The following is a 144,179-nucleotide window of genomic DNA, read 5'->3' as shown; positions in this document are numbered from 1 at the left end:
AGCTATACAGTTACTAACTATACAGTCCCTAGCTATACTGTCCCTAGCTTATACAGTTACTAACTATACAGTCACTAGCTATACTGTCCCTAGCTATACAGTTACTAACTATACAGTCACTAGCTATACTGTCCCTAGCTATACAGTCCCTAGCTATACAGTCCCTAGCTATACAGTTGCTAACTATACAGTCCCTGGCTATATACAGTTACTAACTATACAGTCCCTAGCTATACAGTTTCTAACTATACAGTCCATAGCTATACAGTTACTAACTATACAGTCCCTAGCTATACAGTCCCTAGCTATACAGTTCCTAACTATACAGTCCCTGGCTATACACAGTTACTAACTATACAGTCCCTAGCTATACAGTTTCTAACTATACAGTCCCTAGCTATACAGTCCTTATCTATACTGTCCCTAGCTATACAGTTACTAACTATACAGTCCCTAACTATACAGTTACTAACTATACAGTTACTAACTATACAGTCCCTAGCTATACAGTTACTAACTATACAGTCCCTAGCTATACTGTCCCTAGCTATACAGTTACTAACTATACAGTCACTGGCTATACTGTCCCTAGCTATACAGTCCCTAGCTATACAGGCTCTAGCTATACAGTTGCTAACTATACAGTCACTAGCTATATACAGTTACTAACTATACAGTCACTAGCTATACAGTCCCTAGCTATACAGTTACTATCTATACAGTCCCTAACTATACAGTTACTAACTATACAGTCCCTAGCTATACAGTTACTAACTATACAGTCACTAGCTATATACAGTTACTAACTATACAGTCACTAGCTATACAGTCCCTAGCTATACAGTTACTATCTATACAGTCCCTAACTATACAGTTTCTAACTATACAGTCCCTAGCTATACAGTTACTAACTATACAGTCACTAGCTATATACAGTTACTAACTATACAGTCACTAGCTATACAGTTACTAACTATACAGTTACTAACTATACAGTCCCTAACTATACAGTTACTAACTATACAGTCCCTAACTATACAGTTACTAACTATACAGTCCATAGCTATACAATCACTAACTATACAGTTACTAGCTATACAGTTACTAACTATACAGTCCCTAACTATACAGTTACTAACTATACAGTTACTAACTATACAATTACTAACTATACAGTCCCTAGCTATACAGTTACTAACTATACAGTCCCTAGCTATACTGTCCCTAGCTATACAGTTACTAACTATACAGTCACTAGCTATACTGTCCCTAGCTATACAGTTACTAACTATACAGTCCCTAGCTATACAGTCCCTAACTATACAGTTACTAACTATACAGTCCCTAGCTATTCAGTTACTAACTATACAGTCCCTAGCTATACTGTCCCTAGCTTATACAGTTACTAACTATACAGTCACTAGCTATACTGTCCCTAGCTATACAGTTACTAACTATACAGTCACTAGCTATACTGTCCCTAGCTATACAGTCCCTAGCTATACAGTCCCTAGCTATACAGTTGCTAACTATACAGTCCCTGGCTATATACAGTTACTAACTATACAGTCCCTAGCTATACAGTTTCTAACTATACAGTCCCTAGCTATACAGTTACTAACTATACAGTCCCTAGCTATACAGTTACTAACTATACAGTCCCTAGCTATACTGTCCCTAGCTATACAGTTACTATCTATACAGTCCCTAGCTATACAGTTACTAACTATACAGTCCCTAGCTATATACAGCTACTAACTATACAGTCCCAGCTATACAATTTCTAAATAGCTATACGGTTACTAACTATACAGTCCCTAGCTATACAGTTACTAACTATACAGCCCTAGCTATACAGTAACTAACTATACAGTCCCTAGCTATACAGGTACTAACTATACAGTCCCTAGCTATACAGTTACTAACTATACAGTCCCTAGCTATACAGTTACTAACTATACAGTCCCTAGCTATACAGTTACTAACTATACAGTCCCTATTTATACAGTTACTAACTATACAGTCACTAGCTATAGAGTCCCTAACTATACAGTCCCTAGCTATACAGTTACTAACTATACAGTCTCTAACAATACAGTCCCTAGCTATACAGTTACTAACTATACAGTCCCTAACTATACAGTTACTAACTATACAGTCCCTAACTATACAGTTACTAACTATACAGTCCCTAACTATACAGTTACTAACTATACAGTCCCTAGCTATACAGTTACTAACTATACAGTCCCTAACAATACAGTCCCTAGCTATACAGTTACTAACTATACAGTCCCTAACTATACAGTTACTAACTATACAGTCCCTAACTATACAGTTACTAACTATACAGTCCCTAGCTATACAGTTACTAACTATACAGTCCCTAGCTATACTGTCCCTAGCTATACAGTTACTAACTATACAGTCACTAGCTATACTGTCCCTAGCTATACAGTTACTAACTATACAGTCACTAGCTATATACAGTTACTAACTATACAGTCACTAGCTATACAGTCCCTAGCTATACAGTTTCTAACTATACAGTCCCTAGCTATACAGTTACTAACTATACAGTCACTAGCTATATACAGTTACTAACTATACAGTTACTAACTATACAGTCCCTAACTATACAGTTACTAACTATACAGTCCCTAACTATACAGTTACTAACTATACAGTCCATAGCTATACAATCACTAACTATACAGTTACTAGCTATACAGTTACTAACTATACAGTCCCTAACTATACAGTTACTAACTATACAGTCCCTAACTATACAGTTACTAACTATACAATTACTAACTATACAGTCCCTAGCTATACAGTTTCTAACTATACAGTCCCTAGCTATACTGTCCGTAGCTATACAGTTACTAACTATACAGTCACTAGCTATACTGTCCCTAGCTATACAGTCCCTAGCTATACAGTTGCTAACTATACAGTCCCTGGCTATATACAGTTACTAACTCTACAGTCCCTAACTATACAGTCCCTAACTATACAGTTACTAACTATACAGGCCCTAGCTATACAGTTACTAACTATACAGTCCCTAGCTATACTGTCCCTAGCTTATACAGTTACTAACTATACAGTCACTAGCTATACTGTCCCTAGCTATACAGTTACTAACTATACAGTCACTAGCTATACTGTCCCTAGCTATACAGTCCCTAGCGATACAGTCCCTAGCTATACAGTTGCTAACTATACAGTCCCTGGCTATATACAGTTACTAACTATACAGTCCCTAGCTATACAGTTTCTAACTATACAGTCCCTAGCTATACAGTTACTAACTATACAGTCACTAGCTATATACAGTTACTAACTATACAGTCACTAGCTATACAGTCCCTAGCTATACAGTTACTATCTATACAGTCCCTAGCTATACAGTTACTAACTATACAGTCCCTAGCTATATACAGCTACTAACTATACAGTCCCTAGCTATACAGTTACTAACTATACAGTCCCTAGCTATACAGTTACTAACTATACAGTCACCAGCGATACAGTTTCTAAATAGCTATACAGTTACTAACTATACAGTCCCTAGCTATACAGTTACTAACTATACAGTCCCTAGCTATACAGTAACTAACTATACAGTCCCTAGCTATACAGTTACTAACTATACAGTCCCTAGCTATACAGTTACTATCTATACAGTCCCTAGCTATACAGTTACTAACTATACAGTCCCTAGCTATATACAGCTACTAACTATACAGTCCCTAGCTATACAGTTACTAACTATACAGTCCCTAGCTATACAGTTACTAACTATACAGTCACTAGCGATACAGTTTCTAAATAGCTATACAGTTACTAACTATACAGTCCCTAGCTATACAGTTACTAACTATACAGTCCCTAGCTATACAGTAACTAACTATACAGTCCCTAGCTATACAGTTACTAACTATACAGTCCCTAGCTATACAGTTACTAACTATACAGTTACTAGCTATACAGTTACTAACTATACAGTCCCTAGCTATACAGTTACTAACTATACAGTTACTAACTATACAGTCCCTAGCTATACAGTCCCTAACTATACAGTTACTAACTATACAGTCCCTAGCTATTCAGTTACTAACTATACAGTCCCTAGCTATACTGTCCCTAGCTTATACAGTTACTAACTATACAGTCACTAGCTATACTGTCCCTAGCTATACAGTTACTAACTATACAGTCACTAGCTATACTGTCCCTAGCTATACAGTCCCTAGCTATACAGTCCCTAGCTATACAGTTGCTAACTATACAGTCCCTGGCTATATACAGTTACTAACTATACAGTCCCTAGCTATACAGTTTCTAACTATACAGTTACTAACTATACAGTCCCTAGCTATACAGTCCCTAGCTATACAGTTACTAACTATACAGTCCCTAGCTATACTGTCCCTAGCTATACAGTTACTATCTATACAGTCCCTAGCTATACAGTTACTAACTATACAGTCCCTAGCTATATACAGCTACTAACTATACAGTCCCAGCTATACAATTTCTAAATAGCTATACGGTTACTAACTATACAGTCCCTAGCTATACAGTTACTAACTATACAGCCCTAGCTATACAGTAACTAACTATACAGTCCCTAGCTATACAGTAACTAACTATACAGTCCCTAGCTATACAGTTACTAACTATACAGTCCCTAGCTATACAGTTACTATCTATACAGTCCCTAGCTATACAGTTACTAACTATACAGTCCCTAGCTATATACAGCTACTAACTATACAGTCCCTAGCTATACAGTTACTAACTATACAGTCCCTAGCTATACAGTTACTAACTATACAGTCACTAGCGATACAGTTTCTAAATAGCTATACAGTTACTAACTATACAGTCCCTAGCTATACAGTTACTAACTATACAGTCCCTAGCTATACAGTAACTAACTATACAGTCCCTAGCTATACAGTTACTAACTATACAGTCCCTAGCTATACAGTTACTAACTATACAGTTACTAGCTATACAGTTACTAACTATACAGTCCTAGCTATACAGTTACTAACTATACAGTTACTAACTATACAGTCCCTAGCTATACAGTCCCTAACTATACAGTTACTAACTATACAGTCCCTAGCTATACAGTTACTAACTATACAGTCCCTAGCTATACAGTCCCTAGCTATACAGTCCCTAACTATACAGTTACTAACTATACAGTCCCTAGCTATACAGTTACTAACTATACAGTCACTAGCTATACAGTTTCTAATAGCTATACAGTTACTAACTATACAGTCCCTAGCTATACAGTTACTAACTATACAGTCCCTAGCTATACAGTAACTAACTATACAGTCCCTAGCTATACAGTTACTAACTATACAGTCCCTAGCTATACAGTTACTAACTATACAGTCCCTAGCTATACAGTTACTAACTATACAGTCCCTAGCTATACAGTTACTAACTATACAGTTACTAACTATACAGTCCCTAGCTATACAGTCCCTAACTATACAGTTACTAACTATACAGTCCCTAGCTATTCAGTTACTAACTATACAGTCCCTAGCTATACTGTCCCTAGCTTATACAGTTACTAACTATACAGTCACTAGCTATACTGTCCCTAGCTATACAGTTACTAACTATACAGTCACTAGCTATACTGTCCCTAGCTATACAGTCCCTAGCTATACAGTCCCTAGCTATACAGTCCCTAGCTATACAGTTGCTAACTATACAGTCCCTGGCTATATACAGTTACTAACTATACAGTCCCTAGCTATACAGTTTCTAACTATACAGTCCCTAGCTATACAGTTACTAACTATACAGTCCCTAGCTATACAGTTACTAACTATACAGTCCCTAGCTATACTGTCCCTAGCTATACAGTTACTATCTATACAGTCCCTAGCTATACAGTTACTAACTATACAGTCCCTAGCTATATACAGCTACTAACTATACAGTCCCAGCTATACAATTTCTAAATAGCTATACGGTTACTAACTATACAGTCCCTAGCTATACAGTTACTAACTATACAGCCCTAGCTATACAGTAACTAACTATACAGTCCCTAGCTATACAGGTACTAACTATACAGTCCCTAGCTATACAGTTACTAACTATACAATCACTAGCTATACAGTTACTAACTATACAGTCCCTAGCTATACAGTTACTAACTATACAGTCCCTAGCTATACAGTTACTAACTATACAGTCACTAGCTATAGAGTCCCTACCTTTACAGTGACTAGCTATACAGTCCCTAACTATACAGTCCCTAGCTATACAGTTACTAACTATACAGTCTCTAACAATACAGTCCCTAGCTATACAGTTACTAACTATACAGTCCCTAACTATACAGTTACTAACTATACAGTCCCTAACTATACAGTTACTAACTATACAGTCCCTAACTATACAGTTACTAACTATACAGTCCCTAGCTATACAGTTACTAACTATACAGTCCCTAACAATACAGTCCCTAGCTATACAGTTACTAACTATACAGTCCCTAACTATACAGTTACTAACTATACAGTCCCTAACTATACAGTTACTAACTATACAGTCCCTAGCTATACAGTTACTAACTATACAGTCCCTAGCTATACTGTCCCTAGCTATACAGTTACTAACTATACAGTCACTAGCTATACTGTCCCTAGCTATACAGTTACTAACTATACAGTCACTAGCTATATACAGTTACTAACTATACAGTCACTAGCTATACAGTCCCTAGCTATACAGTTTCTAACTATACAGTCCCTAGCTATACAGTTACTAACTATACAGTCACTAGCTATATACAGTTACTAACTATACAGTTACTAACTATACAGTCCCTAACTATACAGTTACTAACTATACAGTCCCTAACTATACAGTTACTAACTATACAGTCCATAGCTATACAATCACTAACTATACAGTTACTAGCTATACAATTACTAACTATACAGTCCCTAGCTATACAGTCACTAACTATACAGTCCCTAACTATACAGTTACTAGCTATACAGTTACTAACTATACAGTCACTAGCTATACTGTCCCTAGCTATACAGTCCCTAGCTATACAGTTGCTAACTATACAGTCCCTGGCTATATACAGTTACTAACTCTACAGTCCCTAACTATACAGTCCCTAACTATACAGTTACTAACTATACAGGCCCTAGCTATACAGTTACTAACTATACAGTCCCTAGCTATACTGTCCCTAGCTTATACAGTTACTAACTATACAGTCACTAGCTATACTGTCCCTAGCTATACAGTTACTAACTATACAGTCACTAGCTATACTGTCCCTAGCTATACAGTCCCTAGCTATACAGTCCCTAGCTATACAGTTGCTAACTATACAGTCCCTGGCTATATACAGTTACTAACTATACAGTCCCTAGCTATACAGTTTCTAACTATACAGTCCATAGCTATACAGTTACTAACTATACAGTCCCTAGCTATACAGTCCCTAGCTATACAGTTCCTAACTATACAGTCCCTGGCTATACACAGTTACTAACTATACAGTCCCTAGCTATACAGTTTCTAACTATACAGTCCCTAGCTATACAGTCCTTATCTATACTGTCCCTAGCTATACAGTTACTAACTATACAGTCCCTAACTATACAGTTACTAACTATACAGTTACTAACTATACAGTCCCTAGCTATACAGTTACTAACTATACAGTCCCTAGCTATACTGTCCCTAGCTATACAGTTACTAACTATACAGTCACTGGCTATACTGTCCCTAGCTATACAGTCCCTAGCTATACAGGCTCTAGCTATACAGTTGCTAACTATACAGTCACTAGCTATATACAGTTACTAACTATACAGTCACTAGCTATACAGTCCCTAGCTATACAGTTACTATCTATACAGTCCCTAACTATACAGTTACTAACTATACAGTCCCTAGCTATACAGTTACTAACTATACAGTCACTAGCTATATACAGTTACTAACTATACAGTCACTAGCTATACAGTCCCTAGCTATACAGTTACTATCTATACAGTCCCTAACTATACAGTTTCTAACTATACAGTCCCTAGCTATACAGTTACTAACTATACAGTCACTAGCTATATACAGTTACTAACTATACAGTCACTAGCTATACAGTTACTAACTATACAGTTACTAACTATACAGTCCCTAACTATACAGTTACTAACTATACAGTCCCTAACTATACAGTTACTAACTATACAGTCCATAGCTATACAATCACTAACTATACAGTTACTAGCTATACAGTTACTAACTATACAGTCCCTAACTATACAGTTACTAACTATACAGTTACTAACTATACAATTACTAACTATACAGTCCCTAGCTATACAGTTACTAACTATACAGTCCCTAGCTATACTGTCCCTAGCTATACAGTTACTAACTATACAGTCACTAGCTATACTGTCCCTAGCTATACAGTTACTAACTATACAGTCACTAGCTATACTGTCCCTAGCTATACAGTCCCTAGCTATACAGTTGCTAACTATACAGTCCCTAGCTATACAGTTGCTAACTATACAGTCCCTAACTATACAGTTACTAACTATACAGGCCCTAGCTATACAGTTACTAACTATACAGTCCCTAGCTATACTGTCCCTAGCTTATACAGTTACTAACTATACAGTCACTAGCTATACTGTCCCTAGCTATACAGTTACTAACTATACAGTCACTAGCTATACTGTCCCTAGCTATACAGTCCCTAGCTATACAGTCCCTAGCTATACAGTTGCTAACTATACAGTCCCTGGCTATATACAGTTACTAACTATACAGTCCCTAGCTATACAATTTCTAACTATACAGTCCCTAGCTATACAGTTACTAACTATACAGTCCCTAGCTATACAGTCCCTAGCTATACAGTTGCTAACTATACAGTCCCTGGTTATACACAGTTACTAACTATACAGTCCCTAGCTATACAGTCCCTAGCTATACAGTCCCTAGCTATACAGTTGCTAACTATACAGTCCCTGGCTATATACAGTTACTAACTATACAGTCCCTAGCTATACAGTTTCTAACTATACAGTCCCTAGCTATACAGTTACTAACTATACAGTCCCTAGCTATACAGTTACTAACTATACAGTCCCTAGCTATACTGTCCCTAGCTATACAGTTACTATCTATACAGTCCCTAGCTATACAGTTACTAACTATACAGTCCCTAGCTATATACAGCTACTAACTATACAGTCCCAGCTATACAATTTCTAAATAGCTATACGGTTACTAACTATACAGTCCCTAGCTATACAGTTACTAACTATACAGTCCCTAACTATACAGTTACTAACTATACAGTCCCTAACTATACAGTTACTAACTATACAGTCCCTAGCTATACAGTTACTAACTATACAGTCCCTAGCTATACTGTCCCTAGCTATACAGTTACTAACTATACAGTCACTAGCTATACTGTCCCTAGCTATACAGTTACTAACTATACAGTCACTAGCTATATACAGTTACTAACTATACAGTCACTAGCTATACAGTCCCTAGCTATACAGTTTCTAACTATACAGTCCCTAGCTATACAGTTACTAACTATACAATCACTAACTATACAGTTACTAGCTATACAGTTACTAACTATACAGTCCCTAACTATACAGTTACTAACTATACAGTCCCTAACTATACAGTTACTAACTATACAGTCCATAGCTATACAATCACTAACTATACAGTTACTAGCTATACAGTTACTAACTATACAGTCCCTAACTATACAGTTACTAACTATACAGTTACTAACTATACAATTACTAACTATACAGTCCCTAGCTATACAGTTTCTAACTATACAGTCCCTAGCTATACTGTCCGTAGCTATACAGTTACTAACTATACAGTCACTAGCTATACTGTCCCTAGCTATACAGTCCCTAGCTATACAGTTGCTAACTATACAGTCCCTGGCTATATACAGTTACTAACTCTACAGTCCCTAACTATACAGTCCCTAACTATACAGTTACTAACTATACAGGCCCTAGCTATACAGTTACTAACTATACAGTCCCTAGCTATACTGTCCCTAGCTTATACAGTTACTAACTATACAGTCACTAGCTATACTGTCCCTAGCTATACAGTTACTAACTATACAGTCACTAGCTATACTGTCCCTAGCTATACAGTCCCTAGCTATACAGTCCCTAGCTATACAGTTGCTAACTATACAGTCCCTGGCTATATACAGTTACTAACTATACAGTCCCTAGCTATACAGTTTCTAACTATACAGTCCATAGCTATACAGTTACTAACTATACAGTCCCTAGCTATACAGTCCCTAGCTATACAGTTCCTAACTATACAGTCCCTGGCTATACACAGTTACTAACTATACAGTCCCTAGCTATACAGTTTCTAACTATACAGTCCCTAGCTATACAGTCCTTATCTATACTGTCCCTAGCTATACAGTTACTAACTATACAGTCCCTAACTATACAGTTACTAACTATACAGTTACTAACTATACAGTCCCTAGCTATACAGTTACTAACTATACAGTCCCTAGCTATACTGTCCCTAGCTATACAGTTACTAACTATACAGTCACTGGCTATACTGTCCCTAGCTATACAGTCCCTAGCTATACAGGCTCTAGCTATACAGTTGCTAACTATACAGTCACTAGCTATATACAGTTACTAACTATACAGTCACTAGCTATACAGTCCCTAGCTATACAGTTACTATCTATACAGTCCCTAACTATACAGTTACTAACTATACAGTCCCTAGCTATACAGTTACTAACTATACAGTCACTAGCTATATACAGTTACTAACTATACAGTCACTAGCTATACAGTCCCTAGCTATACAGTTACTATCTATACAGTCCCTAACTATACAGTTTCTAACTATACAGTCCCTAGCTATACAGTTACTAACTATACAGTCACTAGCTATATACAGTTACTAACTATACAGTCACTAGCTATACAGTTACTAACTATACAGTTACTAACTATACAGTCCCTAACTATACAGTTACTAACTATACAGTCCCTAACTATACAGTTACTAACTATACAGTCCATAGCTATACAATCACTAACTATACAGTTACTAGCTATACAGTTACTAACTATACAGTCCCTAACTATACAGTTACTAACTATACAGTTACTAACTATACAATTACTAACTATACAGTCCCTAGCTATACAGTTACTAACTATACAGTCCCTAGCTATACTGTCCCTAGCTATACAGTTACTAACTATACAGTCACTAGCTATACTGTCCCTAGCTATACAGTTACTAACTATACAGTCACTAGCTATACTGTCCCTAGCTATACAGTCCCTAGCTATACAGTTGCTAACTATACAGTCCCTGGCTATATACAGTTACTAACTTTACAGTCCCTAACTATACAGTTACTAACTATACAGTCCCTAGCTATACAGTTACTAACTATACAGTCCCTAGCTATACTGTCCCTAGCTTATACAGTTACTAACTATACAGTCACTAGCTATACTGTCCCTAGCTATACAGTTACTAACTATACAGTCACTAGCTATACTGTCCCTAGCTATACAGTCCCTAGCTATACAGTCCCTAGCTATACAGTTCCTAACTATACAGTCCCTGGCTATACAGTTACTAACTATACAGTCCCTAGCTATACAGTTTCTAACTATACAGTCCCTAGCTATACAGTTACTAACTATACAGTCCCTAGCTATACAGTTACTAACTATACAGTCCCTAACTATACAGTTACTAACTATACAGTTACTAACTATACAGTCCCTAGCTATACAGTTACTAACTATACAGTCCCTAGCTATACTGTCCCTAGCTATACAGTTACTAACTATACAGTCACTGGCTATACTGTCCCTAGCTATACAGTCCCTAGCTATACAGGCTCTAGCTATACAGTTGCTAACTATACAGTCACTAGCTATATACAGTTACTAACTATACAGTCACTAGCTATACAGTCCCTAGCTATACAGTTACTAACTATACAGTCCCTAACTATACAGTTACTAACTATACAGTCCCTAGCTATACAGTTACTAACTATACAGTCACTAGCTAACTATACAGTTACTAGCTATACAGTTACTAACTATACAGTCCCTAGCTATACAGTTACTAGCTATACAGTCCCTAACTATACAGTTTCTAACTATACAGTCCCTAGCTATACAGTTACTAACTATACAGTCACTAGCTATATACAGTTACTAACTATACAGTCACTAGCTATACAGTTACTAACTATACAGTTACTAACTATACAGTCCCTAACTATACAGTTACTAACTATACAGTCCCTAACTATACAGTTACTAACTATACAGTCCATAGCTATACAGTCACTAACTATACAGTTACTAGCTATACAGTTACTAACTATACAGTCCCTAACTATACAGTTACTAACTATACAGTTACTAACTATACAGTTACTAACTATACAGTCCCTAGCTATACAGTTACTAACTATACAGTCCCTAGCTATACAGTCCCTAGCTATACAGTTACTAACTATACAGTCACTAGCTATACTGTCCCTAGCTATACAGTTACTAACTATACAGTCACTAGCTATACTGTCCCTAGCTATACAGTCCCTAGCTATACAGTTGCTAACTATACAGTCCCTGGCTATATACAGTTACTAACTTTACAGTCCCTAACTATACAGTTACTAACTATACAGTCCCTAGCTATACAGTTACTAACTATACAGTCCCTAGCTATACTGTCCCTAGCTTATACAGTTACTAACTATACAGTCACTAGCTATACTGTCCCTAGCTATACAGTTACTAACTATACAGTCACTAGCTATACTGTCCCTAGCTATACAGTCCCTAGCTATACAGTCCCTAGCTATACAGTTGCTAACTATACAGTCCCTGGCTATATACAGTTACTAACTATACAGTCCCTAGCTATACAGTTTCTAACTATACAGTCCCTAGCTATACAGTTACTAACTATACAGTCCCTACCTATACAGTCCCTAGCTATACAGTTGCTAACTATACAGTCCCTGGCTATACACAGTTACTAACTATACAGTCCCTAGCTATACAGTTTCTAACTATACAGTCCCTAGCTATACAGTCACTACTATATTGTCCTTAGCTATACTGTCCCTAGCTATACAGTTACTAACTATACAGTCCCTAACTATACAGTTACTAACTATACAGTCCCTAGCTATACAGTTACTAACTATACAGTCCCTAGCTATACTGTCCCTAGCTATACAGTTACTAACTATACAGTCACTAGCTATACTGTCCCTAGCTATACAGTCCCTAGCTATACAGGCTCTAGCTATACAGTTGCTAACTATACAGTCCCTAGCTATACAGTTACTAACTATACAGTCCCTAACAATACAGTCCCTAGCTATACAGTTACTAACTATACAGTCACTAGCTATACTGTCCCTAGCTATACAGTCCCTAACTATACAGTCTAGCTATACAGTTGCTAACTATACAGTCTACTATACAGTTACTAACTATACAGTTACTAACTATACAGTCACTAGCTATACAGTCCCTAGCTATACAGTTACTAACTATACAGTCCCTAGCTATACAGTTACTAACTATACAGTCCCTAGCTATACAGTACTAACTATACAGTCCTAGCTATACAGTTACTAACTATACAGTTACTAACTATACAGTCCCTAACTATACAGTTACTAACTATACAGTCCCTAACTATACAGTTACTAACTATACAGTCCTAGCTATACAATCACTAACTATACAGTTACTAGCTATACAGTTACTAACTATACAGTCCCTAACTATACAGTTACTAACTATACAGTTACTAACTATACAATTACTAACTATACAGTCCCTAGCTATACAGTTACTAACTATACAGTCCCTAGCTATACTGTCCCTAGCTATACAGTTACTAACTATACAGTCACTAGCTATAGTCCCTAGCTATACAGTTACTAACTATACAGTCACTAGCTATACTGTCCCTAGCTATACAGTCCCTAGCTATACAGTTGCTAACTATACAGTCCCTGGCTATATACAGTACTAACTATACAGTCCCTAACTATACAGTTACTAACTATACAGTCCCTAGCTATACAGTTACTAACTATACAGTCCCTAGCTATACTGTCCCTAGCTTATACAGTTACTAACTATACAGTCACTAGCTATACTGTCCCTAGCTATACAGTTACTAACTATACAGTCACTAGCTATACTGTCCCTAGCTATACAGTCCCTAGCTATACAGTCCCTAGCTATACAGTTGCTAACTATACAGTCCCTGGCTATATACAGTTACTAACTATACAGTCCCTAGCTATACAATTTCTAACTATACAGTCCCTAGCTATACAGTTACTAACTATACAGTCCCTACCTATACAGTCCCTAGCTATACAGTTGCTAACTATACAGTCCCTGGTTATACACAGTTACTAACTATACAGTCCCTAGCTATACAGTCCCTAGCTATACAGTCCCTAGCTATACAGTTACTAACTATACAGTCCCTGGCTATATACAGTTACTAACTATACAGTCCCTAGCTATACAGTTTCTAACTATACAGTCCCTAGCTATACAGTTACTAACTATACAGTCCCTAGCTATACAGTTACTAACTATACAGTCCCTAGCTATACTGTCCCTAGCTATACAGTTACTATCTATACAGTCCCTAGCTATACAGTTACTAACTATACAGTCCCTAGCTATATACAGCTACTAACTATACAGTCCCAGCTCTACAATTTCTAAATAGCTATACGGTTACTAACTATACAGTCCCTAGCTATACAGTTACTAACTATACAGCCCTAGCTATACAGTAACTAACTATACAGTCCCTAGCTATACAGGTACTAACTATACAGTCCCTAGCTATACAGTTACTAACTATACAGTCACTAGCTATACAGTTACTAACTATACAGTCCCTAGCTACAGTTACTAACTATACAGTCCCTAGCTATACAGTTACTAACTATACAGTCACTAGCTATAGAGTCCCTACCTTTACAGTCACTAGCTATACAGTCCCTAACTATACAGTCCCTAGCTATACAGTTACTAACTATACAGTCTCTAACAATACAGTCCCTAGCTATACAGTTACTAACTATACAGTCCCTAACTATACAGTTACTAACTATACAGTCCCTAACTATACAGTTACTAACTATACAGTCCCTAACTATACAGTTACTAACTATACAGTCCCTAGCTATACAGTTACTAACTATACAGTCCCTAACAATACAGTCCCTAGCTATACAGTTACTAACTATACAGTCCCTAACTATACAGTTACTAACTATACAGTCCCTAACTATACAGTTACTAACTATACAGTCCCTAGCTATACAGTTACTAACTATACAGTCCCTAGCTATACTGTCCCTAGCTATACAGTTACTAACTATACAGTCACTAGCTATACTGTCCCTAGCTATACAGTTACTAACTATACAGTCACTAGCTATATACAGTTACTAACTATACAGTCACTAGCTATACAGTCCCTAGCTATACAGTTTCTAACTATACAGTCCCTAGCTATACAGTTACTAACTATACAGTCACTAGCTATATACAGTTACTAACTATACAGTTACTAACTATACAGTCCCTAACTATACAGTTACTAACTATACAGTCCCTAACTATACAGTTACTAACTATACAGTCCATAGCTATACAATCACTAACTATACAGTTACTAGCTATACAGTTACTAACTATACAGTCCCTAACTATACAGTTACTAACTATACAGTTACTAACTATACAATTACTAACTATACAGTCCCTAGCTATACAGTCACTAGCTATACTGTCCCTAGCTATACAGTCCCTAGCTATACAGTTGCTAACTATACAGTCCCTAGCTATACAGTTCTAACTATACAGTCCCTAGCTATATACAGTTGCTAACTATACAGTCCCAGTACCTAACTATACAGTCCCTAACTATACAGTTACTAACTATACAGGCCCTAGCTATACAGTTACTAACTATACAGTCCCTAGCTATACTGTCCCTAGCTTATACAGTTACTAACTATACAGTCACTAGCTATACTGTCCCTAGCTATACAGTTACTAACTATACAGTCACTAGCTATACTGTCCCTAGCTATACAGTCCCTAGCTATACAGTCCCTAGCTATACAGTTGCTAACTATACAGTCCCTGGCTATATACAGTTACTAACTATACAGTCCCTAGCTATACAGTTTCTAACTATACAGTCCATAGCTATACAGTTACTAACTATACAGTCCCTAGCTATACAGTCCCTAGCTATACAGTTCCTAACTATACAGTCCCTGGCTATACACAGTTACTAACTATACAGTCCCTAGCTATACAGTTTCTAACTATACAGTCCCTAGCTATACAGTCCTTATCTATACTGTCCCTAGCTATACAGTTACTAACTATACAGTCCCTAACTATACAGTTACTAACTATACAGTCCCTAGCTATACAGTTACTAACTATACAGTCCCTAGCTATACTGTCCCTAGCTATACAGTTACTAACTATACAGTCACTGGCTATACTGTCCCTAGCTATACAGTCCCTAGCTATACAGGCTCTAGCTATACAGTTGCTAACTATACAGTCACTAGCTATATACAGTTACTAACTATACAGTCACTAGCTATACAGTCCCTAGCTATACAGTTACTATCTATACAGTCCCTAACTATACAGTTACTAACTATACAGTCCCTAGCTATACAGTTACTAACTATACAGTCACTAGCTATATACAGTTACTAACTATACAGTCACTAGCTATACAGTCCCTAGCTATACAGTTACTATCTATACAGTCCCTAACTATACAGTTTCTAACTATACAGTCCCTAGCTATACAGTTACTAACTATACAGTCACTAGCTATATACAGTTACTAACTATACAGTCACTAGCTATACAGTTACTAACTATACAGTTACTAACTATACAGTCCCTAACTATACAGTTACTAACTATACAGTCCCTAACTATACAGTTACTAACTATACAGTCCATAGCTATACAATCACTAACTATACAGTTACTAGCTATACAGTTACTAACTATACAGTCCCTAACTATACAGTTACTAACTATACAGTTACTAACTATACAATTACTAACTATACAGTCCCTAGCTATACAGTTACTAACTATACAGTCCCTAGCTATACTGTCCCTAGCTATACAGTTACTAACTATACAGTCACTAGCTATACTGTCCCTAGCTATACAGTTACTAACTATACAGTCACTAGCTATACAGTCCCTAGCTATACAGTCCCTAGCTATACAGTTGCTAACTATACAGTCCCTAGCTATACAGTTACTAACTTTACAGTCCCTAACTATACAGTTACTAACTATACAGTCCCTAGCTATACAGTTACTAACTATACAGTCCCTAGCTATACTGTCCCTAGCTATACAGTTACTAACTATACAGTCACTAGCTATACAGTTACTAACTATACAGTCACTAGCTATACAGTACTAGCTATACACTAGCTATACAGTCCTAGCTATACAGTAACTATACAGTCCCTAGCTATACAGTTTCTAACTATACAGTCCCTAGCTATACAGTCCTAACTATACAGTCCCTAGCTATACAGTTACTAACTATACAGTCCTAACTATACAGTTACTAACTATACAGTTACTAACTATACAGTCCCTAGCTATACAGTTACTAACTATACAGTCCCTAGCTATACTGTCCCTAGCTATACAGTTACTAACTATACAGTCACTAGCTATACTGTCCCTAGCTATACAGTCCCTAGCTATACAGGCTCTAGCTATACAGTTGCTAACTATACAGTCACTAGCTATATACAGTTACTAACTATACAGTCCCTAGCTATACAGTTACTAACTATACAGTCACTAGCTATATACAGTTACTAACTATACAGTAACTAGCTATACAGTTACTAACTATACAGTTACTAACTATACAGTCCCTAACTATACAGTTACTAACTATACAGTCCCTAACTATACAGTTACTAACTATACAGTCCATAGCTATACAGTTACTAACTATACAGTTACTAGCTATACAGTTACTAACTATACAGTCCCTAGCTATACAGTTACTAACTATACAGTCCCTAGCTATACTGTCCCTAGCTATACAGTTACTAACTATACAGTTACTAACTATACAGTTACTAACTATACAATTACTAACTATACAGTCCCTAGCTATACAGTTACTAACTATACAGTCCCTAGCTATACTGTCCCTAGCTATACAGTTACTAACTATACAGTCACTAGCTATACTGTCCCTAGCTATACAGTTACTAACTATACAGTCACTAGCTATACTGTCCCTAGCTATACAGTCCCTAGCTATACAGTTGCTAACTATACAGTCCCTCCAGTTACTAACTATACAGTCCCTAACTATACAGTTACTAACTATACAGTCCCTAGCTATACAGTTACTAACTATACAGTCCCTAGCTATACTGTCCCTAGCTTATACAGTTACTAACTATACAGTCACTAGCTATACTGTCCCTAGCTATACAGTTACTAACTATACAGTCACTAGCTATACTGTCCCTAGCTATACAGTCCCTAGCTATACAGTCCCTAGCTATACAGTTGCTAACTATACAGTCCCTGGCTATATACAGTTACTAACTATACAGTCCCTAGCTATACAGTTTCTAACTATACAGTCCCTAGCTATACAGTTACTAACTATACAGTCCCTACCTATACAGTCCCTAGCTATACAGTTGCTAACTATACAGTCCCTGGTTATACACAGTTACTAACTATACAGTCCCTAGCTATACAGTTTCTAACTATACAGTCCCTAGCTATACAGTCACTAGCTATATTGTCCTTAGCTATACAGTCCCTAGCTATACAGTTACTAACTATACAGTCCCTAACTATACAGTTACTAACTATACAGTCCCTAGCTATACAGTTACTAACTATACAGTCCCTAGCTATACTGTCCCTAGCTATACAGTTACTAACTATACAGTCACTAGCTATACTGTCCCTAGCTATACAGTCCCTAGCTATACAGGCTCTAGCTATACAGTTGCTAACTATACAGTCCCTGGCTATATACAGTTACTAACTATACAGTCCCTAGCTATACTGTCCCTAGCTATACAGTTACTAACTATACAGTCACTAGCTATACTGTCCCTAGCTATACAGTCCCTAGCTATACAGGCTCTAGCTATACAGTTGCTAACTATACAGTCACTAGCTATATACAGTTACTAACTATACAGTCACTAGCTATACAGTCCCTAGCTATACAGTTACTATCTATACAGTCCCTAACTATACAGTTACTAACTATACAGTCCCTAGCTATACAGGTACTAACTATACAGTCACTAGCTATATACAGTTACTAACTATACAGTCACTAGCTATACAGTCCCTAGCTATACAGTTACTATCTATACAGTCCCTAACTATACAGTTTCTAACTATACAGTCCCTAGCTATACAGTTACTAACTATACAGTCACTAGCTATATACAGTTACTAACTATACAGTCACTAGCTATACAGTTACTAACTATACAGTTACTAACTATACAGTCCCTAACTATACAGTTACTAACTATACAGTCCCTAACTATACAGTTACTAACTATACAGTCCATAGCTATACAATCACTAACTATACAGTTACTAGCTATACAGTTACTAACTATACAGTCCCTAACTATACAGTTACTAACTATACAGTTACTAACTATACAATTACTAACTATACAGTCCCTAGCTATACAGTTACTAACTATACAGTCCCTAGCTATACTGTCCTAGCTATACAGTTACTAACTATACAGTCACTAGCTATACTGTCCCTAGCTATACAGTCCCTAGCTATACAGTTGCTAACTATACAGTCCCTGGCTATATACAGTTACTAACTCTACAGTCCCTAACTATACAGTCCCTAACTATACAGTTACTAACTATACAGTCCCTAGCTATACAGTTACTAACTATACAGTCCCTAGCTATACTGTCCCTAGCTTATACAGTTACTAACTATACAGTCACTAGCTATACTGTCCCTAGCTATACAGTTACTAACTATACAGTCACTAGCTATACTGTCCCTAGCTATACAGTCCCTAGCTATACAGTCCCTAGCTATACAGTTGCTAACTATACAGTCCCTGGCTATATACAGTTACTAACTATACAGTCCCTAGCTATACAGTTTCTAACTATACAGTCCATAGCTATACAGTTACTAACTATACAGTCCCTAGCTATACAGTCCCTAGCTATACAGTTCCTAACTATACAGTCCCTGGCTATACACAGTTACTAACTATACAGTCCCTAGCTATACAGTTTCTAACTATACAGTCCCTAGCTATACAGTCCTTATCTATACTGTCCCTAGCTATACAGTTACTAACTATACAGTCCCTAACTATACAGTTACTAACTATACAGTTACTAACTATACAGTCCCTAGCTATACAGTTACTAACTATACAGTCCCTAGCTATATACAGTTACTAACTATACAGTCCCTAGCTATACAGTTTCTAACTATACAGGCCCTAGCTATACAGTTACTAACTATACAGTCCCTAGCTATACAGTTACTAACTATACAGTCCCTAGCTATACTGTCCCTAGCTATACAGTTACTATCTATACAGTCCCTAGCTATACAGTTACTAACTATACAGTCCCTAGCTATATACAGCTACTAACTATACAGTCCCAGCTATACAATTTCTAAATAGCTATACGGTTACTAACTATACAGTCCCTAGCTATACAGTTACTAACTATACAGCCCTAGCTATACAGTAACTAACTATACAGTCCCTAGCTATACAGGTACTAACTATACAGTCCCTAGCTATACAGTTACTAACTATACAGTCACTAGCTATACAGTTACTAACTATACAGTCCCTAGCTATACAGTTACTAACTATACAGTCCCTAGCTATACAGTTACTAACTATACAGTCACTAGCTATAGAGTCCCTACCTTTACAGTCACTAGCTATACAGTCCCTAACTATACAGTCCCTAGCTATACAGTTACTAACTATACAGTCTCTAACAATACAGTCCCTAGCTATACAGTTACTAACTATACAGTCCCTAACTATACAGTTACTAACTATACAGTCCCCTAACTATACAGTTACTAACTATACAGTCCCTAACTATACAGTTACTAACTATACAGTCCCTAGCTATACAGTTACTAACTATACAGTCCTAACAATAAAGTCCCTAGCTATACAGTTACTAACTATACAGTCCCTAACTATACAGTTACTAACTATACAGTCCCTAACTATACAGTTACTAACTATACAGTCCCTAGCTATACAGTTACTAACTATACAGTCCCTAGCTATACTGTCCCTAGCTATACAGTTACTAACTATACAGTCACTAGCTATACTGTCCCTAGCTATACAGTTACTAACTATACAGTCACTAGCTATATACAGTTACTAACTATACAGTCACTAGCTATACAGTCCCTAGCTATACAGTTTCTAACTATACAGTCCCTAGCTATACAGTTACTAACTATACAGTCACTAGCTATATACAGTTACTAACTATACAGTTACTAACTATACAGTCCCTAACTATACAGTTACTAACTATACAGTCCCTAACTATACAGTTACTAACTATACAGTCCATAGCTATACATCATAACTACAGTTAACTATACAGTCCCTAACTATACAGTTACTAACTATACAGTCCCTAACTATACAGTTACTAACTATACAGTTACTAACTATACAATTACTAACTATACAGTCCCTAGCTATACAGTTTCTAACTATACAGTCCCTAGCTATACTGTCCGTAGCTATACAGTTACTAACTATACAGTCACTAGCTATACTGTCCCTAGCTATACAGTCCCTAGCTATACAGTTGCTAACTATACAGTCCCTGGCTATATACAGTTACTAACTCTACAGTCCCTAACTATACAGTCCCTAACTATACAGTTACTAACTATACAGGCCCTAGCTATACAGTTACTAACTATACAGTCCCTAGCTATACTGTCCCTAGCTTATACAGTTACTAACTATACAGTCACTAGCTATACTGTCCCTAGCTATACAGTTACTAACTATACAGTCACTAGCTATACTGTCCCTAGCTATACAGTCCCTAGCTATACAGTCCCTAGCTATACAGTTGCTAACTATACAGTCCCTGGCTATATACAGTTACTAACTATACAGTCCCTAGCTATACAGTTTCTAACTATACAGTCCATAGCTATACAGTTACTAACTATACAGTCCCTAGCTATACAGTCCCTAGCTATACAGTTCCTAACTATACAGTCCCTGGCTATACACAGTTACTAACTATACAGTCCCTAGCTATACAGTTTCTAACTATACAGTCCCTAGCTATACAGTCCTTATCTATACTGTCCCTAGCTATACAGTTACTAACTATACAGTCCCTAACTATACAGTTACTAACTATACAGTTACTAACTATACAGTCCCTAGCTATACAGTTACTAACTATACAGTCCCTAGCTATACTGTCCCTAGCTATACAGTTACTAACTATACAGTCACTGGCTATACTGTCCCTAGCTATACAGTCCCTAGCTATACAGGCTCTAGCTATACAGTTGCTAACTATACAGTCACTAGCTATATACAGTTACTAACTATACAGTCACTAGCTATACAGTCCCTAGCTATACAGTTACTATCTATACAGTCCCTAACTATACAGTTACTAACTATACAGTCCCTAGCTATACAGTTACTAACTATACAGTCACTAGCTATATACAGTTACTAACTATACAGTCACTAGCTATACAGTCCCTAGCTATACAGTTACTATCTATACAGTCCCTAACTATACAGTTTCTAACTATACAGTCCCTAGCTATACAGTTACTAACTATACAGTCACTAGCTATATACAGTTACTAACTATACAGTCACTAGCTATACAGTTACTAACTATACAGTTACTAACTATACAGTCCCTAACTATACAGTTACTAACTATACAGTCCCTAACTATACAGTTACTAACTATACAGTCCATAGCTATACAATCACTAACTATACAGTTACTAGCTATACAGTTACTAACTATACAGTCCCTAACTATACAGTTACTAACTATACAGTTACTAACTATACAATTACTAACTATACAGTCCCTAGCTATACAGTTACTAACTATACAGTCCCTAGCTATACTGTCCCTAGCTATACAGTTACTAACTATACAGTCACTAGCTATACTGTCCCTAGCTATACAGTTACTAACTATACAGTCACTAGCTATACTGTCCCTAGCTATACAGTCCCTAGCTATACAGTTGCTAACTATACAGTCCCTGGCTATATACAGTTACTAACTTTACAGTCCCTAACTATACAGTTACTAACTATACAGTCCCTAGCTATACAGTTACTAACTATACAGTCCCTAGCTATACTGTCCCTAGCTTATACAGTTACTAACTATACAGTCACTAGCTATACTGTCCCTAGCTATACAGTTACTAACTATACAGTCACTAGCTATACTGTCCCTAGCTATACAGTCCCTAGCTATACAGTCCCTAGCTATACAGTTGCTAACTATACAGTCCCTGGCTATATACAGTTACTAACTATACAGTCCCTAGCTATACAATTTCTAACTATACAGTCCCTAGCTATACAGTTACTAACTATACAGTCCCTACCTATACAGTCCCTAGCTATACAGTTGCTAACTATACAGTCCCTGGTTATACACAGTTACTAACTATACAGTCCCTAGCTATACAGTTTCTAACTATACAGTCCCTAGCTATACAGTCACTAGCTATATTGTCCTTAGCTATACTGTCCCTAGCTATACAGTTACTAACTATACAGTCCCTAACTATACAGTTACTAACTATACAGTCCCTAGCTATACAGTTACTAACTATACAGTCCCTAGCTATACTGTCCCTAGCTATACAGTTACTAACTATACAGTCACTAGCTATACTGTCCCTAGCTATACAGTCCCTAGCTATACAGGCTCTAGCTATACAGTTGCTAACTATACAGTCCCTGGCTATATACAGTTACTAACTATACAGTCCCTAGCTATACTGTCCCTAGCTATACAGTTACTAACTATACAGTCACTAGCTATACTGTCCCTAGCTATACAGTCCCTAGCTATACAGGCTCTAGCTATACAGTTGCTAACTATACAGTCACTAGCTATATACAGTTACTAACTATACAGTCACTAGCTATACAGTCCCTAGCTATACAGTTACTATCTATACAGTCCCTAACTATACAGTTACTAACTATACAGTCCCTAGCTATACAGGTACTAACTATACAGTCACTAGCTATATACAGTTACTAACTATACAGTCACTAGCTATACAGTCCCTAGCTATACAGTTACTATCTATACAGTCCCTAACTATACAGTCTAACTATACAGTCCCTAGCTATACAGTTACTAACTATACAGTCACTAGCTATACAGTTACTAACTATACAGTCACTAGCTATACAGTTACTAACTATACAGTTACTAACCTACAGTCCCTAACTATACAGTTACTAACTATACAGTCCCTAACTATACAGTTACTAACTATACAGTCCATAGCTATACAATCACTAACTATACAGTTACTAGCTATACAGTTACTAACTATACAGTCCCTAACTATACAGTTACTAACTATACAGTTACTAACTATACAATTACTAACTATACAGTCCCTAGCTATACAGTTTCTAACTATACAGTCCCTAGCTATACTGTCCGTAGCTATACAGTTACTAACTATACAGTCACTAGCTATACTGTCCCTAGCTATACAGTCCCTAGCTATACAGTTGCTAACTATACAGTCCCTGGCTATATACAGTTACTAACTCTACAGTCCCTAACTATACAGTCCCTAACTATACAGTTACTAACTATACAGGCCCTAGCTATACAGTTACTAACTATACAGTCCCTAGCTATACTGTCCCTAGCTTATACAGTTACTAACTATACAGTCACTAGCTATACTGTCCCTAGCTATACAGTTACTAACTATACAGTCACTAGCTATACTGTCCCTAGCTATACAGTCCCTAGCTATACAGTCCCTAGCTATACAGTTGCTAACTATACAGTCCCTGGCTATATACAGTTACTAACTATACAGTCCCTAGCTATACAGTTTCTAACTATACAGTCCATAGCTATACAGTTACTAACTATACAGTCCCTAGCTATACAGTCCCTAGCTATACAGTTCCTAACTATACAGTCCCTGGCTATACACAGTTACTAACTATACAGTCCCTAGCTATACAGTTTCTAACTATACAGTCCCTAGCTATACAGTCCTTATCTATACTGTCCCTAGCTATACAGTTACTAACTATACAGTCCCTAACTATACAGTTACTAACTATACAGTTACTAACTATACAGTCCCTAGCTATACAGTTACTAACTATACAGTCCCTAGCTATACTGTCCCTAGCTATACAGTTACTAACTATACAGTCACTGGCTATACTGTCCCTAGCTATACAGTCCCTAGCTATACAGGCTCTAGCTATACAGTTGCTAACTATACAGTCACTAGCTATATACAGTTACTAACTATACAGTCACTAGCTATACAGTCCCTAGCTATACAGTTACTATCTATACAGTCCCTAACTATACAGTTACTAACTATACAGTCCCTAGCTATACAGTTACTAACTATACAGTCACTAGCTATATACAGTTACTAACTATACAGTCACTAGCTATACAGTCCCTAGCTATACAGTTACTATCTATACAGTCCCTAACTATACAGTTTCTAACTATACAGTCCCTAGCTATACAGTTACTAACTATACAGTCACTAGCTATATACAGTTACTAACTATACAGTCACTAGCTATACAGTTACTAACTATACAGTTACTAACTATACAGTCCCTAACTATACAGTTACTAACTATACAGTCCCTAACTATACAGTTACTAACTATACAGTCCATAGCTATACAATCACTAACTATACAGTTACTAGCTATACAGTTACTAACTATACAGTCCCTAACTATACAGTTACTAACTATACAGTTACTAACTATACAATTACTAACTATACAGTCCCTAGCTATACAGTTACTAACTATACAGTCCTAGCTATACTGTCCCTAGCTATACAGTTACTAACTATACAGTCACTAGCTATACTGTCCCTAGCTATACAGTTACTAACTATACAGTCACTAGCTATACTGTCCCTAGCTATACAGTCCCTAGCTATACAGTTGCTAACTATACAGTCCCTGGCTATATACAGTTACTAACTTACAGTCCCTAACTATACAGTTACTAACTATACAGTCCCTAGCTATACAGTTACTAACTATACAGTCCCTAGCTATACTGTCCCTAGCTTATACAGTTACTAACTATACAGTCACTAGCTATACTGTCCCTAGCTATACAGTTACTAACTATACAGTCACTAGCTATACTGTCCCTAGCTATACAGTCCCTAGCTATACAGTCCCTAGCTATACAGTTGCTAACTATACAGTCCCTGGCTATATACAGTTACTAACTATACAGTCCCTAGCTATACAATTTCTAACTATACAGTCCCTAGCTATACAGTTACTAACTATACAGTCCCTACCTATACAGTCCCTAGCTATACAGTTGCTAACTATACAGTCCCTGGTTATACACAGTTACTAACTATACAGTCCCTAGCTATACAGTTTCTAACTATACAGTCCCTAGCTATACAGTCACTAGCTATATTGTCCTTAGCTATACTGTCCCTAGCTATACAGTCCCTAACTATACAGTTACTAACTATACAGTCCCTAGCTATACAGTTACTAACTATACAGTCCCTAGCTATACTGTCCCTAGCTATACAGTTACTAACTATACAGTCACTAGCTATACTGTCCCTAGCTATACAGTCCCTAGCTATACAGGCTCTAGCTATACAGTTGCTAACTATACAGTCCCTGGCTATATACAGTTACTAACTATACAGTCCCTAGCTATACTGTCCCTAGCTATACAGTTACTAACTATACAGTCACTAGCTATACTGTCCCTAGCTATACAGTCCCTAGCTATACAGGCTCTAGCTATACAGTTGCTAACTATACAGTCACTAGCTATATACAGTTACTAACTATACAGTCACTAGCTATACAGTCCCTAGCTATACAGTTACTATCTATACAGTCCCTAACTATACAGTTACTAACTATACAGTCCCTAGCTATACAGGTACTAACTATACAGTCACTAGCTATATACAGTTACTAACTATACAGTCACTAGCTATACAGTCCCTAGCTATACAGTTACTATCTATACAGTCCCTAACTATACAGTTTCTAACTATACAGTCCCTAGCTATACAGTTACTAACTATACAGTCACTAGCTATATACAGTTACTAACTATACAGTCACTAGCTATACAGTTACTAACTATACAGTTACTAACTATACAGTCCCTAACTATACAGTTACTAACTATACAGTCCCTAACTATACAGTTACTAACTATACAGTCCATAGCTATACAATCACTAACTATACAGTTACTAGCTATACAGTTACTAACTATACAGTCCCTAACTATACAGTTACTAACTATACAGTTACTAACTATACAATTACTAACTATACAGTCCCTAGCTATACAGTTACTAACTATACAGTCCCTAGCTATACTGTCCCTAGCTATACAGTTACTAACTATACAGTCACTAGCTATACTGTCCCTAGCTATACAGTTACTAACTATACAGTCACTAGCTATACTGTCCCTAGCTATACAGTCCCTAGCTATACAGTTGCTAACTATACAGTCCCTGGCTATATACAGTTACTAACTTTACAGTCCCTAACTATACAGTTACTAACTATACAGTCCCTAGCTATACAGTTACTAACTATACAGTCCCTAGCTATACTGTCCCTAGCTTATACAGTTACTAACTATACAGTCACTAGCTATACTGTCCCTAGCTATACAGTTACTAACTATACAGTCACTAGCTATACTGTCCCTAGCTATACAGTCCCTAGCTATACAGTCCCTAGCTATACAGTTGCTAACTATACAGTCCCTGGCTATATACAGTTACTAACTATACAGTCCCTAGCTATACAATTTCTAACTATACAGTCCCTAGCTATACAGTTACTAACTATACAGTCCCTACCTATACAGTCCCTAGCTATACAGTTGCTAACTATACAGTCCCTGGTTATACACAGTTACTAACTATACAGTCCCTAGCTATACAGTTTCTAACTATACAGTCCCTAGCTATACAGTCACTAGCTATATTGTCCTTAGCTATACTGTCCCTAGCTATACAGTTACTAACTATACAGTCCCTAACTATACAGTTACTAACTATACAGTCCCTAGCTATACAGTTACTAACTATACAGTCCCTAGCTATACTGTCCCTAGCTATACAGTTACTAACTATACAGTCACTAGCTATACTGTCCCTAGCTATACAGTCCCTAGCTATACAGGCTCTAGCTATACAGTTGCTAACTATACAGTCCCTGGCTATATACAGTTACTAACTATACAGTCCCTAGCTATACAGTTTCTAACTATACAGTCCCTACCTATACAGTTACTAACTATACAGTCACTAGCTATACAGTCCCTAGCTATACAGTTACTATCTATACAGTCCCTAGCTATACAGTTTCTAACTATACAGTTCCTAGCTATACAGTTACTAACTATACAGTCACTAGCTATATACAGTTACTAACTATACAGTTACTAACTATACAGTCCCTAACTATACAGTTACTAACTATACAGTCCCTAACTATACAGTTACTAACTATACAGTCCATAGCTATACAATCACTAACTATACAGTTACTAGCTATACAGTTACTAACTATACAGTCCCTAACTATACAGTTACTAACTATACAGTCCCTAACTATACAGTCCCTAGCTATACAGTTACTAACTATACAGTCCCTAGCTATACTGTCCCTAGCTTATACAGTTACTAACTATACAGTCACTAGCTATACTGTCCCTAGCTATACAGTTACTAACTATACAGTCACTAGCTATACTGTCCCTAGCTATACAGTCCCTAGCTATACAGTCCCTAGCTATACAGTTGCTAACTATACAGTCCCTGGCTATATACAGTTACTAACTATACAGTCCCTAGCTATACAATTTCTAACTATACAGTCCCTAGCTATACAGTTACTAACTATACAGTCCCTACCTATACAGTCCCTAGCTATACAGTTGCTAACTATACAGTCCCTGGTTATACACAGTTACTAACTATACAGTCCCTAGCTATACAGTTTCTAACTATACAGTCCCTAGCTATACAGTCACTAGCTATATTGTCCTTAGCTATACTGTCCCTAGCTATACAGTTACTAACTATACAGTCCCTAACTATACAGTTACTAACTATACAGTCCCTAGCTATACAGTTACTAACTATACAGTCCCTAGCTATACTGTCCCTAGCTATACAGTTACTAACTATACAGTCACTAGCTATACTGTCCCTAGCTATACAGTCCCTAGCTATACAGGCTCTAGCTATACAGTTGCTAACTATACAGTCCCTGGCTATATACAGTTACTAACTATACAGTCCCTAGCTATACAGTTTCTAACTATACAGTCCCTACCTATACAGTTACTAACTATACAGTCACTAGCTATACAGTCCCTAGCTATACAGTTACTATCTATACAGTCCCTAGCTATACAGTTTCTAACTATACAGTTCCTAGCTATACAGTTACTAACTATACAGTCACTAGCTATATACAGTTACTAACTATACAGTTACTAACTATACAGTCCCTAACTATACAGTTACTAACTATACAGTCCCTAACTATACAGTTACTAACTATACAGTCCATAGCTATACAATCACTAACTATACAGTTACTAGCTATACAGTTACTAACTATACAGTCCCTAACTATACAGTTACTAACTATACAGTCCCTAACTATACAGTTACTAACAATACAGTTACTAACTATACAATTACTAACTATACAGTCCCTAGCTATACAGTTACTAACTATACAGTCCCTAGCTATACAGTTACTAACTATACAGTGACTAGCTATACTGTCCCTAGCTATACAGTTACTAACTATACAGTCACTAGCTATACTGTCCCTAGCTATACAGTCCCTAGCTATACAGTTGCTAACTATACAGTCCCTGGCTATATACAGTTACTAACTCTACAGTCCCTAACTATACCGTTACTAACTATACAGTCCCTAACTATACAGTTACTAACTATACAGTCCCTAGCTATACAGTTACTAACTATACAGTCCCTAGCTATACTGTCCCTAGCTTATACAGTTACTAACTATACAGTCACTAGCTATACTGTCCCTAACTATACAGTTACTAACAATACAGTTACTAACTATACAATTACTAACTATACAGTCCCTAGCTATACAGTTACTAACTATACAGTCCCTAGCTATACAGTTACTAACTATACAGTGACTAGCTATACTGTCCCTAGCTATACAGTTACTAACTATACAGTCACTAGCTATACTGTCCCTAGCTATACAGTCCCTAGCTATACAGTTGCTAACTATACAGTCCCTGGCTATATACAGTTACTAACTCTACAGTCCCTAACTATACCGTTACTAACTATACAGTCCCTAACTATACAGTTACTAACTATACAGTCCCTAGCTATACAGTTACTAACTATACAGTCCCTAGCTATACTGTCCCTAGCTTATACAGTTACTAACTATACAGTCACTAGCTATACTGTCCCTAGCTATACAGTTACTAACTATACAGTCACTAGCTATACAGTCCCTAGCTATACAGTCCCTAGCTATACAGTTGCTAACTATACAGTCCCTGGCTATACAGTTTCTAACTATACAGTCCCTAGCTATACAGTTACTAACTATACAGTCCCTAGCTATATACAGCTACTAACTATACAGTCCCTAGCTATACAGTTACTAACTATACAGTCCCTAGCTATACAGTTACTAACTATACAGTCACTAGCTATACAGTCCCTAGCTATACAGTTTCTAACTAGCTATACAGTTACTAACTATACAGTCCCTAGCTATACAGTTACCAACTATACAGTCCCTAGCTATACAGTTACTAACTATACAGTCCCTAGCTATACAGTTACTAACTATACAGTCCCTAGCTATACAGTTACTAACTATACAGTCCCTAGCTAAACAGTTACTAACTATACAGTCACTAGCTATATACAGTCGCGTGAAATCACTGGTTCAGGCTTGTCATTTTCTAATCTCCCAATGCATTCCCTTTTCTTGCATCGGGCATATTTAGGTGATGTAATCTTCTCTCTCCTACACACACACACACACACACACACACACACACACACACACACACACACACACACACACACACACACACAGTGGAGCTATAGGAGGATGGGCTCATTGAAATGGCTGGAATGGAATTGATTGAACGGAGTCAAACATGGTTTGATACCGCTTGATACCATTCCATTTATTCCATTCCAGCCATTACAATGAGCCCGTCCTCCTATAGCTCCTCCCACCAGCCTCCACTGACACACACACACACACACACTTACTTTTAACTCCAGCACAAGTTGGGCCCACATGAGGGAGGAGGAGTGCTGCATGAAGTCTGTACCCTCCCCTTTTACTCCCTCCTCCTGCTTATTCCCCTAATACAGAGATGAACCTACTCACAAGGCTGGTGGTTTAAAGCAGAGCTGCACAGCATACAGAACACACACAATAAAGCAATTCTCATGACATTACTTTAGAGGTGTGTGGATGAAATCCACACAAACAAACAAACAGACACATACACACACTTATATAAACATACACACATGGGGACTGGATTACACTACTGGACTGCTCCCTCAGCAGGACTCTTCAAAAGGTTTGTTTGATATGTCTACCTCCTCAAATTTTCCATAACCTCCGCAGTATGACAGTTGACAACTTGATTTTGAAGGGTCTAATTTTGCATCTCTCTTTTTGAACAGAACCACAGAGCCTAGGAATAATAGCTCTTGTCCTCTGTAGAAGTGAGAGAATCTGACTGTGTCAAGACTGAAAGACCTATGTGGAGTTAATTGACTTGGCTGCTTAGGAATCTATTTTCCAGCACAGTCCTCCTTGAAAACTATTTTAACTGTACTGGGAAACAGTTATAGAGCACCTTCTAAAACTCCCCCCTTCTAAGACCTCTCTGTGGTATCAGAGAAAGATCAATCCCTCCCTCATCACCTCTTCTCAGTAGCCCAGGCAGGAGAAACGGGGAGAGAAGGAGAAGAAGAGGAAAGTAGAGCCGCCGCCATCGTCCATTAAACATATGCACCGCTCCATTTCCTCTAAGCTGAGGGTGTCTGTTGCTAGTGGGGACATGGATGCCGCTCCTACTACCGTGTCGGCAGCCGGGGATGCCACGTGCGACGAGACGGTGTGTGAGGCACTGGGTCGCTTCGAGGTCACGCTGGCGGCGGCGGTGCGCGAGGTGCACGTGGACGTGAGTGCCTTCAAGCGGGGCGTGGAGCGGCGGGTGGACGAGGCATGTCAAGCCCAAGGGCCCCTGGCCGAGGCGGTGCAACGGCTGACGCAGGAGAACCTGCAGCTCCGGAGTCAGCTGGAGGCGCTGGCCCGCCTGGTGGAGGGTCTGACAGGGAAAGGGGTGGACAGGAGCGCCCTGGAGGACAGGGACAGTAGGGGACAGATCCCCATGACTTCGTCCCAGGGGATGGTGAACAGGAGCCACGGGAGTCCCTCCACCATGGTCCCCAATGGCCCGTCAGAGTCTGGTTCTTCTGGTCTTGGTTCTGGGTCTTCTGGTTCTGGCGCCTCTAGTTCCACATCAGCCCATCTCTCCAGCAGAGAGCCCATGGAGGACAACATGGTTAATGTGAGTATTTCCTTGTTACTGGAGAAGATATTGTCCCATTTAGTATCATTTGTGTGTGTGTGTGTGTGTGTGTGTGTGTGTGTGTGTGTGTGTGTGTGTGTGTGTGTGTGTGTGTGTGTGTGTGTGTGTGTGTGTGTGTGTGTGTGTGTGTGTGTGTGTGTGTGTGTGTGTGTGAGAAAGAGAGATTGAGACAGTGCTAAGTTGTAAATCTGTTGTCTCTCTCAGTGGGGAAAGTGATGTGTTGCCCCTGGCCATTCATTTTAAAGCTCCTGGCTTAGTGTAGTACTAATAAATTCAATGGTGTGAAGCTGTGTGTATCTACAGTAGGCAGTAATGGGACAAGGGAAAGCTGCCCATCCTCCACCCGAATGACCTTCTTTAAACATGTCACTTTTTGCATTTGGACACACTCCAAAAAATGAATTCAAGCATCTATGTGTACACCACAGGAGGCTGCTGTGGGGAGGACGGCTCATAATAATGGCTGGAACGGAGTGAGTGGAATGGCATCCAACACATGGAAACCACGTGTTGGATGTATTTGATACCATTCCACTTATTCCACTCCAGCCATTACCATGAGCCCATCCTTCCTGTTAGGGGTGGCAGGTAGCCTAGTGGTTAGAGCATTGGACTAGTAACCAAAAAGTTGCAAGATCAAATCCCAGAGCTGACAAGGTAAAAATCTGTCGTTCTTCCCCAGAACAAGGCAGTTAACCCACTGTTCCTATGCTGTCATTGAAAATAAGAATTTGTTGTTATTAACTGACTTTCCTAGTTAAATAAAGGTAAAAAAATATATATTTACATTTACATTTAAGTCATTTAGCAGACGCTCTTATCCAGAGCGACTTAATATTAGGGTGCCACCAACCTCCTGTGGTATACACACACACACACACCAGAAAATACAAGTAGTGGAATGTATTTGGAAATACACTTGGAAAGTAAAGGTATGTATTTGAGAATACCCAAATACACTCCCAAACATTTAACCCAAGTGGTTTCGGTGTTTGAAATAATGTATTTGAAATAAAAATAAGTATTTCAATATACTTTCAAATAGTAGGCTATTTATAGGAAACTATTTGAAAATACTTTCACATACACTGTACATCAAATACAACTAGTTGATTCGGGCCACATCATTTGAAAATTCTCAAATACACAGATTATAAGTATTTAAATTTAAAAAATAACACACATACACATGTTTGCAGACACCCAAATTCTACACATTCAATGTAGCATCTCTGCTGGTGGTTCCTCCAGTGGGACCATGAGCATGACATCCAGAGGACCTTCTACTGTCTGCCTGTCTGTGTGTCATTAGGTACCTCCCGTTGAAAGAAGATACTGTACTTGTACACACATGAATGCTCCCACAGTTTTATTATTTATTCAGACTGTGTAAGGGTATCTATTTTTCTTTCGTGGCTATTTTTAAGTGTACTTTTTGTACCCTGTAGTGCACCTTGAACTAACTGGATGCTCGTACACTACTTCTAATCTCTCATTGAATCCAAAGATTTAAATCTGTCTGTGTGTTTTTCGGTTAAGCCAAGAGGCCAGTCAGTGCTATCTGCTCCTCCATTCCCCTCTCTCCGCTCCTTCCGTCCTCGCAAAAGGGCACATGTATTTTTGGCAGGGAAGGTCTGATTGATGGCTCTGGTCCTGGACATTTGGGTTGGAGCTCTTTGGGACCGCTCTGTACCCCCCCTGGTCCAGACAGCTCCGTGTGGAGCTTTAAACCTCCCATCAACTTTTAAAACAGGCCTCACTTTTTATACCCAACGCCAAGCTAGTTTGAGTCCTCAGCTGTGTGTGTGTGTGTGTGTGTGTTTCACCTGAAAGTATAATTTCCAGTCTTGGTTCAGGACAGATTTTAATAGCACCACAAAGTCCTAGCTACCATAACTTCCCATAACTGCAACTCTGGATGTATAGAAACAGAGAGAGAGGAGAGAAAGGTTGGAATAGGAGACAGACATAGCAGCAACCCTCTCCACCCTTCCCAGCACCTTCATAGGTGCGTATTTTGGGTTAACATTTTTAAACTCAAAGCACAGATAGGACACATGGAAATGTATTTCCTTAGGCATTAATCATGCAAACACATTTTATTGTGACATTGCATCAGTGAGAATCAAACCTATAATATTATGTTGTCTCTCCATGGAATTAGTCCACTACACCACCAGGATGGAGCTGGCATGCCACGTTTTTTAAGCATACAAATCTGTTCATTTTAGTCTATTCAAACAGACCCCATTTCAAAGGAAACAAGCACTCATTAAGATCAGGTGTGGCCAATTAGCGGGCACACCTGAACACATTTAAGATGGGGGAGATAGAGAGTTTTGTTGAGGGTGAGAATGGAATGTACAGTTGAAGTTGGAGGGTTACATACACTTAGGTTGGAGTCATTAAAACTTGTTTTTCAACCACTTCACAAATATCTTGTTAACAAACTATAGTTTTGGCAAGTCGGTTAGGACATCTACTTTGTGCATGACACAAGTAATTTTTCCAACAATTGTTTACAGACAGATTATTTCACTTATAATTCACTGTATCACAATTCCAGTGGGTCAGAAGTTTACATAAACTAAGTTGACAGTGCCTTTAAACAGCTTGGAAAATTATGTCATGGCTTTAGAAGCTTCTGATAGGCTAATTGACATTATTTGAGTCAATTGGAGGTGTACCTGTGGATGTATGTCAAGGCCTACCTTCAAACTCAGAGCCTCTTTGCTTGACATCATGGGAAAATCAAAAGAAATCAGCCAAGCCAAGAAATAATTGTAGACCTCCACAAGTCTGGTTCATCCTTGGGAGCAATTTCCAAATGCCTGAATATACCATGTTCATCTGTACAAACAATAATACGCAAGTATAAACACCATGGGGCCATGCAGCAGTCATACCGATCAGGAAGGAGACTCCTAAAGATGAACGTACTTTGGTGCGAAAAGTGCAAATCAATACCAGAACAACAGCAAAGGACCCTGTGAAGATGCTGGAGGAAACAGGTACAAAAGTATCTATATCCACAGTAATACGAGTCATATCGACATATCCTGAAAGGCCGCTCAGCAAGGAAGAAGCCACTGCTCCAAAACCGCTATTAAAAAAAGCCAGACTACCGTTTGCAACTGCACATGGGGACAAAAATTGTATTTTTTGGAGGAATGTCCTCTGGTCTGATGAAACCAAAATAGAACTGTTTTGCCATAATGACCATTGTTATGTTTGGAGGAAAAGGGGGAGGCTTGCAAGCTGAAGAACACCATCCCAGCCGTGAAGCACGTGGGTGGCAGCATCATGATTTGGGGGTGCTTTGCTGAGGAGAGACTGGTGCACTTCACAAAATAGATGGCATCATGCGGAAGGAAAATTTGGTGGATATATTGAAGCAACATCAAGACATCAGTCAGGAAGTTAAAGCTTGGTCGCAAATGGGTCTTCCAAATGGACAATGACCCCCAAGCATACTTCCAAAGTTGTGGCAAAATGGCTTAAGGACAACAAAGCCAAGGTACTGGAGTGGCCATCACAAAGCCCTGACCTCAATCCTATTGAAGATTTGTGGGCAGAACTGAAAAAGTATGTGTGAGCAAGGAGGCCTACAAACCTGACTCAGTTACACCAGCTCTGTCAGGAGGAATGGGCCAAAATTTACCCAACTTATTGTGGGAAGCTTGTGGAAGGCTACCCAAAACATTTGACCCAAGTTAAACCATTTAAAGGCAATGCTACCAAATACTAATTGAGTAAATACTATTATTCTGACATTTCACATTCTTAAAATAAAGTGAATATCCTAACTGACCTAAAACAGGGAATTTTTACTGGGATTAAATGTCAGGAATTGTGAAAAACTGAGTTCAAATGTATTTGGCTTATGTGTATGTAAACTTCTGACTTCAACTGTATTTGAGAAAATTCCAAATATCAAACCAGTAGGAGATGTTTGCTAGAACACTACCAACATTTAAATTAAAAGTAACTATGTTTTTAAAAGTAACCACCGAACTTTTAGGAAACGTTCTGTTTGTTTTTTTGTCAAGTTCCTGAAAGGGATACTTCGAGAGTTTAGAAGAGAGCCCCTTTATCTTGTTCCCCAGAGTCAGATGAATTCGTGGATACAATTTGTGTGTCTTTGTGTCCAATATGTAGTAAGTTAGAGGTACTGTAGTTTAGAAAGCCAATGCTAACTGGCATTAGCGCAATGACTGGAAGTCTATGGGTATCTGCTAGTTCCAGTCATTGCGCTAACACTCGTTAGCAATTGCGCTAGTGCTAGTTTGCAACTTCCTTCAAACTGCACAAAGAGACATAAAAATGGTATCCATGAGCATCTGACTCTGGGGAAGTTAATAAAGGGCTTCACTGCCAAAATCCTGAAGTATCCCTTTAAATGTGCTGAGAAAGTTCCAAAACCAAGCAACTTTGTGGGAAAGTTGTGGGAAGGTTGTATGCAAAATAACCATAGGACAACCACGCTCTCACCATGCTCTAAGAAACATGGTTCTCAGAATGTTATGTGCTAGCTGAAAGGCTATGTTGGGTTGTTGCTGGTTACAGGTCAGGATTTTTTGTGTTTCATATCAACTGCTCTTGGAGAATGAGAAGGGTTTGGTTGTTGGATCGATGATAGGATTAATGGTTGGTAGGATTATGATAGGTGGTAGGTGATAGTCTGACACGGATTGTTGTTATTCTTATTTGACTTCCACCCCTAACGTATCTGAACACACATACACCTACACACTTGAATTTGTATTTGGATCTACAATGAAATAAAGGGTTAGGCTTACAAGTGGTACACACACACACATTTATCTTGGGGCGGCAAGTACCAGGTGGAGGCCCTTAAGGAACTATTCTGGGTCTCCATATCTCTTCACTTCAGAGCAGCACATGAGGGAGTGCTTCGTCCAACCAATCCCAGTCCTGAGCTGAGCCTCCTGACGGGACGGAAAGTAGAATTCCGAAAGTAGAATTCCGTCTCCCTGTCAATATCCCCCTGAGCTGGATTGCCAGCTGTTCCCCTCTCGAAACACACACCCTGCCAACATTCCACAGCGCTGATGTCACCTGGCTGTTCCCCCACAACCCTGACTACGTCAGAAATGCGTTCCTACGGATTAGTTGGTCAAAATTAGGCTTCGTGAAAAGTGCAATACTGTTAATATGTGTTAGTGCAGGTTTTCAGTGAATTTATGTAAATCACAAAGCTCATCTGCAGAAAAATTCTCAGCAACAAAAGAGGGATCAAATTAAGATCTTACATCTGTATGTGTGTATATCCCTTGTAACCATAGTCCTGTAATCCTGAGATTCAGCAAGTCTTGGAGGACAATGGAAATAAATAAAAAGCATCTTTATAGTTAAAAGTAGATCTAAATGACATCTTAAAATGTGTGTGTGTGTACCCTGTAACCCTAACCCTGTATTTCCTGCAAATGTGTGTCTGACTGTGTTTGTTTGACTCTGTGTGTTTGTATCTGTATGTGTGTTTGCGTGTTTCTGAGGAAAAAGGGAGAGATCGACTAAAAGTCAAATAGATTCAGAAAGCGAGTGAGCGGGAACATTTTTTAAATGGAGAAGCAGACCGGGTGAGACAGATAGAGAGCAACAATGATACAGTAGGTATGTGAGCCGTGCACACAGATCATCTATACTGCTAATCCCTAGTCTCTAGTGTCCCTAGCCTCTGCTATGACTTGACCGGGCTCTCATCGTGGCTCTATCGCTGGCAGTTGCAGCCATGGGGGATAGCGGGTGCGACTGCCAATCTAGAAGGCTCTGAAGTATTGAGTTCTGGCACTGAATGATAGCATTGGAACAGTTTGGCTGTCCCACTACTAACTCCCTGATCTCAAAAGGCCCTGTTTGGGGCTATATTAGGATGTAAGAGGAGTGGGGGACATTGGGGTGACTGATTACAAATCCAAAATAGCTCCAGGACTTAAGGCTTGTCTCTCCACACCTCTCAGTTAGACCCACTCGCTAGGCCCCAGTGCCACTAAAGACTACAGTCACAATTGGGACTTATGGAGACCCAGAGATGAATAGGAATAACACCATTCCCAGACCAAATGTCCAATGTTGTAATTGTCGGGGGGGCAAAATGGCTCTGTTTTTTCATTCTTGGGGGGGTTAAAGAAGACCTAAAGCTGTACTTTTGTTTGTATCCACAAGGTGGACCATGTTTTCAATTTGCTCATCTGGCCATTTAAGGCAATGCTAGATTCTAAGGCTATGTTCCTGGTGCCATTTTGGGCCTGTAGCAAATTCCAGTTTGTTGTCCCCCACTATGAAATCGGGAAGTCACACACCATATCTCGGACAACACTGGCCAGATTTGGACATAACTTGAGTGAGTGATATATCTTGCCATAGAGATCCAGCATTTACAAAATGACACTGATTACTATAGCCCAAGGCGAGAGCAAGAGGGATAACTGGGACCAAAGTCTGTCTTCTCCAGCAGGTGACATTTTATTTGGCAAATGACATGGAGTACAGGGAGTGGATTAGCTAAAGAGACTGCAGGGCTCAACAATCAGGGCTGCTTGCTGGCCCGGGCAACATCTGCCGAGTTCACTGGGCCAGTTAATAAAGCTTTCATTCACACTTGTTATCAACCAGCATTCCCTCTCTGTCTCGAGTGAGCCCCGCCTCAGTCCTGGATACATCCTGGATACTCCCACCAGACTAGTCTAAGCAGAGGCGGGAAGCCCATCAACGCACTTCACCTGCTTTTCACAGCAATGTCAATAAAAAAAGTAACCACGGGAAGCGTGTTGGCCATTCGTATGCATTAGCAAAAATCATAATAACATTTCTTAACAGGGCCATGAGCCGTGCCCACATCATTTATTACTCCTGATTTAACTTACATTTGTTTTACAGTTTATTTATTGTGTATTCTTTTAGATTGTGCCTATTGTGTAGTAGTGGGGCCGTAGTTAAGTGTGTTCTGTTTCTCTTTTATATAGGGTCACAAAGGTGTTGACAAAACGGAAGACAGAAATGTTGCTGCTGTGTTGGAGAATGGACATCACAAAGAGCAAGGTTTAAACACACATCAGTGTTGTGGTCAATTCAGTTGAAGATTCTAAGTTACTATTCAAGATTTTAGAAAACAATTTATATTAGGGAATTGAATTGAAACTGAATTGACACACACACACACACACACACACCTCTTTTCTCATGCATGTCTGCTACCTCCCATTCAGTCAGTGGTCAGGAGGCAGAGGAGCACAAGCCTCATCTCCCCGTCAGTGCCATGACCAGGACTTGTCCCGAGTCACCAACTGGCCCCAGACGAGCCTCAGTGGAGCTCAAGTCTCCTGGTCATTTATTAGCAGGTGTCACCTCACCCAAAGCCAGACCAGATTTTTTGTTTAAATCTGGTGAGTAAAATAACTGTAATATAATATAGCTAGCTATATGTTACATATTTGTTTACTTACCTTGTAAGCAGGCTATTGATATTTTTGTAATCCTCATATTGTATGTACACTCCTAACAAATCAGACGACTCATCATTCGGCGAGCCTCATCTTCCCTGCACTGCCATAACCAAAACCGACTCCCCGGCTGGCCCCAAACCGCCAGCCCAATCTCCTGCTTTGGCCAGGAAATCTCCTGCTTCAACACCAAAGTCTCCTACCTACCCAATTGCTGACGTCACCACTCCCAAAACAGCACTTGATGCTCTGTTTAGTCCTGGTGAGTTGAACATGGATTGGACTCTCTACCCTTACCCTTGGATTTTGTGCAAAAGTATAGTAATTTTGGGGTGAACTTTCCCCCTAAGATGTGTTTTGAAAAATCAACCTTTATTGTTAATAAAGGTAAATGAAGGAACATATCCATGGCTGACGTTTTTGACTTGTCTTGGTTGTTTCAGCACCAGCATTGAAGAGAGAGACCCCTGTATCAATGCATACATTTACCCTTCCAGACCTATCACAAGGATCAGGTACATCATATTTTTTGCTTTCAGTGGGCCTAGATTGTAACATGTAGTCATTTCTGCCAGATTGGGAATCTGTGTCTGTCATCTACTCTCATTGACACCTGGCCAGGTTCAAATAGTACTTGTTTTCTTTCAAATACAAATACTTGTTGATTAAGCCGGCCTGGAATGTCAAATGTACAATGTTTCCATTGGTTTCATTGCAGCAGTCAAGCTCAATCAAGTGCAGCTAGTATTTGAGTATTTGATAGAAAACGAATACTGTTTGAACTCAGGTCTGGTTGACACAATCCATCTGACCGGATGTCACCCTCTAGTTCAAATCACACCTTGCATACAAGCTAAACTTTACCAGCAAACATTTTCTCCTCTTCTGTCTATTCTTACCCAATCAGAGAGTTTTTCTGGACAACAAATGCAAGTGAGGTCACCAGTCAGCAGTCATGCAGTGCAGAAGGAGAACATCTCTGTATCTCTGGCCCCACCTCATATCCCTGTCAGTGCCTTGAGCAGAACTAGTCCAGAGTTATCAACTGCACCTGCCCCAAATCAGTCCCCTGCCCCCCCATCATGGGCTCCTGCTGCCCCAACTCAGTCCCATGCCACCCCAACTTGGGCTCCTGCGACCCCAATTTGGTCTCCTTCTGCCACAACTCAGCCCCCTGCCACCCCAACTCAATCTTCTGCAACACCAACTCAATCTTCTGCAACACCAACTCAGGCTCCTGCAGCCCCTCCATCTCTGTCCCCTGCACCCAAAACACCTAGTCAACCAGTATTTGAGGATACCACACCCAAAGCATCGGGAGAATTTCCTTTCAAACGTGGTGAACGTGGTAAGGGACACAAGGACTCTCTCCCTACTATCTCTTTCCTCTTTTCCATTTCCGACTTTGTTCTTTCACATTTCTTTGTCTGACCTCCAGTTCTATTTCAGTTTTTTCCCTTCTTTCTTTCTTTTACAGTAGCACCTGCAGTTAAGGCAGTGAGCCCGAGTCTAACGCGTAGCATGAGCTTCCCAGCAACCACAGGTAAAACTAGGAACTGGGCCCGAATTTGCTAAATCTTCTTAAGAATAATGTTCTTCTTAATTGTCATTTTTTCCTTAACTGTGAACTCATGAAAAGTTGCTATTCCTTAATAAGGTTCTTACGTTATTTCTTATGCTTCTCATTAAGCAAGAAGTTCAGGGGAAATTAGATTCTTGAAAATAAAGTTATTGGATTTCTTCTTGGAAATGTTCTTAATTCCAAGATAGCTAAACCCTAGTCTTTAAAAAACTATGGGCAGTGAGAGAATAAGCTAATGAAAGCAATTGAACATGTTTAATTCACTCACAAACTTCCTCTGAAATTTTCAGTATTGATTATTTTAAACCCAAGAACATCTCAGTAATAAATATGCTAGCATTTTTAGATTGCTAGCTAGACCGGTTGTCTAGCAACAATCATCTTAAGAAGATAGTTAAGAAGTTCATTAGAAGATATTTGAGAGGTTTGTGAGAAAAATAATGAATTCTTAAGTAATGTTAGTTTGCACTTACAAACTATCTTATGAACTTCCTATTTTTTGTTAAGAAGCTTGTTTTGTGTAAAGTGTTTTGTGAATATTTGTTCATTGTGTGTTTTGTTGTCTGCCTTTGCCTCTCTTAGTCTTTTGTTCATTGTCAGGTTAACATTGTTCTCTCTTTCTGTCTCGCTCTCCTCCTCTCTGTCTGTCTCTTTCTCTCTCTCTGTGTGATGTGCAGAAAAACTCCTACCCCCCAGAAAAGTGCCACCCCCTGGCACAGACAGGTCAGTCCTTGACGAATTATAAAACATATCAAATGAGACACTATTCAAATACATGTAAATCACAACCATGTAAACCTGGCATTTTAGTATTTATTCAGAAGCTCAATGATGTACATTTTTACATAATCTTTAGGAGCCTGGACAAGTTTGGCAGTCCAAATAAATTTGGTGGTCCAAACAAGTTTGGTGGTCCAAACCAGTTAGGTGGTCCGGACAGGCTTGGTGGGCTGGACAAGTTTGGGGGTGGTGGGGAGCGGAAACTGCAGAGGTCACAAACGCTGCCTCGCAACCTCGGGATGCAGAGCAAACGGTCTCTGTTTGAGGGTTTGGCCTCTGAGTGTGACAGGTACAAAAGGCACAGTCAGTCACCCTGACTTCACCCATTGTCTCTCTTGCCCGACTTAGCTAGCTACTACTCCCTATTGAGTAAATGCTGAACCATAGGTTTTGAGACCATAACCCTACTCCTATCAACCCAGTACTTTGTTTTGAGTGTCAATAAAAGCCAACAGGCCCTTGTATCACATTTGTACATGTCCCTCAACCCTTTATTACATGTATATTATTACTATCATTGTGTGAGAAGTCAGACACAAACACTGTTGTCCAAAGTGACTTAAAGCATAGTGTGTGCATACATTTGTAATGTGTGTGGAAAGAATCCCTTTGGAAATTGAACTCATTACCTTGGTGTTGCTAGAATCATGTTCTTACCAAGTGAACTATACAGCCACAAACAATTGACCACCTCTATGTTCCACTCTGCAGGTCCAAGGCTGCAGGCTCCAAGCCCAAACTGCAGCGCTCCCAGAGTTTTAACAGCGCCAGCAGCATCAAGGCAATGCTCCTGGAGTGGTGCCGATCCAAAACTTTTAGCTACCAGGTGAGTCAAGCCCTAGTCCTTTGTGACAGACTGTTCACAATGTGATAAATGTTAGCTAGCACACGTGAGATTTGTTTCTGGTTTCCAGCAATTGGTCCATCTCAGTTCTTCCCAGGGCTTTAGACAGCTTAAGAGGCTCCATATTAACATACCATTAACTTTTGTTCATAATTGGAGTGTGTTATGTTAATGTTATATTTACCAGCAAATGTTGCCCTTAAAGTTAGTCAATATATAGGAATACTTACGCTTTTAACTGGTCTTCTATGGAATTAACACTGCATTTGGCTCCTACCATTTTCTCCTCCATCAGAACATAGACATCCAGAACTTCTCATCCAGCTGGTGTGATGGAATGGCATTTGCTGCCCTGGTCCACTCCTTCTTCCCCTTGGAGTTTGACTACAACACACTGAATCCTGCCAATCGCAAACACAACTTTGAAGTGGCCTTCACCACAGCAGAGTAAGTGTGTATGTGTGTGTTGGGGGGTAATACCTCAAGGAGGAGATCCTGGGACAAGTCTGTGGCATACGGTGTTATAATATATATGTATTAGAAACCTTATCTTTAAATATTGTGGGTTAAAAAAAAGTATTTTCTCTTTCTCCTTCTGTCTCTTTTAGGGAGCAGGCTGACTGTGTGCGTCTCATAGAGGTAGAGGATATGATGGTGATGGGTAACAAACCAGACCCCATGTGTATCTTCACCTACGTCCAGTCCCTCTACAACCACCTCAAGAAGTTTGAGTGACACCCCTGTGCAGAGGCGATCACCCCTATCACCAGGCACACTGACACTTTGTCAGCGAGCCAAAGCACTACTCCCTATTTGTTCAACTCTCGATAACTGTATATAACGATTGTGCTTGTACAATTCTATTTGAATTTGTCTTGTCATGTAATAATGTGCTGTGCATATGGTTTGGGGCTCTTATTTTGCCTCGTTTAGAAAATAGAGGTAGTGAATTGGAGAAAAGATTGTAGTTTTACAAATATATTTTTTAACTCAGAGAGCCACCTGCTGGTTATGTTTTAGTGGTGTAATTAGAATTCAATGTAGATCATAAACTAAATGAAACAAGATTTCTAAAATAGTGTTTGTCATGCATGAAGCTAGCAAAACACCTGAAAGACAATTTAAAATTCAAGTTGTAAAGAAAGTGAAAATGAAAGAAGTGTAAATGCAAAGAAAGGTGGCAGGAACAACTTGTTAGTTGTACGCACTGGTCTTGAATCAGTTTGGCCTTCTGCTAATGCCATTGGACTCAAGGCATTTTTGAAGGACTGTCTTGCAGTGAGATCATGATATTTTCAGGTATGTTGATGTTTAAAAGACGTCTGGTTTTATGTAATAAAAAGTCCAGATTGTCAGTGTTACAAATAAATAGCTGTATCTACAAATTGTATTCAATGTCAATCAAATGTATTGGATTAGCTTTTATTTCAACTGTATTAAAATAATAGTGATGTACACTATTTGTTATCACTTTCTGAATTAGGTAGCTATGAATCTCATTGAAATCCTCTCAAATAGTCATTGATACACACACACACCAAAATGTGAACAGAGGCCAGAGATGCCAAATAGGTACTAGAGTGAGTTGGTGACTAGTACTATTGTGTGTCGTGTGTAGATGGTGGTGGGAATTACATTGATCATTCCTATGTGCATATATTTATTTAACCTTTATTTAACTAGGCAAGTAAAAATAAAAAAATGAAATATCACATTTACATACGTAAGTATTCAGATCCTTTGCTATACAGTAAGACTCGAAATTGAGCACATTTACATTGATCATCCTTGAGATGTTTCTACAACTTGATTGGAGTCCACCTGTGGTAGATTCAATTGATTGGACATGATATGGAAAGGCACACACCTGTCTATATAAGGTCTCACAGTTGACAGGATGGCGCCGGAGGGGATGGCTGCCGTCTTATCGACTCTTAACCAACTAGTTAACTAGTGATTATGATTGATTGTTTTTTATAAGATAAGTTTAATGCTAGCTAGCAACTTACCTTGGCTTACTGCATTCGCGTAACAGGCGGTCTCCTTGTGGAGTGCAACGAGAGAGAGGCAGGTCGTTATTGCGTTGGACTAGTTAACTGTAAGGTTGCAAGATTGGATCCCCCGAGCTGACAAGGTGAAAATCTGTTGTTCTGCCCCTGAACAAGGCAGTTAACCCACCGTTCCTAGGCCGTCATTGAAAATAAGAATGTGTTCTTAACTGACTTGCCTAGTTAAATAAAGTTATAATTACTATTATTATTATTTTTTAAATCAACAAATCGGCGCCCCAAAATACCGATTTCCGATTGTTATGAAAACTTGAAATCGGATAGGACAGACAGCTGATCGTCCTCGCAGTGGCAGACCATGTGTAACAACACCTGCACAGGATCGGTAAATCCGAACATCACACCTGCGGGACAGGTACAGGATGGCAACAACAACTGCCCGAGTTACACCAGGAACGCACAATCCCTCCATCAGTGCTCAGACTGTCTGCAATAAGCTGAGAGAGGCTGGACTTGTAGGCCTGTTGTAAGGCAGGTCCTCACCAGACATCGCCTATGTGCACAAACCCACCGTTGCTGGACCAGACAAGACTGGCAAAAGGTGCTCTTCACTGACGAGTCGCGGTTTTGTCTCACCAGGGGGATAGTTGGATTTGCGTTTATAGTCGAAGGAATGAGCGTTACACCGAGGCCTGTACTCTGGAGTGGGATCCAGAGTTACACCGATGGCCTGGGGCGGTGTGTCACAGCATCATCGGACTGAGCTTGTTGTCATTGCAGGCAATCTCAACGCTGTGCGTTACAGGGAAGACATCCTCCTCCCTCATGTGGTACCCTTCCTGCAGGCTCATCCTGACATGACCCTCCAGCATGACAATGCCACCAGCCATACTGCTCGTTCTGCGCGTGATTTCCTGCAAGACAGGAATGTCAGTGTTCTGCCATGGCCAGCGAAGAGCCCGGATCTCAATGCCATTGAGCATGTCTGGGACCTGTTGGATCGGAGGGTGAGGGCTAGGGCCATTTCCCCCAGAAATGTCCAGGAACATGCAGGTGCCTTGGTGGAAGACTGGGGTAACATCTCACAGCAAGAACTGGCAAATCTGGTGCAGTCCATGAGGAGGCGATGCAATGCAGTACTTAATGCAGCTGGTGGCCACACCAGATACAGACTTTTACTTTGATTTTGACCCCCTCTTTGTTCAGGGACACATTGTTCCATTTCTGTCAGTCACATGTCTGTGGAACTTGTTCAGTCTATGTTTCAGTTGTTGAATCTTGTTTTGTTCATACAAATATTTACACATGTTAGGTTTGCTGAAAATAAAAACAGTTGACAATGTGAGAGGACGTTTCTTTTTTTTCCTGAGTTGATGTGTCTTAATTATTTCATCAAACAGTGTGCTTAAAGAATCAGACTAACTTAGTGAATATAATTAATTTGATTAAAACACATAGGATATGTCAATATATGGAGAATTTTTTTGTTTGTTAGGGACAGCCCTATTGCGTAGTGTCACAGATTTGACAGAACTGTAGCCTATAAGTTCTAATTATTGAAGTTTAAGCTATGAAGCTTGTAAGAATCTTTGATAGCTTAGTGGTGCTCATTTTGTCGAGCTGATCTGCGCGTGTTGGTAGTCGCAAAGTATGTGGGGCGCATATCTTTGTGTTATTCTGTACAACGACAGTTGCTGATACATTTCATATACATTTTTGTACATTTGAACAGTAGTAGGACCAATCTACCTTGTTTTATTAAGACTCTAAAGCAATACTACGACAGTTGTGCCCCCTCATGGTTTTAAAATACCCTCTTTTTAGGCATGTCATCCTGGAGCTGAGCCAGGCTGTTACTCACACCATGTTTATAGCTTATTTCTCGCTTTATACGTGGGGGCTCAGGTTGGCAGGACTTAAGGGAAAGCGTGTTTATAACTTTGTGCTTAATCCTGCAATGGTCACCTCTCATTAAGCTAGCAACTTTGCATAGCTTGTTCACTGTGGAACACACAATATTCTAGGCAAGAGAGCTGCACCCTGTGAGTGATGAAAGTGAGGTGGCCTTGCCACACCTTGCCTACCAGCCTGGTCTCATAGCATAGACTTAACATAGTAAACATTAATCCGAGACACTCAAAATATGTATGATATGTTACGTTTGGTATGGTTATATAAGACAGCTGGTTACTTAAAGCAAAAAAACAAAAGTAGGGTGGTTGGTTTGGGTGGCTGGGTGGGCGTATAACACAAAAGTCTAGAAACCCAAAGGTTGCGAGTTCGAATCTCATCACGGACAGATTAAGCATTTTAGCAACTACTTACTACTTTGCAACTACTTAGCATGTTAGCTAACCCTTCCCCTATCCATTTAACTTAACTCCTAAACTTAGCCCTAAACCCTAGCCTAGCTAACGTTAACAACCTTGCTAGAATTTGTAAACAAATACGTTTTGCAAATTCAAAACATATAATACGAATTGTAATTCATACCAAATATGAAAATGGGTGATGGACATTCACAAATTAATACATACCATAAGAACCGTAACATATCATACTCAATGGAGTGTAGCGGATTTACGTACCGAATAATACGAAATGCTCTGAAACCAGGTTGAGCCTACTCAGGGTTAAAGCTGAAAGTCTCCCAAAGGCTAAAACCGGGAGGGTTCAGGTGGACAGACAATTCCTGGTTCGCGCCCGGGTATGGGCAAGGGGACGGTCTAAAGTTATACTGTTACATTGGTGCCGTGACCCGGATCAACAGCATCAATATAACAGCATAACTTTAAACCGTCCACCTCGCCCATAACCGGGCTCGAACCAGGGACCCTCTGCACACATCAACAACAGTCACCCACGAAGCATCGATACCCATCGCTCCACAAAAGCCGCGGCCCTTGCAGAGCAAGGGGAACTACTACTTCAAGGTCTCAGAGCAAGTGATGTCACCGATTGAAACGCTATTTAGCGCGCACCGCTAACTAAGCTAGCCGTTTCACATCCGTTACACATGGACAGCTAGGACAAAGCCTAGCTTGGTGAAGACGAATGTACTGAATGGACAGTAGTATCGAAAACTGGAACAAAAGTAGTATCAAAAACTGGAACAAAAAATAAATTGTCTAAAATTGGAGTGTATGATAATGTGCATGAATTATAATAAATCCCTTCTTGTTGGGATGCGTTTGTTGAGTAAGGATTTATATGTGAGAGACCCCTTTGAGGTGTCGAAAATGGTGAAGTATGCGCTGGGAAAGTGGACTGTCAGAGTGACCAGGAGTGGTCTTATTTTGATTAATTGTATATCTGAAGAACATTAGAAGATTGCAGTGAGCTTCAAAAGAATACAGAAAACATACGTTTTGAACTTCAGAGTAGAGCAACAGTCAAAGGAATCATCTCAGGGGTGAGGACGGATGTTCAGGTTGAATTCCTGAAGAGAATTCTTGGTGTGGTTGGTGCCCGGCGTCTGACCCACTGGGTGAATGGAGAAAAATAAGAAAGTCTGTCAGTCCAGTTGTTTTTTTGATAAAGAGCAAAGTGTGTGCAGACGGAAAGAGTATATTGAAGAACGGTGTGTTGAAGGACAACAGTGTTGTAATTGTGGTGAGGATCATGATCCAGAGTTCCTGGAGTGCCCTGTAAGGGTGAAGGAGATTGAGGTGGCAAAAGTGGTCAATCAAATCTCCTATGCTGAGGCTATTAAAATAATTGAGAAAACAAGTGATGCTAGTGAAGATAGGTAGTGGACGTACCACAAACTGTAGTAAATGTGGTGGCAGGTAGCCTAGTGGTTAGAGTACCTAGAGGTTGGAGAGCCTGGTTCCTCTCTAGGTTACTTCCTAGTGTCATGACGTTGCCCTGTTGGTGAGGTTTATGACCCCCCTTTCCTCTCTCTGCTCTACAGATGTGACTGTTGGAAAGCCCTTTGTTAACACAGAGAGTTTGGTAACATCAAAAGGGTGGGGAACAGAACCATATTTCGGTAATCCAACCAGCTGAAAATATGCGTTGGTACTTAATGAATATGATGTCCGATCAGTTGTCGTCTGAGACATTATTACTGATGATAGGATGACAAACTGTATCTTGGAAAGTCTACACATTCTAGTTCTCAGATTCACATAGAATTGTTGTGCAATTTAAATGTTTAAATATGAAACTATTTGTGAAAAGATGAAATGTAATTTTAGCTCCTAAATGAGAGAATGGTTTTCATAAAGTAAAAACTTTGCTCACCCAAGTGAACAGACATTGGTTGCAAACTATGAAATACGCCCTTCTCTCCCACCACTACATAAGCCCCTTTACGACAATGTAATATTGTGTTCCCAAGGACGTGAGGACTGCTGTCCATACGCTCTTGCTGCTGGTGATTCTCTGATCCACCTCTACGCAGACGACACCATTCTGTATCCTTCTGGCCCCTCTTTCGACACTGTGTTAACTAACCTCCAGACGAGCGTCAATGCCATATAATTCTCCTTCCGTGGCCTCCAACTGCTCTTAAATGCAAGTTAAAGTAAATGCATGCTATTCAATCGATCACTGCCCGCACCTGCCCGCCCATCCAGCATCACTACTCTGGACGGCTCTGACTTAGAATACGTGGACAACTACAAATACCTAGGTGTCTGGTTAGACTGTAAACTCTCCTTCCAGACTCACATTAAGCATCTCCAAACCAAAATTAAATCTAGAATCAGTTTCCTATATCGCAACAAAGCATCCTTCACTCATGCTGCCAAACATACGCTCGTAAAACTGACCATCCTACCGATCCTCGACTTTGGCGATGTCATCTATAAAATAGCCTCCAAAACTTTACTCAACAAATTGGATGCAGTCTATCACAGTGCCATCCGTTTTGTCACCAAAGCCCCATACACTACCCACCACTGTGACCTGTATGCTCTCGTTGGCTGGCCCTCGCTTCATACTCATAACCCACTGGCTACAGGTTACCTACAAGTCTCTGCTAGTAAAGCCCCGCCTTATCTCAGCTCACTGGTCACCATAGCAGCACCCACTCGTAGCACGCGCTCCAGAAGGTATATCTCACTGGTAACCCCCAAAGCTAATTCCTAGCTAATCTATCTACCTCATCCCCATACTGTATTTATTTATCTTGCTCCTTTGCACCCCAGTATCTCTACTTGCACATTAATCTTCTGCACATCTACCATTCCAGTGTTTAATTGCTATATTGTAATTACTTCGCCACCATGGCTTATTTATTGCCTTACCTCCCTTATCTTACCTCATTTGCACTCACTATATATAGACTTTTTTGTTTTATTTTTTTCTACTGTTTTATTGACTGTATGTTTTGTTAATTCCATGTGTAACTCTGTGTTGTTGTATGTGTCAAAGTGCTATGCTTTATCTTGGCCAGGTCACAGTTGCAAATGAGAACTTGTTCTCAACTAGCCTACCTGGTTAAATAAAGGTTAAATAAAAAAAATTAAAAATAAAACTTGGTTCTGGCCTTTAGGGAGTTTTTCCTAGCCACCGTGCTTCTACACCTGCATTGCTTGCTGTTTGGGGTTTTAGGCTGGGTTTCTGTACAGCACTTTGACATATCAGCTGATGTAAGAAGGGCTTTATAAATACATTTGATTTGAGCATTGGGCCAGTAACTGAACGGTTGCTAGATCGAATCCCAGAGCTGACAAGGTAAACATCTGTCATTCTGCCCCTGAGCAAGGCAGTTAACCCACTGTTCCCCAGTAGGCCGTCATTGTAAATAAGAATTTGTTCTTAACTGACATGCCTACTTAAATAAATGTAAATATATTTGTTTGCTGCCAGGCAAAAGATGGATTTTGTGGCGTTCATTGCCACAGTTATAAACTGTATGGCAGAAATCTAAGAAACTGGACATTATTGTGGCTGCGGCAGAAAGGTTTTTGCGACTTGCAAGGGGCACTGGAGCTGGAAGACACAGACTCAGGTGCCCCTTGAGCCTGTTTTATTTTAGAATGTATTTTTCAGAAAAGTTGTTTGATTTCGTTTTTTTTTTCTCGGTGTGTGTGGGGGGGGGTTAGTTTGTAGTTGTTTTGTTATATTTTTGGTAATCCTATTTCGATCCTGTACAGTAAGTGGCGGAATGCACATTAAATTGAGAGATCGCCAATATACCATCGAAGAAGAAGAATGCTACAAACCAAAAATACTGTGTAGGCGCGTGTGGTGTCCAGGGCAATGCAAATGCTAATCTAAACAAAGATGGCGGCCTGTGTCATTCGTCGGACCTTGTTGTCCACGGTTAATAAATATAATAGAAAACACGCCATCAGTGTACTAAATGTCGATTTAAACAGTAGACAAACTCCGAATATGACGCGTTTATCATGTAGCTTGTTCAACGTCCAACAGAAACGGTTGATGTCGTCAAGGTAAGTTAGATATTAGCTAGCTAACTCGCTACGGCTGGTAGCTCACGTTTGTTAGCTAACTAATTTAGCCTGACCGACTAGCAGCTAGCTGTAACAGTTACTGTCCTGCGTCTGTGCTAAAACAAAACCACCAAAAGCTGGTTATAGTACCCTTTCATTAATAGCATTGTTAGCTAGCTACTTGTTTTTAGTTAGCTAACGTTAGATCGGTAGGTTAACTAGTTAGCTATGTGAGGACGAAGAAAATAAATAAATTCAGGACTTGTCCGCATACTTGCCGAGCTCGTGCACGGTTTATGGTTCTTTGCATGCGTCAGGCGATAATAATCGGAATGCACTACCAGCGCTTTTTTTTATTTTTATAATTTTACCTTTTATTTAACTAGGCATGTCAGTTAAGAACAAATTCTTATTTAGAATGGCGGAACAGTGGGTTAACTGCCTTGTTCAGGGGCAGAACGACAGATTTTTACCTTGTCAGCTCATGGGTTTGATCTAGCAACATTTTGGTTACTGGTCCAACGCTCTAACCACTAGGCTACATATACTTCTCTGTGGATATATTGTCTCATGCCTCCTGCCAAAAGCAGAACAACCGGTAAAAATGTAAGTGTATTCAACATTCTGGTTTGTGGAGGTCGTGAAAGGAAACTTTCCTGATTCAAACACAAATGTCTGCCAATGTCAACATAAAAAACTAAAAACTCAAGAAAAGCGCATTGTGCCTCAAGTACCAGAATGCTAACAAAATTAGCACAAACTAATGCTGGTAACAAATGAAAACGAACAAACTAATTACAAAGGCAGGCAAATCCAGCTCATAAAGTTATACAAGCATAACTAGTAGCTACCAAATGTCATTTTCAACCAGTGTGGACATTTACAAGAAAATGTGAATGAGGGAAATTGTGTAAATGAGAAGTTGTGGTACATGCTTTTCTGAAGGAAGAGCAACATATGTACATGGAGCAGAGGGATACTTGTACTAAGCATGGAAAAATGGCAACTGTACAGAACTCATCCAGAGCTCTTTGACTTCTGTCAGAAAGCAGTTATAAGATATCTGATGGCTAACATGTAGTAAGTAGTGGATTGCATACAAGTGTAACTTCCATCACCTCATGTGCATCGCACAACAGATTCCCGATACATATAGAACGCTATGGACTCTTTTTGCTATTTACAAACAAGCACGTGTCTGGCTCAACTGTTCTGGGGAACTATGGTAAGCTTCATAATGTGACAAGTGAAATGAAGAACGCAATCTGCTTTATCTCCTAACGTATTGCACAAGTTGACTGCAGGTAATAAATTAAAAAGTAGCTAAAAATATTCAAATTTGTTAACTTCAAATAGTTTTGACAGTATTGAAAAACCATCCCGTGGATTTTTCCAAATACCCCCGTATATGGTATACTAGTATGCATCAAATTGTTTGCATAGACTGCTTGACAGAAATGGTAGCAGGAGGTGAATGGTAAACTTCTGTTGCACACACATCCACATTATGTTGTGTACCATTTTGCGCAATGACTCTGTCGGTGTGTTCAAGGTGTAAGGACCTTTGATATACCTTTTTTATAGGGTTGGGATTACGATTGGTCTAATAGTTCTGTAACTAGTATTACAGTACTATATCCCTAATCCAGCCGCCACAACACAGTCATAGACTTGTGGGCCGGATGTAACATTTGACTCTACTGTACTACCCCAGGTGTCATGTCATGTAGTCATTCTAATAGGAAAAAGCGGACCTGATGGAAACTGTCCATTGGTCCTGCGTTTCTCACCTTAGTTCTAGCCTTCCCATCAGCAATGCTGAGTGCAGGCTGAACCAATTTAGAAGACCTACTCACTGATTTCTCAGTGTAACCCGCCACACTCAATCCATAGGCAAAGCCAATGATTTGTGGGCAGACATTAGAAAATAGGTCATACTAATCTGACTCGGCAGATAGTTGATACCTCAATATTCCATCAAATTTAGTGACCGGTCTAATAGTAAAGTAACACTAGTTACAGTACTATTTCCCTCATCACGCAGCCCCAACACAGTGATACACTGGTGGGCAGTCAAGACATTCCCTACTGTACTGACAGTATCAAACAGAGGTCATGTCAAACGTCTCTCTCCTTGAAAAAAGAGCAGACCTAATGGGAACCCCGCCCAATAGCCCTGCATCCTTATCTCAAGATCTCCCTTCAGCAATGCTGAGAACAGAAAGAGCTAGACGACATGTCTAGCAGGTAGAATTTGATAAAGGGAGACGATGATGACCACGACGTTGCTGCACAAATATCCTCTACCCGTGTTCCTCTGAAAAGGACCGTAGACGCTGCTACTCCACGGGTGGAGTGGGCTCTTATGCCCTGAGGCAATGGCCACCTTGCCACCTCATAAGCCGTCTCAATGACTTCGCAAAGCCAATGAGACAGCGGTCTACCAAGTGTACTAGCACCGTGACACCCAAACAGCTGAGGCGTCGACCTAATCATCGCCGTGCTCTGCACTTAGCACACCAACGTGCGCACCGGGCACAGGCGAAGCCTCTCTCTCTGCTCTGTGTGAGGAAGGAGGAGGAGAAGGCCCACAGCTTAACGGTCTGTGACCTATATGAGCTCTTGATAACCATCAGAATTAATGCCGGATTAGGACGTAACACCGCTCTGTTCAGATCACCATTAATGGCAAGGCAGTCGGGTCTCGTCAAAAGAGCACACAAATCACTGATGCGCTTGGCCGTAGTCAAAGCAAGCAACAGTGCCGTCGTAACTTTAGCCCAAAGTAACTTGCCTGTTACTCAGGCCCAGAAGCTAGGATATGCATGTACTTGGTAGCATTGGATAGAAAATACTCTGAAGTTTCTGAACTGTTAAAATAATGTCTGTGAATATAACAGTACTGATATGGCAGGCGAAAACCCGAGGACAATCCATCCAGGAAGTGGATTTTTTTTGATGGGAGTGTTTTTTCCATTGTAATTGGTAAGGGCCCAGATTGCAGTTCCTATGGCTTCCACTAGATGTCAACAGTCTTTAGACATGGTTTCAGGCTTGTTTTCTGAAAAACGACAAAGAAAGATACCTTTTGGTTAGGGGACTGGGGAAGCATGCCGTACTGGATTGCGTCACTGTGCGCGCCCTTCGTTCTTTTTCCTTTCTTTTGAATACTCTGTCCGGTTGAAATATGATTGATTATTTAGATAATTGACACCTTGAGGATTAGTTATAAACATCGTTTGACATGTTTCGATGCACTTTACCGGTACTATTAGGGTGTATTCGTCTGCATGTTTTGATCGCCTTTGAGCCAGTGGATTACTGAACAAAACGCGCCAACAAAACTGAGTTTTTGGGATATAAAGAAGGACTTTATTGAACAAAAGGACAATTTATGTTCCTGGGACCCTTGTGATTGCAACCAGGTGATCTTCAAAGGTAAGTGATTTATTTTATTGCTATTTCTGACTTTCATGACACCTCTGCTTGGTTGGAAAATGTTTGTATGCTTTTGTAAACGGGGCACTGTCCTCAAATAATCGCATGTTATGCTTTCGCTGTAAAGCCATTTTGAAATCTGACCAATGTCGTGGAATTATCAGAATTTGTTGGTAACATTTGTAAGATGTTTAATATTCATCAAATGTGTGTAAGTTACTTCTCATAAGAATGTATTTTGTTGTACTATAGTGGTGGCCATTGGCAGTTATCTGTTCTATGTCAGGACTAAGTTGCATGGGCCACATGAGAGGGGAGAGGTCAAAGTGTCATCATGTGTAAACATATCTTATACTCCCTAACTTTCCCAGTGGGGAAAGGAGGGGTTGCAGTGTCTGGAATCATTCTATGCTCCCTCTTATGATGTTTATATCTTAACCTATAGCCTCACCTCCTATCTGTGAGTTTGTCCAGGAGTTTGTATTTAGAGTGGTTGTATCTAAATGACAATTTGATATATGCCTGTTGATTTGGAGGATTGGTTTATGGTTCTGGGGTTTTGGGGAAAGGAGACAAAGCTGAACGATAAATTATGTCTATGCTGTCTGACTATGGGTGTCTTTGCTATTAAAAGGAACTCAGTTGCATTGTAAGGGGGCTCTCAGAAAATTCACTGGGGAGACACTGAATTTATCTGAGAGTCACAGGATTGTGATAAGAGTTCATATAATTAAAGATGGACTTTTATAACTAACTCTGACGCGTGTGTGTGGTTTGCTCCCATGATTTGGTAAATAGAGGAAATTTCCACGACACAAAGCGGCTGGATTAACAAGAAGTTCATATTTTAACCGATGTATAACACTTGAATTTTCATGAATGTTTATTACTATTTCTGTCGTTTGAATTTGGCGCTCTGCAATTTCACTGGATGTTGTCGAGGTGGGTTGCTAGCGGCACGCCTGCGCCAAAGAGGTTTTAATTGAACTTCTTTAGGGGGATTTGATTGTGGCTCGAACGGCGTCTCGCAGAGCGCCTCGAGTACCAAAGTTAAATCCCACTGGGGCAGCATGGCTCTAGGCATTGGCCTAAGTCGCTGCGTTTTCAATAGAAACCGTTTCACTAGAGGGTGACAAGACGGTGTCTCTGCCAAACCCTCATGACAAGCTGAAATCGCTGCCGCGAACACATTAATGGTGGTGGGTGAGCGCTGCTTGTCAAACATGAACTGTAGAGCGAGTTTCTCTTTGACAAAGTCAATTGGAATCCATTCTTTACTCGACAAACATGTTGGCTCCTCAATAGCACGAAAGTGCTGTTTGAATGAATGCTTACGAGCCTGCTGCTGCCTACCACCGCTCAGCCAGACTGCTATATCAAATCATAGTCTTATAATATAATAAGCACAGAAATACGAGACTTTGGTGATTTAATATGGTCGAATCCGGAAACTATCATTTCGAAAACAAAACGTTTATTATTTTAGTAAATTACGGAACTGTTCGGTATTTTATCTAACGGGTGGCATCCCTAAGTCTAAATATTCTTGTTACATTGCACAACCTTCAATGTTATGTCATAATTGCGTAAAATTCTGGAAAATTAGTTTGCAATGGGCCAGGCAGCCCAAACTGTTGCATATACCCTGACTCTGCGTGAAATGAACGCAAGAGAAATTACAACATTTCACCTGGTTAATATTGGCTGCTAAACTGGATTAGTAGTTATAACTAGTGATTATGATTGGTTTTTATAAGATAAGTTTAATGCTAGCTAGCAATTTACCTTTGCTTCTACTGCATTCGCGTAACAGGCAGGCTATTCGTGGAGTGCAATGGTTAGAGCGTTGGACTAGTTAACTGTACGGTTGCAAGATTGGAACCCCTGAGCTGACAAGGTGAAAATCTGTAGTTCTGCACCTGAACAAGGCAGTTAACCCCACCGTTTCTAGGCTGTCATTGAAAATAAGAATGTGTTCTTAACCTGTTAAGACTCTAGGGGCAGTATTTCATTTTTGGATAAAAAGACGTGCCCGTTTTAAGCGCAATATTTTGTCACGAAAAGATGCTCGAATATGCTTGGAATTGATAGTTTTGGAAAGAAGACAGTCTTACGTTTCCAGAAATGCAAAGATTTTCACTGTGAGTCCCTTAGAACAAATGCTTCGGGCAAAACCAAGATGTATGACCGACCAGGAAATGCACAGGATTTCTGAGGCTACGTTTTCCATGATCGCCTTATATGGCTGTGAATGCGACAGGAATGAACGGACTCTTTCTCTTGTTTCCCCAAGGTCTTTGCAGCATTGTGACGTATTTGTAGGGATATCATTGGAAGATTGACCATAAGGGACTACATTTACCAGGTGTCCCGCTTGGTGTCTGCGTGGCAATCGGTGCGCAAAAGTCAGGTCCCGGTATTTTTCCATTCAAATCTCAGAACAAACCAGGCTACAAGGACGGTGCTTTCAATGGAGAGAAATATGACAAACCACCTTCAGGATTGATTCAAACAACGTTTTCCATGTTTCAGTCGATATTATGGAGTTAATTCGGAAAAAAGTTCGACATGTAGGTGACTGAATTTTCGGTTAGTTTCGGTAGCCAAATGCATAGTAACGGAACGATGTGTCCTACACAAGAATCTTTCAGGAAAAACTGGACATCTGCTATGTAACTGAGAGTCTCCTCATTGAAACATCTGAAGTTCTTCAAAGGTAAATTATTTTATTTGATTCCTTGGCTGGTTTTTGTGAATATGTTGCGTGCTAAATGCTAACGCTAATGCTAAGCTAGCTATCACCACTCTTACACAAATTAGTGATTTTCTCTGGTTCTAAAGCATATTTTGAAAATCTGAGACGACAGGATTGTTAAGAAAAGGATAAGCTTGAGAACAGGCATATTTATTTCATTTCATTTGCGATTTTTAGAAATCGCTAACGTTGCGTTATGCTAATGAGCTTGAGGCTGTAGTTACGCTACCGCATACGGGTTTGGTCGGACTATGAGGTTAACTGACTTGCCTAGTTCAATAAAGGTATAAAAAAAAGGGGAAATCGGCGCCCAAAAATACCCGATTTCCGATTGTTATGAAAACTTGAAATCGGCCCTATTTAATCGGTCGACCTCTAGTATAAACCAGGTCTACTGGGTAACCCACTGTGTGCTACATCTATTCAATTATGTCATTCTACGATTTGTGTTAATTTGCATCACTGTTAATTACATACTTTTATTTTGAAGGCTAACTGCAAAGTCCACTATTGTGGCTAATCCTTATTGTGGCTAGCTTCAGATAGATGGGTCCAACTTACCATTCTTCAAATAAGAACTGTCTTGTGAATTAGGTTTATTTTACTCGATGACAACTAGCTGTATAGTTAGCGAGCTAACTATAGCTACTGTAACAGATTATCATTTTGCTTTGTTTTTGGGGAAGAACATTTGTAACGGAACAGCTAGCTAGCTTTTTTTATGACCAGCACTGTAGATGCGCAAGACAGCAATACCAGCATCATAGCATACGTATCGTTGTGACATGAAATGCGAGTGATTGTGTAATAAATATGTAAAAAATGTATGAACGCATTAAATTGATGTGCAGTCCTGATTGGTCAACAAGCTTATTTGACACGTCAAAGGGAAAGGGGGATACCTAGTTAGTGTTATTTGACTTGTCTTTTTTGACACGCAAAGACGCGTTCCATAGCCATGAGTGTACAAAACATCAGGAACACCTGCTCTTTCCATGAGACTGACCAGGTGGAAGCTATGATCCCTTATTGATGTCACTTGTTAAATCCACTTCAATCAGCGCAGATGAAGTATTTTTCAGCCTTAAGACATGGACTGTGTATGTGTGCCATTCGAAGGGTGAATGGGCAAGACGTGCCTTTTTGAACGGGGTATGGTAGTAGGTGCCAGGAGCACAGGTTTGTGTTAAGAACTGCGTTGCTGCCGGGTTTTTCACGCTCAACAGTTTCCTGTGTGTCTCATGAATGGTCCACCACCTAAAGGACAACCAGCCAACAACACCACTGGAAGCATTGGGGTCAACATGGGTAAGCATCCCTGTGGAATGCTTTCGACACCTTGTAGAGACCATGCCCCGATGAATTGTGGCTGTTCTGAGGGCAAAGGGGGTGCAACTCAATATTAGGAAGGAGTTCCTAATGTTTTGTTCACTAGGTGTATGTGCAAGTCCGGTAGATAGAAAGTTTAGGCAACACTGATGAAATGAGACAGTGATTGACACACTATTACAGTTTTCCACTGTTGATGGGAGCCCAAAAGTTAGGCCACACCAGTAACCTTGTCAATGCAATAAGGTGTGAGCTTCTTTGGACCAATGCCAGTACCTTGAAAGCAAGCTGTTTTTTTTCTTGGATCATTGTGTCAGGGCAGCAATACACACACATACTATCTCTAGTCACCTTTAGTCTTCAGGTTTACGTAACTACTCAGAACAAAAATATAAACGCAACATGTAAAGTGTTGGTTTCATGGGCTGAAATTAAAGATCTCTGAAATGAGTCTGCATCCCTGTCAGTGAGCATTTCTCCTTTGCCAATACAAACATCCACTTGACAGGTGTGGCGTTTTTTACATTTTTATTTCACCTTTATTTAACCAGGTAGGCAAGTTGAGAACAAGTTCTCATTTACAATTGCGACCTGGCCAAGATAAAGCAAAGCAGTTCGACACATACAACAACACAGAGTTACACGGAGTAAAAACAAACATACAGTAGAAAAACAAGTCTATATACAATGTGAGCAAATGAGGTGAGATAAGGTAGGTAAAGGCAACAAAAAAAAGGCCATGGTGGCGAAGTAAATACAATATAGCAAGTAAAACACTGGAATGGTAGATTTGCAGTGGAATAATGTGCAAAGTAGAGAGATAATGGGGTGCAAAATAAATACAGTAGGGGGAGAGGTAGTTGTTTGGGCTAAATTATAGATGGGCTATGTACAGGTGCAGTAATCTGTGAGCTGCTCTCACAGCTGATGCTTAAAGCTAGTGAGGGAGATAAGTGTTTCCAGTTTCAGAGATTTTTGCAGTTCGTTCCAGTCATTGGCAGCAGAGAACTGGAAGCTGGGAGCTGTTCTTATTCTCCATTGACTTTACAGTGTCCCAGGACTTTTGAGTTTGTTGCAGGAAGCAAATTTCTGCTTGATAAACTAGCATTGGCTTTTCTAACTGCCTGTGTATATTGGTTTCTAGCTTCCCTGAAAAGCTGCATATCACGGGGGCTGTTCGATGGTAATGCGGAACGCCATAGAATGTTTTTGTTGGTTAAGGGCAGTCAGGTCTGGAGAGAACTAAGGGAAAAATCTGTTCCTGGTTCTAAATTTCTTGAATGGGGCATGCTTATTTAATTAACCAGTTAAGACTAGGGCTGAATTTTACTGCCCCCTTTGGAGGAAGTGCGTGCCCATAGTAAAACTGAAAATATTTTTTTCCCAAAATTGCTAATATATGCATATAATAATTATTATTGAATAGAAATCACTCTAAAGTTTCTAAAACCGTTTAAATTATGTCTGTATGTAAAGCAGAACTCTCAGGGCAGCCATTCTCCCAAACTCTCTCTTGGCAAAAGAAAAGTTGGGCCAACTTGACGTCATCGCCCCCACCCTTCCCAAGCAGCTACCGATCTGGGAACAGTTTGTATGCGTTCAGCGCGATGTCTGCTTTCAAATTGCGCGTTCATTGTGAGAATCTCGCGCGCCCTCGTCCTTTGGCGGGCTAAAATGTTCGGGTCACTCAAATACATGCACTCTATTGCGCGCGGCCGATTTGGGGCGCTTTCTTTCCCAAGAAACACCAATTGATGTCGGTTTGTCTGTTCGCGCTGATCTTTGTTTTACACGTTAAAAACATCATAAAGTCGATTCTGCACTTAGTTTGACCAGTTTAGTCGAAATATAATATGTAATTTTGAAGTTTTGATGCGCAAGAGTGCGGGACCAGAAGTCATTTTGGGTGCATTTCAGCTGAAGCTGTTAGCATATGCTAATACAAAGACACACAACTTGAAACCAAACGATGTATTGGGTAAGTATGACTCCTTCTACGTTTTCTGATCGAAGAACATCAAAGGTAAGGTAATATTTATGTGGTTATTTTGGGTTTCTGTGGACTCCAAACGTAGAGGAGACATACTGCTAATATCTGAGCGCCGTCTCATAGTATAGCCTAGTGAACGAATTCTGTAACGTTAAAAATAAATGTAACACAGCGGTTGTATTAAGAAGAAGTGTATCTTTGTAACTGTATGTAGAACATGTATATTTAGTCATGTTTATTGCTTGTTATCTGACGTTATCTGTCGGAGCTATCATCATTTCTCCGGACATTTGAGTAGCATTTTTTGAAATGTCGTCATTGTAAACAGAGATTTATGGATATAAATGGCATATTATTGAAAAAAACATAAATGTACTGTGTAACATGTCATATTACTGTCATCTGATGAAGATTTTCAAAAGGTTTGTGAATTATTTATTTTTTAATCCTACTTTTAAATTGTATATTTTCTGGGACAAAATGGCTGCCTCTTGTCTTTTGTTTCGGTGGTGATCTAATATAAATATGTGCTATGTTTTCGCTGTAAAACATTTTAGAAATCTGACTTGCTGGGTAGATGAACAAGGTGTTTATCTTTCATTTGAGCTATTGGACTTGTTAATGTGTGGAGGTTAAATATTTCTAAGAATATTTTTTTGCATTTTGCATTATGGTAATGAGCTTGAGCCGTAGTCACGATCCCGGATCCGGGATGGGTAGCATCAAGAGGTTTTAAGATGGCGAGGAAGGTATTTAAAAAAAATAACCAGGCATCCTCTACTGATGGGATGAGGTCAATATCCTTCCAGGATACCCCGGCCAGGTCGATTAGAAAGGCCTGCTCGCTGAAGTGTTTCAGGGAGCGTTTGACAGTGATGAGTGGAGGTCGTTTGACCGATGACCCATTACGGATGCAGGCAACGAGGAAGTGATCGCTGAGATCTTGGTTGAAAACAGTAGAGGTGAATTTAGAGGGCAAGTTGGTTAGGATGATACCGTGTTTACGGCTTTGGGGTGGTACCTGGTAGGTTCATTGATAATTTGTGTGAGATTGAGGGCATCAAGCTTAGATTGTAGGATGGCTGGGGTGTTAACTTCTTATGGTATTGCATGGGACGCTTGCATCCCACTTGGGAAAAAAAACAGGGAAAAATGCAGCGACGCAAATTCAAATAATGATATAAAATCAAACATTCATTAAATCACACATGTAAGATACTCAATTAAAGCTACACAACGTTGTGAATCCAGCCAACATGTCAGATTTTAAAAAGCTTTTCGGAGAAAGCATTAAGAAGCTATTATCTGATGATGGCACAATGTCAATAAAGAGGGTAGCATATTTCAAACCTGCAGGCGCTACACAAAACGCTGAAATAAAATATAAAACATGCATTACCTTTGACAAGCTTCTTTCGTTGGCATTCCAATATATCCCATAAACATCACAATTGGTCCTTTATCTTTTAAATGAATTCCGTTTATGTATTTTTAAACATTAATAATCGATCAAATTGTAGATGCACTATTGTAAAGTGGCTGTTCCACTGGATGTCATAAGGTGAAAGCACCAATTTGTAAGTCGCTCTGGATAAGAGCGTCTGCTAAATGACTTAAATGTAAAATGTAAATGTAGATGGGGCATTCTGTATTCAAAACAGCAAGTAAACAAACCATGCTCCTTTTTACGTCTTGCGCAACTCTCAATAGTGTAACGTTGTTCCAGGATGTGCTTCTTCTTCGTTGCACAAATGAATAACCTCAACCAAATTCCAAAGACTGGTGACATCCAGTGGAAGTGGTAGGAACTGAAAAATGGTTCCTATCAAATATCCCTTGGCAAAGACAACTGAGGGAGCAGTCAGAGGCAAAAAAAAAATAATCTGAACAGTTAGTCCTCTGGGTTTTGCCTGCTACATAAATTCTGTTATACTCACAGACATGATTCAAACAGTTTTAGAAACCTTCGGTTTTCTATCCACATCTACTAATAATATGCATATCTTATATTCCTGGCATGAGTAGCAGGAAGTTGAAATTGGGCACGCTATTTATCCAAAAGTGAAAATGCTGCCCTCTATACCTTAAGGTTAAGCATGTTCCAGTTTAGATCGCCTAGCAGCACGAGCTCTGAAGATAGATGGGGATGCAATCAGTTCACATATGGTGTCCAGAGCACAGCTGGGGCCAGAGGGGGGTCTTTAGCATGCGGCAACGGTTAGACTTCTTTTTAGAGCGGTGGATTTTTAAAAGTAGAAGTTCAAATTGTTTGGGTACATACCTGGATAATAGGACAGAACTCTGCAGGCTATCTCTGCAGTAAGATTGCAACAATTCCCAATTTGGCTGTTCTATCTTGTCTGAAAATGTAGTTAGGGATGAAGATTTCAGGGCCTGCATTACAGTTCAAGGGCCTGCATTAAACACATTGAATTGAAATCATTGTATTTTTTATTTAACTAGGCAAATCAGTTAAGAACAATCTTTTTTTAATATATATATAAAAAACAAAACAAAATTACCCCTTTTTTCTCTCCAACTTTGTGGTATCCAATTGTTTAGTAGCTACTATCTTGTCTCATCGCTACAACTCCCGTACGGGCTCGGGAGAGATGAAGGTTGAAAGTCATGCATCCTCCGATACACAACCCAACCAAGCCGCACTGCTTCTTAACACAGCGCGCATCCAACCCGGAAGCAAGCCGCACCAATGTGTCGGAGGAAACACCGTGCACCTGGCAACATTGGTTAGTGCGCACTGCACCCGGCCCGCCACAGGAGTCACTGGTGCGCGATGAGACAAGGATAACCCTACCGGCCTAACCCGGACGACGCTGGTCCAATTGTGCGCCGCCCTATGGGACTCCCAAACACGTCCGGTTGTGATACAGCCTGGAATCGAACCAGGGTCTGGGGTGACTCTTCTAGCACTGAGATTCAGTGCCTTGGACCGCTGCGTCACTCGGGTATTGGCATGGAGCATAGCCAGATAACATACAGTAGGTCAACTCATATTCTGTTCTTCATACGTTTCTTTAGACCTGACTAAAATAATGGATTTGTGATGAGTATATCAAATTGATTTATTATACTATATGCAGCGAGTATTCCTGGAGATGCTAAACGTGTTTATGTTAATTAACGGTCAATTACGGTGAGACTGGCAGTCTTTTTTGCATGACAATAACCGGCTGACAAAATGTAATGTCTGCCTCAGCCCTACTTGAGTCTACTTATTTTATTGTTCTCCACTGCTCCAACTAGGTATCTGATAGTGTGACAATGTCTGTTGGTTTTAGTGACATGATCCCCTATGCAATGAACAAATCACGCCTGCAATTAAGACACTGTTAACAACTTGATCACTAATTGGCTGAGGGAGTTACATGGATAACTTTGGAAGGACAAGTCATGACACAAGTCAGTGTCTGTCTTATAACTTGTTCTTCTCCTAATGTCTTGATTTGCTTTGTCCTACAGGCCAGAGGGGAAGGTGCTGGAGACAGTAGGAGTGTTTGAGGCTCCCAAACAGCAGGGGAAATATGAAACAGGACAGGTGAGAGGGTCTCCAACCACAACTCCATATTTCACTCCACATGAGAGACTTAACAATTTTACATGGGGGTTCCCCAGGGATCTGCTTTAGGACCATAGCAATAAAATTACAAATTATATAGCTAATTCAATTTTAATGATAAGCAAAATACTGTGCCAACCTGGCAGGGTTTTCTATTTAATCAACTGTCAAGCTATTCCACACACAGCCTTAAGTTTGTCTGCCTCTCTCCCCAGTTATTCTTGCACAGTGTGTTTGGCTACAGAGGGATCGTGCTCTTCCCCTGGCACGCCCGCCTCTATGACCGTGACATCATTCCTGCGACGGAGAGGTGATGACACCACCTCACACGGTCACCCATGTCTCTGCAACACCTGTCTGCTTAGCGTGCTTTCCACTGTCTGGAATACCACCCTATTCCCTATATAGAGCACTACTTTTGTAGTCCACTAGAGCTATATAATGAGTAGGGTGCTATATCCGATGTAGCCATAAGATCCAAACATGTCACAGGCAGTTTGTAATGGAAATGGATTGGAGTTATGTTTTTGTTTGGAAGTGGTCTAGCTCTCGTTGACTGGTTATTCTTCATTGACACCTTTCCTCTGCTTGCTTTCTGCCCCCAGCAAGCCTACGGAACCCCCTGGGGCACACCGGTCCAAAGAGGTGAAAGGGAAAACTCACACATACTATCAGGTTCTGATAGACACCAGGGACTGTCCCCACATTGTGAGTATCTGACCAAAAGGCTGTCAACTACCTCCACTGGTACTCTGACTTGGTTCTGCATTGTCTGTTTGGGCTGGGAATTGCCAGGGACCTCATGATGTGATATTATCGTTCTATATGTATTGTGACTCAATATTGTGATTTGGTGTTCCAAACATATTGCTCACTACATGTCCGCTGCAGAGAGACGAGGGAGCATGAGAAAACAAGTTTTTATCAGTCAGGGAAATTAAAGTGCTGTAAACATGTTGGCTCACTATTTAAAGAGCTAGAGAACAAACTATAGAATTTTAAAAAATACTTTCATTTTGGCCCAGGTACACCTGACTAGTGCAAACAATACTACCTAGATTTTTTTTCTCTTCTTACAGATACTTGGAATCTCAAATCAATTTCATAGAAAAATAATATTGAGATGTGTAACGAGATTCCCCCCATCACTATTGTCTATATCACACACAGCAAAATTATGGTAACTTTCCCAAAACTCCTAGGTTTTCCACAAACCCTGGTTCTTCTGATTTTGCAACCCTAATTGTCTCCTTATAAACGGTCTGTGTCGGTCAGTCTCAGAGATCACAGACTGAGGCGGTGACATTTCTGGCCAATCACGATGACAGCAGGGCGCTTTATGCCATTCCAGGTGAGTCAGATGTATTTTAAGTGTTGCTGATACATAGTTACTGTTGCACAAAGGAATTAATGCACTGAGCTAACTCTCGTTCTCACTCTCTCAGGGCTGGACTATGTGAGTCATGAAGACATCCTGCCCTACAACTCCACAGACCAGGTCCCCATTCAGCATGAGCTGTTTGAGCGTTTCCTCCAGTTCAATGCCTCCAAAGGTACTACAAACCAAAAGGCTTTTTGAGTGTATTCAGTCAGTTAGCCAGTAAACGTAATGCATATGTATGAATGAGAACTTGTTGGCAGGTAAATCCCAAAATTTCAAATGTGACTGTTGCGCTGTGACACGTTCTCCAGTTCCCCCATTCATACCACGGGACACGCTGCAGGCGTGGCAGGAGAAGAACCACCCGTGGCTGGAGCTGTCGGACGTGCACCGCGAGACCACTGAGAACATCCGCGTTACCGTTATTCCCTTCTACATGGGCATGAGGGTACGCCCCACACCACACCACTTCTCTAAGGGAATAAAGAATCAGGGTCACGTTTTGTAGAAGAAATTTAATGAATAGAGCTGACGTGATTCCCTTTCTAGATGTCAGAGGCATGTTGTTCTACATAACATACAGTGAGCTCCAAAAGTATTGGGACAGTTAATTTTTTGTTTTGGCTTTTCTCCAACACTTTGAATTTGAAATGATGTGATGACTATGAGATTAAAGTGAAGACTTTTTAGGGTATTTTAATCCATATCAGGTCAACTGTTTAGAAATTACAACTATTTTTGTACATAGTGCCCCCATTTTAGGGGAACAAATGAATCGGAACAAATTCACTTGTGTGTATTAAAGTAGTAACAAGTTTAGTATTTGGTCCCATATTCCTTGATTACATCAAGCTTGTGACTCTACAAACTTGTTGGCTGCATTGGTTTATTTTGGGTGTTTCAGATTATTTGGTTCCCAATAGAAATGAATGGTAAATAACATTGTCATTTTGGAGCCACTTTTATTGTAAATAAGAATACAATATTTATATGCTACCATGATTACGAATACTACTGAATGAATGATGAGTGAGAAAGACCATGTACAAAAAGGGCTGTAATTTCTTAACTGTTCACCTGATATGGATGAAAATACCCCCAAATTAAAGCTGACAGTCTGCACTTTAACCTCAACGTCATTGTATAATTTGGCGTACAGAGTCAAAACAACGTGTAACTGTCCCAATACTTTTAGAGCTCACTGTATTTCTATCTGGTTCCACAACTCCGCCCTGCTGAATGTGCCCCAGTCATGATTAGAACCTGTTTGTACTTTTGCTTATGTATGTCATTTTCTCTGTCAGGAAGCCCAGAATTCCCACGTATATTGGGTAAGTCAAAGAAGCTGCCACTGATGACTGTAGCCTAGCGACTGTTGTTACTGTGTGCTAGCAAACTGTCAGATATGAGGAAACAATTATATTCACTTCAGTCCATTTCATGGTGTTCTTTAGGCTAAAAACAGTGATATTTGTGTGTTGCTGTCATTATTTTTTAGAATCTCAATCTAGCTACAATTTTAGCCATACAAGCTAGCTTCCCATTCCCATAGAAACCGCCGATTGTGCCGACGTACCTGCATACTACTGTAGTCAGTGTGCATCCAAAATGCCATGCTATTCATTTTGGAGTGCACTACCTTGACCAGAGCCTCATGGGCCCTGGTAAAAAGTAGTGCACTACATAGGAAATAGGGTGGCATTTCAGACGCACCCAGAGTGGTTTCCGTTGGCTCACTGCTCGGTGTGTGTGTGTGTCAGTGGCGGTACTGTATCCGTCTGGAGAACATGGGGGAGGAGGTGGTGCAACTGAGGGAGAGACACTGGAGGATCTTCAGCCTCTCAGGCACCCTGGAGACGGTCCGTGGCAGAGGAGTGGTGGGACGGGTGAGTCTCTGCTGCTTTCAATTCATCTTTCCTGATTCCTCACATCCTCTCCTTTTCAAAATCTATTGGAGAAGGTCAAAAAAAGTGTGGTAAAGACTTGTCTACCAAATGATACCCCCTCACTGTGTGTAGGAGCCAGTGTTGTCCGAAGAGCAGCCTGCCTTCCAGTACAGCAGTCACGTCTCACTGCAGGCACCCAGCGGGCACATGTGGTGAGTCTTGCAAAGAAACGCACACATGCACTGTGAACCACCTGCCCATTGTCAAAAAGTAGACACTTTGTACCAGCAGAACACGTATGACAGAATGTCACACAAGTGGTGACCATGTTTTGTTCCTCCTGGTCCAAGTAACCTACTATGATGGCAGGGTTTATTTCCACCCTAATATGAATACTAGCCTAATCAACATAATAGACAATATGTGCCATATAGCAAACATCACGCAGAATTGTAAAATGGTTCATTAGGTGCCAAACAGAAGAAAAATGTACTGAAAGTACCTCAACTTTCACCCTATCTGGACTATGCAATGCCAGATTCCCCCAAAGTTACCCGAATTCTGCAAACCTAGTAGAGACTAGTATGGTTGAGCTTTAGCAGCACGTAGTTCGGACTCTTGTCTTTATGGAAACTGACATTGGCTACTGCATTGTGTGTGTGTGAGAGCTATCTCTCCTTTCAATCATCCTAATATGGAATTTCAAGTATGGGTCTTAGCTCCAATGAACAAACACAGTTTGTTTGTGGTTAATATGCTCTGCAAACTTCCTCAAGTTTTCTGACTTGTGATATCGGGCAATTTATTTACCTAATTTGGCCAGGTTTGCCCACTCTGTGCCAGGTTTGTTGTATTAGTCGATGAGGGACACACTGTGTGTGTGTGTGTGCGTGTGTATATATGTAAGTAAATTGGTATGTTTGTGTAGCATACTGTAGAAGCATGGATATTGTCAGTGGAAACAGTAGTAGTAAAATGACCCTAGTCATAGTAGAAGCTGAAGTAGGCTAATTGTAGGAGCAGTTGAAGTAGAATACTTGGGAAGCTAGTAGTAAAAAATGAGTCATAGCAGTACTACTGTAGGACTCTGGACTGGGCAGCGGCTGGGCAGGGCAGAAGGGGCTCGGACTCTGACGGTGCCTGTCGTTGTCTTTTGACCCCTGCAGGGGTTCCTATCGGCTCGAGAGGCCCAACGGCACCTTCTTCGACGTGCGCATCCCTCCCTTTTCCCTCGAAAGCAAGAAAGACGATACACCCAACGGCTTCCTGCCCGGCCCTTTCACCTCACTGGCCTGAGTCGAGCCATGTCATCCTCCAAAGTGCCCCACTGCTCCACCCACACTCACATCACCCTCTTCAAAGCCTGCCCCTGTCCTGCTCACCACCCATTCTCTTCTCCACATAGGCTGTACCACCTAATCAACAACTGTAGCCCCTCCTGCCCACACAAATGCACTAGGCTCTTGGATCGATGTCAAGACTAAGTCATTGGGAAGTGTGAATGTGACTATGCCAAACCTTGCAGAGAGCCCTGTGGAGCTAAGCATTGTGCACATACCCGGGGACTACCTTGTCTGCACTACATCTACAGTGGCACTTCAATAGTGACCTTTGCTTTGGTAGCACATGGCAGTGTGGTCAAGACAGGTGCAGTCTGTGGTTCTCTAATGAAAAGTAGTCTACCCAACATTTAGTCAGCCGCCTAGACGAGTCAATACTCTTAAATTGCTTCCTTTTCTCCTCCAGTCTCCTGCCCTTCAGTACAACTCCTATGGCTTAAAGAGCTAGGTTTCTGCCATCCTGTTTTTCACTAGTCATATGCAGGGCAGGCTCAGCAGTGGATGAGGAAAGGAAACCATCAGACTATTCTGACTTTTGCATCTATTCCAGAATGATAAGACTTTTAGACACTTGAAACCATTAGGCCTAATACTGTTAGACTATTTTTAACTAGGCCAGTGCCGGTTTGACTGTGAAAAGGACAAACCGAGTAGAAGCTCAGGCTGAGAGGAACACAAACATGGTATTCAGTATCCTACTGAGCGACCCGTTCTGTTTTTGGATCATCTCTTTACATTTCCAATGGTATGTTAGTTTAAAAGAAAATGTTATTTGAGTCTGTGCTCTGACACGTTTCCCCAGACATTTTAAGCCCATTTCTCGCCAAGCCATAGTGAATCAAAAAGTATAACTCATTGTGAATGAAACACTATCTATTATGTTTTGTCGGTCAACAACATACTGTGTGTGTACACAAATGAAGAAGAGCAGTTGACTGTTTGCAATGAGGAACATGAGTATAGTGTTTTATTTGAACATCATAGCACCTATAATAGTCTGTTGCTTAACATCTTCCTAAACGCCGCTCATAGTAGAGACCTACTCCCAAAAATAACCGAGGTGACTACATAATCTGTGTTTTCTACTCCCTATCAGTGCTGTACTTATCAGGAACTCAACCCTCTAACACAGAGGCAGCAAAGCTGTGACGTAGTACACGACTACTAGTTATAATCATGCTGCTTTGTTTATCACATGAGCTGTTAAAGGGGAAGTTCAGTATTTTACAACTTAATGTTAAATGGTTCCTCACCCTGAAAGTATGCTGCATGACCCTATCGCTTCCATTTTTGTGTTGGCTGTTTAAAGAATTTAACCAAGGATTATAGTTTCTCCTGGGCCAGAGACTACTTTCAAGATCTAACATTAAGTTGTAAAATATTGTACATCCCCTTTTAATGATGGAATCCGCATTAGGGGGTAACAGCCCACTGTCTGCCCCAGCACCTTTTTTTGTTTTGTTGATGAAACGGAGGTGAGGTGCGTCAAACTGTTTGTTCATTTGTAGTAACTTTTTTGTTGTAATATCTAAAACGAACGTGGCAGATTCACTATTAAGGATTCCCGCTTTAATTTGTGCTGCTATGATATGATCACAGCTGATTCACTGCTGATCAAATAGCCAGTCACTAATCATAGATGCTCAATTACTAGATTGTTCAATCAATGGCAGACATTTGAAGTTGTTGTCAATGTGTTACTGTATATCTAGTAATTTCATGGTGATTTAAGTATTCATGCTCGTCTTTTTGGCACTTTCCTGTTTCTCCAGTAAAGGCAAGGCACTGCCACACCGTGACCACAACTGAGGTCACACGTGTATATTTCTTAATGTTAATTTATACTTTAGTGTGTGTGTGTGTATATATAAACAATTTTATGTGACGGAATCAGTTTTGTATAGCATTAATGTGGCTGAAGTGACACTGATTAGTCAATGCATTTGAATGGAAATGTCAAATTTGTGTGAATGTGACTGGCTAAATGAATCAGTGACTGGATTTGTGGACTTCAGTTTGGGAATTCTAAATAAACGCTTCTGTGAATCATTGAAATTGTTCTGTCTATCACTATCTAAGGGTACTCCCATTTTAATCTGCATGCATTAGGGGCGGACTGGGACCACAAATCGGCATTTCTGATAATAAAATAATGACTGCGGACCATTTGGAGGCAGTATCTGAAAAGGGACAGCAGCCAAATGCTCATTCTGTGCAAAAGTCACAGCCCGGCTGCCACTTTTGCTCATTTTACAAAATGTTTTCCCCCAAAATTAGACCTGCTCACTTTTGTCTAGTCTTTTTCATTTGTTCTGCATTACATCCACTAGCAGGTCCTGATGTGAGGATGGCACTGTGGCCAAAACAGTTGATAACACTCAACTTTATAATTATAATTTTTATGTTGAATGATCAACAGCATTTTTGACTCAGGATTCACACATGGAAACATGCTTTGTTGGCACTGGCAGAATAGATCCCTTTTAGCTTTTCAGTGAGATGTTTACTGTCTATGTCTGAAAGACTAGCCAGCATGCTGTGGCTGTGCTAGATACTGTATTTCTGTGGCTAGCGGCAACAGTGGTACAGGCTACTACAGTCTATTACAGGGATGGGCAATTCCAGTCCTCGAGGGCCTGATTGGTGTCAGTTTTGTCCCAGCTAACACACCTGACTCCAATAATCACCTAATCATGATCTTCAGTTTAGAATGAAATGTGCAATCAGCTGTGTTTGCTAGCGATGGAGGAAAGTGACATCAATCAGGCCCTCGAGGACTGGAGTTACCCACCCTTGGTCTAGTACCTCAGCAAAAATGTTCATAGCACAGGGACTGAAGCCATTTCCCCTGAGTGAGTGGGCGAAAGAGAATGCTCCGCCATATCCTTGTTGAATTTAATTGTTTTTTGAAAATATATATTTTTTTCTGCGCCTGCTGATTGGTATTTTCCGCCTTCTGCAGGGGGACTTTTACTTGCCAACGGGCTCATGGCGGCGCCATGTTCGAGGTGGCCATCCCCTCCTTCTCACTGGAGAGCCACGGCCGTAGGGACAGCCCCTACTCCTTCCTCTTCTGAGGGAGGGGGGGAAAGAGGGAGAGACTGTCTGCTGGGAGAGACTGACTGCTACATAGGCTGCCAATACTGGCTCCTCTTCTTTATGGTGGAAATGGGTCCAGGCTCTGTCCCCCCCCACACATTTGTATTTTATCTCTTCTCCTCAGGGACTTTATTTACGCTTTCACCTTTAAGGAAATCCTTTATGCATGCAGCCAGAGGTCCGATATTAGACAAGTTACACACCTCACACTGAGGTTGTGTAAAGCTGTTAAAGACATGCGGTGGCACATTGGCGACTAAGTATTTTAATTGTTTTGTACCTCACACTTTGGGCTGGATGTCTCAATGTGTAGGTCATCCCTGTATAATCAATGCACAAAATTACTGTCTTACCTCAATTAGCCATGAAATCCTGAGTTTGAAAGCTGATCTTCCAGAAAAACATTTTCCCCCACGTGGGCCAGCCCCCTAACAATTTGAGTTCTAGCCAATGAGGTTCAGCCCCTTGCTATTTGAGTGACTGCTAGCAAGATGCGCATACAGCCGAGTGTGAGGGAGCAAAGACGACGTGCACATGGTGCCTTCAGAAAGTATTCACACCCCTTGACTTTATTTAACTAGGCAAGTCAGTTTAAAACTTAAAATGACGGCCAAACCCGGATGATGCTGGGCCAATTGTGCACCGCCCTATGGGACACCCAATCACGGCCGGCTGTGATACAGCCTGGATTTGAACCAGGGACTAGTGACGTCTCTTGCCCTGAGATGCAGTGCCTTAAACCGCTGTGCCACTCAGTACAGAGATGGGGTAGTCATTTACACTGAAATTTGTTCAAAGATTTTACTGAGTGACAGTTAATTTAAAGGAAATCAGTCAATTGAAATGAATGTATTAGGCCCTAATCTATGGATTTCACATGACTGGGAATACAGATTGGTTGTGCAAACCCACAGTTCCATCAGCTGTCTGGGTGGCAGGTCTCAGATGATCCTGCTGGTGAAGAAGCCGGATGTGGAGGTCCTGGGCAGGCGTGGTTATTCATGGTCTGCGGTTGTGAGGCCAGTTGGACGTAATGCCAAATTCTCTAAAATGACGGAGGCGGCTTATGGTAGAGAAATTCTGGAAACTGGTCTGGTGGATATTCCTGCTGTCAGCATGCAAATTGCAGATGTGGCATTGTGTTGGGTGACAACTGCACATTTTAGTGTGTTATTGGCCCCAGCACAAGGTGCACCTGTGTAATGATCATGCTGCTTAATCAGCTTCTTGATGTGCAACACCAGTCAGGTGGATGGATTATCTTGGCAACGGAGAAAGGCTCACTAACCGGTATGTAAACGACATTTGAGAGAGAGATGCTTTTTCTGCATATGGAAATTATCTGGGATCTTTTATTTCAGCTCATGAAACATGGGACCAACAATTTTACATGTTGCATTTATATTTTGGTTTAGTATAAAAATTGTGTTAAGCACAGAGTGAGTCTTGTAACTTATCATGTGACTTGTTAAGCACATTTTTACTCCTGAACTTATGCAGGCATAACATAACAAGGGTTGAATACTTATTGACTCAAGACATTTCAGCTTTTCATAAAAAAATATGTAATTCCACTTTGACATTGTGTGTAGGTCAGTCACACAATCTCAATTTAATCAAAAATTCAGTCTGTAAAACAATGTGGAGAAAGTCAAGGGCTGTGACTACTTTCTGAAGACTCTGTCGTTGCTTACCTTATTATACGTTACTACTCAGACACTTTTTTAAATGATGTTTAGAATTTATGGTTTTCATTTAAAAGATTCATACCACACTTTTTTTGTTTTAACACTCAAATCACTTCTACATAGCTCTGTTTACATTTATCTAGCATATATGAAAGTTTTCTTTTTTTTCTTTTAGCTTTTCAACTATTTTATTTCACGAACTACAATTTTGGACAAGATGAGCACACTTTCAATTTATTTTCTGTTCCTTCAGTGGGCCTCCTTTACCTCTGTAACCTGCCTCTCTCACTGTGACTACTTGTGCAGTATACTCTCCAACGTGTATTTTAACAGTAAAAATATATTTCTTGCTCAGTGATATTAAAGCTGGAGTTCTTAATAGCTAAACTGTCACATCTGCCTGATATTACAACAAAGTTACTGCAAACAGCCATAGACAGTGCAATAGAACACTACTGTATGTAGTGCTGATTTTTTAAAAGTTATTATTACGATGCACGACTCTCCCCAGCTCTGCTTCGTCAACAAAACAATGGCCGTGGGGCGGACAGTGGTGCTGTTTCACCATACTGCGAATTCTATCTTTAAGATGGTTAAGAACCAATGGAAAGAAATCATGGGTTTGAGAACTATAGCTGTTTTAAAATTGTATGTGATGTTTGCAGCATGGGAGTGCATGTGGCTGCATCCTGTTACATGGGAAATTGCCTCTTCACTTTGAATGTCATCAGGGATAATTAATTGACCGTGCTGACAGTCTGTATTAGGTCATAGTTATCTCAGAAACTATTCGGAATCATCCGTGAGCGCTGGCCACAAGAAATTAAGAAATAGTCTGAATATTTTAAAGGGTCAGAATGAGAAAACATTACATGATGTTATCAAGTACCCAGAGCACTTATAAACTTAACTAGTGTTTTAAATAGACATTTGTTCTTATGACTTGGGTGATGTGGGCAGTTTGACTACCCTCCTAGGTTACAGCTTGTAGGGTATGCGACTGGTTCAAAGCTAACTGTTGTACACTGCAGTGTAACACAAATATTAGATGCCTTTTAAAAACTGGTGTTATGTATTTGTTTTCATATTGTGAACAGACGACATGGCATGTGAAACTTGGCCCTATTTCTCCTTCACACTATATACAGGATAGCTCTGAATGGGATTTATAGTAATTCTGTAACTAATAAACATGTCAAAGTGACTTCATATCTGGTTGTCCTTTTTGTCCGTAAGTCTCGACATAAAACTGTGATGGCCAGTTACTGAAGAATTTGTCCAATTGCCCGTCATAGTAATTGTGTATAAATGTTGGTTGTGTTTGATCAAATGCAGACTTAATTTTAACTCTGAAGTGGGTTTTTTCAGGATCTCGTCACGGTATCTCTGAGCATTCATTTTTACTATTTTCTACATTGTGGAATAATAGATGTCAAAATTATGAAATACAGTGGGGCAAAAAAAGTATTTAGTCAGACACCAATTGTGCAAGTTCTCCCACTTAAAAGATGGGAGAGGCCTGTAATTTTCATCATAGGTACACTTCAACTATGACAGACAAAATTAGAAAAAGATATCCAGAAAATCACATTGTAGGGTTTTTAATGAATTTATTTGCAAATTATGGTGGAAAATAAGTATTTGGTCAATAACAAAAGTTTATCTCAATACTTTGTTACATACCCTTTGTTGGCAATGACAGAGGTCAAACGTTTCTGTAAGTCTTCACGAGGTTTTCACACACCGTTGCTGGTATTTTGGCCCATTCCTCCATGCAGATCTCCTCTAGAGCAGTGATGTTTTGGGGCTGTTGCTGGGCAACACTGACTTTCAACTCCCCCCAAAGATTTTCTATGGGGTTGAGATCTGGAGACTGGCTAGGCCACTCCAGGACCTTGAAATGCTTCTTACGAAGCCACTCCTTCGTTGCCCGGGCGGTGTGTTTGGGATCATTGTCATGCTGAAAGACCCAGCCACGTTTCATATTCAATGCCCTTGCTGATGGAAGGAGGTTTTCACTCAAAATCTCACAATACATGGTCCCATTCCTTCTTTCCTTTACACAGATCAGTCATCCTGGTCCCTTTGCAGAAAAACAGCCCCAAAGCATGATGTTTCCACCCCCATGCTTCACAGTAGGTATGTTGTTCTTTGGATGCAACTCAGCATTCTTTGTCCTATAAACACGACGAGTTGAGTTTTTACCAAAAAGTTCTATTTTGGTTTCATCTGACCATATGACATTCTCCCAATCTTCTTCTGGATCATCCAAATGCTCTCTAGTAAACTTCAGACGGGCCTGGACATGTACTGGCTTAAGCAGGGGGACATGTCTGGCACTGCAGGATTTGAGTCCCTGGCGGCGTAGTGTGTTACTGATGGTAGGCTTTGTTACCTTGGTCCCAGCTCTCTGTAGGTCATTCACTAGGTCCCCCCGTGTGGTTCTGAGATTTTTGCTCACCGTTCTTGTGATCATTTTGACCCCACGGGGTGAGATCTTGCGTGGAGCCCCAGATCGAGGGAGATTATCAGTGGTCTTGTATGTCTTCCATTTCCTAATATTTGCTCCCACAGTTGATTTCTTCAAACCAAGCTGCTTACCTATTGCAGATTGTCTTCCCAGCCTGGTGCAGGTCTACAATTTAGTTTCTGGTGTCCTTTGAGAGCTCTTTGGTCTTGGCCATAGTGGAGTTTGGAGTGTGACTGTTTGAGGTTGTGGACAAGTGTCTTTTATACTGATAACAAGTTCAAACAGGTGCCATTAATACAGGTAACGAGTGGAGGACAGAGGAGCCTCTTAAAGAAGAAGTTACAGGTCTGTGAGAGCCAGAAATCTTGCTTGTTTGAAGGTGACCAAATACTTATTTTCCACCATAATTTGCAAATTAATTAATAAAAAATCCTACAATGTGATTTTCTGGATTTTTTTTCTCATTTTGTCTGTCATAGTTGAAGTGTATTTATTATGATAAATTACAGGCCTCATCTTTTTAAGTGGGAGAACTTGCACAATTGGTGGCTGACTAAATACTTTTTTGCCCTACTGTATGTCTTTATCCACAGAGACAATCTACAGTGTGTGCAGGGTGTATGGGGAGAAAGAGCCTCACCTGGTGGAACAATAGAAACTATATGTGTAAGATTACATTAAAACAACATACTTCAGTAACACTGTAGTATCCTATAAAGATGTGAAAATATGACTTGGGTACACATGGTTTCTTCAATGGCCCCTTTTTTCGATTGATGAATGACTGTGATAACTGCCACCGGTGGTTCCACAGTGCAAGTATGGATTGGCCTTCAGTTTCATATCTATACTGAACAAAAATATTAACGCAACAGGACTATTTCTGTCTGTCTGTAGCTAATCCAAATGTATAATTTTAAAAGGCTAGTTGATCATTAGAAAACCCTTTTGCAATTATGTTAGCACAGCTGAAAACTGTGTCCTGATTACAGAAGCAATAAAACTGGCCTTATTTAGAATAGTTGAGTAGCTGGAGCATCATCATTTGTGGGTTCGATTACAGGCTCAAAATGGTCAGATAGACTTTCTTCTGAAACTCGTCAGTCTATTCTTGTTCTGAGAAATTAAGGCTATCCATGTGAGAAATTGCCAAGAAACTGAAGATCTCGTACAATGCGGTGTACTACTCCCTTCACAGAACAGCGCAAACTGTCTCTAACCAGAATAGAAAGAGGAGTGGGAGGCCCCGGTGCACAACTTAGCAATAGGACAAGTACATTAGAGTGTCTAGTTTGAGAAACAGATGCCTCACAAGTCCTCAACTGGCAGCTTCATTAAAAATAGTACCCGCAAATCACCAGTCTCAACGTCAACAGTGAAGAGGTGACTCCGGGAGTTCCTCTGTCCAGTGTCTGTGTTCTTTTGCCCATTTTAATCTTTTATTTTTATTGGCCAGTCTGAGATATGGCTTTTTCTTTGCAACTCTGCCTAGAAGGCCAGCAATTGTTTTGTTGCGTCATCAATCTACACACAATACCCCATAATCACAATGCAAAAACAGGTTTTAGAATCTTTTGAAAATGTATCAAAAATAACAACTATAAACTGAAATACATTTACAAATGTATTCAGACCCTTTACTCAGTACTTTGTTGAAGCACCGTTGGCAGCGATTACAGCCTTGAGTCTTGGGTGACACTACAAGCTTGGCACACCTTTATCTGGGGAGTTTTTCCCATTCTTCTCTGCAGATCCTCTCAAGCTCTATCAGGTTGGATGTGAGCATCGCTTGACAGATATTATCAGGTCTCTCCAGAGATCAATCGGGTTCAAGTCCAGGCTCTGGCTGGGCCACTCTAGGACATTCAGAGACTAGTCCTGAAGCCACTTCTGTGTTGTCCTGTGTGCTTAGGGACGTTGTCCTCTTGGATGGTGAACCTTTGCCCAAGTCTGAGGTCCTGAGCGCTCTGGAGCAGGTTTTCCTCAAGGATCTCTATGTACTTTGCTCCGTTCACCTTTCCCTCGATCCTGACTAGTCTACCAGTCCTTGCCGCTGAAAAACATCCCCACAGCAAGATGCTGCCACCACCATGCTTCACAGTAGGGATGGTGCCACGTTTCTTCCAGATGTGACGCTTGGCATTCAGGCCAAAGAGTTCAATCTTGGTTTCATCAGAACAGAAAATCTTGTTTCTCATGGTCTAAGAGTCCTTTAGGTTCCTTTTGGCAAATTCCAAGAGGGCTGTCATGTGCATTTTACTGAGGAGTGGCTTCCGTCTGGCCATTCTACCATAAAGGCCTGATTGGTGGAGTGATGTAGAGATGGTTGTCCTTCTGGAAAGTTTTCCCATCGCCACAGAAGAACTCTGGAGCTCTGTCAGTGACCATCTTGTTCTCACCTCCCTGACCAAGGCCCTTCTCCCACAATTGCTCAGTTTGGGTGGGCAGCCAGCTCTAGGAAGAGTCTTGGTGGTTCCAAAAGCTTTCCATTTAAGAATGATGGAAGCCACTGTTTTCTTGGGGACCTTCAATGCTGCATAAATGTTTTGGTACCCTTCCCCAGATCTGCGCCTCCACACAATCCTGTCTTGGAGCTCTACGGACGATTTCTTCGACATCATGGCTTGGTTTTTGCTCTGACATGCACTGTCAACCATATAGACAGGTGTGTACCATTCCAAATCATGTTCAATCAACTGAATTCACAACAGGTGGACTCCAATGAATGGAAACAGGATGCACAAGCTCAATTTCGAATCTCATACAAAAGGGTCTGAATACTTATGTAAAGAAGGTATTACTGTTTTGTGTTTTTTTTTTTATAAATAAGCAAAATTGTCTAAACCTGTTTTCGATTTATCATTATGGGTTATTGTGTGTAGATTGAGATTTTTAAATTCCATTTTAGAACAAGGCTGTAATGTGTAAAAGGGGAAGGGGTTTAAATACTTTCCACGTGCACTGTATGCAAGTTAGAGGGGATCTACAATGTCTGAGAAAGGTCATTTTGTTTGCTAATGTCAAAGTAATGAAAATAATGGAACACATGCTTTGCTTGTTTATAGGCCTATGCATGGCTTAAGCATAAACATTATGCCAAATGTAACTACCAATATTTTTATTCCATTTAAGTATGTATATTTTTATATGCACAGTACATTTGTTAAGAATCTGTGACTATCGTATTGGTCTGCTTGTACATTTTACCCCATTGATTTAGTTTCATTAACTCTAGCCCAGAAAGTCAGATTCTTACGAGGTCAAGTTCTCCTGATTCAGTTGGATCTCATGTAGTTTTAGAAGAATGGTCTTTGGTGACATAACAGACCAACTGTATATGAAAACATCTGGAATGTTCATATTTTCTGTACATTTGCATGTCTTAAGCATAAGAATAATAACCATATCATATAACGGGGGCGCAACTTTCACTGGGGATGGGGGGTTCATGTCCCCCTCCACATTCTAAAATTGCACTTTTGTCTCTCCCAGTTTTATCATTGCAATGTGATACAAGAAGAGACACTGGGTTGTGCTTTTGGACCATTCGGACGCCTCAGAACGGTCGGGTAGGCTGTTTAGTTTTCAGCCGTCTGGATTTAGGACCATGAGGACAGTGCAGAGCGGGCGGACAGGCTGTGTGAAAGGCAAAGCTTCTGGAAGGGTGGCTGGACCAGCACAGGAGAATTGATCAGAGGCAGCTGCTGTCTGTATGTTGTGCACTTTGTTTTGTTAAAGCAAGCAGAGCAGAAATTGGCCACTCTTTTGTTGACTGATCATCATCAGTGATGCAGCTGGCAAGGTAACTGCTGGTTAACTTAAAAGAAAAAAACTAAACTAGTGTTTATTCTCAGTGCTGAGCTATTAGCTAGTGTAACTAACATGTAATGGTAGCTAATGTTTCATCCCCTCTTCACTGAGATTAATACATGAGCTAGCTAGTAGCTAAATTACCTAACAGCCAGTTCAGCTCTAGCCTCTAGCTATGTCAGATAGTGATCAAATCAAATCAAATGTATTTATATAGCCCTTCGTACATCAGCTGATATCTCAAAGTGCTGTACAGAAACCCAGCCTAAAACCCCAAACAGCAAGCAATGCAGGTGTAGAAGCACGGTGGCTAGGAAAAACTCTCTAGAAAGGCCAAAACCTAGGAAGAAACCTAGAGAGGAACCAGGCTATGTGGGGTGGCCAGTCCTCTTCTGGCTGTGCCGGGTGGAGATTATAACAGAACATGGCCAAGATGTTCAAATGTTCATAAATGACCAGCATGGTCGATAATAATAAGGCAGAACAGTTGAAACTAGAGCAGCAGCATGGCCAGGTGGACTGGGGACAGCAAGGAGTCATCATGTCAGGTAGTCCTGGGGCATGGTCCTAGGGCTCAGGTCAGTTGAAACTGGAACAGCAGCATGGCCAGGTGGACTGGGGACAGCAAGGAGTCATGTCAGGTAGTCCTGGGGCATGGTCCTAGGGCTCAGGTCCTCCGAGAGAGAGAAAGAAAGAAGGAGAGAATTAGAGAACGCACACTTAGATTCACACAGGACACCGAATAGGACAGGAGAAGTACTCCAGATATAACAAACTGACCCTAGCCCCCCGACACATAAACTACTGCAGCATAAATACTGGAGGCTGAGACAGGAGGGGTCAGGAGACACTGTGGCCCCATCCGAGTACACCCCCGGACAGGGCCAAACAGGAAGGATATAACCCCACCCACTTTGCCAAAGCACAGCCCCCACCACTAGAGGGATATCTTCAACCACCAACTTACCATCCTGAGACAAGGCCGAGTATAGCCCACAAAGATCTCCGCCACGGCACAACCCAAGGGGGTGGCGCCAACCCAGACAGGAAGATCACTCAAGTGATGCACCCGTCTTAGGGACGGCATGGAAGAGCACCAGTAAGCCAGTGACTCAGCCCCTGTAATCGGGTTAGAGGCAGAGAATCCCAGTGGAGAGAGGGGAACCGGCCAGGCAGAGACAGCAAGGGCGGTTCGTTGCTCCAGTTTCCGTTCACCTTCACACTCCTGGGCCAGACTACACTCAATCATAGGACCTACTGAAGAGATAAGTCTTCAATATTTACGTTTTATTCTGATCACAAGACAATCCAGAAAATTGCAATAAACAGCGCCAAACTCATGTAGAAAACAGAATGTTGTATTCTGGCCTGACTAATCTTTTCAAAGAAAACACCATTTAATTATCTCTATTTGAGCAAAATAAGTCGTTTTGTTGTGATTACCTGGAAATCATGGATAAATTCAGATAAAGAGCGCCAGTCAGGCAGAAAAATTGGAATGTTAGAGAGTACAATACGTTTCCCTGGCTGTTGTATGGCTGCTACTTAGAAATACTATAAAAGTACATTAATAGATTACATTCACTGCAATAAACGTTCTTCCAAATTAATCGCATAGTTTACACCGAACCACCGCGGACCTTTAACAAATAAATATCGGTGTAAAAAAGGCGTCTCATGGTCTGTTTTGTCAACGAGCTCGTCATATTCCAAACACTGGCGGTAACCAGATGATCCCAATAATTTAAGTAGTAAACGATGCCCTTCTCTGTTTAAGTTCTACTGCGAACTGTCTGTGACTCGATCGTTGTTGTTTCCATGTTTTACTTACTACGTCAAAGACAAAATTAACTGGAAATATCAGCATAACTTAGCTACACAGAACCATGGCGGACCCACTGTAAAATGAGTCTTTTAATCGTATTAAAACGTGATCCAGTTCAACATGTCCAGCTCTACCCACTGGGGCGTGGCTTACGGAGCGCTCTTTGAAATAAGCGCTCGTGTCTTCGTATTCCACCGGAACGAGTTCTCACCACACCTACCTTGGCGTTCAGGAGTGACATTTGAATGACATCTAGTGTCAAATTGTTGAAACGGCATATTCGTCTTCTTATTTTTTGACTTATCAATAACAAAATATTTCGGTCCAGGCGAAATAACCTGGTATTGTAATATTTAACAAGCAGCCAGCTGAGTTTTGAAGTCAAGAGCATGTGAACCTTTGACTGATCAACATTTCTCGACCTTCTCAAAATGGATGGATTTGATGCCCATCATGACATTCCATACCTCAGTGGCAGCCTCTAGCGGACATGCCCCATCGTGACAAACTACGCCCAGTTAAATCCAGGGGGATGAAGTCAATTTTACCCCAAGATCCGCCATTTCAGCCCCTGAGTTTCATGTTGCAAATTACTTCAGATTTAATTTAAAACGCCTTGATAAATAAATTATATAGTTCTGGTTGCAACAATTAATTCTTAAGGGGGGGGACAGTATTGTTTTGTGGTAGTCGGTTACATGTATATACATCTAACGGTTTAAAGCGGTATCGATGCCGTGTCTTTTCCCGGAGCGTGTTCTTACAGTGAAACAAAGTTGTATGAGTTGAATCCTAGTTGTGGACAGGGAGAGGCAAGGGGAAGGCCTCGGAGTGGATTTGCAGTAATGGCCGGGAATTTTGATGCGGAGGATCGTGCTAGCTGGTACTGGGGAAGGTTGAGCCGACAGGAGGCGGTTTTCCTCTTGCAGGGTCAGAGACATGGCGTGTTTCTCGTCAGGGACTCTATTACCAGTCCCGGGGACTACGTGCTATCCGTCTCAGAGAACTCAAAAGTATCACATTATATAATCAACAGCATCAGCAACAACCGGCAATCTGGATCAGGTAAGATTAGATAACTAGTTTACTGTCTCATACTAGCTCGCTAACGTGGGAAAACGCCACTGACCCAGTTCTAGCGGGCGCTAGCTAGCGGTACATAACTACGTTTAAGATCATTTAGTTCGGCTGGCTACACCAGACATAGCTAATGTTATTTTGCTAAACAAAATTGAGTATACGTTTGAAAACTGTATTACACTATGAACACTTAGTATCAGTAGCTAGCTATCATTCTTGTTACGGTCGGACTGAAGCTAGCTGTTGGAACTGAAGGCAAACTATGGCTATGCACAGAAACAAGTAACCCCCTAGTTATGTTAACTACATGACAGTCATGTAGTTTGTGTCAATTAACTTATAGTCGTGGTCTGGGCTCGCTAATGAGCTCAAATTTGAACAGTCACCAAGATTTGGAAATACAGTATTTATTTAGGGATTTTGTAGTGTGTTTACCTTGCTACACATACCTGGCTGTGGTTTTTGTAACCATAGTAATGGTGGGTTTTTAAAGGTCTTTGTTTAGTTTTGTCAGCTGCAGGCTTTCGGTACTTTGTCTTTAGTAAGAGCCAGGTAGAAAGTGAGTGAGTGGTCGGATTGGGCTGATCCTATGAATGAATGGACATGCTGTCACAATTGGAGGATGACTGTTCTCGAATGGTGTGTGTGGAATGCATGTGGTCCTGCCCTGTTTTAATTACACACACACACACACACACTCAGTACTTTTTTATTTGTTTAGGCTACTTCCTTTTGGAAATTTCACCATACATGTCCTAACTTGCAGGCTTTGCGAGTGTGTGACCATTAGCAAAGCTGTCAAATTGAATTGAAAACTATCGAATGAGTAGGTCTATATCTTCTGGAACAGATTGTTTTCCTTAATAAACTTGCAAAAGTTGTGACAGGGAGTGAATACATGCTGTATGTGAAGCCGTGGGAGGCTTAAACAAACTATTTCAGCTAAGTCCTTGGCTTAAGCCTAATTGTTTTGTTAGGACTCGATTGTCAGAAGAATGCTCAGCTGTGAGCCACTTTAAGTTTCAGTAGCCTCGGGGTTCCAAGAGAATTTAAAAAATAAAACTGTCATCCTCTCGCCATCCAGGTTTGGCCCCTCCGCGGTTCCGCATCGGGGACCAGGAGTTTGACGCCCTGCCCATCCTTCTGGAGTTCTACAAGATCCACTACCTGGACACCACCACGCTGATCGAGCCCATCAGCAAGGCCAAGCACACTAGCTTTGTGAGCAGTGCCGCCACCGCCCCTCCCACTGCATCGGGCAGCGCCCCGCAGGAGGCAGAGTTTGTTCGCGCCCTCTTCGACTTCCCCGGCAACGACGAGGAGGACCTGCCCTTCCGCAAGGGTGACGTGCTGCGTGTGCTGGAGAAGCCTGAGGAGCAGTGGTGGAACGCGGCTAACCAGGAGTGCCGCGCCGGCATGATCCCTGTACCCTATGTGGAGAAGTACCGACCCGCCTCGCCCACCTCGGTGGCGGGAGTTGGGGGTAGCACTACAGATGGAGCAGCACCCCAGTTGCCCCCGCCTCTGGGAGAGCCAGGCCAGTATGCCCAGCCCATGGTCAACACTCCCCTGCCCAACCTGCAGAACGGGCCCGTCTATGCTCGCGCCATTCAGAAAAGGGTGCCCAACGCCTACGACAAGACGGCCCTCGCCTTGGAGGTATTGGTTCACCCCCTTCGCCTTCCTCTGTGCCCCATGGCACTCTCTCCCTCTTTTCTGTTTCATGTCCCCTATATGTTCTCTCTGCTCAGAGAGCCAGGGTGCTGCTGCTGTAATTGCTTACTCTTTCCTGTAAGTATACACAGCCGTCCATACACATGTGGGCAGGCACACTTGCATGCTTACACAGACACACACACATACACAATGACATGTATAATGGGTTCATGCATATAGAGAAAAGCAGACCGAGGGGAGAGTACTGTCACATGCGCTAAATACAACGATGCAAAGTAAAAAAATATATATAAATTATAGTGGGGGCAGTACTATGGACGGAGCAGTGCCCCAGCTGCCCTACCTGCCTCTAGGGAAGTCGGGCCAGTATGCTCAGCCCTTTGTCAACACGCCTGGGCCCAACCTTCAGAACGGGCCATGAAATACTTGCTTACGAGCCCTTCCCAACAATGCAGTTAAAAAATAATAACACAATGAATAAATGAGCCTGGCTGGAGTCAGAGAGGTCACTGTCCTGGTTATCAAATACAGATTAGAGATGAAGAAGTGCACCCTCTCTTTCTATTTCTCTCACCTTCATCCCTCTCTGTACCAAAGACTACACTTTTCGTGCTCTTCTACTCCCCTTATATAATTAAGTAGAGAAACAAACGGCCAAAATGAGACAAACGTCTATTAAATACCTATTAAAGGTATAGTTCAGTTCCACATAAATATGTAGTTTTGTAGAACTATCCCTTTAAGATTAGAAGCTGTTTGAATGTTGCGAGTCTTACAGTAGAAATGGAAATGCCCGAACAAAGGTTGCCTCACAGTTGATAGCTTGCAGTTTAAGAGTCCAATTTGTCAGTATTGATAGAGATTGACCAAATATGATTCTTCAATTCTGATACCAATTATTGGAGGACCAAAAAAGCCGATCCCGATTAATCTGCCGATTAAACTTTTTTTTATTTTTTATAATAATTTATTTATTTATACTTTTTTTTTTTTTTTAAGAAGAGAATGTATTTGTAATAATTACAATTACAACAATACTGAATGAACACTTATTTTAACTTAATATAATATAAAATCAATAAAAATCTATTTAGCCTCAAATAAATAATGAAACATGTTCAATTTGGTTTAAATAATGCAAAAACAAAGTGTTGGAGAAGAAAGTAAAAATGCAATATGTGCCATGAAAGAAAGCTAACGTTTAAGTTCCTTGCTCAGAACATGAGAACATATGAAAGCTGGTGGTTACTTTTAACATGAGTCTTCAATATTCCCAGGTACAAAGTTTTGGTTTGTAGTTATTATAGGACTAATTCCCTCTATACCATTTGTATTTCATATACCGTTGACTATTGGATGTTCTTATAGGCACTTTAGTATTGCCAGTGTAACAGTATAGCTTCCGTCCCTCTCCTCGCCCCTACCTGGGCTTGAACCAGGAACACATCGACAACAGCCACCCTCGAAGCATCGTTACTCATCGCTCCACAAAATCCAAGGGGAACAACTACTCCAAGTCTCAGAGCGATTGACGTTTGAAACGCTATTAGCGTGCACCCCGCTAACTAGCTAGCCATTTCTCATCGGTTACACCAGCCTAATCTCGGGAGTTGATAGACTTGAAGTCATAAACAGCTCGATGCTTGAAGCACAGCGAAGAGCTGCTGGCAAAATGCACGAAAGTGCTGTTTGAATGAATGCTTACGAGCCTGCTGCTGCCTACCACCGCTCAGTCAGACTGCTATATCAAATATCAAATCATAGACTTAATTATAACATAACAACACACAGAAATAAAAGACTTTGGTCATTAATATGGTCGAATCCGGAAACTTGAAAATAAAAGAGAGCCGCACACTCTAGAAGCTCAGATGCAAAAATATAATACCAACGTTTCGACAGCCAAGCTGTCTTCATCAGGGTATAATCACAAACACTGCGGGATGACTCGTTTATATAGTGTCAAAAGACACCGGTGTCTGTAATCATGGCCAGGAGTGGCCTAATATCATTGGTTAATAATCCAATTAAAATGTCATACAAAGAACAGCATACAAACAAATGGATAGCATACGATCATAGATTAATTTGACTATACAAGTTTACAAACAATTACAATGGCAAAGTCACAATAATCACAAGAATGGCTTCAGATCAAAGTCTACGTTGAGACCGAAGGGCGCAAGGGTCTTTAAATTAAAGATCCAGGCAGCCTCTCGTTTTAACAATAAAGTTTTTACACTTAATGGTGCAACGATGCTCTGAGATACATACTTTTAATTCACGCTTTGTTTTACCTACATAATTTTTTACCACAAGGACAAGTTATAAGATAAATAACTGCCTTAGTGGAGCACGTAATAACACCTTTTATTGGGATTGATTTCCCTGTTTGTGGGTGTTTGAATGATCTACATTTATAAGTGCCATTGCATTGAGCACAGCCATTACATTTGTAATTTCCATCCAGTAGGGGCGCAAATAGACGTTGTTCAGGAATATCTTGGGATGGTAAATTAGAGTTTACCAATTGGTTTCTGAGATTTCTGCCCCGCGAGAATACGACCAAGGGAAGGTCCGAAAACACATTACCGAGACTATCATCGGATTTTAGGATGTGCCAATGTTATGACTTATAATAAAAATACTTTTTGCCTACACAGGTTTCTTGTTGTTGGCACTACAGTCGGAGGCTGTGAAGTGGGAGGTCTCAAATTAATGCAAATTTTAAAAATTGAAGTAAGTTAGCTAAATGAGAAGTAGGTTACAACGAGCAACCAAAAGTTAGGCTGCTGTTTTTAATGAATGGAGTTGGTGTAGAGGACGAGGAGTGCAGCAAAATAGCCTCAACTGGCATAGCTAGCTAGCTGGCTAGCTAATATCAGGCAATCATAGCTAGCTTCTTTACCTCAACCTAATACAGTAAAGACAGGCCCTGCCAGATGAGATGATAGATAACCTATGGCATTTACAAGTTTGTCAACTAGCAGGAGTCGGTTGTTACTCCCCCCCCCCCCCCCACCACCATTGGCACCTGCTGCAGCGTGCACTGTCTCTCCCGTGGTGCAGGCTGCGCAACAAAGTGTCCAAGTTTATCCCAATTGTTGTTTATTTGAATGTGAAATTATTTCAAATGCCCATCCCTACTTGTCAGGCTGGGGTCGGGAACTCAAACGAAACAAATTTAAAACAAACCACAAGACTTGGGTGGCAGGGTAGCCTAGGTTGCAAGTTCAAATCCCTGAGCTGTCACGGTACAAATCTGTCGTTCTGCCCCTGAACAGGCAGTTAACCCACTCTTCCTAGGCCGTCATTGAAAATAAGAATTTGTTCTTAACTGACTTGCCTAGTTAAATAAAGGTAAAAGTGATTGCAGTAGCCGACCTAAAGTATGTAGTGAATGACAGAGCAGCGGAGGAATTTAATGTGAGTCGTCAGGTTAAGGGCTGTAGCCAACTAATCAGGCTAAATCATTTTAATATGGTTCAAGTGTGAATATAGTTGATTTGATGTATTAATTCTACTACTATTATAGTTGATTGATTAGGCTGCTTTAAATAACTATTGAACATCATCACTTTTTAAGAGCCTTGTGCGGCTCCAGAGCCACACGTTGCAGACCCCTGAAGGTCTTGCTTCTACCCAATTTGTCTCTATAGTCTAACCTGTGTGTGTTTTGTGCAGGTCGGAGACATGGTGAAAGTGACCAAGATCAACGTTAACGGCCAGTGGGAGGGCGAGTGCAAGGGCAAGCGCGGCCACTTTCCCTTTACGCATGTCCGGCTGCTGGACCACCAACACTCCGAGGACGAGAGCTGAGACACACACACACTTACACAGCCACATTCCTCACTTCACATAAGTCCAATCCATTCCTCCTCTGTGATTTTCACCTATGATCGAAAATAACACATGATATACGGACTGCAGTGGTCAGAAGTTGCAACTCATTCGCTGTTGTTGCTAATGTGTGTGAGAGAGAATGCATTTATATGAAGTTCTCACTCACACACACAGAATATAATTTACACTTCTACCCCTGTATTGAAGTCCTGATACACTACACACACAGCAGAGTTTACGCCCCCTCTCCCATGTTTGGCATGAAATCGTCCTTTACACACATACACACGTATTTGTCCTCACACACACACATGCCCGCACACGGACCAGACGCTGGTGTATATGTGGTTTCTCTCACAGACTCATGGAACACCCTTTTGTAGTCCAGGACAGTGAATCTGGGACCTAGAAGAGAAGAGTGGCCATACCTACTCCTGATTTACTCCCTCTAGTGGAGAAAGACGCTCACTGCGACTGAAACCGACCATTGCTGCACTCCACAGATAGGACAAGTTACCACAGGACACCCAGCAACGGGGCCTTAACCAAGCCCCTCTGCTTACAAACCCCACACTACGAAGTCCTCTTTTTGTATGGAAATTAAATGGAAAATATTATGACATATGACACCATTACATACTAAATATTATGTTAAATGTTTTTTTGTGTGTTTCTTTTTACCCTGTGCATGATCAGACCCTCGCCGCCCTGTGTGATCACTGACTTTCTGAAATGCTATGATGACTGTGTCTTGTCTGTGTCTGGGGAGTAAGTGGAGACATTCCTTAGGACTGTAAAGTATGGGGCCTTTGTCCAGTCCACCTCATTGTTGTGAGAGATACAATGGCCAAACAACAGCTTTGTATATAAATATACCAAGCAGATATTTGAACACTCTCTCCTCTTACTTTGGTCTGCCCCGGTCCCCTCCTTTCCCATCCTCTTGATCTCCTGTCTCATTCATTTATATGATGGTCCGATCCATTTCCTCCCGGCCTCCCCCATGTCAAAGACACTAGATACACCTGCTGAGTATGTGTTATTGTATACAAAGGCCTTTTTGGCAGGGGGAAATGTGTCAACATATTTAAAATGATTCAGAACCTCACATTGTCATAATCAACACAAAGCCACAGCGTTAATCCTTTGGTCTCTCCGCTTGTTTCCCTCCCATGCGGACTGTAACAAACACAGTACATACACGTTTTTACATGTACTAAATTCATTTCTGCTCGCTTAGTTTCAACTGGGAGCTCTGAGTTAGGTCTGGGTTGAGTTTGGTAAGGCACAGTGTTGAAAGTGTTTAAGTTTTTGTAACAGAAAACAATAATGAATGTTTCTTATTGGACAGGTTCAAGTAGTTTCAAAATGTCTCTCTCCTCCCGACTGAACACAACCATAGTCATTTCCCTAGAGTCTCTCCCTTGGTGCCAATCTGTCACCCTCACCCAGTACCTACCCTCTGGGCTCAGCTATGACACACAAAGCCACTGACATGCCAGATGCATTGCAGGATGCTAAACTGTCATCATATGCAAATTACCACATTGCTAAAGGACTGTGGGTGAAAGGCACATAGTCACTGGCCAATCATAGTAACATGGGTGGGTGTGTGGACCAATCGTAGGCATATGGGAGCGTTTTAGGCCAATCGTTGTCATTTAGGGAGAGCCTGTTGATTTGTCCTCTCTACCTCGTGTCTGAATTGTTTTAATTTATATAGATTTTTTCCCCTCAGACATATGAAAAAAAGCTGATCTGAAGTGCCATGCTCAGTTCATCAGTATTTTTGTGGAAATGTTTTTTGTTTGTTTTAAGGAGCAATTATAGCCAAAACTCTCTTTCCTTACTCCCTCAACTATATCCTGTGGTATTTTGTAAATATGTGCTGGGAATTGGCCTGCTAGGTGCACAAGTTTCACAAGAGAGTAAGAACCCCCCCTTTCCTTCCAAGTCCAGTTCTAATGAAGCTGCAGGGCTTTTTAATAATACTAAGTAAGAGTTAGACTATTAACAAGCCCTATGTAGATGTTTGTTAAAGTTTACATAGACAATATGGTTGCTCTATTGAAAGCAACACTGAGGGCAACCTGCATAACTTGCGTTGACTGCAGCGGGATTGTATTTATGAGACAATGAACAGTAATGTCTAATGATTTTATGCTCTGTTTGTGATATAAACTGAGTTCAGTGACGGAGTAGTATGGCAAGAGGATTATTGAACTATGACTTCTACAGAAAGCACCAGTGTTGTGTTCAGTAGGGTACAATGTAGCAAAATGTTTGCAATGGGGTGAATCAGTGTTCTTATTGGTCAAGTTCAGGTAGTACCTCCCAGTTTCACTCTGTCGTAATGTTTTCTCTCTACTGAACAAGACCAGGGTCACTGCTTGAACCAACAACCCTTGTCGCCCCTGTGTAAGAATATTTCAAAGCGTTTTGTGAATTTGAAATTATGCAATCTGTAATTAGCAATGACCGAGAAAGACTTGCACAAATGAATGAATGTGACTGAAACTCAAACTGAAAATGTGACATTAAACTGCATGACAGTTCCCCATTGCACAACAATATTTTTTTATAAAGTCAATACATTGATTGGGAAGGGTGCTGTGGAATGTATTCAGACCCCTTCACTTTTTCCACATTTTGTTACGTTATAGCCTTATTCTAAAATGATTTATTATTGTTCATCAATATACACACAATCCACAATACCCCATAATGACATGGCAAGACATTTATTTGCAAATGTATTAACAAAAAAAAAAAAACATACATTTACATAAGTATTCAGACCCTGTTGAAGCACCTTCAGCAGCAACTACAGCCTCGTGTCTTCTTGGGTATGGCGCTACAAGCTTGGCACATTTGTATTTGGGGAGTTTCTCCCATTCTCTGCAGATCCTCTCAAGCGCTGACAGGTTGGATGGGGAGCGTCGCTGCACAGCTATTTTCAGTTCTCTCCAGAGATGTTCGATCGGGTTCAAACTGGTTGGGCCAGTTTAGGGCATTCAGAGGCTTGGCCTGAAGCCACTCCAGCATTGTCTTGGCTGTGTGCTTAGGGTCATTGTCCTGTTGGAAGGTGAACCTTCACCCGAGTCTGAGGTCCTAAGTGCTCTGGATCGCTCTGCACTTTGCTCCGTTCATCTTTCCCTCAATCCTGACTAGTCTCCCAGACCTTGTCGCTGGAAAAAAATCCCCACTGCATAATGCTGCCACCACCATGCTTCATCGTAAGGATGGATGGTATTGGCCAGGTGATGAGTGGTGCCTGGTTTCCTCCAGACGTGACACTTGGCATTCAGGACAAAGAGTTCAATCTTGGTTTCATCAGACCAGAGAATCTTGTTTCTCATGGTTTGAGAGTCCTTTAGGTGCCATTTGGCAATCTCCAAGTGGGCTGTCTTTCCCATTACTGAGAAGTGGCTTCCATCTGGCCACTCTACCATAAAGGCCTGATTGGTGGAGTGCTGCAGAAATGGAAGGTTCCCCCATCTCCACAGAGGAACTCTGGAGCTCTGTCAGTGACCATTGGGTTCTTGGTCACCTCCCTGACCAAGTCCCTTCTCCCCCGATTGCTCAGTTTGGCTGGTCGGCCAGCTCTTGGAAGAGTCTTGGTGGTTACAAACTTCTTCCATTTTTATGAATGATGAAATCAACTGTTCTTGGGGACCTTCAATTCTGCAGAATATTTTGGGTACCCTTTCCCAGATCTGTGCCATAATACAATCCTGTCTCGGCACTCTACATACAATTTAGTCGACCTCATGGCTTGGTTTTTGGTCTGACATGCACTGTCAACTGTGGGACCTTTTATATAGACTGGTGTGCCTTTCCAAATCATGTCCACCTTTGGTGAATTCAATTGATTGGACTTCAATCAAGTTGTAGAAACATCTAAAGGATGATCAATGGAAACAGGATGCACCTGAGCTCAATTTCGAGTCTCATAGCAAAGGGTCTGAATACTTATGTAAATAAGGTGCAGACAACACATTGAAAATTAAGATTAAGAACTGCCTACATTTAATGAGATGCATCTTTCTTCAGCCTTGTCGACAAACACACTGCTAATAATATGTTTATTAGGCCTACATATGTTACATAGCTACACTTAAATGCACGTTTTATATGCATTATTAGAATCATCCACTTCATATTTGAATCGAGCATTGAGGGCCAGCAGTAAACAGTTTTATATTATCTATGCTGAACAAAAATATTAACGCAACAGGACTATTTCTGTCTGTAGTAAAGCACTTTTGTGGGGAAAAACTCATTCTGATTGGCTGGACCTGGCTCCCAAGTAGGTGTGCCTATGCCCTCCCAGGCACAGCCATGGCTGCGCACATGCCCACTCATGTGAAATTTATAGATTAGGGCCTAATTCATTTATTTAAATTGGCTGATTTCCTTCTATGAACTGTAACTCTGTAATATTTATTTCTACTTTGCACATTCTTCAACAGCTATTTAACAAGACCATGAGACTCATCCAGTTTGGTTTTTATGATGTACGATAAACTATAAATTGTTTATAGTTTATCTTTTTCCCGTAAAAGCACAAATATGTGTGAAAAGGATAAGAACATTTGTCATTTTGTCATTTCGAAAATATGCCTTTGGAATTTTGTTGAACGTTAGTAGTTAACGTAAACTCACCCCATTCTGTACAAATGTGCGTAACCACAACATTCTAACGAGGCCACAAAGAAAACGAATGGGACTGTAGCGACTGTGTTGACTTCAAAATCGGGGGTGTGAACTAGGTTTCTATTCAAGCGTTGATCCACATGGTAACGGCTCTATAGTATTGAGAAATGTTGAAAAAACGGACCCTCCGTTACATCGGGACGTGTCAGGTCGTGCCCGCATAAAGCAACTATTTCTGTCTTACAATCTCTTTCCACCAGGTGTAGCACTTCTCTCATCCTTTAAAAACAAGAAATGGACAGTGACGGGAGTACGGGGGGATACCTAGTCATTTTTTTGCATCATCATTGCATGCGATCATCATTCTCAAAGCCGTTTACTTCTAAGATCACTTTAGCACCGCCCTAAACACCCGATTCAAATTCGAAACAAACCTTCAAATATGTATGTAATGACACATTATAGAAAACATTTATAGTGTTTTATTTACATTTTAGAGGCGATAAGGTGATAAATTGGACAGATTGAGTGGGGAAAAAAGCAATTTTCCCACATGACATCTCTCCTCACTATCACGCATTAGTTTCGCTTCCCCACCCGCCATTTTTAAAAAGACCTGACGGGGCTCATTGCCTGCTTGAATTATGAGGAAACGGGCAGTGTTTAGGTCATGTAATTGATTCAGTTGGAAAGGAGAGAAATTGTGCTTTACCATGGAATTGACATTACAGTTGATCTGGAAGTATTACGTTTTTGGGGCGCTAAAATAAGGGCAATTGTACGGACCAAGGTGATGTACGCTTTTACGTGAGTTTACGTTAGTCTAGTCAGGGATGCATCACGCAATATTGGGACACTACACTTTACAGACAAAGTGGAACAAAAGTAAACCTTGAATTTGGAGAATTAAAAATGGCCAAGTTGACATATTTTAAAGAAATGCCATAAACGGGATGGTTGTTTAGCAACAAACAAAAAAAAACGATGGGGCAAAACAGACTGGGTTGGCGTAGATTGTTAACATGTAAACTATTTAGTCTCCAATGTTTATTGAAAACATAAATACATTTGCACAATGAGCACTTGTTTTAAATACATCGTTACATTTCTTGGTTAGCTACAGTGGGGCAAAAAAGTATTTAGTCAGCCACCAATTGTGCAAGTTCTCCCACTTAAAAAGATGAGAGGGTCCTGTAATTTTCATCATAGGTACACTTCAACTATGACAGACAAAATGAGAAAAACAAATCCAGAAAATCACATTGTAGGATTTTTTTATGAATTTATTTGCAAATTATGGTGGAAAATAAGTAAAGGAGTTGGATGACAGACAGGGGTCACTGGATGTAACTCTGCCACATTTAGCCCTAATGCTAACCTGACCAGGTGGCAGTGATTATTTCCTGTAACAAATTCTGCATTGTTTTCAGCTAACCCATCTATTGGTTGGTGGATATAAGGTCAAAGATCTTTGATAGGCTGATGCAGAATTTGTTACAGGAAATAATCACTGCCACCTGGTCAGGTTAGCATTAGGGCTAAATGTGCCAAGTTATGTAATGGGAATAGTTAATGTAGCGTTTTATCACGTGCAATTACGTTGACAATTTTAATTGGGTGATGACGATTTTGAGAAGGACAAAGTTTTAAATGTTCGCAAATATGGACCCCACGCGTCAGTCATCCTTGCATGTTGCATCCAGTGACCCCTGTCTGTCATCCAACTCCTTTTCATGCTTTCCTTGAAGAGAAAAGACTGTCTCTATTTCATAGAGGGAGATGATTATATTATTACTGATTTGTCTAGAGGATTATAGGCCAGTCAGGTAAAGCAATTTTTGCCTGTAGACCAATTAATACTTGGATTTGAATGTGTGACTTTAAAATGGTGTCCTTTCACAAAAGTTCCTCAATGTTGAATCCCCTTAATGCATCTTATCTGCTATGTTTCCCCCGTTAGCCATCATTTTAGGTTTTATTTTGATCATGCCAAATGGTGTTCCTTGTCTTGTATTTTTGTACCCAATCACAATTTTCCTTTTGTGCCATCCCTATATTTTAGAAGAGGACAGGAGCAGGTGAAAAAAGAAAGATGACTGATTTATTGATTTTAAGTTGTGCCATTCTGCTATAACCATATTATTTGAAGTTCAAATTTGACCTTTTATTTTCTGTAGCATGTAATGTGTTAATATTCTTAGTAAATAAAAACCTATTAGCAAATGGACCCAATTTGATATCTTAATTTGTTTGTCTCCATCCAATGCCTCACAGGGATTTTTGGAAACATCTACACTACCGATCAAAAGTTTGGGGTCACTTAGAAATGTCCTTATTTTTGAAAGAAAAGCATATTTTTTGTCCATTAACATTTAGCAGAAATACAGTGTAGACATTGTTAATGTTGTCAATTATTTTATTTTGAAATGCTGTGACCACACGCAGCATTTTGCCCGGAGTTTTAGCTTTCCCTTGGAGCTGGAGATTCACCATGTTCAGGTGGCAGGTGATGTCAGTTAAAAAAGCCAGCTTTAATATCCACTGTGGATCATCCAGCTCTGGCTCCTCTCTCCCCTTGCTTGCAACAAATTCATGGATTTGAGGGAGGAGAGAGAAATCTTTCCAAAACTCTGCCACGAGACAGACATCTCACCTCATTGTGAAATATCAAGTCGCTGTATTCTGTCTGGTATTCCTCCAGCTACTTGCGGAATTGCCAGGGATTCAGAGCCCTCGCAATAAGGTTCACCACTCGCATGACTTGCTGCATCACATTCTGTAAGTCAGTCTTTGAGTTTAGCCACAAGTGCTTCCTGATGATGAATGATACAATGAAACGTAACAAATTCGGGAATATTCTCTCTCTTTCTCATCAGGCCTATGAGTCCCTTCTCCCCGTGAGTTTGGGGCGCCAGATTTGACCAGTCAATATTATTATCAGCAAAAAAAAAAACACGGGCTTTCAGAATATCCTCTCGTGTTTGACCCTGAAGGGGCAGTAAACATAAAAGTTCCTCTCTGAATGACACGTTTTGAGGGAAGTGGACCCAAAAACATAATTGGGCAATGTCACTTACATCAGTGCTTTCGTCAAGCGCAATAATAAAACACAGCGCCACGGATATGTCAGTAATCAGTTGCTTACCAATGTCCTTGCCGATGTCTTGTTATGGTTGAGTCTGAGAGTTGCAGTCCCTTAATTTGCTTTAAAATAACCTCCTTGTTTGTGCAATCAGCATACAACATTTTGGCTGAGGCCAAAAAACATTATTTGACAATCTCCGCATCTGTGAAGGCCTTCTTGTTTCTTGCGAGTATCCAAGCAAGCTCATATGTTTTCTCTGCAACAGTGCTAGATCTGTCCATCATTTGTTGTTATCCTTTAAGTTGCGCTATTTTGTTGTTTCTAAGGTTGCTTTGGGACGGATATGTTTTGTCAAAGTGGGCATGGTGTGACTGGAAATGTTGCCCTAAATTTGCTAGTTTAAAACAATTGACTGCCTTCTGGCAAATAAGACAAAGTGAGCTAGTCCCATCATGAAGTACAAACATTTCTCTTGGAACTTTGTGTTCCTCTTGAATCGACCATATCCTTAGCCACTGGAGGCACGTTAGGTAAAGTAGCTATCTGCATTTCCCCGCCGCCATCTTCCTAGTTCTCCGGTGGTTGTTTGTTCATTGCTGTCACGTTGTTCTCCAGCTCTTCTCCCTCATGTTCATTGTCAATAGATTTACGTTTCTGTTTTTACAATAAATTGATCCATGTCGACCAGACTGCAAAATTAGGTAGTAGCAAACTGAAATGTATCGGTCGCTATAGCTGAGCAGTTGCGGCCTAAAAAGTTGCGGTCTAAAAGTGGACCAGCCCATCTGGCATTTGCCCAAAATGCCAGATGGCCGGTCTGCCCCTACTTGAAGGTAGACGATTCATGTCACAAGACTGTTTTAGCCCACTTAGCTAAAGCCTATAGGGATAAGTTCAGGAAGTTAATGTAAAGGACAACACGCTGCTTGCTTGACGTGTACTGCTTCTCCTGATTCAGCTCATACCTAGACTCGTATTGAGAACCTCTGCCTTGCAAACACAGGTGACCGTCCTCCTGAAGCATTCCAACCCACCATGGACTCTACAAGGGGTCGAAAGCGTTCCACAGGGATTCTGGCTCATGTTGACTATAATGCTTTCCTCAGTTGTGTCAAGTTGGCTGGATGTCCTTCGGGTGGTGGACCATTCTTGATACACACAGGAAACTGGTGAGTGTGGAAAAACGCAGCAGCGTTGCAGTTCTTGACGCAAAGCAGTGCACCTGGCACCTACTACCATACCCCGTTCAAAGGCACATAAATCTTGTCTTGCCCAATCACCCTCTGAATGGCACACATACACAATCCATTGTCTCAAGGCTTAAAAATCCTTCTTTTAACCTGTCTCCTCCAGTCATCTACACTGATTGAAGTGGATTTAACAAGTGACATGAATAAGGGATCATACCTTTCACCTCGATTCACCTGGTGAGTCAATGTCAAGGAAATCGCAGGTGTTCTTAATATTTTGTACACTTAGTGTAAGGTTAAAATGTGACTGACTGGGTTAAGACTGTCGCACCCTGTTGAGCTACAGCCTAGGCATTGGTCCTGTCACTTGGACTGGTCTCTTCAAGAAGCAGGTCAATGGGGTGGGGGGCGGGGTGAAGTGTAACACAGGTGGTTCGGTGACCACTCTCGTGTTATGAGTATCTTGTCTGAGTTGCATTTTCTGGTGCACAGGAGACCTGGGTCAGAACCATCGAGATATCACTGTTTCATATCTATGTTTAGAACTCCATCAGTCAAACAAACACGTCTTCAGGTCTCAGGCAAGGTTGCTCATCAAATACATGGATCACCAAATTACCTCTGTTGCACTTTCATTAAATGGGGTGCACAGATCCTTCTGCTTCTGTTTGCCTCAGAAAGTGTTGTTGTTCAGTAAGCCTGATTTCGAAGCCAGTCAGTTGTATTGGTGCCGTGATCTCTGAGTATGAGGTTTAAGGGGGGTGAAATGTAACTGAGGTGGTTTGATGAACCACGCTCTTTTGATGAGTAACCTTGCTGGAGACCTGAAGACTTCCATTAGCTTCCTGAACTCATCCCTATGGACTTTAGATCAGTGGACAGACACAGTCTTGTGATATGCAGGAGACCTGGTTCCAACATAGTAAGTCACAAGAGCAAGATTATATAGGGATTGGTAAGGCTATCCTCCTTAGAAGGGCTATGACAGGACCATTCAACTGTACTATTATGGGGCCAAATTGTGGTTTCTGTGACACTCCCTTCTAACGTGGCCTGTGATCAGCATAGAGGAGAACAGACGGCAGAGTCTTTGCTTTCAGGATTGGGGTCATAATAGTTTATAGCCGAAACGGTTCGAATGCTAGAGCCAAATTCATAGGATGAAAATAAATTCAACATGCCAATTTGGCTTCAGAAACCGCCAGAAGTTTCTGTTTACCTCTCCTTTTCCTGGTTGGCAAAGTATCAAGATGTTGTGTCTGGTTTTGAATCTGAATTTGAAAACTGAATCTGAAGGCATCTGAGAAGTTGAAATATGAAACTTTGATAAACTTGAAATGACAGTTTGTAAAGTTGATACACAGACAATGAATGCAATATCTACCATATTGAAACAGAATATAGAAATATTTAAACTTGAATATTCAATTAAATTGAAATTGAATTTTAAAACTGAATTCAATATTCATTCAATTCAGTTTCAAATCAAGAAATACAAGTTCAATTCATGCATAATTCTTTATTTATTTGTGCATTACAAATTCAAAAATATTACATCAAAATGTTGGCACTAAAATCGCTCCATACGCAGGTACATGTGTCATCTCATCAGCTGGTATTGTTTTTCATGTGACAGGTCAAATTTGCTGCAGCATAGTCTGCATAGCTTAAAGGCTACAATAATATCTTGCTTTAAATCAGTGCACATGCGGGATGTTCTCTTAGTCGTTCCCTCAATTTCAATCAAATTCCGTTTCAGGACCTTGTAAACTGTCGAGGGAAGACCAATTATCTATATAAACTCTGGATGGCTGATGCTATGTATTGGCCATAGAGAGCATTTGAAGGTACTGGTGGCAATATTGGCTCTCTCCAGTAGGAGCAGTCCCCCAGAGGAATGAATTGAATTCTACAGTATTTCATATAAATATTTCAAGGACAATATTCTATATATTTCAGTATTTTTGTTCCTCATAGTGGGGACAGTAACATTAGTCATCTTTAAAAATTATACTTCAAGGTATTAAAGCTCACATACAATTATTTAAAATAATGCATAAGGTTTCTGTAATATAATAAACATGGCAAAAACAAATGTAGACATTAATAAATCAATTTCTATAGCTTACAAAATATGTTTTTACAATTGTGGGGGACTTCCAAGATGGAGGCGCAGGGGCTTCTTCATTGCATTGTGTTTTTGCAGCTTATGTAGGATCATTTTATTGTCAATGCAGTTCAATGCAGTATTAGTCTTTTATTTAGATAATGAGTTATAGGTTATTATGCATAAACTTATAACGTATCTAGCCTCTGACTTTACTGTTCTCTTGCATTTAAGACTAGGCTGCTGTTCTCCGCTGGCCTTTCTTCATCTAGCTCTTGTGGAGTCCCAGGAAAAGCTAGACTACAATAGCTTGTTGGACATGTATTTGGTATTTTGAAGATAGATGCACGCTTGCTCTTGTTTGCTCACAGTGTTGGGGAAGCTACTCTGGAATTATAGTTTACCAAGCTACCATTTAAATCACACTGATCATCAGTGAGGAGGCGTCTCTGGGATGCTGGCCTTCTAGGCAGAGATCCTCTGTCCAGTATCGGTGTTATTTTGCCCATCTTTATCTTTTCTTTATTGGCCAGTCTGAGATATGGCTTTTTCTTTGCAACTCTGCCTAGAAGGCCAGCATCCCAGAGTCGCCTCTTCACTGTTGATGTTGAGACTGGTGTTTTGTGGGTACTATTTAATGAACCTGCCAGTTGAGGACTTGTGAGGCATCTGTTTCTCAAACTAGACACTAATGTACTTTTCCTCTTGCTCAGTTGCGCGCCGGGGCCTCCCACTCCTCTTTCTATTCTGGTTAGAGAGTTCTGTGAAGGAAGTAGTACACAGTGTTGTATGAGATCTTCAGTTTCTTGGCAATTTCTCACATGGAATAGCCTTCATTTCTCAGAATAAGAATGGACTGATGAGTTTCAGAAGAAAGTGCTTTGTTTCTGGCCATTTTGAGCCTGTAATTGAACCCGCAAATGCTGATGCCCCAGATACTCAACTAGTCTATAGTTGGCCAGTGTTATTGCTTCTTTAATCAGAACAACAGTTTTCAGCTGTGCTAACATAATTGCAAATGGGTTTTCTAATGATCAATTAGGTTTTTTTAAATGATATACTTGGATTAGCTAACACAACGTGCCATTGGAACACAGGAGCGATGGTTGCTGATAATGGACTTCTGTGCGCCTACGTAGATATTCCATTAAAAATCAGCCGTTTCCAGCTACAATAGTCATTTACAACATTAACAATGTCTACACTGTATTTCTGATCAATTTTATGTTATTTTAATGGACAAAAAATGTGATTTTCTTTCAAAAACAAGGACACTTCTAAGTGACCCCAAACTTTTGAATGGTAGTGTATATTTCACAAGAAACTAGCTCCCTTGTATACAGAAAATACCTGAGCCTACCTATCTCTCCGATTTGGTCCTGCCAAACATACTTACACGTATGCTACGGTCGGTCACAAGATGCAGGCCTCCTTATTGTTCCCAGAATTTCTAAGCAAACAGCTGGAGGCAGGGCTTTCACCTATAGAGCTCCATTTTTATGGAATGGTTTGCTGGTCTTTTGAAAGACGCAGACTCGGTCTCAACATTTAAGTCTTTACTGAAGACTCATCTCTTCAGCAGGTCCTATGATTAAGTGTACTTTGGCCCAGGGGTAAGAAGGTGAATGGCAAGGCACTAGAGTGACGAACCACCCTTGCTGTCTCTGCCTGGCCGACTACCCTCTCTCCACTGGGATTCTCTGCCTCTGACCCTATTACAGGGGCTGAGTCACTGGCTTGCTTGCGCTCTCCCATGCCGTCCCTAGGAGGGGTGGATCACGTCATGCCAGGCTTTTTTTGTTATACTCGTTATATACTTGAGTGGGTTGATTCACTGATGTGATGTCCGTGTCAGGTTTTGCACCCCCTCGGATTTCGTGTGGTGGTGGATATCTTTGTGATCTATACTCAGCCTTATTTCAGGGTAGTAAGTTAGTGGTCTATTGATATCCCTTTGGTGGTGTGGGAACTGCGCTTTGGAAAAGTGGGTGGGGTTATATACTGCCTGGTTGGCCCTATCTGGAGGTAGCTTTGGACGGGGACACAGTGTCCCCCGACCCCCTCCTGTCTCATTCTCCAGGATCCTCCAGTATCTATGCTGCAATAGTTTATGTGCCGGGGGGCTAGGGTCAGTCTGTCCTATCTGGTGTAATTGTCCTGTGTGATCTTAGGAATGCTCCCTCTAATGCTCCCATCTCTCTCTCTTGCTCGATCTCTCTACCCCCTCCCGGAGGACCTGAGCCATAGGACCATGCCTCTGGACTACCTGACTTGACAACTCCTGGCTGTCCCCATCCCCAGTCCACCTGGTTGTGATGCTGATCCAGTTTCTGCTGTTCTGCCTGCGGCTATGGAACCCTGACCTGTTCATCGGATGTGCTACCTTGTCCCGGACCTGCTGTTTCGACCCACTCTCTTTCTCTCTCTCTCTACCGTACCTGCTGTCTCACCCTCTCAATGCTCTGCCATGAAAAGCATCCTCTATAAACAAAAGTGATTCATATTTGACCCTGCTGGTCATCTGTGAACATTTGAACATCTTGAAGAACAATCTGGCCTTAATAGACATGTACTCTCATAATCTCCACACCCAGAAGAGGACTGGCCAGAGCCTGGTTCCTCTCTAGTTTTCTTCCTAGGTTCCTGCCTTTCTAGGGAGTTTTTCCTAGCCATAATGCTTCTACATCTGCATTGCATCCTCTTTGGGGTTTTGGGCTGGATTTCTGTATAAGCACTTTGTGACCTTCCATGGATTCCTGTGCCACTGGTGTGGGTGGGTGGGTGGGTGGGTGGGTGGGTGGGTGGTGGTGTGTGTGTGTGTGTGTGTGTGTGTGTGTGGTAGTAGTACTAATCAAACATTTGGACACACCTACTCATTCCAGAGTTTTTCTTTATTTTTCCTATTTTCTACATTGTGGAATAATAGTGAAGACATCAAAACTATGAAATAACATATATGGAATCATGTAGCAACCAAAGAAGTGTTAAACAAATCAAAATATATTTATTATTTGAGATTTTTCAAAGTAGCCACACTTTGCACACTCTTGGGTTTCTCTCAACCAGCTTCATGAGGTAGTCACCTGGAATGCATTTCAATTAACAGGTGTGCCTTGTTAAAAGTGAATTTGTGGAATTTCTTTCCTTCTCAATGCGTTTGAGCCAGTCAGATGTGTTGTGACAAAGTATGGGTGGTATACAGAAGATATCCCTATTTAGTAAAAGACCAAGTCCATACTATAGCTCTCATGAGGACCGCCACAGGAAAGGAAGACCCATAGTTACCTCTGCTGCAGAGTATACGTTCATTAGAGTTAGCAGACTCAGAAATTGCAGCCCAAATAAATGCTTCACAGAGTTCAAGTAACATACACATCTCAACATCAACTGTTCAGAGGAGACTGTGTGAATCAGGCCTTCATGGTTGAATTGCTGCAAAGAAACTACTACTAAAGGACACCAATAAGAAGAAGAGACTTGCTTGGGCCAAGAAATATGAGCAACTGACATTAGACAGCAGGAAATCTGTCCTTTGGTCTGATGAGTCGAAATGTAGATTTTTGGTTCCAACCGCCATGTCTTTGTGAAACGCAGAGTAAGTGAACGGACGATCTCCGCATGTGTGGTTCCCACCTTGAAGCATGGAGCAGGAGGTGTGATGGTGTTGGGGTGCTTTGCTGGTGACACTGTCTGTGATTTATTTAGAATTCAAGGCACACTTAACCAGCATGGCTACCACAGCATTCTGAAGCGATACGCCATCCCATCTGGTTTGTGCTAAGTGGGACTATCATTTGTTTTTCAACAGGACAATGACCCAACACACCCCCAGGCCTTGGAAGGGCTATTTGACCAAGAAGGAGAGTGATGGAGTGCTGCATCAGATGACCTGGCCTCCACAATCACCCAACCTCAATGCAATTGAGATGGTTTGGAATAAGTTGGACCGCAGAGTGAAGGAAAAGCAGCCAACAAGTATTTAGCGTATGTGGGAACTCCCTCAAGACTTTTGGAAAAGGAGACAGATGTATGGAGGGCGGAGCTAAAATGTTGGAGTGAACGGCTGTGTGTGAGAGGCTCCTGCAACTTTTTTGCAAAACAATCTACTTAACCTACTTTATGGCAGTTTTTACAACAAACGTCTCTTTCTAATACAATATTGTAACTTTCTATGTGAAAATGCCGAGTAATAAGCGACCAAAGGACCACAAATCCACATCGGAAGTGTCGTGTCTTTGGCTATGCCGGATTAAGTGATATGACATGCTATTCTATAAAATGATTTCTCTGTAATTAATATTACCTGATTAAGCTGTTATCTTCCAAATAAACTCTTAAAGACCTAGTAATCTTTTACATCAGTAGCAGTCAATATTTAATCGTCACTTTATTCAGTCTCATCTGAAAGTTGTAAATTCTTGGTTATCTTCACGAACCGTGGCAGACAAGTTGAATCAGCAATACAACATTTGGTTCAATTATTTATTTACTAAATACCTAAATAATCACACAGAATGGATCATACATTGATTACAAATGATGTCATTAAGGAAGACGTCCCTAGCGGACGGAACAGATATGGTTACACAACGAAAGGGGGTTGGGTTTTGAATGAAAGAGCGGGAAGACTGAGTAACAAAGGGAGAAGATATGCTATCGTAAATACAGAATCTTATGCATTCTAAATAACCGCCCATTTGGAAAAAGGAAAATGTAATAAATATTTACTCTGAGTTGCGCTTCAATAGGTTGGTCGTAGATGGAAGGCCGGGTTGCCCAGCAGGGATCTCTTGTCCTCTGAAGAATGTCTCTGGTGGTAAACTAGATACGTTGTATTTATCGTTGTGTGTGTTAGATTGGATACGTCGTCCGTCCTTTCCTAGCCCACGTTTACAGTGGATGCTGCTAACTCAAAGTCTAGGAGGTATCACTTCTGGAGTGAATAAGAGTTCAAAGTTCATACCAATTGCCATACTTTTAAGCTCGTGCTATATTCTGGCTGGTATCATCGTCACCTTCACATTCTGGCTGGTATAGTCGTCACCTTCACACTGAACACGATGCTAATTTCATTAGATTATTATCTGAGCCCTTTTAACGTAGGACCATCGTCCTCACGTAGGACCGTCGTCCTCATAGTTTCATATTTAAACATTTAAATTGCACAACAATCCCATATGAATCTGTGAACTAGAATGTGTCGACTTTCCAAGATACAGTCATCCTGTCATTAGTAGTAATGTCTCAGACAACAACTGATCTGAGATCATATTCATTAAGTACCAACGCATATTTTCAACTGGTTGGATTATCGAAATATGGTTCCGTTTCCCACCTTTGGATGTTACCAGACTCTCTATGTTACAATGGCTTTACAAGAGTCAACTCTATAAAGTAGAGAGAGATGAAAGGGGAAAGGTATTTATGAGGGTCATAAACTCATGACAGAGGCATACTCCCCACCAAACAACGAGACAGGCATGGCATAGGCACAGGTAACACCATGACACCTTCAGAACTTACCCGGGCTCTGGGAGAACTACGTCTTGCTATAGCTGAGGATTTTAAGGTTACTATTGCTGAACTGGACACCAAAATCGAGAACACCATTCGAACGGTTGCTTCGCAGGGCCAGAATATTGTGGACCTTGAGAAAGCTTCTGAATTCAACGCTGGTAGGATCGACGAATTAGAGAAGCTATGCACGTCCTTGCAGGATAGTGTGCAGAGGCTTTCTGTGTAAGTGGTCAACCTAGAGGGCCGATCCAGACGTCATAACCGTCGCATTGTTGGTCTGGCAGAGGGGGTGGAGGCTGGCTTTCGCCCCACCGACTTCTTCGCCAAGCTATTGAGGGATGCAATGGGATCCGATGTTTTGGCTTCGGATCCCCAGCTGGACCGTGCACATCATGCCCTTGTCCCAGTGCCTGGACCGGGCCAACGTCCTCGCCCAGTAATCATCTGTTGCCACAGTTTCAAGACCAAGGATCTTATCCTGCGCGAGGCTCGAATGAGGGGTAGCCTGTTACATAAAGGACACCCCTTCCGTGTCTATGAGGATTATGCGCCCGATATGGCAAAGCATCGCGCCGGCTACAGAGATGTTATGACCAAACTCTACAAACTCCATCTTCGCCCAGCCTTGCTCTTCCCTGCAAGACTCAAATTACCCCTCCTTCCGGTGAGAAGATTTGGCTCTCCTCGGTTTTGTGTTAGGGTCTGCTCATGGACTGGAATCCATACTATACCATAACAGGTGAAACCTTATTAAACTGTCTCAGCAAGGGCTACTGAACACATAAGACGCTGAGCCGACCAATGGAGAGTGGTCAGAGCTCTCATTTAACTTAATTTCACTTTCATTCCCGGCTGGACAACTGACCTGTCGTTGGAGATCAGAGCGATGCCTGTTTGGGGGCCTTCCAGGTTTGATAATTGACACTTTCGGATGGATATACTTATATTCCCCCATTTTTTTGTTTCGTTATTTATTTTTCAATTCTTACATTATTATCCATCGCCTCCGTCCGGATCGCCCTGCGCCTCACCCTCTGGGTCGCCCTCGAGGCCGGTGTCGGCTTGCTGCGGGAGCCGCGCCTCAGGGGGGGGACTCCTACCGAAGGTGGCTCCCCTTCCCGTTCGGGTGGCGCTCAGCGGTTGTTGTCACTGGCCTACTAGCTGCCACTGATCTTTTCCTCCCCCTCCTTGTCTGTTTATTAGTTACCTCTGTTGTTAATTAGGTTTATTAGTTGGGCTTTATTAGCCAGCCGGCCCGCCTGCTGGGTGTGCGGGATTGTTTTATGTGTACTCATTGTACACGCCTGTATGTCACGGTTGTTTCTCTGTCTCCTGCGTCTGACTCCTTCCTCCACTACACCCCGGGCATTACAGTATGTGTATATTTTAAGTTAGTGTAGATTATTATTTTGGGGTATGTATATATGTGTGTATGTGTCTATGTGTGTGTATGTATACTATATGTATATATATTTTTTCGTGTGTATATGTATGTATGTGTATATATGTTATGTATGTATGTGTATATATATTATGTATGTATATGTATGTGTGTGTATATATATATATATATATATACTGTATATATATATATACTGTATATATATATACAGTGGGGAGAACAAGTATTTGATACACTACCGATTTTGCAGGTTTTCCTACTTACAAAGCATGTAGAGGTCTGTATTTTTTTTTATCATAGGTACACTTCAACTGTGAGAGGCGGAATCTAAAACAAAAATCCAGAAAATCACATTGTATGATTTTTAACCTCTCATGCCGGATTCGGGTTAATTGTCATCAGCAACGCTGAATAGCATAGCGCCACAGTCAAATAATATTACTAGAAACAACGCTTAGCCTTTTGTTAATCCACCTGTCGTCTCAGATTTTGAAATGATGCTTTACAGCGAAAGCAATACAAGCATTTGTGTAAGTTTATCGATCACTCGACAAAACAATAAGTACACTTAGCATCAGGTAACTTGGTCACGAAAATCAGAAAAGCAATCAAATTAATCGTTTACCTTTGATGATCTTGGGATGTTTTCACTCACGAGACTCCCAGTTAGACAACAAATGTTCCTTTTGTTCCATAAAGATATTTTTTATATCCAAATACCTCCGTTAGTTTGGTGCGTTATGCCCAGGAATCCACCGGAAATAGCAGTCACGACAACGCAGACAAAAATTCCAAATTATATCCATAATGTCCACAGAAACATGTCAGACGTTTTTTATAATCAATCCTCAGGGTGTTTTTCAAATATCTATTCGATAATATATCAACCGGGACAGTTGGCTTTTCACTAGGACCGGGAGTAACAATGGCCGCCTTTCTCTTTTGCGCTTAATTCACTCTGAGAGCCCCCACCTATCCACTCCCAAACCCTGAAACTATGTGTGAAGACTGTTGACACCCTGAGTAAGTGATAGGAAAAGGAATCTGGTTGATATCCCTTTAAATGGAGCAATGGGAGACTATGGAACATGGAGTTTTCAAAATAGAGCCACTTCCTGGTTTGATTTTTCTCAGGGTTTCGCCTGCAATATCAGTTCTGTTATACTCATAGACAATATTTTGACAGTTTTGGAAACTTTAGAGTGTTTTCTATCCTAATCTGTCGATTATATGCATATTCTAGCATCTGGTCCTGAGAAATAGGCCATTTACTTTGGGAACGTTATTTTTCCAAACATAAAAATAGTGCCCCCTAGCTTCAAGAGGTAATTAATTAGCATTTTATTGCACGACATAAGTATTTGATCACCTACCAACCAGTAAGAATTCCGGCTCTCACAGAGATGTAAGTTTTTCTTTAAGAAGCCCTCCTGTTCTCCACTCATTATCTGTATTAACTGCACCTGTTTGAATTCGTTACCTGTATAAAAGACACCTGTCCACACACTCAATCAAACAGACTCCAACCTCTCCACAATGGCCAAGACCAGAGAGCTGTGTAAGGACATCAGGGATAAAATTGTAGACCTGCACAAGGCTGGGATGGGCTACAGGACAATAGGCAAGTAGCTTGGTGAGAGGGGAACAACTTTTGGCGCAATTATTAGAAAATGGAAGAAGTTCAAGATGACGGTCAATCACCCTCTGTCTGGGGCTCCATGCAAGATCTCACCTCGTGGGGCATCAATGATCATGTGGAAGGTGAGGGATCAGCCCAGAACTACACGGCAGGACCTGGTCAATGACCTGAAGAGAGCTGGGACCACAGTCTCAAAGAAAACCATTAGTAAAACACTATGCCATCTGAAGTTTGCCAATGACCATCTGGATGATCCAGAGGAGGTATGGGAGAAGGTCATGTGGTCTGATGAGACAAAAATAGAGCTTTTTGGAGGAAGAAGAAGGATGAGTACAACCCCAAGAACACCATCCCAACCGTGAAGCATGGAGGTGGAAACATCATTCTTTGGGGATGCTTTTCTGCAAAAGGGACAGGACGACTGCACCGTATTGAGGGGAGGATGGTTGGGGCCATGTATTGCGAGATCTTGGCCAACAACCTCCTTCCCTCAGTAAGAGCATTGAAGATGGGTCGTGGCTGGGACTTCCAGCATGACAATGACCCGAAACACACAGCCAGGGCAACTAAGGAGTAGCTCCGTAAGAAGCATCTCGAGGTCCTGGAGTGGCCTAGCCAGTCTCCAGACTTGAACCCAATAGAAAATCTTTGGAGGGAGCTGACAGTCCGTATTGCCCAGCGACAGCCCCGAAACCTGAAGGATCTGGCGAAGGTCTGATCCTGCTGCAGTGTGTGCAAACCTGGTCAAGAAATACAGGAAACGTATGATCTCTGTAATTGCAGACAAAGGTTTCTGTACCAAATATTAAGTTCTGCTTTTCTGATGTATCAAATACTTATGTCATGCAATAAAATGCAAATTAATTACTTAAAAATCGTACAATGTGATTTTCTGGATTTTCGTTTTAGATTCCATCTCTCACAGTTGAAGTGTACCTATGATTAAAAAAAGTACATACCTCTACATGCTTTGTAAGTAGGAAAACCTGCAAAATCGGCAGTGTATCAAATACTTGTTCTCCCGACTATATACAGTGGGGCAAAAAAGTATTTTGTCAGCCACCAATTGTGCAAGTTCTCCCACTTAAAAAGATGAGAGAGGCCTGTAATTTTCATCATAGGTACACTTCAACTATGATAGACAAAATGAAAAAAAAAATCCTGAAAATCACATTGTAGGATTTTTAATGAATTTATTTGCAAATTATGGTGGAAAATAAGTAGTGGGTAGTGGGTCAGAAGTTCACATATACTAAGTTGACTGTGCTTTAAACATCTTGGAAAACTCCAGAAAATGGTCATGGCTTTAGAAGCTTCTGATAGGCTAATTGACATCATTTGAGTCATTTGGAGGTGTATTTGTGGATGTATTTCAAGGCCTACCTTCAAACTCAGTGCCTCTTTGCTTAACATCATTGGAAAATCAAAAGAAATCAGCCAAGACCTCAGGCAAAAAAAATTGTAGACCTTCACAAGTCTGGTTCATCCTTGGGAGCAATTTCCAAACGCCTGAAGGTACCACGTTCATCTGTACAAACAATAGTAAGCAAGTATAAACACCATGGGACCACGCAGCCGTCATACCGCTCAGGAAGGAGATGCGTTCTGTCTCCTAGAGATGAACGTACTTTGGTGCGAAAAGTGCAAATCAATCCCAGAACAAGAGCAAAGGACCTTGTGAAAATGCTGGAGGAAACGGGTAGAAAAGTATCTATATCCACAGTAAAACGAGTCCTATATCGACATAACCTGAAAGGCCGCTCAGCAAGGAAGAAGCCACTGCTCCAAAACCACCATAAAAAAGCCAGACTACGGTTTGCAACTGCACATGAGGACAAAGATCGTACTTTTCGGAGAAATGTCCTCTGGTCTGATGAATCAAAAATAGAACTATTTGGCAATAATGACCATTGGAGGAAAAAGGGGGAGGCTTGCAAGCCGAAGAACACCATCCAAACCGTGAAGCACGGGGGTGGCAGTATCATGTTGTGGGGGTGCTTTGCTGTAGGAGGGACTGGTGCACTGAACATAATAGATGGCATCATGAGGCAGGAAATTTATGTGAATATATTGAAGCAACATCTCAAGACATCAGTCAGGAAGTTAAAGCTTGGTCGCAAATGGGTCTTCCAAATGGACAATGACCCCAAGCATACTTCCAAAGTTGTGGCAAAATGGCTTAAGGACAACAAAGTCAAGATATTGGAGGGTCCATCACAAAGCCCTGACCTAAATCCTATTGAAAATTTGTGGGCAGAACTGAAAAAACATGTGCGAGCAAGGAGGCCTACAAACCTGACTCAGTTACACCAGGTATGTTAGGAGGAATGGGCCAAAATTCACCCAACTTATTGTGGGAAGCTTGTGGAAGGCTACCCAACATTTTACCCAAGTTAAACAAATTAAAGGCAATGCTACCAAATACACTCAATTAGTATGTAAACATCTAACCCACAGGAAATGTGATGAAAGAAAGAAATTCTGAAATAAATAATTATCTCTACTATTATTCTGACATTTCACATTCTTAAAACCTCTTGCTCCTACCTGGCACGCAGGCGTCCCATCTAGAGCTCTGGAAATGCAAATGCGCTACGCTAAATGCTAATAGTATTAGTTAAAACTCAAACGTTCATTAAAATACACATGCAGGGTATTGAATTAAAGCTACACTCGTTGTGAATCCAGGCAACAAGTCAGATTTTTAAAATGCTTTTCGGCGAAAGCATGAGAAGCTATTATCTGATAGCATGTAACACCCCAAAAGACCCGCAGGGGACGTAAACAAAATAATTAGCATATTCGGCGCTACACAAACCGCACAATAAAATATAAAACATTCATTACCTTTGACCATCTTCTTTGTTGGCACTCCTAGATGTCCCATAATCACTATTGGGTCTTTTTTCGATTAAATCGGTCCATATATAGCCTAGATATCGATCTATGAAGACTGTGTGATAAACGAAAAAAAATAGCGTTTCATAACGTAACGTCATTTTTTAAAATTAAAAAAGTTGACGATAAACTTTCACAAAACACTTCGAAATACTTTTGTAATGCAACTTTAGGTATTAGTACACGTTAATAAGCGATAAAATTCATCAGGAGGCGATGTAAATTCTATAGGTGTCCGTCTGGAAAAAAATGTCCGGAGAGATCTCGACCAAAACATCCGGTCGGAGACCGGAGGGAATCGGTTCCCTTGTGTCGGTTTGACCAAGAATCAAAGCCGAAGCAAATGACAAGACTAGACATCGTGTGGAAGCTGTAGGTACTGCAACCTCAGCCCCATTTAATGTGGATCGCCTATAACAATGGGTTGAAGTGGCGGATGGATATATTTTTCCATTTTCAGTGATCAGATTTTCCTGCACTTTTCGATGAAACGCACGTTCTGTTATAGTCACAGCCGTGATTTAACCAGTTTTATAAACGTCTGAGTGTTTTCTATCCACACATACTAATCATATGCATATACTATATTCCTGGCCTGAGTAGCAGGGCGCTGAAATGTTGCGCGATTTTTAACAGAATGTTCGAAAAAGTAGAGGGTCAACTTAAGAGGTTAAAATAATATGGTGATCCTAACTGATGGCGGCAGGGTAGCCTAGTGGTTAGAGCATTGGACTAGTAACCGGAAGGTTGCAAGTTCAAACCCCCGAGCTGACAAGGTACAAATCTGTCGTTCTGCCCCTGAACATGCAGCTAACCCACGGTTCCAAGGCCATCATTGAAAATAAGAAAATAAGAATTTGTTCTTAACTGACTTGCCTGGTTAAATAAAGGTAAAATAAAATAAAAAACTGACCTAAGACAAGGAATTTTTACTCTGATTAAATGTCAGGAAATAACTGAGTTTAAATGTATTTGGCTCAGGTGTATTTAAAGTTCTGACTTCAACTGTATATCTTTATAATTGTATAATAAAAGACAACACACTGACCCGTTTTTCCATCATCAGGACCACATCAGAGTGATCTAAATTGCCAGTTAGGTCATGGGGTGGAGGCATTCTGATGAGTTGGGTCTGGGGTTGTCTGTACCGAATCTGATTTTAAATAATCTGATTATAATAACATTATGGATTCCAGCAATGATAAGGAGTTGTTTGTCTGTCTGGTCAAAGGTCATGCGTCGAAATCGCTAAGCTGTTTACTTCAAAGCAGTGTGCCTATGCCTATATCACTTTATTAGAAACACGTGATCAATGAAAACCTTATTGGTTTTGGTAGAAGACAAAAAGGCTATTCTGTGCACTCGCTACAGCATGTGGGACATCTTCTATAATAATTTGTCTGCGCTAATTTATTTTCACCAGCAGGTGGCACTAGTGTACACTGTTGACCAAAGCCAACGTATTGAACCTATTTTCAACACAATTTGCTGGAAAGACTCAACGCATCAGGAAGCTTCGTTTCCCCATCACTGGTCAAAGGTGTCAACCAGAGCCGAATACAAAAATGTGAATGACTGGTGTGTGAACTATACACACTACTATCATGCTGAAATTATTATATTATAACAACATATTTTTAATAGTAATATGTGTATCACATTATCTTTCAACAGATTTTTGGATTACAGTTAGACGTCATAAAGATATGTAAATTGGTACACGGTGGCGTCATGGATTGCGTTGGTGTCCCGGATGGAGTTCCGACGCCATCTTTACACCAGTGCTGCTGCTACCGGTAGCTAGAGAGTGGGGACGCTGCAGTTGCTCCACTAAGAACCGCCGACTGTGACAGACATACACAAGTTCGATCCGCTCTCCATCGACAGTCCGACCCCGAACACCATGGCAGATCGAGAGCATTTAGTATACCAGGCCAAACTCGCCGAACAAGCTGAGAGATACGATGGTAAGGGCTGAGATATACCGTCAATGCGGAGTATGCCTCAGTCTCATTCGCTTGTCCCCCCGTACTCTACTAAACGGGGGGCTTCGAGGTGGGTTGAAGATGGTTAGTGAGAGATCGTAGTAGAGACAAAATGGCGGAGAAGAGGGTTTCCGAACTAGTCATTTAACGTTTAGAGAAGTGGTTTTGTTTGACTGAATAATGTTAGTTAGAAATAATGTCTAACACGTGTATGACTGTGTTTTTGGGCATTCAGCGTTAGCATGTGTCATTCAGTATACGCTATAACTAGTTACTTTCTTGAAACCCGTTGGTTATTTCTGCTGGTGGTGCCGAAGTTCCGACGTCGTTGTTGGCCCTCAATGGATATACAACTAACGTTAACTAGCTATTCTATTGTAGCTAATATTGCTAACTAGTAAACTATAGCCTGATAGCAACGTTAGATGTGGCACAATGGCTGCTAACTGTTTTATAATATGCATAAAGGAGACGTTAGCTACTGTACAACTTTAGCTACCATGGTGATGAGTTACCGCAAGCTAATTTGTTAGCTAGCTAAAATAATTGGCTGATTTATGGTGAAATAGTTATTGTGACAGTATAAGAAACTACAGCTTGGTTAATCTAGCTAGTTAGTTGGTCTTGACGCTAGCTAACTTTCTATCGTGTGTGTGTGCGCACACAGGCTGTCAAACGCAATTGCGACGACAGAGCTTTGTGGGTTGGGTTTCGGGTTTTCTGAAACACATGTAGTTAGCTATCTACAGTAGCTAGTACACGTTGGGTAACTATCTTGTTATTAGTTTTCTATTCTAGACGCCAGTTGGCTAACTGTTGCCTTGACATGATTGGCTAAACAGTATATCAACCAGAGCCAATTAACATTAGCTACCGACCAGAGCCATTTCGCTATTTAGATAGCTAACGTCAGAGCCATGTAGTTAGCTAGCTAACTTAGCTAGCAAGCGAACATTAAACTCAACACGCTAACATTAGCTGTCAGTTTTGTATAATGTTATAGCTAGCTAGATAGCGCGAGCTACCTTTTTAGCCTAACTGTGGAAAGAACGCAGTCCCTGGCAAGCCGAGTGGGTGTGGTTGTTAAAGGGATAGCTAATGGTGGCTCATTACATTTTCCCAAGCCAGTCAGTGCAACACGTTTCAGCTAGCCAGTCAGTACCTTGACAAATGAGCTGTTGTCTCATTTGTCGATTATTTTTTATTAGTAGTGCAAGTTGGATAACATGTGCTAACAGACAAATATGGTTACAATGTTACTGGCTTTGACATGGCAAGCTTGGGTTAGTTACTTGGCTTACAAGGGTGTCCACATCAAATAACTGTTGTTCTAATCATTCATTGGCCCTTAGTGGGGTTTAAATACTTCTACAATAGAGCAACACTGTTTTAATGCTGTAGTCAAATCTAGGTAGTTAGTTATAGTTTTCTGTAATATGGATCTCTGTCAAATTTTGTTTAATTTGAGGGACTCTGTGTTTTGAAGCGCATTTCTATATAGTTTTGCAAGACTCATGACATATTTTAGGTTGGCTATATAATAGTAATAATGGATAACAAAAATAAAGTCTAGACCCAATTTCCCCAAATGTTATTCAGCTACCAAATGATTTATGATAATTTATGAGCCCTCAATTTAATTAAACATTCTCTTCTACAGAAAGTGATTAGTTCAATTGATGGCAACATTCACACAAGTCTTACTATTTTTGACTCCAACTTTAGAAGATCATATCTCAGTTTCTGAATGTCAGAGACAAACCAGAGCTTATTCCCATGTGCATCAGTCACATCTTTCTCTGGCATTTAACTGCTTCTTTCTCGCCTAAAGCATTGCAGATTTGTGTTTTGAGGAAAAAACATGAATGTAAGCACCACAGACAATTTAGGAGCACCACAAATATTTTTAAATGTGGAAAACTGTTACTGTAGGGAAAGGAGGACGAACTGCACTGATTCCAACAAATATATTGCCTAGGCTCAGAAGCCTCATGCTAGCCAGCTGGAAAACAACAGGACACATTTTCAAGGTATTAGGCTAAAACTGCTTCTCCAATAGAAATCCCAGAGCACACTTGTAGGCAATGTCATGGCGGAGTTTACTAGCTAAGCTCATGTGTAGACCCAATGACGTGTTTCTAATGGTCATCTCGCACCAAACTGCATGTACAGGCCCTCAAATCAGAGGCACTCCTTAAATATAAATTTGTTGACAAATGAAAACATGTCAGTTGTCACTTTCATGAGATTGGAGTAATAACATCTTCAGCTAGTTAATACATTGGCTCAAATCTAGGTTGTGGCTTTAGACTTTGCGAAAATGAAGAACAAAGGAAGAATTTCCCCTTCTCTCATCGACTTCTAAAACCCCGGCTTGGTCTGTTTCACAAGCGTTCCCGGAAGTTTTGCAGTGTTTTATTTGGTATTTAGCTGTTTTCATTGATAGTACGGCTGTAAAGTGGTAGTAGTTCTGGTAGTAGTCACTTGAAAGGAAAAACATCCATCACAAAATTAGCCACTGGCAAAGCACTATCTCTCACTGCAGGCGTTGCCTTAGTGAATGGTCCTTGCTGTCCGGGATCCTTGGGATGGCCCTGAGTTACATTCAGTTCATATAAGGCAATCAGTCAATTGAAATAAATTCATATGGATTTCACATGACTGTGAATACAGATATGCATCTGTTGGTCACAGATACCGTAACGAAAAGAGGTAGGAGCTTTTATCAGAAAAACAGTATCTGTTGTGACCACCATTTGCCTAATGCAGCTCCTTTGCAATGAGTTGATCAGGCTGTTGATTGTAGAATGTTGTCCCACTCCTCTTCAATGGCTGTGCGAATGGTGGTTGTTGGTGGGAACTGGAACATGCTGTTGTGCATGTCGATCCAGAGCATTCCAAACATGCTCAATGGGTGACATGTCTGGTGAGTATGCAGGCCATGGATGAACTGGGAAATGGTCAGCTTCCAGGAATTGTATACAGATCCTTGCGACATGGGGCCGTGCATTCTCACGCTGAAACATGAGGTGATTGTAGCGGATGAATAGCACGACAGTGGGCCTTAGGATCTCGTCACGGTATCTGTGCATTCAAATTGCCACTGATAAAATGCAATTGTGTTCATTGTCCGTAGCTTATGTCTCCCCATACAATAACCCCACTGCCACCATGGGCCAGGCACTCTCTTCACAAGGTTGACATCCACAAACTGCTTTCCCTCACGACGCCATACACATGGTCTGCAGTTGTGAAGCCGGTTGGACGTATTGCCAAATTCTTTAAAATGACGGAGGCGGCTTATGGTAGAGAAATTATTGTTCAGTTCTCTGGCAACAGCTCTGGTGGACATTCCTGCAATCAGCATGCCAATTGCACGCTCCCTGAACTTGAGACTTCTGTGAAATTGTCAGGTGACAAAACTGCACATCTTAGTGGCCTTTATTGTCCCCAGCACAAGGTGCACTTGTGTAATGATTATGCTGTTTAATCAGATTCTTGATATGATGCACCTGACCGGCGCATGGATTATCTTGGCAAAGGAGAAATGCTCACTAACAGGGATGTACAACATTTGAGAAGCTTTTTGTGCTTATGGACCATTCTGGGATATTTTATTTCAGCATTTTATATTTTTGTTCAGTGTGAAATGCTAACAGTAAGTGTTAGGGATGCACATATCTGTACATTTTGCTGCCAAGTAACTGACCCTCATTAACCTCTTCAGTCGACCCTCTACTTTTTTGAACATTTTGTTAAAAATCGCGCAACATTTCAGCGCCCTGCTACTCATGCCAGGAATATAGTACGTTCATATGGTTAGAATGTGTGGATAGGAAACCCTCGGACGTTTTTAAAACTGGTTAAATCACGACTGTGGCTATTACATAACGTGCGTTACATCGGAAAGCGCAGGAAAACCTGATCACAGAAAATGGAAATAAATATCCTTGCGCCACTTCCAGCAATTGTTAACAGTGAGCCGAATTAGATAAGACCGAGCATTCAACTCCCACAGCATCCCCATGTTGTCGAGTATCTTGTGAATTTAATCATCTTTGATTCTTGGTTGAACCGAAAGAGGGGCACCGCTTACCTCCGGTCTCCGCCCAGATCATTCCGGAAGAGCTCTCTCCTGAAATTTTTTCCAAGACGACAGCTAATGATATTTACATCGCCTACGGATGATTTTTATCGCTTATTAACGTTTACTAATACCTAAAGTAGCATTACAAACGTATTTCGAAGTGTTTTGTGAAAGTTTATCGTCTACTTTTTGAATTTTAAAAAAATGACGTTACGTTGTGAAATCGCTGTTTTTTTCGTTTATCACACAGTCTACATATAACGATATCTTGGCTTTATATGGCCCGATTTAATCGAAATAAAGACCCAATAGTGTTTATGGGACATCTAGGAGTGCCAACAAAGAAGATGGTGAAAGGTAATGACTGTTTTCTATTTTATTGTGCGGTTTGTGTAACGCCGAAATGCTAATTATTTTGTTTACGTCCCCTGCTGTGCTTTTCTGTTGTAGTGTATTGGTGCATGCTATCAGATAATAGCTTCTCATGCTGTCGCCGAAAAGCATTTTAAAAATCGGACTTGTTGCCTGGATTCACAACGAGTGTAGCTTTAATTTGATACCCTGCATGTGTATTTTAATGAACTTTTGAGTTTTAACTAATACTAATTAACTATTAGCATTTAGCGTAGCGCATTTGCATTTCCAGAGCTCTAGTTGGGACGCAAGCGTCCCAAGTAGAGGCAACAGGTTAACTGGTTAATGTTCCATATGTGACGATGATGAAAATCTCAGAAACCAGGGTGGGTTGTTAATATGACTAGGGTTGTGCCTTTTTGCTTCTGGACAACAGAAGTTGATATGAAAACCAACAGAACAGGAGAGAAATACTAGTTAATGGCATCAGGAAGTCTTTAAAAAAAAATTGCCTCTGTTTCTATGGATAGATTTTTGCAAGGCTACTTTGAAGCAAGGTAAGACATGCCACATTATTTGAAGTAAAGTAAAAGGTTCAGCTTTCAGACAATTACTGCCTCAAGCTCACATTGCAAAGTGGTAGGTGACGCGCTGATAGCCTACGCACTCGCACGGCAAATCGGAGGCGTGCTTTAATTACGAGTTGAGAAATTAAAATAGCTCCTTTAACACCCAATTGCATTTAGAGTTGTTTGTTGTGCAATGACTGGGCTTACAAAAGCACTTTCACTCCAGCGAAGAGCTACTTTCGTGCTGTCTTACATGTGATGGTCAGCTAGGCTCTGTATGCTGTGCGTGTGTGATAAGATACATGCATGACTAACAAAAATACACCTACCAATTTAATTTCACTAAAGTATGCTAATTTACCTATAGACCGATAAGCATGACCGGTCAAATGTGTTTTTGGCGGCTAACCCATTTAACGGTTAACATCACTGGCTAAGGCTCGGGTTTGGTTATGGTTAGGGTTTAGTGTAGGGATGTCCTAGGGATTTGGCTAGCAATAACACTCAATGAACAGCGTCAGGTACTCTCAGCTAGTTAGATGCGGGTGGTGAAACGTGAATTTGGACCACTGAGGTATAATAAGAACGAGCCTCAAATATGGCCAACCCTTGTTTTCAATGTAATCTATTCGCATACGCAGTTACATTTACATTACATTTAAGTCATTTAGCAGACGCTCTTATCCAGAGCGACTTACAAATTGGTGCTTTCACCTTATGACATCCAGTGGAACAGCCACTTTACAATAGTGCATCTAGGTCTTTTAAGGGGGGTGAGAAGGATTACTTTATCCTATCCTAGGTATTCCTTAAAGAGGTGGGGTTTCAGGTGTCTCTGGAAGGTGGTGATTGACTCCGCTGTCCTGGCGTCGTGAGGGAGTTTGTTCCACCATTGGGGGCCAGAGCAGCGAACAGTTTTGACTGGGCTGAGCGGGAACTGTACTTCCTCAGTGGTAGGGAGGCGAGCAGGCCAGAGGTGGATGAACGCAGTGCCCTTGTTTGGGTGTAGGGCCTGATCAGAGCCTGGAGGTACTGAGGTGCCGTTCCCTCACAGCTCCATAGGCAAGCACCATGGTCTTGTAGCGGATGCGAGCTTCAACTGGAAGCCAGTGGAGAGAGCGGAGGAGCGGGGTGACGTGAGAGAACTTGGGAAGGTTGAACACCAGACGGGCTGCGGCGTTCTGGATGAGTTGTAGGGGTTTAATGGCACAGGCAGGGAGCCCAGCCAACAGCGAGTTGCAGTAATCCAGACGGGAGATGACAAGTGCCTGGATTAGGACCTGCGCCGCTTCCTGTGTGAGGCAGGGTCGTACTCTGCGGATGTTGTAGAGCATGAACCTACAGGAACGGGCCACCGCCTTGATGTTATTTGAGAACGACAGGGTGTTGTCCAGGATCACGCCAAGGTTCTTAGCGCTCTGGGAGGAGGACACAATGGAGTTGTCAACCGTGATGGCGAGATCATGGAACGGGCAGTCCTTCCCCGGGAGGAAGAGCAGCTCCGTCTTGCCGAGGTTCAGCTTGAGGTGATGATCCGTCATCCACACTGATATGTCTGCCAGACATGCAGAGATGCGATTCGCCACCTGGTCGTCAGAAGGGGGAAAGGAGAAGATTAATTGTGTGTCGTCTGCATAGCAATGATAGGAGAGACCATGTGAGGTTATGACAGAGCCAAGTGACTTGGTGTATAGCGAGAATAGGAGAGGGCCTAGAACAGAGCCCTGGGGGACACCAGTGGTGAGAGCACGTGGTGAGGAGACGGATTCTCGCCACGCCACCTGGTAGGAGCGACCTGTCAGGTAGGACGCAATCCAAGCGTGGGCCGCGCCGGAGATGCCCAACTCGGAGAGGGTGGAGAGGAGGATCTGATGGTTCACAGTATCGAAGGCAGCCGATAGGTCTAGAAGGATGAGAGCAGAGGAGAGAGAGTTAGCTTTAGCAGTGCGGGAGCGCCTCCGTGATACAGAGAAGAGCAGTCTCAGTTGAATGACTAGTCTTGAAACCTGACTGATTTGGATCAAGAGAAGGTCATTCTGAGAGAGATAGCGGGAGAGCTGGCCAAGGACGGCACGTTCAAGAGTTTTTGAGAGAAAAGAAAGAAGGGATACTGGTCTGTAGTTGTTGACATCGGAGGGATCGAGTGTAGGTTTTTTCAGAAGGGGTGCAACTCTCGCTCTCTTGAAGACGGGAGGGACGAGCCAGCGGTCAGGGATGAGTTGATGAGCGAGGTGAGGTAAGGGAGAAGGTCACCGGAGATGGTCTGGAGAAGAGAGGAGGGGATAGGGTCAAGCGGGCAGGTTGTTGGGCGGCCGGCCGTCACAAGACGCGAGATGTCATCTGGAGAGAGAGGGGAGAAAGAGGTCAGAGCACAGGGTAGGGCAGTGTGAGCAGAACCAGCGGTGTCGTTTGACTTAGCAAACGAGGATCGGATGTCGTCGACCTTCTTTTCAAAATGGTTGACGAAGTCATCTGCAGAGAGAGGAGGAGGAGGGGGGGAGGGGGAGGAGGATTCAAGAGGGAGGAGAAGGTGGCAAAGAGCTTCCTAGGGTTAGAGGCAGATGCTTGGAATTTAGAGTGGTAGAAAGTGGCTTTAGCAGCAGAGACAGAGGAGGAAAATGTAGAGAGGAGGGAGTGAAAGGATGCCAGGTCCGCAGGGAGGCGAGTTTTCCTCCATTTCCGCTCGGCTGCCCGGAGTCCTGTTCTGTGAGCTCGCAATGAGTCGTCGAGCCACGGAGCGGGAGGGGAGGACCGAGCCGGCCTGGAGGATAGGGGACATAGAGAGTCAAAGGATGCAGAAAGGGAGGAGAGGAGGGTTGAGGAGGCAGAATCAGGAGATAGGTTGGAGAAGGTTTGAGCAGAGGGAAGAGATGATAGGATGAAAGAGGAGACAGTAGCGGGGAGAGAGAGCGAAGGTTGGGACGGCGCGATACCATCCGAGTAGGGGCAGTGTGGGAAGTGTTGGATGAGAGCGAGAGGGAAAAGGATACAAGGTAGTGGTCGGAGACTTGGAGGGAGTTGCAATGAGGTTAGTGGAGGAACAGCATCTAGTAAAGATGAGGTCGAGCGTATTGCCTGCCTTGTGAGTAGGGGGGAAGGTGAGAGGGTGAGGTCAAAAGAGGAGAGGAGTGGAAAGAAGGAGGCAGAGAGGAATGAGTCAAAGGTAGACGTGGGGAGGTTAAAGTCGCCCAGAACTGTGAGAGGTGAGCCGTCCTCAGGAAAGGAGCTTATCAAGGCATCAAGCTCATTGATGAACTCTCCGAGGGAACCTGGAGGGCGATAAATGATAAGGATGTTAAGCTTGAAAGGGCTGGTAACTGTGACAGCATGGAATTCAAAGGAGGCGATAGACAGATGGGTAAGGGGAGAAAGAGAGAATGACCACTTGGGAGAGAGTTGGAGCCATCTTCCTTACTGAGATTACTCCGCCTGCACTCAAGCACTCAGTGCGCACTGGAAAGACGGTAGTATGTCGCACACATGCTCCAGGAACTCTGTCAGAGCATGTGGAGAGCTCAACAAGCCAATCGGCACTTCCCTTGGCGAGCTGGGGTCATGACCTCAGTATGAATATAAAATGTTAATATCTTCGGCTGTGAGTGGCCTGGGCGACAATTTGAGTAAGTTAATGCATGTTTTTTTTCTCCCAAAGGTGATCACTAATGTCTTGTTAGGAATTTTAAAATTTGACGTCTCTATGGGGCCGTCGACGGTAATTACCTTTCTCGGCCGTGATGCAGTTAAACTGCAGTACCTAAGCAATACTGTAGGTGCAGTCAAGCGTGCTTCCAGACCGGAACCGTGGCCCCTTAATTTGGACCAGTCCCTGACAGGTGACAACTCGCATCAAAACGTAGCATTATTGCACAGTTTCCGTCATTGTCCACTTTTATTTAGCTAGAAAGCTTCTATTTACTCTGCATTCACCATAGAATCAGTAACAGTTAGTTCACGCTCCTCTCCGACTTAGTGGTGTTGGGTTATACAGTGCATTCAGAAAGTATTCAGACTAGAGGTCGACCGATTTATGATTTTTCAACGCCGATACCGATTATTGGAGGACCAAAAAATCCCATACCGATTTAATCGGCTGATTTATAAAAAATAAAAGTATTTTTATTTATATGTAATAATGACAATTACAATACTGAATGAAAACTTATTTTAACTTAATATAATACATCAATCAAATCAATTTAGCCTCAAGTAATGAAACATGTTCAATTTGGTTTAAATAATGCAAAAACAAAGTGTTGGAGAAGAAAGTTAAGTGCAATATGTGCTATGTAAGAAAGCTAACGTTTCAGTTCCTTGCTCAGAACATGAGAACATTTTGAAAGCAGGTGGTTCCTTTTAACATGATTCTTCAATATTTCCAGGTAAGAAGTTTTAGGTTGTAGTTATTATAGGACTATTTCCCTCTATACCATTTGTATTTCATTAAACTTTGACTATTGGATGTTCTTATAGGCACTTTAGTATTGCCAGTGTAACAGTATAGCTTCCATCCCTCTCCTCGCTCCTCCCTGGGCTCGAACCAGGAACACAACGACAACAGCCACTCTCGAAGCAGCGTTACCCATGCAGAGCAAGGGGAACAACCACTCCAAGTCTCAGAGCGAGTGACGTTTGAAACGCTATTAGCGCGCACCCCGCTAACTAGCTAGCCATTTCACTTCGGTTACACCAGCCTCATCTCGGGAGTTGATAGGCTTGAAGTCATAAACAGTGCAATGCTTGACGCACAACGAAGAGCTGCTGCTAAAACGCACGAATGTGCTGTTTGAATGAATGCTTATGAGCCTGCTGCTGCCTACCACCACTCAGTCAGATACTTGTATGCTCAGTCAGATTATATGCAACACAGGACACGCTTGATAAACTAATAATATCATCAACCATGTGTAGTTAACTAGTGATTATGATTGATTGTTTTTTATAAGATAAGTTTAATGCTAGCTAGAAACTTACCTTGGCTTACTGCATTCGTGTAGCAGGCAGTCTCCTCGTGGAGTGCAACGAGAGGCAGGTGGTTATAGTGTTGGACTTGTTAACTGGAAGGTTGCAAGATTGGATCCCCTGAGCTGACGAGGTGAAAGTCCGTCGTTCTGCCCCTGAACGAGGCAGTTAACCCACCGTTCCTAGGCCGTCATTGAATATAAGAATGTGTTCTTAACTGACTTGCCTAGTTAAATAAAGATTAAATAAAGGTGTAAAAAATATATATATAAAAAACCTGCCAAATCGGTGTCCAAAAATACAGTTGTCCGATTATGAAAACTTGAAATCGGCCCTAATTAATCGGCCATTTCGATTTAATCGACCGACCTCTAATTCAGGCCCTTTTACTTTTTCCACGTTTTGTTACGTTACAGCCTTATTATAAAATGTATTAAATAGTCCCCCCCTCAATCTACACACAAAGCTTGCAAATGTATACAAAAATGTAAACTATCACATTTACATAAGTATTCAGACCCTTTACTCAGTACTTTGTTGAAGCACCTTTGGCAGTGATTACAGCCTCAAGTCTTCTTGGGTATGATGCTACAAGTTTGGCACACCTGTATTTGGGGAGGTTTCTCATTCTTCTCTGCAGAGCTTCTCAAGCTCTTGTCAGGTTGGATGGTGAGTGTCGCTGCACAGCTATTTTCAGGTCTGTCCAGAGATGTTCGATTGGGTTTAACTCCGGGCTCTGGTTGGGCCACTAAAGGACTTTCAGAGACTTTGAAGCCACTCCTGCGTTGTCTGGCTGTGTGCTTAGGGTTGTTGTCCTGTTGAAAGGTGAACCTTCGCCCCAGTCTGAGGTCCCGAGCTTTCTGGGGCAGGCTTTCATCATGGATCTTTCTGTACTTTGCTGTGTTCATCTCTCCCTCGATCCTGACTAGTCTCCCTGTCCCTCCCTCACTTCCCTGACCAAGGCCTTTCTCCCCACGATTGAGGAAAAACATTTATTTAATCGATTTTAGAATAAGGCTGTAACGTAACAAAATGTAGATGTCAAGGTGTCTGTATGCTACTCTATACAAAGGCATACCATTAGTTGCTGATTTCAGTTTTCTAGATTCTATTATCAAAGATTCACCAGCGGTACACACGGGCCAGGCAGTCTGGTCTCTTTTGCTCTGCTCTGAAACAGGATACTGTTCTCTACCAGCTCTAGCCACTGTTGAGAGAGGCGACACCCCCCACCCCTCCTGTCGTTAGGCCTCCTGAAAGGGGACAATCCCCTGTAGGGGCTCAGAGCCAGACTGACCCCCCCCCCCCAGGCCTGCTGTGGAACAGGCCATTCCTCCGGGAGCCCCCTTTGGCACAGAGGAATGTGCAAGGCGGATAGTATAGCTGGGGTAGGTGGGGTGGGGGTGTGTGCCTATGCAGCCCCCTGACATAAGGACGGGAGGAGACGAGGCACCAGTGTGCCACTCTCTTACGTAACCCCTCTCTCCAGCTCAGGCGAGCCATCCAGCCCCAATGTTTGTGCAAATGGCTCAGACGGGCTATCTTCTTAGTGGGTATCTTTGCAGAGACTGCTCATTTACTTTTGAATCCTTCCCCTCCTTGCCGCTGCCTCTTTGACGAAGTGCACTTATACACTGCCCCCAGCCTCAGTGGTCCTGGGCACTCAACAGACCTGAACGAATTCCAATGTGGAGTTGTAATGGTGGTGGTAAGTCCTCTGCCCCCAACCCACCTCTGTCATGCCTGTCGCCCCCCCCAGAGATGAAGTAGTATTCCTCTTTCCTTGATTAATGGGGTGAACAGTTAACAATGTCCTTTTTTTTATAGACACATCAAGTGTCAGGGCAGCAGAGTTGCTGAGCACTAGTTAGACGTTTTGAAAATGTTTTGAAAAGCATCACAAGTCACAAGTTGCATGGACTCACTCTGTTTGCAAACAGAGTATTTAACTTGATTCTGAACCCCACACATACAATTATTTGTAAGGTCCCTCAGTTGAGCAGTGTATTTCAACCACAGACCAAGGAGGTTTTCCAATGAGCATAGTGAAGTTATTAATTACACTTTGGATGGTGTATCAATACACCCAGTCACTACAAAGATACAGGCGTCCTTCCTAACTCCTTGCCGGAGAGGAAGGATACCACTCAGCGCGAGGCCAATGGTTATTTTAAAAAGGTTACATAGTTTGTCTGTGGTAGGAGAACTGATGATGAATCAATAACATCCTCAATACTAACATAATTGACAGAGTGAAAAGGAAGCCTGTACATAATACAAATATTCTAAAATGTGCAGTTTGTTTGTTTGCAACAAGGCACTAAAGTAATACTGCAAAAAAAATGTGGTAAAACAATTACATTTTTGCCCTGAATACAAAGTGTTTAAATTTGGGGCAAATACAACATATTACTGAGAACCACTCGCCATATTTTCAAGAATAGTGATGGCTGCATCCTGGGTGTGCTTGTAATCGTTAAGGACTGAGTTTTTCAGGATAAAAAAAGAAACGGAATGGAGCTAAGCACAGGCAAAATCCTAGATGAAAACCTTGTCTGTGTTCCACCAGACTGGGGGATTAATTCATCTTTTAAGCAGGACTACAACTTAAAACACAAGGGCAAATCTATACTGGAGTTGCTTACCAAGAAGACAATGAATGTTTCTGAGTGGTCAAGTTAGTTTTGACTTACTTGAAAATCTATGGCAAGACATGAAAATGGTTGTCTAGCAACGATCAACAACCAATTTGACAGAGCTTGAAGAATGTTGAAAATAAAAATGGGCAAATGTTGCACAATCCAGGTGTGGAAAGCTCTTGGATTTACCCAGAGACTCACAGCTGTAATTGCTGCCAAAGGTGCTTCTACAAAGTAATGTTTTTAAAAGATCTGAATACTTATATAAATTAGATTTCTGTATTTTATTTTCAATAAATTGGTAAAAATTTCTAAACATGTTTTCACTTTCATTATGGAGTACTGTGTGTAGATGGGTGAGAAAAAATACATGTAACCTATTTTTATTTATTTACGCTGTAACGCAGCAATGGGTATGAATACTTTCTGAAAGCACTGTATATCCTGAAATCTTGTTTAATTTCCCTGTCCTACCTTTTTTAAAATTGTGTCAATCCAGAGTGGTGTCACTGTCTGAGCACGGCTCTAGCCCACTCATCGACGTCACGGGTCAAGTGGTCTTATTCTGTAGAGATACCGTAGTACCGCTGCTCTTCCCGGGCACTGGTAGTCGAGCATCGAATCTTTAGCTATTCTACTCCATGTCATATGCTGAAGAGACTCGCCTTTCTGTGATATTTGAATATGAACATTCTATAATTGAGCTTGAGGAGAACAGGATTTAATCCCCCTCACAGCTATCCTCCAATCACAGTTTCATTATTTTCATTATCATTTTCTCCACAGAACACGTCGGTATCCAGTCGGTATCCACGTGGGCATTCCAACCTCCAAATGTATTAGTTTAGATTTTAGGCCTCAAAATACAACATGTTTAGCTAAATGTTTAAAATTTGAATTCATAACAAAGTCAAAAACAATTTCCTGAGGCTCCACATGTTTTCATGGAAAATATGAATGTTATTTCCAACAACCAATGAGCAACTCCGCTGTAAATCCATCGCATATTGAACATAGAGATTGGCAATGACAAATAAAATAATAATATTAATCACATGCGCCGAATACCACTGGTGTCGACCTTAGTGAAATGCTTACTTATGAGCACTGAACCAACAATGCATTTAAAAAAAATATGAATGAGAATTAAAATAACAAGTAATTAAAGAGCAGCAGTAAAATTACAATAGCGAGACTATATACAGAGGGGTACCGGTTAGTTGAGGTAATATGTACATGTAGGTAGAGCTATTAAAGTGACTATGCATAGATAACAACAGAGTAGCAGCGGTGTATTCTCAGTCAGGGATGTAATTTGTCTTTATTAATCAGGAATTCCTGCTTTCTGAACATTTCCTCCATTCATATACATAATATAAATTGATCTATCCCGTAGCCAAAATCTACATTTCCAGATTTTCTATGTTCTTGTGTGATTGCTGCCAGCAAAAAAACAGACAAAATCCAGAACAGAACAAATTGTTCGTAACTTATTGAAGGCAGCGTGTTTGATGGTTTAGGTTCAGTCTTTTCTCTCTCTGTCAGAAATGGTGGAGTCCATGAAGAACGTGGCGGGCATGGACGTGGAGCTGACGGTGGAGGAGCGGAACCTGCTGTCGGTGGCTTACAAGAACGTGATCGGAGCCAGAAGAGCGTCCTGGAGGATAATCAGCAGCCTTGAACAGAAGGAGGAGAACAAAGGAGGCGAAGACAAACTGAAGATGATCCGGGAATACAGGCAAACGGTGAGCCACGTGGATGGTGGTAGTAGAGGAGAACCCTGATAAAGGCGGCTAGATGTTGAGATGTTGGTTAGCTAAGGATGGTGTGTGGCTCCTTTCAAAGTAGAGGTTTATATCTTGGGGCCTTAAAAAAAAAGTGTTAAATTTTTAGAGGTCGTTCAAGGGTTAAGTAAAATAAATAAATAAAAATAGACAATGTTGAGTTGTTTTTGTCCTCCTTGAGTTTGTTGCCAACAGGTGCTGTGTGTTTTGTCTGCTCTGCAGGTGGAGACTGAGCTGAAATCAATCTGTAATGACATTCTGGATGTACTGGACAAGCACCTCATTCCAGCAGCAAACACTGGAGAATCGAAGGTTTTCTACTACAAAATGTACGTCTGCGGATGGGACAGCTTTTGAAAAACGATTTAGCGCACATCAGCTAATATCTATGCCCTGACTGTTCTAGTAACATGAGAAAAGTCTCTCTGCTCTGTGTGGACATCTGCTTCTCAATGGTTCACCCTTTGCCCTGAACTGTGCACTTGTGTGCTACCCCACATGAATTTAAAAGCACACAATTGGTGTAAGCAAGGGATCTTACACCAATCCTTTTAAATCCAAATAGGGGAGTGCATACTTCAGAGTAAATGTGGAATATTGGGACGCAGGGCTAGTCTCTCTAGCAAGTCTAGTCCTGGTCAAGGAGTAGTCTTAAGTGTCCACACCAGTTTCAAGGGCTGCATGACAGTAAGACCCTTTTGTACATGGGGTTCATTCATAGAATTATGCAGTGTTTTCTCAACCCACAAGCCATGCTTGTCTGTTAAGAATATTCATATGTTAACATATGCAGACCATGGATTGATTGAATGTTTTGTGAGGTTGAAATAAGTCTCGTTCTCCCTTTTTCCTCAGGAAGGGAGACTACCACAGGTACCTGGCAGAGTTTGCCACGGGCAACGACCGAAAGGAGGCGGCAGAGAACAGCTTGGTTGCGTACAAAGCTGCAAGCGACATCGCCATGATCGAACTCCCACCGACACACCCTATCCGTCTGGGACTGGCGCTCAACTTCTCCGTATTTTATTATGAAATCCTCAATTCCCCCGACCGCGCATGCAGGTGGGCCCCCTCATCTTCTCTCCCCACTCTTCTCTCGTCTTTTCACTCTTCCATCTCCCTCATCTACGCGCCATTGCAAGATGTTTGAAATAGAAAGCGATTGTGAGTGTGTAATAATGCACAAGCAGGAGGCCCGAGTATTTTATAAAAACACTTTTTTTTAAAGAATTCTGGCTATGCCTTACGGAGTGTTTTTCTGCAGTACCAGGTGTTAGTCTTTTATTAACATTTTCAAAGAAACAGATTGAGATTTGATTAGGTTTTTTAGACCTTATCTAGTGCTGCATCATGTCTACTAGGCTTGGGCGGTATCCACATTTTATATCGTCATAACGTCCTTCTCTCATCCTGGGATTTATTGTATTACTGGCATTACTGGAGAGAAGGACCTTATGACGATATAAAAATGTGCCAGGTACCTGTGGGTGTTAAAATACAACAAAATGCCATTGGGCTTCTATTACCAGAATGCAAACAAAATTAGCACAAACAAACAGCAAAACTGAACATCAATTAATTGCAAAGACTAGCAAATCCAGATCAAAGTTATACAAGCATAGCAAGTAGCTACCAAATGTCATTTTTGGTGAGTGTGGACATTTACAAGCGAACTTGAACAGGAGATTGTGCAAATGAAAAACATTGATGCATCCTTTGAAGGAAGGGCAGCATGTGTACACGGAGCAGATGGGAGAACAATTTAAATGCTAGTTGGAAGTACCGGGGGAAAAATGTCAGCTGTACAGAACTTAGTAGTGAATTGTATGACCTTGTGCGCCGCACACAGACTCGCTGATACATATATAACGTTATGGACTCCCGTTGTGCTATTTACAAACAAACACGTGGCTGGCTCCTTCTGTTCTGGGGAGCTAGGGTAAGCTTTATAAAGTGAACGGTGACAGAAAACCGCAGTCTGCTTTATGTCCTAACGTATTGTACAAGTTGCCTGCAGGTATTAACTTAACTTAAAAAGTATCTACAAATATAACAATTTATTGGAAAAAGTTCAAAGAAATAGTTTCAACAGTTTTGAAAAACCATCCCATGGCTTTTTCCAAATACCCTGATATATGGTTTATACGATATGCTGCCCATGCCTATATTTCAGACTGGGCATGCAATTGTCTCTCCTATACAGTACATGGAAGTCACCTGATGTCCTGGCTAGTAATACAATATAATATATATTTGTATTTATCAAGCCATGTTATTGTATGCTCCATACATGTTGACTAATGTTCAGCAAATTGTTGATGTGACTCTGACACACTGTAAAATCCAACCTTTGACACTCCCTCTCTGCCCACGCTGTTGCCCTCAGGTTGGCGAAGGCGGCATTTGACGATGCCATTGCAGAACTGGACACGCTGAGCGAGGAGAGCTACAAGGACTCCACACTCATCATGCAGTTGCTACGCGACAACCTGACACTATGGACTTCAGATATGCAGGGAGACGGTGAGCGTTCCATGCTTCTTCACCTATTATATGTAGAACAATACAGTTCAAGGACTAAACCCACTCCAGCGTCTGTGGTCACGTGGAGGATGGATGTTTTCCACCTATTGACAGCACACACTGCTGGGCTGGTGCTGTGTGCTCTTAGGGTTGGAGAGTTGACCTCACCCACCCTTTATCTTCTCCCCTCAGCACAGTGGTTTTTCTCTAACCTCAGCAGCGCTCCCTCTTTCTCCAGCTCTCTTTCTTTCTATTTCTCTTTTTCTCTATCTTTCCGTTTCACCCCTTTCTCTTTTACTGTCTGTATCCCTCTGTCTGAGATGTACTCATGTTCAAGGCTCTCTCTCATGTCTCCATCTTCCACTGTGTAGATTCTTAAGGACAACCCCCCCCCCCCACTCCATTCCCTCGATAGAACTGTATTTTGTAAGTCATCTTTCTCCTGTCTTGGGCATCCCTCTTGCTTTGTCAATCAAGACTTGCTGCCCTTCACTAACACTTTTTCTCTGCATCTTCCAGCGCCGGGTTAATTAATTCACACTAGTAAAATGTTGTGGAACGCGAAACATTTGAGTGCTGTGTGGTTAGTGTCACTGTCCTACTCACTGCAACGCAATTTTTACCAACACTGTCTGTCTGGGTTTGGGCTAGAGTTTAGGTATTCCATTTATTATTATGGCTGAACATGACATACTCAGTAATCACACCGAATCCTTGGGACCCTGTTTGTCACTCTTAAATCTGCAAACAGGCAGTTGATGCACATCAACACTGTGCTGTTGTCCACACCAACTGCATGTAGCATCTCGTAGGCACTAGTTAGGCACCTTTATTATAGTTTCTATTTTTGATCTTCGTAGAATCTGAACCTTTGTTAGACTCGCTGCTTTAATTCTTACCAAGTAGATGGCTGTGCCATCTCTATGGAAACCTTCCTAAGCAACCAGCCTAGGTGGCCCGAAAGGCATTTGCTAGCTATCAAATCTTTACTGAGGCGTTTGACATTTTGCCGTGTGAAGAATAGATATTTGTGTTGATACTGGTTTGCACACTAGCACTAGTGCCTTTAGAATGTATTCATACCCTGTGACTTATTCCACATTTTGTTACAGCCTGAATGCAAAATGGATTAAATATATATTTAAGTAAAAACTGTAACTAGGCCACTCAGGAACATCTTCTAAAGCAACTCCAGTGTAGATTTGGCCTTGTGTTTTAGGTTATTGTCTTGCTGAAAGGTGCATTTGTCTCCTAGTATCTGTTGGAAGGCAGACTGAACCAGGTTTTCCTCTAAGAATGTGCATGTGCTTATGGCTGTATTCCATTTATTTTTATCCTGAACTCACTAGTCCTTACCGATGACAAGCATACCCATAACATGATGCAGCTACTGCCATGCTTGAAAATATGGAGAGGTACTCAGTGACGTGTTCAGTTTGATTTGCCCCAAACGTAATGCTTTGTATTCAGGACAAAAAGGTAAATTCTTTGCCACATCATTTGCAGTATTACTTTAGTGCCCTATTGCAAACAGGATGCATGTTTTGGATTTTAAAAAATCTGTACAGGGTTCCTTCTTTTTAGTTATTTGTTAGTATTGTGGAGTAACTACAATGTTGATCCATCTTCCGTTATCTCCCATCACAGCCATTAAACTCGAACTGTTTTAAAATCACAATTGGCCTTGTGAAATCCCTAAGAGGTTTCCTTCCTCTCTGGCAACTGAGTTAGGAAGAATGCCTGTATCTTTGTTGTGACTGGGGGTATTGATAAACCATCCAAAGCCTAATTAATAACTTCACCATGCTCAAAGGGCTATTCAGTGTCTGCTTTGTATTTTTTTATACATCTACCAATCGGTGTCCTTTGAGAGGCATTGGAAACCTCCCTGTTCTTGGTGGATGAATCTGTGCTTGAAATTCACTAGTCGGTTGAGGGACCTAACAGATAATTGTGTATGTGGGATACAGAGATGGGGTAGTCAATCAAAAATCATGTTAACCACTATTATTGAACACAAATGAGTCAATTTAAATTGTGATTTGTTAAGCACATTTACTCCTGAACTTATTTAGGCTTGCTATTACAAAGGGGTTGAAAACTTATTGACTCAAGACCTTTCCACTTTGAAGTTGTAATTTCTACAAACAAATTCCACTGATATGGGTTATTCTGTGTAGTTCAGTGACACAATCTTAATGTATTACATTTAAAATTCAGGCTGTAACACAACAAAATAAGTCATGGGGCATGAACACTTTCTGATGCCACTATGCACATTCTCCTGCCAACCACCAATGTGTTTTTAAGGTACCTTTTTGTGCAACATGACTCGTGGGTGGGTTTTCCAACGCCTTTGTAGTGTATGTTATCTCTGCCATTGACCCCGAAGGCATTCATATCACACATTTTGCTGGCATAGACTGACAACCAAACGGCAATTTTATAATTGTAACGCTCATGGCATTGTTTTTTGAAACAACAGTTAACTTCCTTCACATTGCACACAGAGACAAAATGTTATGTTTGGGTTAGTAGAACAAAGCACTATCCCTTTAAGGTTATGATTGGGGGAGGGAAAGCAGATCATAGATCTATACCTAGGGGACCTTAATCTTGGAGTCTTTGACTCTGGTGGTCTTGGAGTGTTGGGCCAGTAACTGAAAGGGTGCTGGATCGAATCCCCGAGCTGACAAGGTAAAAATCTGTCGTCCTGCCCCTGAGCAAGGCAGTTCCCCGGGTGCCGAAGATGTGGATTATGGCAGCCCCCCGCACCTCTCTGATTCAGAGGGGTTGGATTAAATGCGGAAGACTCATTCAGTTGTATAACTGACTTGGTATCGATCCCCTTTTCCCTTCCTCAGCCCATCTCACTCACCCATCACCACCTATCTTTACTAATCACTCCTCCCCTGAAAACCATATCACTGTAAACCTCACCTTCCTGTTGCCATGGTAACAGTGGGTGGGCTCTGGGCTTTCTTTTGTCCATTTATGTTTGTGGTGAAAATGACACTGGCTTTGAATGATGAAGATTAAAAATATACAATTAAATGGAATACATGTGCCTCTCTCTCTTTAGGTGAAGAACAGAATAAAGAACTGCTGCAAGATGTGGAGGATGAGACCCAGTGAGACTTCACGGCCAATACAAGACACCCCTCCCCTCCGCCTGCTAGCCCCAGTTCCAACTATGGTGTCAGTGAGAGCTCCCAAACTCGGCTTTTACGCCGATGCCAACTCGCTCTTTTACCCCTTTTCTTGTTCACTATCACTCTTTATCTGTCTGTCAGTTCTTCTGGTTTTCCTTTTATAAAAAAATTCAGATAAAAATTGCCCATTTCATTGGAAATAATAACTTCTGCATTTAAACACAAGAGAAAATATAAAAGCTGAAGCTTCGAGCTGTTCCTGGGTGTTACTATATATATATATATTAGTAAAACCCCTGTTGCAAGCCTGGCCATGTAAGGGTCACGTCATTTGTCACTTTTTTTGTTTTCATTTTTGCTGTGTCATCAGTTGCCAAGTGTGCTTGCCTGCGGTCGTCAACATTCATGCGCTCGCTGACTTTATTTTTAAAACACAAACGTTTGCTGTAACTCTTTTTCTAGAACTGATTGATGTCTTCGTGCTACTTTACTCTAGTCGTCTAAGCCTTTGGTCGCAAATTAGGGATGGTGGCGGCTTTTGACTGTTTTTAAAAGGGACATAAAGCTTTTTAGAAGGAACGAAGTGCCCTTTGTGTTTCTCCTCTCATTGCCAGACTCTTATCAATGACGATAGCAGAACTTCCCCCGAGCATCTCTTTGCGATCACCACTCAGGTCCGAGGCATGGACCACACATTGTTGTGCAGTCTGTAGCGCTGCTTTTGTACTGGTTGCTGACATATAGAGACGATGGCTTGTAGCAGTGTAAAAAAACAAAAACAAGGAGCGTGAAGTTTCTCCATCTCTCTTATGTGAGGTAAAGCAGGTTTGCATTGGCACTGTAAAAAAAACTTTGTTTAAAAAAAGAAACCTGCTTATGTTATCTTGTATTGCCCCTCTGTTCCAGAATGTTCTCTTTCTCCCTCTGTCCTGCCCCCTTATTTTCTCTCTTCTGTTCAGTATGTGTAGCTTGAATCTGATTTGTACTACTGGATATTCTGACTGGACCCACACGCCCCGTCTGTCTTCTTACTGAAACACAGCATGGAAATTAACATTTAAACTTCAAATAAAAAAAAAGAAACTTACATTAAAATGCACCTGTGGTGTCATTTTTCGATTCAAATTCGCTGTACTATCTTTAGCCAGAGACCGATAAGTTTTACCTTTGACAGTTTACCTTCTGTTGTTACTGTCATCTAAGGGTAAGGTGCTCATTCAGTGAACTGATCAGGAAATAAGTGTCTTACCCTCTGACAGTAACAGAGCATAAACTGTTTTGATTATGTGGATCATTTTCCATTGGAGTGCGTAGGTTGGATCAAGAAAAGAGGGAAAAGCAACAGAAGATTACACACTTTTGGGAAGCCGTCTAATATAGTATCTTGTTTTCAGCCCCACGGATTACTTGTACTTAGGGTCATAGGTCTATTCACTATGCAATAAGGTGAAATGTTCACAATGTTGCAACTAGAAATGTAATTACTAGAGCGGACATGATTTCCTATTAGCTATGACATAAAATCATAGATAAATGCTCTACAAAATGCATTCTGTCTATTCTTTAATTTCGCACCTTCCTGGTCAAATTTATTTGTCCAGGTGGCCTTCACAATTATTTATATTCCTTGATCATTACATAGCCATTAGAGGGCAGCACAGTCCTACTATTGAATTATATTCCCATTTGAAACTACAGTCGTGGCCAAAAGTTTTGAGAATTACACAAATATTAATTTTCAGTCTGCTGCCTCAGTTTGTATGATGGCAATTTGCATATACTCCAGAATGTTATGAAGAGTGATCAGATTAATTGCAATGTCCCTCTTTGCCATGCAAATGAACTGGAACTCTCCCCCAAACCATTCCACTGCATTTCAGCCCTGCCACAAAAGGACCAGCTGACATGTCAGTGATTCTCTTGTTAACACAGGTGTGAGTGTTGACAAGGCTGGAGATCACTCTGTCATGCTGATTGAGTTGGAATAACAGACTGGAATCTTCAAAAGGAGGGTGGTGCTTGAAATCATTGTTCTTCCTCTGTCAATCATGGTTACCTGCAAAGAAACACATGCCGTTGTCATTGCTTTGCACAAAAAGGGCTTCACAGGCAAGGATATTGCTGCCAGTAAGATTGCACCTAAATCAACCATTTATTGGATCATCAAGAACTTCAAGGAGAGTTGTTCAATTATTGTGAAGAAGGCTTCAGGGCACCCAAGAAAGTCCAGCAAGCGCCAGGACCGTCTCCTAAAGTTGATTCAGCTGCGGGATCGGGCCACCACCTGTACAGACCTTGCTCAGGAATGGCAGCAGGCAGGTGTGAGTGCATCTGCACGCACAGTGAGGCGAAGACATTTGGAGGTTGGCCTGGTGTCAAGAAGGGCAGCAAAGAAGCCACTTCTCTCCAGGAAAAATCATCAGGGACAGACTGATATTCTGCAAAAGGTACAGGGATTGGACTGCTGAGGACTGGGGTAAAGTCATTTTCTCTGCTGAATTTCCTTTCCGATTGTTTGGGGCATCCGGAAAAAAGATTGTCTGGAGAAGACAAGGTGAGTGCTACCATCAGTCCTGTGTCATGCCAGCAGTAAAGCATCCTGAGATCATTCATGTGTGGGGTTGCTTCTCAGTCAAGGGAGTGGGCTCACTCACAATTTTGCCTAAGAACACAGCCATGAATAAAGAATGGTGCCAACACATCCTCCGAGAGCAACTTCTCCCAACCATCCAGGAACAGTTTGGTGACTAACAATGCTTTTTCCAGCATGATGGAGCACCTTGCCATAAGGCAAATGTAATAACTAAGTGGCTCGGGGAACAAAACATTGATATTTTGGGTTCATGGCCAGGAAGCTCCCCATACCTTAATCCCGTTGAGAACTTGTGGTCAATCCTCAAGAGGCGGGTGGACAAACACAAACCCACAAATTCTGACAAACTCCAAGCTTTGATAATGCAAGAATGGGCTTCCGTCAGTCAGGATGTGGCCCTGAAGTTAATTGACAGCATGACAGGGCGGGTTGCAGAGGTCTTGAAAAAGAAGGGTCAACACTGCAAATATTTTCTATTTGCATCAACTTCATGTCATTGTCAATAAAAGCCTTTGACACTTCTGAAATGCTTGTAATTATACTTCAGTATTCCATAGTAACATCTGACAAAAATATCTAAAGACACCGAAGCAGCAAACTTTCTGAAAATTAATAATTGTCATTCTCAAAACTTTTGGCCACGACTATACAGTATGATGAGGAATAGACCCATCAATCTGTTACTGGCTACATCGGGGTTGTTTTCTTGACTGATAAACATGCAGTTGTGAAATGGAGAACTTATGTTGGAGGAAATATATATTTTATTCAGCACATATGGAAGTGGTTCACTATGTGGGTGCTAAAACAGACTGATTCACTTCTCACCAGGTTCATCTTCATTAGGGCACATCGTACCAAAACGTTTTGCAAAAGAAAATTTAAACATGCCGTTATTGGACGGGTCCAAGTCGTATTTCCCAGTTTCATTCCGTTTGGTGCCTAATGAACATGACCCAGGTTTTCATAGGGAGTTTCCTTTTTATAAAATCGGTCCCGTTCTTGTAATACCTTAAGCTTTTAAGCATTGTGCTTGTTCGACATTGCAACTGCCAACTAACTGGTCTACAAATGACCTGCAATGCTGAACCAACCCATTGTGTGACTGCTGATTTGTTTATTTCCCTCTCCTATGAGATTTCTGTTTTTCTTTAACTCTGGTGCTCATTGACGCAATTATGTATTAACTAGGGCCCAGCTGACATTCAAATCTATATCTTTTAACCTGATTTAATTTGCCTTACTTGTAATATGTATGGAGAAGGCTATACCTATAGTGCACCAAATAACAACCCTTAGTAGTCGTAAAGAACCATATTTTCTATTTCTGAACGCACCTAAACCAATGAACGTCTTCTGCACAGAGAGCTCAGAGGCTACTCTCCACTTTAACTCAGACTCTGCACGTTAATTCCCCTCACATGAGAGAAGGGGGTCTGAATTTGGGTGTCAACCTCATTGGCTAGTTCCTTCAGCCCACTAATCGTGTTGCTCCGTGTAATTCTCCCCATGGCCCCAGAGATGAGCGCTAACACCGTGACATAGCCAGGCACGGCTTATTGCTGGCTGATGAGAATCATAAATCTAAGCACATCTTCAGTAGTGTGTGTCACAGGATGGACAAGGTGTGTGCGTGTCTGGTTGCATGTGTACCAGTGTCTTGACAGTGTTTTGTTGTGTACATAGTGTGTCTCTCTCTTTAGGGGGGTGGTAATGTCTGCTCAAAGTGGGTCATGGTTTTATTAGGCTCCTTTGCAGTGATGTGCAGACAGGACTCACTACCTGAGGAAGAAACCAACATGTATGGCTGACAAGGGGATTAGGGAGAAGTTGCCCCTAGATACTCTTCTTGGGTCAGTTTTGGGCTCACTTTTCCTGACCAATCTCAATCTGTGAGGAAAGGTTTCAAAGTTTTACTGTCTTGTCCTGAAGTTCAGTAAGTGGGCAGTCTCTAACCTGTTGTTTATTTACCACTTCTTTCCTCATAAAACATGCACACACATTCTAGTGCCATTTCCCCCTAGTCTAGATAGTTTTTTGTTTTTTTTCCCCCATTGCGGTCCATGAGTCCCCTGCTTACTGGTTTCAGTAGCTCACCAGTCATTGCCATCTCACACATCAAACTAGTAAGAGCCCGTTTGACTCCAAACATCTTAATTGAGGATGGTCAATTATGGATTGAAAGATCAAGGGCCAGTGTTGATCAGTCCTGTCTTGCAGATGTGAGCTAGCAGCCATCGTGAAGTTATGTCACCATCCCTGAGACCTGAAGCAACAGCTCTTCCTTTGCCCAACCAAGACTAATTTTGTCCGCTACTGGTATGAAGTGTTGCTGGCGTGGGATTGAATTCTGCCTCAACTGTCGGTCATAACTGGTAGTTCTAGCAGTGGGATGATCAGTCCTAGAAGCCCTTCGCCATCTATCAGGAGACACTACAGCTTTCCTCCATTGTTGCCCTCTCTTATTTCTGCTCTCTGCTTTAATGAAACAATCTATCCAACCCTCCTGTAGCACACTGTGTGTTGGTGCTTGCGCATGCGTGCATTCTAACTTTATCAGATAATAGAGCTGTCAGCTCCACTGTCACACTGCAGGCGTACAGCAGGGCAAGAATGGTGTGGCCACTCTGCCCTGGGAGCATTAGTATCTGTCTGCATCAGGCACACATCACTGAACCCAGGCACAGACAAACATTTGGAGGTGGGGGGCGCTATGGGCGGATTAGATATTTTGGGAAATGGCTAATATGGCCTGCTGGATGCTGCTGTTGCAATTCCACACGGTGGCCATTTTGGTGCAATGTTTCATCAGCTGATAAGGGGCCCATACAAATGTGTCGTCTGCTCCTGGTGGGGGAGCTGGATGAGGTTCATATCACTTGGTGATGATGCCTGGAGGGGTGTGTCTGTCTGAATGTGGGTCTGTCAGTCTCTTGCTCTGTCTGCTTGCCTATGTGTGAGAGCCCGAAACACACACAACCACTGATTTGTCAACCCGACCGTCTGCGCTCATGAGGTTATTCGCGGCTAGCATTAATTTGTGATGTTATCCTCTACTCATCAGCCACCCTGCTAAATATGTTACTAGCTGCCCTGTCAGGGTTGGTGACTCACTGCACATCAGGTCCCTATACCTCTGTGTTTGTGTGTTAAGAGTAGAGCAAGACACACCCATTCTCTATCAAACCTGTCCCTTCTACCCCACCCCAGAATGGATACTGGCCCAAATAATTTTCAATGGCCACTTTTATATTTTTAGCTCACTGTTACCCATGGAAGTTTGGAGTGGAGATAACTTGCTCACCTCATGCTTACGGCACTTGAGCCACTGTACCAGCTGGGGATCTGTAAAATTCACTCTGCTTGAAGGGTCTCCACTTGCGCTGCTGAATAGCTAGTTTTCTGTGGCACGACTGGGTAACATGCCAAAGGTACTACGTTCGAGCCTTGGTATGAGCTGAATCAGGAGGAAGGATTACTCGCTAAGCAAGCAGCTTGAAGTCCTTTACACCACCAGCAGGAGTAGTATCACCAGTGATTGAAATCCGATGACACATTTTTGTAATTTAGGATTTTCTTAAATAGTTTTGAGCATGTGTGGCCTCCAAGGTCATTAACCCTTTAAAATAATTTACTAAAGCAATTAATAATTTTGCCATGAATGTAATTTCCCTTCATTTAAATGAAGTAACACCATTGACACTTTTTAGACATTTTATCAATGGAATCCTTACATTTGACATACTAAAAGTGTGTGATCAGCTAATGATTTCCTTTTAATATAGACCCCTTCTCTGATAAGTTTGCCAATGGAGGGAAGGTTCAAGATCCTAGTATATATTTGAAATGAGTGATTTTTAAGGCATTAACTCCAATGACACAACATAGGGACTCATAGATTTGTTAAAAAGTGATTGAATGGAATCTTAAGCACTTACAAACTTGTAACATTGTACAAATTGGAGTTTGTATCATCGAACGAATTGCATATTACTTTTTTTTTTTTTAGGACATACCATCTCATACAAAATGGATGACGTTCACAACTGTACACAAATTTCAGGTAACCTGTTTGGCTTGGTAACTCTACTATCAAAACTACTGGCTGAAATTATACTACACCTTCATACCTTTTTATTTTTTTGCTTTGGTACCATTTTAACAGTATCTGGTGTTTTTTTTGTTTGTTTTTTACTCTTTAGTACAAAACTCCAAACTGGTAAGACTTGTAACACAGCCAGTCTTGCGTTCAAAACCTTTCATTGTGCGTTCATTTTGTTTGTAGACATCTTTTAAAACACAACCATTGATTCAAAATAAGTATACTGTGAAATATGAGTACATTGGTTTAATCACCAAAATACACCATATATTCTCAATTTATACTGAACAAAAATATAAACCCAACATGTAAAGTGTTGGTTCCATGTTTCATGAGCTGAAATAAAAGGCCCCAGAAATTTCCCATATGCACAAAAATCTTATTTCGCTCAAATTTTGTGCACATCTGTGTTAGTGAGCATTTCTCCTTTGCCAAGATAATCCATGCACCTGACAGGTGTGGCATATGAATAAGTTGATTAAACTGTGTGTTCATTACACAGAAGCACCTTGTGCTGGGGTCAATAAAAGGCCATTGTAAAATGTGCAGTTTGTCACACAACACCATGCCACAGCTGTTTTGAGGGAGTGTGCAATTGGCATGATGACTGCAGGAATGTCCAGCAGAGCTGTTGCCAGGTAATTGAATGTTAATTTATCTACCATAAGCCACCTTTATCCTCGTTTTAGAGAATTTTGCAGTCCATCCAACCGGCCTCATCACTGCAGACCACGACCTCCACATCCGGCTTCTTCACCTGCAGGATTGGCTGAGACCAGCCACCCGGACAGCTAATGAAACTGAGTGTTTGTCTGTAATAAAGCCTTTTTGTGATTGGCTGGGCCGGGCTCTCCATATTTCCTTATGAACTGTAACTCTGTAAAATAGTTAATTGTTGCGTTTTTATATTTTAACCAGTTAATCCAATAGCAGAACATGTAAGATACATGTTTCAAAGTTGCCATTTGATTGTAGTATGTTACAGTACTGTAAATTACAGTACACTACTGTTTTCGCATTAGGCAATACACTTGCAATACCCATTAAAATTGACTGAACATCAAATAATTTATATCCCTTGTGTGATTATCTTTCACAATGTAATCAAATAAATTAAACCATGTTTAGCATTCACTTGTTTGCATCAAGCCGGTTCTCATCGAAATCGAAGTTAATATCCTCATTGTTCATGCACCTGGGGGGAAAACCTTTTTGGAATGGCAAATCCAAGCCTGACATACTGTAGGCCTGGATTGAAATCCCATCTAGCCTCATCCTTGGCCTGAAGGAGGGTGGTACGCTCATGGGGATAGCGATCACACGTATTGTAATCATGTATTTTATTGCATTGTAGTGCTCCTGTATGTGGCTTGGTTCCTAAGAACATGGTACTAGCAGTTAATTTACCACTGGGGTCACATACCAAAATGTGTGGACTGTTTGGATAAAAGTATCTGCTACGTAAATGGCATATTACAGTACTGTATTTGCGAATGCAATTTTACTGTAGCAGTGTGATTTGGTGTGTTGTACTTAGTCAATTGAAAATGTGCTTAGTTTTGAAACGACTGCCTTTTTGATGAACACACACACATCGACAGGCTGTGTGAGAACTGAGGAGGGAAACGTTGCAATGTGCATCACATTAAAGCCCAGGATTTAGGAGGATCAGACAGACCGATTCCCAGTACAGGTAATGAGTCATCAGGTAAACTAAGGTAAAGCTTGTCACTGGGGAGAAAGCTTATGTGATGATTTATAGTCTTACTACTATATATTCACATTTTCTGATGCATATTATACTAGGCCTGCTACAGCTAGTTGGGTAACATAATGATTTTATTAAATACCAGCCATTTTGAGTTTGCGTGGGGGGGCTTACATTGGTTACTGAAGTACTAAACTCAGCAAAAAAAGAAATGTCCTCACTGTCAACTGTGTTTATTTTCAGCAAACTTAACGTGTAAATATTTGTATGAACATAAGATTCAACAACAGACAAACTGGACAAGTGCCAGACGTTTGACTAACAGAAATGGAATAATGTGTCCCTGAACAAAGGGGGGGTAAAAATTCAAAGTAACAGTCAGTATCTGGTGTGGCCACCAGCCGCATTAAGTACTGCAGTGCATCTCCTCCTCATGGACTGCACCAGATTTGCCAGTTCTTGCTGCGAGATGTTACCCCCCTCTTCCACCAAGGCACCTGCAAGTTCCCGGACATTTCTGGGGGGAATGGCCCTCACCCTCCGATCCAACAGGTCCCAGACGTGCTCAATGGGATTGAGATCCAGACTCTTCACTGGCCATGGTAGAACGCTGACATTCCTGTCTTGCAGGAAATCACACACAGAACGAGCAATATGGCTGGTGGCATTGTCATGCTGAAGGGTCATGTCAGGATGAGCCTGCAGGAAGGGTACCACATGAGGGAGGAGGATGTCTTCCCTGTAACACACAGCGTTGAGATTGCCTGCAATGACAACAAGCTCAGTCCGATGATGCTGTGAAACACCTCCCCAGACCATGATGGACCCTCCACCTCCAAATCGATCACGCTTCAGAGCACAGGCCTCTGTGTAACGCTCATTCCTTCGACGATAAACACAAATTGGACCATCACCCCTGGTGAGACAAAACCGAGGAATCATCAATGAAGAGCAATTTTTGCCAGTCCTGTCTGGTCCAGCGACGGTGTTTGTGCCCATAGGCGATGTTGATGCCTGGTGAGGACCTGCCTTACAACAGGCCTACAAGCCCTCAGTCCAGCCTCTCTCAGCCTATTGCGGACAGTCTGAGCACTGATGGAGGGATTGTGCATTCCTGGTGTAACTCGGGCAGTTGTTGTTGCCATCCTGTACCTGTCCCGCAGGTGTGATGTTCGGATGTACCGATCCTGTGCAGGTGTTGTTACACGTGATTAGAATTTTTACGAATTATATTTCTTTTTTTGCTGAGTTTATTACCTTGCTCATAGTTTTCCATGTAAACTCTCCCACTATAATTGACTATTGATCGTAACCAGGATCCCACATTGACTAGCTGTTTGTGTGACTTTTAGTCTTCATCCCAAATGACACCATATTTCCTACATAGTGACTACTTCTGAACAGAGCCCTATGGGCCCTGATCAAAGGTAATGCCCTAGAGAATACGATGCCTTTTGAAGCCGTCTGTTTGTTTGTATTCTTGTGTGTGTATGATGAGATGATTAATTGTTTTTATGCACATCTTGATAGTACTTCTTAGTGGCATTACAGGTAGTTAAGAGTTATTAAGGGGCGATAAACCAACTGGAATTTGTCTCTCACTGTCATTCATGGATGAGTGGATTCAATGCCAGCTTATTTCTCTACTTCTCATTCTCTCTCGTCTCTTTCTCCTCCCCCTCTCTCTCACTTTTACGTTCTCTCTCATTCTTGTTCTTTTTCCACAAGACTGAACATGGGTAATAGCATTGCCATAAATG

The 144,179-nt window shown here is 41.2% G+C and overlaps 4 protein-coding genes and 2 long non-coding RNA genes across 10 annotated transcripts; 5 read left to right on the top strand and 1 right to left on the bottom strand.

The window, feature by feature from the left end:
• The first annotated feature begins 31,953 nt into the window (after nucleotides 1-31,953).
• On the top strand, nucleotides 31,954-45,587 carry LOC115136077 (smoothelin-like protein 2). 3 transcript variants are annotated; one of them, XM_029671478.2, is made up of 13 exons: nucleotides 31,954-32,180; nucleotides 32,287-33,179; nucleotides 40,187-40,262; nucleotides 40,430-40,606; nucleotides 40,731-40,925; nucleotides 41,107-41,178; nucleotides 41,571-42,011; nucleotides 42,144-42,206; nucleotides 42,923-42,968; nucleotides 43,102-43,314; nucleotides 43,737-43,851; nucleotides 44,165-44,316; nucleotides 44,478-45,587. In XM_029671478.2, the coding sequence occupies exons 2-13, from the start codon at nucleotides 32,616-32,618 to the stop codon at nucleotides 44,602-44,604; spliced, it is 2,241 nt and encodes a 746-aa protein (XP_029527338.1). In that variant the 5' UTR covers nucleotides 31,954-32,180; nucleotides 32,287-32,615; the 3' UTR covers nucleotides 44,605-45,587. The 3 variants fall into 3 exon arrangements, with proteins under 3 accessions (XP_029527338.1, XP_029527339.1, XP_029527337.1); XM_029671477.2 differs by having other exon boundaries at nucleotides 31,956-32,180; nucleotides 42,141-42,206; XM_029671479.2 differs by lacking the exon at nucleotides 43,102-43,314 and having other exon boundaries at nucleotides 31,955-32,180; nucleotides 42,141-42,206.
• A 6,467-nt stretch (nucleotides 45,588-52,054) lies between these two features.
• LOC115136076 (polymerase delta-interacting protein 2-like) lies at nucleotides 52,055-75,969 on the top strand. Of its 2 annotated transcripts, none has more exons than XM_065023784.1 (11): nucleotides 52,055-52,282; nucleotides 65,275-65,350; nucleotides 65,587-65,681; nucleotides 65,977-66,079; nucleotides 66,647-66,722; nucleotides 66,817-66,924; nucleotides 67,064-67,200; nucleotides 68,057-68,083; nucleotides 68,513-68,638; nucleotides 68,771-68,850; nucleotides 72,941-75,969. In XM_065023784.1, the coding sequence occupies exons 1-11, from the start codon at nucleotides 52,113-52,115 to the stop codon at nucleotides 73,053-73,055; spliced, it is 1,113 nt and encodes a 370-aa protein (XP_064879856.1). In that variant the 5' UTR covers nucleotides 52,055-52,112; the 3' UTR covers nucleotides 73,056-75,969. The 2 variants fall into 2 exon arrangements, with proteins under 2 accessions (XP_064879856.1, XP_029527335.1); XM_029671475.2 differs by lacking the exon at nucleotides 72,941-75,969 and adding an exon at nucleotides 69,805-72,027 and having other exon boundaries at nucleotides 52,060-52,282.
• Nucleotides 75,970-80,338: 4,369 nt separating this feature from the next.
• Nucleotides 80,339-83,005, bottom strand: LOC135573789 (uncharacterized). Its single transcript, XR_010464930.1, has 2 exons — nucleotides 82,013-83,005; nucleotides 80,339-81,719 (listed from the first exon to the last, which is right to left on the bottom strand). It is a non-coding gene; the product is annotated as an uncharacterized LOC135573789 (long non-coding RNA).
• A 289-nt stretch (nucleotides 83,006-83,294) lies between these two features.
• LOC115136075 (adapter molecule crk-like) lies at nucleotides 83,295-92,025 on the top strand. Its single transcript, XM_029671473.2, has 3 exons — nucleotides 83,295-83,935; nucleotides 85,035-85,609; nucleotides 89,312-92,025. Exons 1-3 carry the CDS (start codon nucleotides 83,716-83,718, stop codon nucleotides 89,444-89,446), a joined length of 930 nt encoding a protein of 309 aa, XP_029527333.1. The 5' UTR covers nucleotides 83,295-83,715; the 3' UTR covers nucleotides 89,447-92,025.
• Nucleotides 92,026-113,729: 21,704 nt separating this feature from the next.
• LOC115136074 (14-3-3 protein epsilon) lies at nucleotides 113,730-135,111 on the top strand. 2 transcript variants are annotated; one of them, XM_029671470.2, is made up of 6 exons: nucleotides 113,730-113,931; nucleotides 128,103-128,302; nucleotides 128,564-128,670; nucleotides 129,197-129,403; nucleotides 130,728-130,864; nucleotides 133,947-135,111. In XM_029671470.2, exons 1-6 carry the CDS (start codon nucleotides 113,868-113,870, stop codon nucleotides 133,997-133,999), a joined length of 768 nt encoding a protein of 255 aa, XP_029527330.2. In that variant the 5' UTR covers nucleotides 113,730-113,867; the 3' UTR covers nucleotides 134,000-135,111. The 2 variants fall into 2 exon arrangements, with proteins under 2 accessions (XP_029527330.2, XP_029527331.2); XM_029671471.2 differs by lacking the exon at nucleotides 113,730-113,931 and adding an exon at nucleotides 118,369-118,393.
• A 799-nt stretch (nucleotides 135,112-135,910) lies between these two features.
• On the top strand, nucleotides 135,911-141,554 carry LOC135573788 (uncharacterized). The gene is made up of 2 exons (XR_010464929.1): nucleotides 135,911-140,672; nucleotides 141,401-141,554. It is a non-coding gene; the product is annotated as an uncharacterized LOC135573788 (long non-coding RNA).
• Nucleotides 141,555-144,179: the final 2,625 nt, after the last annotated feature.

Source organism: Oncorhynchus nerka, linkage group LG10, assembly GCF_034236695.1.
Source record: "Oncorhynchus nerka isolate Pitt River linkage group LG10, Oner_Uvic_2.0, whole genome shotgun sequence".
Classification (NCBI taxonomy): domain Eukaryota; kingdom Metazoa; phylum Chordata; class Actinopteri; order Salmoniformes; family Salmonidae; genus Oncorhynchus; species Oncorhynchus nerka.
The sequence above is the reverse complement of the archived record's forward strand: the minus strand, read 5'-3'. Positions and strand labels throughout refer to the sequence as shown.

Bases quoted from the DNA above. Each gene is read 5' to 3' on its own strand.
- LOC115136077 (XM_029671477.2), top strand. From the start codon at position 32,616: ATGCACCGCTCCATTTCCTCTAAGCTGAGGGTGTCTGTTGCTAGTGGG. The intron at 33,180-40,186 runs GTGAGTATTTCC...TCTTTTATATAG, and splicing joins TGGAGGACAACATGGTTAAT to GGTCACAAAGGTGTTGACAA. The intron at 41,179-41,570 runs GTACATCATATT...TTACCCAATCAG, and splicing joins AGACCTATCACAAGGATCAG to AGAGTTTTTCTGGACAACAA.
- LOC115136076 (XM_029671475.2), top strand. From the start codon at position 52,113: ATGGCGGCCTGTGTCATTCGTCGGACCTTGTTGTCCACGGTTAATAAA. The intron at 52,283-65,274 runs GTAAGTTAGATA...TTTGTCCTACAG, and splicing joins AAACGGTTGATGTCGTCAAG to GCCAGAGGGGAAGGTGCTGG. The intron at 65,351-65,586 runs GTGAGAGGGTCT...CTCTCTCCCCAG, and splicing joins GGAAATATGAAACAGGACAG to TTATTCTTGCACAGTGTGTT.
- LOC115136075 (XM_029671473.2), top strand. From the start codon at position 83,716: ATGGCCGGGAATTTTGATGCGGAGGATCGTGCTAGCTGGTACTGGGGA. The intron at 83,936-85,034 runs GTAAGATTAGAT...CTCGCCATCCAG, and splicing joins CAACCGGCAATCTGGATCAG to GTTTGGCCCCTCCGCGGTTC. The intron at 85,610-89,311 runs GTATTGGTTCAC...TGTTTTGTGCAG, and splicing joins AGACGGCCCTCGCCTTGGAG to GTCGGAGACATGGTGAAAGT.
- LOC115136074 (XM_029671470.2), top strand. From the start codon at position 113,868: ATGGCAGATCGAGAGCATTTAGTATACCAGGCCAAACTCGCCGAACAA. The intron at 113,932-128,102 runs GTAAGGGCTGAG...TCTCTCTGTCAG, and splicing joins ACAAGCTGAGAGATACGATG to AAATGGTGGAGTCCATGAAG. The intron at 130,865-133,946 runs GTGAGCGTTCCA...CTCTCTCTTTAG, and splicing joins TTCAGATATGCAGGGAGACG to GTGAAGAACAGAATAAAGAA.